The sequence below is a fragment of the Artemia sp. Qi Xiang Cuo genome, chromosome 5, assembly GCF_049724085.1.
Source record: "Artemia sp. Qi Xiang Cuo chromosome 5, ASM4972408v1, whole genome shotgun sequence".
Lineage (NCBI taxonomy): Eukaryota > Metazoa > Arthropoda > Branchiopoda > Anostraca > Artemiidae > Artemia > Artemia sp. Qi Xiang Cuo.
Genome location: NC_142798.1, coordinates 56,257,254 through 56,401,432, shown reverse-complemented (window position 1 = coordinate 56,401,432; position 144,179 = coordinate 56,257,254). Strand labels below are relative to the sequence as shown.

Genomic DNA, 144,179 nt, shown 5'->3' with positions numbered 1-144,179 from the left:
TTAACATAGCAGTCAATATCAGGACAAGTGAATACCACTTTTTTATTAGACATCTTGTTGAACGATGGGACGAAAATGGCATGTAATCACAGCCAAACCTTTTGAAATTGCTATGGGATTGCCCAATTCGGTTCGTAGTGTTAACTGACAGAGTTTCAAATAGGAAGTGTTTACGGGAATATACTGAAGATGCTTTATATTGTAGTGGTGAATATGTTCTTGATTGGTTTTTCGTTCAAGAACTCGTAGGAGGGGAACATTTGAATTACCAACCCGAGATATTTCCACAAATGAAGCGTAGAGAAATGTACAAGTGTCTGTGGAGAAGGCAGGCGGATAGTCAGCAAAAATGAAATTAGTGTTTCCGGCAGTTTTACCATCGATTATATTGAGCTTAAAGCCAAGAACATCCTTTAGGCTATCATTGAGAATAACCTTTTCACTGGCAATAGGTGAACTGATGTAGATCTTACCCTCCTCCTTTGAATAGTTGAAATGAAAAGCTCCTTTTTTACGAGCGGAAATTCTTTTATTAATAGAACGACATAAATCGTTCATACAGGTGAGTTCCTCGTAGGGTAATTCAATGTATGGATAATTCATCCAATTGATTTTTTGAATTTGTTCTTGATCACTTGAGGATGGTGGTGGCGGCCAATCATAGGGTCTAATTTTTATTTCATATTTACGATCCTTTCTCAGGATGTCATAGTTATTTTTGAGAATACAGTCGACAAGAGCCACTTCATACTTTCCATTGTCTTCGAATTTGATGGTGGGGGAGAGTTCTGTCCAAAAATCACTTGTTCTATTCAAGTCATTGTAGAGAGGATCGGAAATATTGGACATGAAAGTCATATAGAAATTATTGGGCATTGTTAATTTCTTCAGCACTGACCCAAAAATCAATATCTGAGTTGTATCCTAGACAGTGAACAAGCAACTGTTTCTTGCCCCTATGAGTACGACTCTTTATTACCTTCTCAATTTTATACATTTCACTAGTGTTTCTAACTTTTTGCAATTCCTATTCATAAAAAACGACGAAAATCTCACCATCTTCGGCGTCTTGCAGTTAATATTTCGTGGATTCACTAGACATGATTTTGGACACTTTGAAAAGTTCATTGCTTCACAAAGAATTCCCCTTTTCAAAAATATTGGTGGGTCTACTAATTCGAACAGTATCACCAACATTGAGTTTTTTCTTCACATTTTTTTTTTCTTTTTCACCATTGGAATATTGCTTTAGAAAAGCAACAAATGTATTTTCATTGTAGTGAACATCCCGAGGGCTTGAGTTGGACAGAGATCGATGAGGTTGACGGTTGTATATCCGCATGATTTTATCTAAATCATGAATAAAAGCCGGTGTATTTTTCAGGGTACAATATCTTGAAATTAATAGACGAATCGTTCTTATTAATCGTTCAGCCAATGCAGCCTTTATCGGACTGTGACTATGATAAAGTGTTGTATTATATTTCAATAGAACCTTTTGCACATGGGGATTAACAAATTCACTACCACGATCCGATTGAATTTTTCTATACGAATCCTGTTCAAGAATACTTTCAATGGCCTGAGCAACTTCAACACCTCTCTTTGATTGCAACGGAATGGTATAGGCATAGCGACTAAAGACACTGATTGCCACTAGAATATATTTGTTGTGTGCATTGTGACGCAGTTTAACTGTGTCTAAAGTTAAGAAATCCATTTGCATTATATGGAGTGGGGAAAACACTTTAGTTTGCCGATATTGTTTACCGCGAAGCCTGTGATTCCGGTGTAGTGTGTAACTTGATTCATTGTTTAGATGCTCTTTTTCTTTTTTCAATGTGATTCCGGAGACAACTTTAGAAAGTGTTTTGGGAGAACTTAAACTTACTGCTTCACCAATATTTCATAGACACCTATAAGAACTTCATCCATTTTGAACGCCAACACGTAGTGTAATGACCACTCCCCTTTTGCACACTGGAGGATGAATCAATTCGTCTTCGCTTTTGAGTAGAAGCCAGAGGTGTTGTAAAATCATTGCTGCTGCTGCTAGTATTTTCAAATATTGAATCTTCTTCTTTTTTAAATGGTGTTGGTGTTGGAGGAGGACTATATTCTCTTAGTTTCTTTAGAATTTGCTTATTGCCAATAAGACTTTTGGGGAAGTTTGATACACTTAGAAAGTTGTATAGATTATTGTCAAAGGATAATAGTCCTTTACGATTCGTCACCATATCACAAATTAAATCAACTAGATTATAACTTTTTTCCTGAATTATAATTCGTTTCCCTGTGCTGTCGACTTGAACTTGTTCATCAGCAGTTTCCAACATGAGATAAGATAATACTCTTTTACTCTGTTCACGATAGCTGAGTGGCAATAGGTTCCCAATTTTTGATACAATCGAATTCAATTCCTTCTCCTTTGATGCTGCTGCAGAATCTTGAGATGTTTCCTGTTTAGAGGGATCGGTGGTGGCGGCGGTGGGTCTCTCACGATAAGGTTTATGTTTGTCCACACGTCGCAATGTATCTTGAAGTAAAAGCAATTTTTCGTCATCGGCAATATTCTCATCATTAATGAATTTGCTTAGATTGTCTTCAAAATGTTCGACGGGCGAGAGGACAAATTCAAATGGTGTCAATTTATAGGGTTTTGCCATTCTCTAGAGAAAACTGTTTACAAGTCCTGCAATTATTGGCAGTAAAAGTGTTAAAAAGCTACCGCCCGCTTGAAGGAACCGTTTTCTTTTAAAAATTTTCCCCTTGTTTTTACAAGCCAAGGCGCGTACAGTGGAACGATGTTGCTTTGTCTGTTGTCTAAAACCTTCTGGCAGTTGAACATTGCTCTCGGTTAAATTTAAATAAAGTTCAGATATTAGATTAATGAAATCATTGTCAACACCATGTTTGAGTATGGCCTTCCTAAGCAAGGGTTTTGAAGCGCTTAAAACGGAAAATAAATGTCGTTTTTCATGTAGTTTCTTCAGTGCCATAATGGCAACTAATAGTCTTTTTTACTGTTCACCGGAAGACATACTCTAATTTCATTGTCGAAAATGTCGGTGACTACACGTAGATCCTCGGGCGTGCTCTGATTAAGATCCAGCAAAATGTAACCGCAGGGCTTGTTAGTCACCTGAGTGTATGCTGACAACAGAAATTTAGGGGCGCCGGGGTATATCTGTTTATTGAGAGTTATTAGTGAGCTAGAATCACGAACAACTCGATAGATAATATAGATAGTGCAATTCAAAGCAAGGGTTCGCATATATTTGCTCTGATGAAACAGATTGTGTAGAACTAGGGTTATGGAAATCTGTTCATGATGGGAGCGAACGGTGAACAGTTGTAGCATTTCCTGTGAGAACTGTTCAATGGATTCGGCCAAAACATCAATAATTAGCCACGAATTCGGTTCAATACTATTGACAACATCAAGTCCCCGTATAAATTGTATTGGTATGGTCGTCACAATAGATTTTATTTGATCATAGGACTCCTGCCAAATACTATAGCAATAGTAGATTTTTTTCGGTTTTTACAAAAACATTTTATCGCAATTTTGAATTATTTTAGCTAAAAGTGTTGTTTTGCCCGACATTGAGGGCCCTCACAGAAACGACCTGAAGGGTGTTTTAAATTGTTATATGCTGCTGCTGCTGACAACAGTTGGACTACAACTAACTGTAAATCCTACGTGTCCAATGAATAAGTAGTAGTAATAATTTTCCCACAGATCTATCTAGTACGTTAACAAGAACAGTTGACAAAATTTCATGGCAACATTTATTTCGGCAACATGAAAACAAATATTTTTTCAAAATGAACTGCAACGATAAAAATAACACTTTATGTACAACAAAAAATAAAAACACTTTTTGTCCATGAAGAGCAACACTTTTTGTCTTTAAAAACACTTTTTGTCTTAAAAACACTTTTCTGTACAACAATTTTTGTCCAGCAACACTTTTCTATACAACAAGAGCACTTGAAAACAACACTTGAAAAAAAGCACTTGGAACAAGAACTAGGCAACGTTGAACATTACAGTGAATTTAAAAGTGGGGTCCCCCCCCCAGGGCCACAGGGGCGAAAGTCGGCCGCGGGCGGGACCCCCCACCCCCCTCCTCCCGGGAGCGGCCACGGGAAGGGGTCCCCCCCAGGGAGCCGTGGGGCGAAAATGGATTGTACACAATAGTTGTCGTCACTGCTGCTGCTACAGGTTAGTTGAGGTTGGGTTAGTTGAGGCGGTTAGGTAGTTGAGGTTGGGTTAAGGTGAGGTTGGGTTAGTTAATTTATGAACGGGTTGGAGCATTTAATTTATGAATGGGTTGGTGGTGGTTAGTTGGTTAGTCAGGTTAGGTTAATTTATGAATGGGTTGGTGGTGGTGGTTAGTTGATTAGTCAGATTAGGTTAATTTATCCAGACCAAGTTGATTGCGATAGTCTATGCATTCAACTCGGTCTGAAATACGGTAGTGGCCATGAGGTAGGACACTCATACCATTCTCGAGCACATAGACTTTGTCGGATATACACGACATTGCATTTTTTTCCACGCTCACAGTATAATTTCTAAACTGTAAAGATCAAATTGTAAGCACTTGTGCTCTCGGCACTAGGCTACAGTCTAGTCAGTCTCTTTGCACGCTCCTGTCGAAATTGTTCTTCACAAGATATGTGGACACCCTATTAGATGCCTGCTATTCATCCCCGCTATATATTTCAAATAAATCAACTTAAGTGCCTAGGAACACCCCCTGGATATAAAATCACTCTCCGTCTCTGATTTTAACATTGATAGTTGGTTGGGGGCTTGACGTTTCACCAACTCGGGGTAGAGTGATGGATTCCAGTTGGTGAAATCCATCCGCGAGCTGATGTGTTCCCCCTTTTATAAATCACCCAATAAATCTTCAGTCCCATTTACCTTTAGCTGCAGATAATCTTTATCCCAATAGTAAACTTGAACCTCCCCCTCCCTTGGCCTTTGCACTTTGAAAAAATTTTAAAAAAACGACAACATGAGCTTTTTTGAAATTTCTAGTACTGAACTGCCGTCCGCTATATTCTTTTTCAGTACCACATTTCTCTTTCGCCTGTGTAGAAGAACCATGCCAGTCTCTATGCTCGTGAACGATGTAAAATTGGGATTGGCAATAATTTGTGCACACTCTAGAGGGTCAGTCACGACGTCACAGCGAGATCTATTACGAACGTTTTCACACATTTTGCCAAACGCTGAATTTAGAATCAGTTTGTATATTTCCTTCTCTACCTTTGAGTTTACCTTAGAGCGTTTATCGACAAAATTGTCGATAGACTTTTTCAAATATGGTCGCTGATTGAACTGCAGGACCCTATGTATTTTGGTGATCTTGAAACCATTGCTCACCATCCAGTGCAAAAGCACATGGTGAACAACGATATTCTCCTTAGGGTCCAAATCAGCAATCAGTTTTTGCTTAGAGGGAGTCCAGTGCATCCCCATATCCTCAACCAATGATCGATTGTATGGGCTCAGCGAGTCCCTGCTCACGGGTCGATTGATACAGGGAAAAACAAAATCTTTGACGGAGTCGTGAAGCGCTAGAGGAATGTGACCGTCAATTTCAAAGAACCATCCTTGTGGCCCATTGTCCTCGACGGTGGTAATTTCAGAGAACTCATAAGGATTCTCGAGCCATTGATAGTTCCCACACGGCAAAGAGTAGTGAGACATTGCCGAGGGGTACAATGAGTTCATGTCCAAGAACACTGCATTTGACTTTGCACTGGTGTTTTGTCCACTAGGATTGGTTGACAAGACGCGATCCCCGTGAAAAACATATCCTCCCCTCATTGAACGCTCTGCTAAAAGGTGTTGATCTACATCTGCGATTAGGCCTATTTCCTCCCTACTAAATTTTAAAATCAAATCCATCACTAAATGGGGTGTTGAAAAATAGTATCCTATATCTAACCCGAACTCTGAATAGATTTGGTCTGTGTTCTTACAGACTATATCTAACAGAGTTAAGACATCACTGGCCAAGTACAGTCTGCAATAATCCCACCTATTGTTACAATCCCCCCTTAGACCACACCTTCTTGGCAAACTCATGCTCTTCGGCTGTGCATTCGCTGCTGGTCAGTGAATTGTAAAAAGCTTCAATTGGAGGTAGATTCACATCACTTAAGCGAGCACCAGAACAGTAATAATCGTATGCGTATACACCTTTGCAGGTCAACAGATCATACATTTCACCGTCTGAAAAGTGCTGTTTAAGCAAGGGAAAGCTATCAAAATTTTCACTTTTCTGCACTTGAAGCAATTGACTCAATGCCTTGGGAAAAAAACTAAAGGAATCTAAAAACCTGATTTTATTCCAACACGTATGCCCATTATCCACTGCCTGCCATTTCAGCTCGAGAAGCACCAACTTCTCGGCCGATTTGGGAATAATATTATAGGTAAATGAACTGTTTACCCATAAACTGTATACTCCCCTCCTCTCCTATGCAAATGATCTAGTGCCGGTAAAATAACTTTTGGGTCGTAATTTGAGTTGTGAATATAAACAGGGAAAAAAACTGTTGGCTCGCATTTAAGTTGCAAGATTGGTACGCTCCCCCCCTGCCATTACTACCCCCAGAGGCTATTTACTGCCCTAAGTTATTATGATCTCTGACTTTTCCCCTCCCACCTCTTTTCCCTTTAGTCTCCTTATCCCCCTCTACAAACTCCCCCTTACAAACCCAACATATTTTTTTATTCTTAATCGCGAGACGATCACTGCAGACAAAACCATTGGGTAATGTGTATTTCTCAAACGAGAAATAGCACCATTAGCCGTGCCAATTAGTTTAGTCAATGCCTTGACTATACACTCGTTCTCATCCAATGTATCAACTATTTCTAACAACCGCATAGTGTTAGAACTGTCTGTTTGCGCATGAGCATAGGACACAGCAATGGCTTGATGTTCTTTGATTCGGTTTGGAAATCGAGGATCGTTCACCTCCACCAGCTTAGCTTCACAGTCTAAAGATATTTTGTTGCACTGGAGGAGGGTGTTTTGAAAATTTTTAAAGCGTAAAATGGCCCTATCCCCTGAAACTATTTCCACTGTCTGGTAGCCATGTCGTCTACAGTGCTTCATATGATCCCGTAGTTTCATATCACTATATAATTATGACAGACATGACGGGCAGTAAAAGCGTACCCCTATATCCCTACTACCCTCCCGAACTCTACTAATATCAGTGATAAGATTAAAATGGCCAATTGAATTCGGTTGACTAGGTGGTGTGTACAACAGCCAAACCAAGTGTTTGACAAAATCAATTGACGGGCCCCTTACGGGGAATACCACCTCCTTCTTTCTAAAACGAACCCCATATTCAAATTCACTTTCATACTGATCCACAGTAACGCCGATATTTAAATGGGCATTAGCCCTTTCAAAAATATCAATAGATCGTAGAGTTACTGGGTATTTTCCTTCTAGACATGAGAAATCTACAAGGGGGAAATTGGACCCTTCCTTCTCATGTACAGCCCAATCTTCTAAATTCGTCTTGGTAGCGTCACGTGCTAGAGGCTCGAATGCTGATATGAGGAAAGCATACCTGAAATATTTTTGTCCTGTTTCAAAACAAATCCGCTGGACACCTTTACAACCTTCTAGATCTGGATTAAATTTTAAAACTACTGCCCCTTCCCCACCTGCCCCCCTCTTAAAATAAAATCTTTCTTAAATTTACAAATATTTACACTTAAATTTTCAATAAATAAAACCACAGACCCATTACCGTTTTCATTAATGTTCTCGAGTTTCGCAATAACTTGACCAACCCACTCACTAAAAACACCCTAAAAATTTTCTAAATTCGGATAAATCACGCGCATCTCGGACTGTACATAATGATAATAAACTTTGCCTTTCCCCTCATTCAAATAAAAAACCTTTAAAACAATAGAAACCTTAATTGAATCCCTCCCCCACAATTGAATTTGGTTCTCCAGTAGTGCACGAATTTTATCTACATAGTCGTGCACAATTTCTACGGGATCAAACACAAATTTTCCCCCCATAAGCGAATTAAAAGGATCACCAAAAGTCACAGTGTAAACAGCTATTGCATTAAAAATTGTGTTGGACAGCTGAAAGTCTGGAAAAGTTGTTACCCCCGCCCCCTCTTGTATATTCTCAACACCCCTCCCCCACTTTGTTCAATATTTGGGCGATGTGAATGCTCCACTTCAGTTGTTTGTAGTGGCAGTAGGTAATAAGTGGGGGATAGAGGAGGGTTCCTAGTTAATTAGTTTGTAAAATCCTCTAAAATTTGTAAGGTGTTTGGACTTAGCAATGGCAAGTCCCCCTCTAAACTATGAACATTACCTTGCTCAACTGTGCTAGGTTCTACATTTAAAAATTTTTCTATAAACTCATCAATATTATCAGGTATTTCATCGGAATTAACAATACCATCCCATTCATTGATATGTGAATTGTCCTGAATGACATGAAATTCCGTAGACACGAGTTCTTCCTCTCCTTCACCAACTGATGATGATGATGACGACGAGTATGGGACCAATGATCCAACCTATAAATGAAAAATAGCTTATTTTCAAAGTGTTCAAATCACCCCTACTGCTTTTAAAATTTAAAATATTATTTACGTATTATTTAAAACGTGCTTAGTAGTAGTAGTAGTAGCAGTATGCACATAGTAGCGGCTGGTTAATTCAATGTTCCCCCCATTCCACTGATATTCTTAAAGTTCCAATTTACAACTTAATATAAGATATTTACAATCTAAAACGTCGCTTTACATAGAATTTGTAATTTGATTTTGTTAAAAAAAAAGCTTATTTTCAAAATGTTCAAATCATCCGTAATGTTTAAATTTGGATTATTATTTAAAACGCACTTAGTAGTAGTAGTAGTAGCAGTATGCACATAGTAGCATTTGGTTAATTCAACTGAAAGAAAATCCAACTTAACGAAAATCTAAAACCCCACTTTACATAGAAGAACAAAATTTGATTTTGTTCAAACAACTCCCTTTCCCAATTTCCAATATTTAATGCTCCCCCCTCCGAGCCAGCCCAGCGGACCATCGCAGCGCATCCCGTGGCGCTTCCCGCGGCGCGCAGCGCTTCCCGCGGCGCTTCACGCGGCACGCAGCGCTTCCTGTGGCGCTCCCCGCGGCGCTTTCCGGGGACAACCAGCGCTTCCCGGGCTCCGCGGCTCCCGGCCGTTTACATAATGTCCTAAAAAACCGTATTGTTAGACGGCATAAGTCGTTTCACCTACTTCCCGTACAGGTTGTCTATGACTCCAAATGAGCCTAGATTATTTGTAATCTCGTGTCTGTTCTGTTTCCAAGACTGAACTTCAATAGGCAGGAAAATAGGCAATTAAATGCCGGGAACCGTTAACTCAGACATTGTCAGAATGTTTCCCCTCGCTAAAATCTTGGCGGCAAGTTGTAAGATTGAAAGCTATTTTAAAAATATCCTTGCACAAATTACGGGATTCATATGTGACAGATAGATAAATGGGAATAATCTCTCAGTTCCTTCTTCTCTTAAAACTCTGGAATATTCAATTGTGAATGGAATAGCATTCACAGAGTTTCAAATGGTCAGCATTAGCAGTAATTGACTGCACTTTTTATGTGACCAAAAATATTCGATGGCAACTAGGCCCCCCCCACTTTTCAGCAATGTCATAAATAGCAATTGTTATTTTTGGGGATATAACTTGTTCCGCTCTTACATAGAAATCCAATTTCCTAAATATCTAAAGCTAATTTTGCAACCAATTCCGCTATTTTCAGAAATAAACACAAAATTACGTAAAAGTATTGAAACCCTAGACTTGGCCTAACCGCTAATGATAGAAAAAGACAGGAAAAGGGTGAAACAGATCTATTTATATGCTTGTGCGGAGCTTTAAGCCAAAGATTAAAACTAGACAATATTCAATTGTGAAAAATAGCATTTTGAGTTTCATAGTGGTGAGAGATAGCAGTAATAACTAGAAAATTACCTAAAAATATTCGCTTATGAGATATCGAAGCAATAGCAACAGAGAAAATATCAAAGATTAGAAAAAAAGAGCGGTTTCTTTGCAAAAAAATACATTATATTTAGATATCTCTCAGGGAGGGGGAGCAGAGAAATTTAAAACAAGGGGTGTGAGATTATAGAGAAAATAATATTTTAATATCCCGCTGATATAAGTTTATATTGGGATTGAAAAATAGTGAAAAGAAAAGACTAAAAAACATTGGAAGAAATAGATATGTATTTCTATAATATAGGTAGAAAAAATGCTCACATTTGCAAATCCTGGCTGCACTTGGGTGCCAGATGGTCCGGGTAGTGCGTGTTGGAGGGCGGACGGACCGACGTCGTTAATTTCTTGCGCAGATTTGGCTGCGGCTTGTACAGTAGGACCTGTTTCTTTGCGGTTTCTTTGCAAAAAAATACATTATATTTAGATATCTCTCAGGGAGGGGGAGCAGAGAAATTTAAAACAAGGGGTGTGAGATTATAGAGAAAATAATATTTTAATATCCCGTTGAGATAAGTTTATATTGGGTTGAAAAATAGTGAAAAGAAAAGACTAAAAAACATTGGAAGAAATAGATATATATTTCTATAATATAGGTTGGAAAAAAATGCTAACATTTGCAAATCCTGGCTGCACTTGGGTGCCAGATGGTCCGGGTAGTGCGTGTTGGAGGGCGGACGGGCCGACGTCGTTAATTTCTTGCGCAGATTGGGCTGCGGCTTGTACAGTAGGACCTGTGACGGCACGGACTTGTGCAGTCGAGCCAGTGATGTCATGGGCTTGCACAGGTGGCTGCACTTGGGCAGGCAATGTGGAGCTGGGGGGTTTCGGCCAAAGGCCATATTGAACAACTGTTGCAGAGGTTTTACCTTGACTCCGTGCTTTCTTACTAGGAGGTGGAGCACATTCTACATAATAGTCCTTAAAGAAGAGAAAAAATTTAGTAAAGAAAATAATTTCATCCTTTTTTACAGAAAGAAAATTAGTACTCTCATCCATATAATTTTGTCTAGAAAAGCATTTATCACTAAGAAAGCACAACTTAAAAAAATTTCGTGAAATATACTAATTGCATCCTTTTGAATCTGAGAAAGAAGAATTACGGCTCACGGAGCCGTTCAAAATTCAGCCTATAAAAGTCGGCCTAGTTTCTTTCTAAGCTGTTTGAAGAATTTCTGTTCTTTTCTGGTTTTAATCTGCATTGAGCATGCCTTGTTTGATGCATTTAAAGTATTAGCGGTATTTTTTTATCTTTCCTTATCCTTTTTCGAAAGCTGGTATTTACCCCACCCCCAGAAAAAACAGGCCCGAGGAGAATAATCCCCACGGAAAATATCCCTGAGAAAAGACATGGAAAAATACCCCCTCCCCCCCGAAAGATATTGCATCCCTTTGAATCTGAGAATTACGGCTCACTGAGCCATTCAAAATTCAGCCTAAAACCTTCGGTCTAGTTTGTTTCGAAGCTGTTTGAAGAAAATCCCCCCTCCTGCTCTACATTTAAAACGTGAATATTTAGTAAAACATCAAAGTAATGGTCAGAGCTATGGTTATTTTTCAGTTATCCAATAAATAAAAACTTGCTTTTAGTCGCATCCTTTTGAATTTCTGAAACCATTGGAAACTAAACTGCTAACGCTAACGAACATGAAGTGCTTTAAAAAAGGGTCAGAGCTAATTATAGGCCTCGCGCTGGAGCCTTGTGTCAAACCAGTGCAGGTTAATAACAAGAGCGACGGATGTCTCAGTTAGAGAAAAGATTACAATAGAGAAAAGCTAAATTTATCGAAAAGATAATTATTTCATTTTGCGAGAATTTGGTTGTAAAAAACAATGGGGGATGGGGTTAGTTTTTGAGGGTAAAAAGAACATATTTTATGTTTTCTATCGTGTATAAAGATTGCATAGTGATGTTTGTATTAGAGTGGGAGGGGTGGGGGTAGGGGATTTACCTGAATATACTGGAGGGTGACCAATGACAATAATTTTATTTTGAAAATAAAAAATTAAAATGTATTAAATCAGAACTTACATTGCTAATTGTGGCTGTCAAGGCTTCTAATTCATCAATATTATCCATTCTAGTTGTTTGCACTGTGTCAAAATACTTTATGATAATTTAATCACATTGCATGCCCGTTATATACGAAATCTCAAGGGTGAATTGTTATGTAACGGGGAAAATCATGTAAGCAAGCCTCTGATTGGCTGAGAAAGGACATGTATCCGACTCGCTGATTGGCTGAGAAGGAAACACGGGATCTAACTGTTTCCTATTCCGTTAGGTCTTGCGTGCACATGACCAAAACAACAACAAGATCTTGAAGGAAGTGTCATTGACCCTGTCCCCGCTAGACTCAATAATCCATCAAAGTGAGAAAGTTCCTGTTTTTCCATTCTCACTGACAAAAACCATAAAACAGACATAAATTACTGTTGACATCCATTAAAGTGATAAAGTTCCTTTTTTTTCATTCTCACTGACATTGATGTTGACATACATTAAAAACATCAAATAAATTGACCAACACACATAACCGTCCACGAAAACATCCATCAATGTGAGAAAATTCATGTTTTTTCAAGTGAGAAAAATACTGTTTTTTCATTCTCAGTGAGAAAACCATAAACCACGTGGTCATGTTCGGGCTGGTACCCCCCTTTCTACTAGCCATTTTGTAGTCAATAGTCCAAAGAGAATATAACAATGTCTTCAGTAATCAAATATAAGAAATATTTAGGCGGACGTTGAACTAAACCAAAACAAACTATGAGCATAGGAACTTTCAACAAGGTGATAAAGCAATATCTCAAGAACAATTTATATTATTAAGTTAGATCTTTAAGAGTAAGATGTGGGGGATTTTGAACTAGCAAGAAGGCACTATGTGTATACTCTTAGTACTACAGATACAGTTACTGTAACTAATGACGCTTAGAGTATTAAGATGAAACTTCTAGGAAGTGTTTAGGGGGCGTTCCAATTAAACAAAAAAACTGTATACAGGCAGGTTTTCAATAAGGCATTTAAGAAAATTCATAGGCAGCACCAATCTATAATAGCTAGAAATATCATTGAGACATTTAAAGAAGCTAATTCGATTCAAAATTAAAAAATCTAGGGTCCTTTCTAAGAGTAAAAAGAGATTGGAGGGCAATCAGCCAGTCTCTCAAGCCGATTTATTTCCCAAACACATCTAGTCAAAATTTTGAGACAACTATTTTGTTCAGCATAGTAAAATGGTCCAGCAACTATGTCTTTAGGGATATTGGGCATGTCAAACCCCCACAATTATGCCAAACTATGGATTCTTATAGAAAAAACCCGAAAAGATATAAAATATTTTTTTTCATGAAAATGACTATGTCAATAAAAAACGAACAGAAATTCATCTAAAAAACTTTTTCCACAAAACAAGCTTTTCAAAGAAAAGTAAAGAGCTCTATTAAGCCAAAAATGGGCAGAAATGAAGTTAAGTAATCATCCAATTTATTGATAGGGATTTCCCTATCAATAAATAAATGAAACTCAAAATGAACAGAAATTAGAATAAATAGCCGAGTCAAACTCGAAACGAGCAAAAATTAACATTAGTAGGGTTGATAACCTCCATGCCTTCTCAAGACCAGAACATAATTTGCGCTTTACTGAAAACAAAATATGTTTAAATGCTTTCACTTTCTTTTTACTTAAATAAGTAAAAAAGTTTTTTTTTCTAACCTTTTTTACCATTTTTTTATTTTAAGGAATAAATATCAGTATAGGTAAATTAAACTGACAATCCATGGTCGTTTTTTTTTGTAAAGCATATTTTTTTTTATGGTCTTGAGAAGGCATAGGGGTTGTCAGTCCTAGTAATGTTAATTTTTGCTCGTTTTGAGTTTGGCTCGGAAATTTACTCTAATGTATGTTCGTCTTGAGTTTCAGTTATATTGTTGATAGTAATTTGTGGTAGTTCTACGCTAGGAAGGTTATTTGACTTTATTTCTGCCCATTTTAGGCTTAATAGAGCTCTTTACTTTTCTTTGAAAAGTTAATCTGCGGAAAGTTATTTAAATTAATACAAATATATGACACCATCATTCAGCCAGGGGGCTGGCAACCCATTGCCCCCCCCCCGTATGGGCGCCCATGCCTACAGATTGTTTTGGGTAGCCGAACGACTGACCATATTTTAAACAGCAGGCTGTACGAAAAGTGTGGTTGAAACCCACATTCTAGGGCTATATTGAGATGGCTAGGGCACGTTCTGCGCATGCAGTATAGCAGATTGCCAAAGATTGTTTTTCTCGGCCAACCGTTTAGGGCTAAATCGAAAGCAGGTCGTCCGCGGTTGGTGTGAGAGGATGTCGTAAGAAATATTTAAGGGAAATGAGAACTTCCTGGGAGGAGCAAAGAGGGGGGCTTTGAATTGATTGGGATAGAGGAGGAGCGTGCGCAGCTGTGTTGGCATCACACGACTTAATGCTGAGGTGAGTTGTTAGCAGTAGTAGAAGTAGTTTTTGGTGGTTATCATTCCCTGAGGTATAATTATTTGACTTTTCGACTTTTTTTTTCCACAAGATGGCTATTCCAAAATTTTGATAAGATATCTTTGGAGGGAAGGCAGCTAAAAAGAGAATGGGTTGGGGACTGGTTGCCTTCCTACCACTTTTTAACATCTTCTTTAACATGCCCTGAAAGTTTAAGCTTAATACACTCAGCTGTTCTTGTGACATTTCATATACACCTTTTTTATAAACAGGATCCACATAGTATCTTTAGATTTAGTTTAACATGCCCCTCAGTATTCCTCAAAGTTTCGACTTAACGCCATTAGCCTTTTCAAACACACATAGAATCAAAAATTCGTCATTTTTCCTAATGATAAATCCTGCAAGTAAAAAAGGACTAATTGCATAATTTACAAACCTTACCCTGGGGGCTATGGGGGGCATTGTATCCACGGAGGCATAGTTACTAAACCTTTTGACTGTTTTGAACAAAATAGCTTTTTCAATATTTTGACCAGTAGTGAGGGGAGGGAGCATCTAAAACAGGCAAGGGCCAAAGGGGGGCTGGTTACCCTCTCATAGCTCTTGAACATCCCCTGAAATTTTCAACTTAACACCCTCAGCGGCTCCTTAGACATTGATGATACATCCTTCTGACAATAAGTACGCACAACGTGTGTTTTATTGTGTTCAGCATCCGTCTCCGAAGTTGGGGGGGAGGGTATGTCACCCCCATAGGCATAGTTATTTGAGCTTTGGACTATTTTGAACAAAATCACTTTCAAAATTTTAATAAAATGCTTTTGGATGAAGGGCACCTAAAAAGGCATGGGAGTGGGTTGGTGGCCCTCCAACCTCTTTTCAACATCCCTCTCAACATGCCCTGAAAGTTTCAACTCGATACTCTCAGCCGTTCTTAAAATATTGCAGATCCTCCTTTTTTATGAACTGGATGTACATAGTGCTTTTTGATTTGGTATAATATACCCCTTAACATTTTCTAATGTTTCAACTTAATGCCATAGCCTTTTCTGATACGCCCAGAATCAAATATTTTTCCTTTTTCTAATGAGAAATACCACATATTAACAATGGGCAAATTACTTAATTTACAATCATTACCCCAGGTCTATGGGGGCATGACATACCAGGAAGTATAGAAATTAGACCTTTTGACTAGTTTGACCAAAATGACAATTTCAAAATTTCGATCAGTGTTGAGCAGAGGGACCTAAAAAGATAAGGGGAGGGGATGGTCACCCTAAAATATCTCTTAAACATCTTCTCAACATACCTTGAAAGTTCAACCAGTTCGTGGTAACGAACTGTAAGTAAGGAGCGACCCGGCTCAATAGTAACCGAAACTCTAAACAACGGGATTTTGGAACCAACAGCTATATCAAAAGAATCGGAGAGGAGAGCCCTGTATCTTATGAAATTCACCCATTGTTTACGTATAGTGTTTGTTATTGGGAAGTATACTGACATATTTTTTGTTTGGGGGGGGGGGGGGGTTGTGCTTGGGGTGGATTTCTATTTGGAAAACCTTCCTCGGGGAGGAAAATTTCTGGGGGTGAATATTCCAGGGGATATGTTGCACAGGGGGATTTGACAGAATTACTATACGAAATTCTTTTTAATTGTCTTACATTTTCTTTGCAAGATTTTTCATGTCGAAATGTTCGGAGGAACTATCCAGGGGCGTTTTTCGTTTTCTTAGAAATAATTTCCACGGAAAGGGGTACTTCTGGAGTGAACGAGAAACCGATTAGAGATTAACGTCTTATTTAAACAAAAGAATGCTAAAGAGAATTTTTCAGGCTGAATCGTTCGCAAGCAATTTTACAGGGAGGGGGCCTTCTTAGCGAGGATGGAACTGTCAGGAGGGAATTTGACAGGGGGGGTATGCACTTTACGTTTAATGAAATTCCCACGGAGGAGTTTTCCGTGAGGGGGAAGGGTATGGCCCACCCTCTATTTCATAGAGGATGAGCCAGATTTACCGGCATTACTTGAAAAACAAACAGAAATTATTCCGTATATAAAGGGATGCCCCCGCCTCAATACCTTACTCTCTATTCTAAAGTTTGACTGTTTACTAAAACTGAAACACGGGGGCCGTTTAATAGGAATAGGAAGCTTTTTTAAAAGTGCTAACAGCTTTAGCGTAAAGAGCAAGGTATTGAGACGGGGGCAACCCTTCATATATGGAATAAATCTGCCAAAATTAATATGCGAATTTGCTATAATTTTTCGTGTACGGTGAGCCAAATTCGAACCTGCATTAGTTGAAAAATGCTCAGAAATTAAATAAAAACAACAAGTTTTTTTTTACTGAAATTAACGAGCGACATTAAAAATTAAAACGAACAGAAATTATTCCGTATATGAAAGGGACTGTCCCCTCCTCAATGCCTCGCTCTTTACGCTAATGGTTTTGTTTATTTTAAGAAGTACAGTTATGACAAAGAGTCAAACTTCAGCGTAAAGAACGAGGCGTTGAGGAGGGGACAGCCCTTTTCATACACGGAATAATTTCTGTTCGTTTTAAGGTTTATCGTCACTCCTTACTTTCAGTTAAGTTTTTATTTAATTTACACTTAATACCCTCAGTCGTTCTTTAGATATTGCTAATATTACCTTTTCACAACCAGTAAGCATAGAGTGTTTTGATTGTGTTCGACATCCCTCTCAACATTCCCTTGTTCACATTAACCCCCTAAGCCTTTTTAGGGACCTAGATCAAACATGCCCTCTTTTCCAATAAAAATCCTTATTTATTAACAATTGGCATATTGCACAGCATATAGCCCTTACCGAGAGGCTGGGGAGAAGTAAATCAACACTCGGAGGCATAGTTATTTGACCTTGAACTGTTTTGAACAAAACACCTATATCAAAATTTTGATCTGATACATTTTGGGTAAAAAGGGCGGGGAGGGGGCTGGTTGCCCTTCGATCACTTTTGACTCTTGACAAGGGCACTAAAACTTTCGATTTCCAATCGAAGTTTATACGACCACACCTTCCCTAAAAACCTTCTATGTTAACACTAAGTAACTTGCATAAGGTACAACCCTTGCCACGGGGGATGGGCGGGAATTCAACCCCGGAAGCATAAATATTTGGCCTTCGGACTATTTTGAACAAAATGAATATTTCAAAATTTTAATCGGTAAAATTTAAGGAAAAAGGGCGTAGGGGGAATGGTTGCCCTTCAATCACTTTGGTCTCTTAAAAAAGGAACTAGAAATTTTGACTTCTAATCGAATAAGCCCCTTCCAAAGATTATACAACCCCCTCTTTCACAAAAACCTTATATATTAATAATGGGCAGCATGCATAAGTTAGAGCCCTTGCTCGGGACCTTTGGGGATTTGTCAACCCCTGAGTAATAGTTATTTGACTTTCGGATTATTTTGAACAAAATAGGTATCTAAATATTTTGATCGGATGCATTTGGGGAAAAAGTACACGAGGGGGAGAGGGGCTAGTTACCCTCTAATAACTTTCGACTCTTTTAAAAGGGCACTAGAACTTTTGATTTCCAATCGAATGAACCCCCTCCAAAGTTCATATGACCACCCCTTCTATAAAAACCTTATAGGTTAACAATGTGCAACTAGCATAACTTATATCTCTTTCCCCGGGGGCTGGGGGGATTATCAAACCCAGAACCATTGTTATCTGACCTTCGGACAGTTTTGAACAAAATGGCTATATACAAATTTGATAGGAAGCATTTAGGAAAAAAGGGCGAGGGGAGAGGTGACAGGTTGCCCTCCGGTCACTTTTGACTCTTAAAAAGGGAATTAGAGCTTCCGGTTTCAAATCGAATCAGCCTACTCTGAAATTTATGCGACTACATCTTCTATAAAAACCTTACCTGTTAATAATGGGTAACTTGCAAAACTTAAAGCCCTTTCTCCGGGGCCGTAGGGGGTTTTGTCAACCCCGGAGGCATATTTATTTGACCTTTGCACTATTTAAAAAAAATCAGATGCATTGCAGAAAAGAGGGCATGGGGGGATATTTACCCACCGATCACTTTTGACTTCTAAAAAGGGCACTAGAACTTCCGATTTTCAATCGAATTGGCTCTCTTCTAAGTTTATACGACCACTCCTTGCATTTCAAATGCCTCTGAAAAAAAAAAAAAAATAGTGAAGCCTTATGGGTCTTCACTATAGGTAACTTTATAGCGTTTAGCGTTGCCTCTGACAGTTTTTGAAAATAATGATCCACCAAGTTTCTCTCGCTACATTTAAAAGCAAGCTTGAGCACTGAAGACGATATGAAATAATGTGGAAACAAGATATCCATTTTTGGACTCCGAAGCGTAAACTTTATTTTTCTAATATATATTAACGTTATTCTGGGTTCCATTGTAACAGAACCACTGTAACTGAACCCCCGTGCAACTGAACCCCCGGGGAACGGAACCCCCGTGCAACTGAACCCCCGTGCAACTGAACCCTCGTGCAACTAAACCCCCGCGCAACTCAACCTCATTTAACTAAACCTCCGTGTAACTGAACCACCATGTAACTGAACCACCGTGCAACTAAACAAACGTGCAACTGAACCATCGTGCAACTGAACTACCGTGCAACAGAACCCTCGTGTAACTGAACCCTCGTGCAACTCAACCACCGTACTTACATTGGGTGAAACACAAGTTAGAATCTTTACATGTTCAACCTTGTTGGATTTGTTTGCTTTTTTACGTCTTTATATAAATTACTGTCAAGAGTATTTATAAAAATGCTCTGTTGTTGTCACAGAAACAAAGAAAATTGGACGTCATAAACTCTTCAATCCAGATTTATTTCTCTTTTTTCTGTCTGTTAATGGGGGTTCCCTTCACCCTGTCACTTTCTACGGGTCTAAGCGTTTACCCCTCTCCCCCAAGGAAAAATTCCCCTCCTCCACCCACGGAAACCCCCCACCTGCAAAATACCCCTCTTGCGGAAATTAGGGTTTTCAAATTTAAAAATCTTCTTTGAGTCATGTTATTTTTTAGTTTAATTGAGAAGTTCTAAGGAAAGGGGAAAAGAGGAATTTATGTGTAAATCTTGCCCCCCCCCTTCTTGCAAGTACTTTCTTTTCATAAAGAATCCTCCAGAAAACACCCACGCAAAAAATACTTCCGTGTGTTTCCCAATGGAAAATACTATCTGTAAGCAATAGACAAACCAAAAAACTTAAAAAGGAACTGAAATTCCTGCAATGGGGTTGTCTGATAGTTTTGTAGCTAGGAAGAGAGGGAGATACCTCAAAGGGTGCATTTTGATGCCGAAACATCAGCTCTTATTGAACCTTCAAATAAATACAGAATTAGCTCTAAGGGAGAGACGAAAGGAGGATGGGGGAAGAAATTGTTTGATAATCCATAGGCATTTTTAGTCTTTTTTTATAAGCCGAAAGTGATTGGAGACTAACCAACCGCAAAGTTTTTTTTTTTGGGGGGGGGGGAGATTTTCCACGGGTAAGTATTTTCTGGGGGGAGGGGGTTATTTTACGTTAGGTGTTATTTTCCGCGGGGTATTTTCCTCAAGGGATGTTTTTCTCGGGGGAGGGGAGGGGGGTAAACGGCGGCTCTCACTGTCTACATATTGTAATGTTTTTTTACCACTTTGCTTAATTTATTGTTTTCATTTTGTGGTATTTTCTACGTTCGTAGTTGGTTATCGTTTGGTTTAAAAAAGGTTAATTGCCTGCTTCGGTGGAGCCGACACAAAAGCTACTTTCTCTTTGTGTTTGGAAACTTTGGGTTTGATTTTTTTTTTTCCTTAGATGAATCAGGCCTTTCCTGAACGTTGAATAATAAAAAACTATACTGAAAATATCGGAACTTTGAGAATTTAGATAACAAAAAGTAGCTTTTGGTTGCGCTTTCTTTAAATTAATTAAAAAGATTCTTTCGAAAAACAATTTGTCAAAGAAAAGTAAAGAGTCATATTAAACCAAAGACTAGCATAAATAAATTCCTATAATAATTCAAACCCAAAATGATCAGAAATTACTACAAAAAAAAGAAACCCAAAACGAACAGAAGTTAAAACAAACGATCATAGAAAACATGGGGATTTTGGGAAAAACAAGAACAAGGGGCTATAGAGTTACATGCTGAACCCCCGTTCTAAGAAACCCCAATTTAACTCAAGCCTCCTTTAACCCAGCCCTCATCTAAATCAAATCCGGAAGCTAAGTCAAAGCCTAAAAATGAGTTTGAACTAATGCTGATTAAAAGCTCAAAATCTGTTTCTCGCTTCATTTGCGGTTTCTAACTTGTATTACTCATCAGTGTATCCCCTAAACCTTCTAAATTGAATGAAACTTTCAGGATTGGGCCTGTCGCCAGAAGCATGGCCCGATAAAGTGTTTATTTTGGTTTTATTGCAAACTTGAACTTTTCATTAGTTCGAAGTCTCCCACCCACAACTTATCCTGAAAGGTCTAACTTATTAATGGAAGCCGTTTTTGAGATATTGCAGTGTAACCCTTTTGAGAGTGTGCATAATCATAGTCAATTTGATTCAGTTCAATATCCGCCGAAATATTCCTTGACAGCTTCACCTTAATACCCTTAGCTTGCGTAGTAGCATTAGTAGAATTAGTAGCAGTATGCACAGAGCACCTTTTATTTTCTAAAGCATTTTTTTAAACACACCAAACAGTCTCTAGGATATTGCTGATGCGTCCTTTTTACAACCTGTATACAGATAGCGTGATGTGATTCAGTTTACCTTCCACCCTCAACTTTCCCTGAAAATTCCACCTTCACACCGTTCATTACCGTTAGGTACAGCTATAACGATAGTCCCAGTAATAGTATTAGCAGTAATATTAATAGTAATAGCACTAGTGCTAGTAGCAGCAGTAGTATTAACATATTGCCTTTTGGTCAGCTGAAGATTCCTCTTATCAAGTTCTAGAAGCTTCAACTTAATACAATTGGCTGTTGCTATCCCGTTGCCGATATATCCTTTTGATAACCTATATGTTCATGTAGTTCCTTAATTTTCATCTTAATACTTTTAGCTTACAAGTGGTTGCATTAGAAGTAGCAGTCGTACTACTAGTAGTAGTAGTTGTTGTAGTTGCACTAGTAGTAAATGTAATTAAAATAGTAATATCAGTTAGCAGTAACATGCACAGGACCGGATTTAAAGCTTTGACGCTTAAGAACCAAGCGTTTTTGCCGCTTCGTTTTTGCAGGATTTCCGGGGTTATTTCCAAAAATTCGGGGCTAATGGAAGCAATTAACAGAACACAGCTGATGAGGGAAAATTGATGAAAGAGTAGGGTAATACTGAACCCTCAGCTACCATTCTTAGGAGACATCTGACAGTTTTAAGTGACCATGGAATTCCTGTGTTGTTTTAAAGTCACTTTTCTGTTAATAGGCACCGTGGCGGCAGAGTGCACCTGGCGACGATAAATCACATCAGTCCAGTTTTTGTCCGGAAAAAATCATTCAGTGATAATTTATTGCTCCCTCTGGCATAATGCGTCCCTAGGTCTGGGCCTAGGGACCTAGTGGTAAATCCAGGCCTGAGCGTGCACATATTTCCTTTTGGTGAATTGACTTTCCCTTAAAGCAGTCTCTGACAATTCCAACTTAATACACAAATCCGTTTTTGAGATACGCCATTTTGAAAATCTGCATGCACATAGTGTTTTTCGATTTAGTTCAAGTTCCCCCTCAAATACCCCATTCTGTCAAATTTTCAAATTGATATGCGTAGCCTTAATAGTGCTAGTTTAATAGTAATAGAGGTCGTAGTAGGAGCAGTAGTAGTAATAATAGTGTTGAATTAGTAGTAGTAGCAACAGTAGTAGCAGCAGTAGCAGGTAGATGCAGGAAGTAGTAGTAGCAGGAAGTTTAATCTTGATACGCTAAGCCGTTCCAAAAAAATTGCTGATACATCTGTATCAGCAATCTGTATGTTATTGCAAGTTACCAATTGTTAAAATTTAAGGTTTTTATAGAAGAGGTGGTCGTAAAACTTTGCAGGGGGCTCATTCGATTGGAAATTGAAAGTTCAAGTTCTATTTTGAAGAATCAAAGGTAATCAAAAAACAATCAGCCTTTCCCTCTTAACCGACAACCCCCCCCCCCCCCAAATACATCCGATCAAAATAAAAATAAACATTTTGTTCAAAAATAGTCTAAAGGTCAAATAACCATGCCTTTGGGGTTAACAACCCCACCAGCAGCATCTGGGACAAGGGCTGCAAGTTAAGCTAGTTGCTCATTGCTAACACGTCCGGTTTTTGTAGAATTTTTTTTTGTATTAACTTTGGGGGGGGGGGGGGGTCATTCGAGTGGAAATCAAAATTTTCAGTGCACTATTTCAGAGTTAAAAGTGATCGGAGGGTTTCCACTCCACCCTGTTTTTTCCCTAAATACATCCGATCTAAATTTTGAGACGGTCATTTTATTCAATACAGTTCAAAGGTTGAATAACTATGCCATAGTTAAATAACTATGGTTCACAACCCTCAGCCTCTGGTGCAAGGGCTGTAAGTTATACAAGTTGCCTATTGTTAATATATAAGTTATTTTTTTATCAAGAAAAGATGGCATGTTTGATCCTATAAATAAAAAAAAGCATGCAGCATTAAGGTCAAAGCATAGGGAAATGTCAAGAAGATAATTTCTTAAACCACATTGGCATGACATAACATAAAGAAAGAAAAACGAGCAAAAATGGGATTTTTTAAAGGCCAAATGAAAATACTAAAAAAAAAACACAACAAAGAGAACATTTCGAGGGGACAAACGCCTCTCTTCTTCAGCACAAAACGAAAAAATATAATCAATGCGAGTTCCGAAGAACACACTGACAAATAAAACGCGGAAAGTCAATGTGAACGTGAAAAAAAAAAACAATGAAAAAGAACCAAAAAATTAAAAGATGAATAAAAATCAGTAAAAGCCAAAAATTTTACGAATTAAAACCAAATACCTAACAACAATGACAGTAAGCCATTCCACCAATATCCGTGATTTGCAAAGAAATTCAAAATTGAACCGTCATCAACGGATACTAGCGAATAACTAGTTATATAACGAGTTATTCGCTAGTATCCGTTGATGGCGGTTCAATTTTGAATTTCTTTGCAAATCACGGATATTGGTGAATGACTCACTTTTATTGTTGTTAGGTATTAATTCTTATTAATGGTTTTAATTCTTAAAATTTTTTGGCTTTTATTGATTTGTATTCATCTTTTAATTTTTTGTTTTTTTTCGTTTTTTTTTATGTTCACATTGACTTTCCGCGTTTTATTTGTTGGTTTGTTCTTCTGCACTCGCATTGATTATATTTTTTTGTTTCGTGCTGAAGAAGAGGCGTTTGTCCCCTCGAAATATTCGCTTTGTTGTGTTTTTTCGGTATTTTCATTTAGCCTTTAAAAACCCCATTTTTGCTCGTTTTTCTTTCTTTATGAAAGTCAAGAAGAATGCCAAACACAATCAAAAAGCATTTCTTCCTTTATTGGTTGTGAAAAGGAAATATCAGGGACATTTACAATGGCAATGACATTGTTCGGAAAAATATTTAGGAGCATCTTCAACTAAATCAAGAGGTACTATGTGCATCCAGTTTTAAAAGACGTTGTATCTGCAATGTGTCGAGAACAGCTAAGGGTATAACCTGAGGGTATGAAGTTAAAACTTTCAGGGCAAGTTGAAGGAATGTTGAAAAAAAAAGGCTGGAGTGAAACCAGTCCCCCTCCCATGTCCTTTTGAGCTGCAATCTCCTCGAAGACATCTGATCAAAATTCGTTATCTAGATTCACAAAGGTCAAATATTTTCAACACATATGTTTATTACTTAACGTCCGGAAAGGTATGATTCGTCTGAAAAAAGATTAATAAATCAAACTTTAATGGTTTGTGACATCGAATCTTCTTTTTCTTTTGCAAAAATAAAACAAAGCCTTTTCATGAGTGCTTTTGACAGGCGTTTATATCATGAATTTAAGAAACAAACAATTTCAACAAGGTTGAACATGTAAAATTTCTAACTTGTGTTTTACCCAATGATATTGCCTGAGTTAAGTGGTTCAGTTCTACGATGGTTCAGTTACACGAGGGTTAAGTTGCACGGTGGTTCAGTTGCACGATGGTTCAGTTACAGGGTGGTTCAGTTACACGAGGGTTCAGTTGCACGGTGGCTCAGTTGCACGGTGGTTCAGTTTTACGGTGTTTCAGTTGCACGGGGGTTCAGCTACACGGGGGTTGAGTTACAGGGGGGTTCAGTTAAATGGGGTTGAGTTGCACGGGGGTTTAGTTACACGAGTGTTTAGTTAAATGGGGTTCAGTTGCCCGGTGGTTCAGTTACACGAGGGTTCAATTGCACGGGGGTTCAGTTATACGGGGGTTCAGTTGTACGGTGTTTCAGTTGCACGGTGATTCAGTTACACGGTGGTTTAGTTACAGGGGTTCAGATGCTTGTGGTTCAGTTACACGCACACCGTTATTCTGCCATACTTTCATTAAAAAAACACGCACACAACAATTTAGTATTCTTGAGATAAATAATTTTTGTTGCCATTTTTTTTTAAATCTGTTAAAAAAAAAAAATTGCTGAATTCTTGACGCGTCAAGGGCATTATTTTGAAAAGTGTTTTTAAGATTAACTTAAACGGACAAATCAGCACAACTGCTATGATACTAAATATTGATAAGATATTAAAGTTCAAATGTTGTCAATTTATCTAGATCTCCAAAATACTGTGCAAACTCTATTCTACTACAACTAATTCGATTAAGTTTGAACATTAACTAGGATAAAAGAAATATTTGTAGGCCACTGATCCATTTGAAATAATATTTTGAAATTTGAAAGATTACTCTACATCTCTGCAACCAGGATTGGTATTGACCCAAATAAGCGTCACTTAGTCAAATCTTCCAGAAACCTCTAAAAAAGCGCCTGCTAAAATCATAGCATTCACCTCTTTCGTTAATAATATCAAATTACTTTCATCTTTTCTGAAGATTTCGCTGGCAACGTTAAAAATGTGCTTTCAGCATTATTTTAAATGCAGCCTTTTCTAAGCTTTGACGATTAAAAGCACACATTGCTACCATTGAGTTACTTGTGGTGAGAAGGTGAACAAAATGTTTTCATTTCAATATGTGGTACATAAAACTGAATAAAGTGGGGTTTGAGTAAGTGTTACTGAAAATATTTTTCCCCCATCACACCCGGTTTCCCCTATAAGCTACAAAGTATAAATCCCTCAGCAAATGTGACCAGTGGAAAGGGACCTACAAGACGAGTCTTTAAAATTCGCTTCTACAAGGAGCGTGAGAGTGCCCTCACAATTTAGGCACGCCGACAGAAAGACTAGAATATCTCGAGAAGACTCAACTTAATAGTGAAAAAAAGAAACATATAATGAATAGAAAAAAAATTCCAGGATAGAGGAAAAATCAATTAATAGAAAAAAGAATATTAGTAACAAATCACTGATGATAGCAGCTGAGTTTGGAACAAATAATAACACCAAAACAATAAATTTGGAGCAGTGATTCGGCTAGATCAATTACAGAAACAGTGTTTATTATCGGCTAAACGTCGTTAGCACAGGCGTCTTTTAATTCGAAAAGAAATTATTCACCAAAGTTTTATTCCGAACAAATTACAGAAACAACAAACATAATGTCATTGCAAAAGACAATTTTGTATTGTTATTTAACGTAACAGCTTCTAAATAGCTAAATTAGCTAGATTATTCTATACATAAGAGAGCATAGTCAAGTAAAGAGAGCAAAACTGCATATAGTAAGGTTTTTACAAGAAGAGGCGAGAAATTATTTTCTTTTAGTGTCAATTCCAATAAAACTAATTTTATAACATCTAGTTTTGTTATTGCTATTTGAGGAGTACAACATTATGTAAGAAGGTAAGAGAAACTCGACCAAGTGATTTCCTCCACTTATCTAAGCAGCGCTATTAATAAGGAAGGTGGATAGAGTGAAGGTATAAGAAGTGAATAATCAAGCCATATTTGTTAAAAACAGCGTCTCCAGGAAAAAAATATCCCCCAAGAAAAAACAACATTAATGTTTCAGAGCCTGAACCTGATTATGCAGTGAAATTTCGTGCTCAAATGTTGATGCAATAAAGACTAGAACAAATCACACAGTTCGCATCCAGACGTATCAGAGTACAGACCTCATTTCTTGCTTCAAACAGTGCTTGAAAGCTTCCCAGCCTTCGGCTTTCATTGAAGACTAAAAGAGAGAGAAAAGGTTACAACTAAATAATAGGATTTTATTATTATTTCTCTTTCTTATATTATCCTCTCATAGAAATTCTTTGTCTTTCTTCTTAGAACCTTTGGGTTTCTTGAAGTTTAAATTCAGTGACTAAATTGGAATTGTTCATTCGACAGACAGCGACAGGTTATACATAATCATCTAATAACTTGGAATTACTCATTTGCGAAGAGAAAATTCCCCCTGTCTTTACCTGAATTCTTTATTCATCCGCAAGTCTATTTTTCCCACATTTGGAATTTTGCCAAAAAGGAATTTATTCTCAACATTTGTAATTTTTACCTAGGAAAAAAACGCATAATGTCTAGCTCGAGCACACGACGCTGATATTATATTTAAAGCTCTATTGACTGAGCCAACCAAACTTATTTTGTTGTTTTTACACCTTTGTTGCCTACATAACAAAAAACAAAACGGGTTTCCTGTAAACGAGGTTACAGGAAATTCCGGAAATAATTCAATTGAATTTCCCGCGTCACTTCTATTGGCCAGAATGCGATCGGACCACTTGGAGTAGCTGAGCGAAACGCTAAGCTTTGCCAGAAAACCGGTCTCAGTCTCAGTCCTCTTTAAGCTTTGGAAGCGGCAAGACCTTAGTTATTGTGAACCTCTATGTGCCGACCATGTCAAGAAAAAAATAGAATCAAAGATCGAGCAACGTTACGCTACCAAATTTTGTGCTAAAGGTAAAAAGTCTCTGAAGGAGACTAAAAATCGTGAGGCTTACTGGTACTCGGTTCTGTCTTAATCCCAAGTTTCGGGATGGCTAAAGGCCTTTAAGGAGGGCTGGGAAGAGGTTCACGATAAATAAAGTTCTGGGCAGCCGACAAAAATTTTGCTCGTGTTTGACAACTGTTGGACGGTGGCAATTGGATGAGTATCAAGATGGTTGCCAATAAACTGAACTTGTTGTCTACTGTTGTGTATCGCATTGTTACTGAAGATTCAGCAAAGTGGAAAGTGTGCGCCAAGCTCGGGCCCAAAAAGTTGTTAGATGACCAAAAGACCAACCAAGGGGAAAATTCAACTGAACTTTTGCATCATGTTGAAAATGAGCCTGATTACTGAGCTACGTCATCACTGGTGATGAAACCTGGGGTTTTTGAAAACGACCAAGAAACCAAACGATAAAGCTCTGAGTGGCACCTCAACCAGTCCCCCCCCCCAAAAAAGCCATAATTAGCCAATTAAAGTGAAAACAATGCTCGTTGTCTTTTTCAACAGCGAAGGAGTGGTCCATAAAGAGTTTGTTCCTCAAGGACAGACAGTTAGCGCTGCCTACTACGTGGTTGTCCTGGAAATACTCCGAAAAAGGGTATATACTCCGAATACTTCAATGCCTGAAAAATCCCTCGCAACAATACACCTTCCCACAACAAGCTACGAGTTCCTGGCCAAACACCAGATGTCATCACTACCTCCTTACCTCCCTATAGTCCTGACTCTGCCCCAACAGACTGCTTTTTGCTCTCTCGGATTAAAGCAGTCACGAAAGGAACCCGTTTTTCATACATAGAAGAGATCCAATCAGCCGTAACGAAGACCTTGCGAAAAGTCCCCGAAGACACCTTCCAGGGCATTCACTATTCATAGCAGATTCGCTATGAAAAAGGCGAAGAGGCCCAAGGACACTGCCTACGATTTTTAAATGTTTGTGCAAATCTGTTCAATAGATTAATTTAAGAAATAATGGTTGAATTAACGTCGGAACTCACCGCATGGGCACCTTGCATGTAAAGAAAATGTAAACTCCCCAGGATAGGAGTTTTTTGTGTAAATACGTAAACTTAAAGGATAATAGAGACCATTAAACAGTTTTCAAAGAATTTTACACAGAACATAACAATATTCCTTAGACTAAATAAAATGACGGGTTATTAATTTTAACGATTTGTATTTAACTAGACTTTGGGGGGTTTTTTCGGTGCCACCCGACGAAGTACCTTGAAATACTGCGTATGGAAGAGATCTTAAGAAAATGTCGTCCAGAATGTTACATACAAGGTGTAACTCCAACATAGACTTTATATTTCCCATAATGTGTCACAACCCTTAAAAGCGTATAAAACCGTTTAAGGTAATGAATGGTTTGCGAGAAGCGGTCTTTGTTACTAGAAATTGAAATTTTAAGAGACGGAAGTTTAACAAGCAACACATGCATGGATAGAGGGCTACATTCATATGCTTACCTTCACAGAGATGGAAGGGGAGGGGGCACCATCTTCCCATGGAAACAAGATAATTCCAATGAGCATCCGCCCCTTAAAAAACTGACCTGATAAATCATTTTTGACATCAAGCCACCCCCCCCCCCCCGCCTCCCCCAAGAAACTTTTAGGATGGTTATCATTTTTGAAGCGGCATTATGCAAAAATTAATTGACCGCTAAGAGAGAGGGGAGGGGGGGGGGGGGTTTAGGGTGGTTTAAGCTCACCTCATATTTTGTTCTTAAGCCAGAGTCCCAATTTACCATGGATATCTATGATATTCTCAATAAAGGTTAGGTAAAATTGAAACGTAATGAGCGTAATGAGCGGTGGTTCATTTCTAGGTTTTATATAGGACTGGTAATTTACGCAATGTCATTTAAGTCATGGCTGGATATAAATGTAAAGCAAGAAGATAAGATATGAGGCTATCTAAGACTTCGAAATAATCTTATAAATTCTTCTTGTAACAATTCGGGCATTTTTGAGCCATGCGACAGTTAATTATTGACAACAGGATGACGATTCCTTTCATTAAATGAAAAGGAAACGAGATCTTAAAATTATGAATCGAATGAGTACATACAGATAGTATAGCTTTTTGGAGGACTTTTTTTTTGCTGAAGATATTAATTTAAATTTTAAGCAAAGTTGATAGATTTATGTATTGCTATAAAATTGCATCAGCTTCAGATAATTTACTCACCCTTTCCCATCGAATAAGTATTCAAAGTTTAAAGGGCATTGCTATAATTTGAGGAATCACTCTTCAACATAACCCCGCATTGAGAAAGTACGAAATTCTGGGGTAAAGAGCCTCCCATCTCTTAAAAAAAGTTTTAAAGGGTTTTAAATAATTCACATTTGTATAATTTTGATAATATAGGATCTCATAAAACTCGAAATGAAGTATCCAACTACCCTGCAGAAACAACATTCTCTTGGCTAAAAATTCTTCATAGTAAAATCTACATGAGCCAAATTATCAGAGGATTATTTCGGATTTGATTATTTAGATTAGTTGGATTAGAACTATACGACTTTCAAAGTTAAATTCAACACTTTACAACGAGGCCGAGTGGTTAGCGCACTGGGCTTGAAGTTCGTTGTCTGTGAGGACGAGGGCTCGAGTCCTTGTGTTGCTGGTTATTGGTTTGGAAGGGGTGTCAGCGGTGTAACTCTGTAAGCTCAGTCAAGAGCCGACCCAATTCCAAATGGGTGCCTGGAGGGATCTGGGGGAAAAATACAAGAAGTGTCGGGTGATTTGTCCCGAACCACGCATTGCACTCCTGGCCGAAGGCAGAGAATCAGGAGGTCCGTACCTGCGCTACACAGATCATTGATCAGCGTGCGAAAAAGTTTCTTTAATTTTGTTTTACAAAAAATATTGAGAAAATGATCATTCTTTCATTTAAGAAATACGATCTTTAAAGCTTTAAACGTAAAATCACATGATTTTCACATAATTTAACATCAAGTTGTGTGATCAATGATGATGGCGAGGAAAGGTGGAATACGATCAATCGACCCTGGAGGAAGCCAACACCATTTGAGGATCCTTTGGAACATTTTCGCTGCTTCATTGCCATCATCAATAACTGGAAATATTTTTAAGTATAATTTTACGTTTTGTGGCAAATTATGACAAGAAAAATAATTTTTCATCAAAGAAATACATCTTTTAATTTTTAAACAATTTGAGTTAACTTGGCCTGTTAGACTGAAGACCAAATTAACGAAGAAGGAATACTTATCTCCGGCTAATAATACGGTTATACGTTGCTTTGAAGAAGACACAGGAGCGGTCTCGTTACGACACATTAGAAGGAAACAAAATCGTTAGTAAAAGGGAACAAAATTAATTAGAAGACTTTCTACTAAAAAAAAATAGTAAAATGGAAGTTTGAAAAAGAAAACCTAAAAAAAACTTTATCTCAGCTATATGAAAAAAATAAAAAATAATGTATTCCCCCTGGTAGCCGAAAAACCAAATACTTTTTATTTCATTTGGATACAATTTTTTCTTTTGAGAAAAATCTTTCTTAAATGTTTTTTCAAACACAAAACCTATCTCCGGTCTCACGAACAAATAATGAAAGGTGTGTAAGTGCTCATGGCGCTGAGGAGCTATAAGAGGAATAATCCTAAGCCAGTCTACAAGACACCTCATAACTGTACCATAGTCATATTTTTAGTGAAAGTACCACATTGAGAGCTACTATACCAATAAGCTTATAGAAACATGAAAATAAATAGTCACACGCATAAATAAATGAATTGATAATGTATAATTTGGAGCTACCTTTACACCTCTGTGAAGTCTATCTCTCATAATGGCAATGAATTCCTTATAGCTAAGAGCCCCATCACCATCCACATCAAAGAGAGCAAACACTGTATCAACAACGTGAGGTGCTAATACTGCCCCTGTGCATATTTTGACAGCTCGGACAAATTCACCTTAAAAATACACTCATTTTTGATAAAAAGAAATAAACACTCACTATAAGATCAAAAATTATTTCCCCATAGTCCCCCCCCCCAGGGTAAATGTAGAATTAGCGATGATGAGACTTCCAGATTCTGAAACGTAAGATAGAATAGTGTATCAAAGGAAGATGTAAACAAAATTGTTTGTTTTATAAAATTAAAGGAGAATCAACTTATATCCGAGTCCCAACTAGGACATTCAAGAAGTACTAAATCCAAAACTTATTTGGATAACCTAACAATTTACTTATAACCGTCAAACAAAAGGAAAAAGGCAAAAGCGCAAACAAAAAGGAAAAGACAACCCTTGATCACAATTAAAACAAAAGTGTTCAACTGAAAGCCTCCTCATTTTTCATGAGGAGGAAAGTTTCCAGAGGGAATTATCCAGGGGAAATTTTACACGGAGTGGGTGAGAGAAAAAATTTCCCTCCACGATTCATGAGGGGGATTTTTCCAACATTCTCCAACCTTCACTCTTTCCGCTAAAACTGGACTTTTGTCACAATTCTTCAAAAAAGACTTGAATTTGGATGAGAATTATTTTTAAAGAACTTTGAGACTTTAGCGTAAAGAGAAAAGGTCGAGGAAAGGGCAGTTCTCCTCATATACGGTATAATTTCCATTCACTTTGAGTTTTAATATTGTTCCTTACTTTCAGTTGAGAATTGTATTTTAGATTTTATTTCCGACTGTTTTTCAAATAATACCAAGAAATCTGCTTCCCTCCCCCCAACCACTTCCTGTAAAATTTCCCCTGGAAAATACCCTCTGAAAATTTTCTTCCTTATGAAAAATTATCCCTGTTGAAAATACCCCCCCCCCCACCCCCCTCGCAGAAAATACACCCACAAAATTGCCGTATATTTTCCAATAACAAATAATATTCGTAAACAACGTGCAAATTGCATAACTTACAGCTGTTTCCCCAGGGACTGTGGGGGTCATATCATCCCCAAAACTATATTTATTGGACCTTTCAACTATGTTCAAATGGTAATCGTAAAATTTTGATAGAAGGATTTTGGGGGAAAATGGCTGTGGGAGGAGGCCTAGTTACCCTCCAATCTTTTTTACCACTTTAAAAAGGCACTAAAACTTTTGACTTCAGATCTGATTAGCCCTCTTCCAATCTCCTAGGACAACTAGTTCAATGCGAACACCCTAAAAAAAAGAAGGAAAAAAAAGAACACGCATCCAGGATTTTTCTTCTGGCAAAACATGCAAAATTACACATTTTTGTAGATAGGAGCTTAAAACCTCTTCAGTAGCGTTCTCTGATATGCTGAATTTGATACTATTATTTCATTCAGGTCACTTGACTTCTGGGGGATGTTTCCTCTTTTTTTAGGAAATTGGGCAAGTTTTCTCAAGCTCGTAGCTTTTGATGAGTAACATCAAACTTAATGACTTTATATATTTGGAATCAGCATAAAAAGCATATTCTTTTGATGTTTCTCTTCTTATTCAAATTCCGTTTTTTAGAGTTTCGGTTAATAATGAGCCGAGTCACTCCTTACTTACAGTTCGCTACCACGAACTGTTTGATACGTTTGTACATGAAAGTCAAAAGACAACACACACATGAAAGGAGCAACAAAGAAAATCGTAATTGTAACACTGAAACCTTCATTGTAGCTGGTCAATGTTTAGTTTATCATAAAGCTGGACAATTATTATTTTTTACACTACACTGTAACACCTTTCACGCTAGCATAACTTAAGACCTTACGTTACGTAATGAAAATCTTACGACGCACATTTTTTCTGTAACGTAGGCAATGCCAAGGAGACTCCAGCTCTACATGGAATTTTACGATACGCAAGTTAACGTTAAGCTACGGAAAAATAGCAGCAATAAAGTGGAGTTTCTGACTGAGCAATTACTAAATGTTGAAAATAATGAATAGCATTGTCCTAGGAAACTTTTCACGCTCGATCTGAACTTTAATATCCATCTGCAATCTACATTTTAATACTTGAACAGTTTGCTCAAGATAATTGAGGTGTTTTAAGAGGATGATTATAACAGAGTTACGCCTTTTTTGCTAACCTAGTGCGAACAGACTTGTTGAAGCGTGAAAGGTTACGTTTAACGTAACCTTTCACAAGGGCCATTGTCAGACGCTGGGTACAAAATCGAAAATGATTACTGAGATAAGGGTTCTAATTCAATACAGTATTCATTACAAATTGCTATTATATCTCATGAGGAACTTGATACTATTGCTGACAAAATCACTCTGTTTACGTGTGAACAATCTGAAATTCAACTAGCTTCCAATATCATTTGAGTTCCTTGAAAGGGTTGGTCAGTGGTTGTATATTAATCTATTAGATTTAAATATTTTGGTATCTAATTTTAAAAATCCAGTTTCAAAAGCCAGCACAAATTTAGTGGTAGTTCACATACCATATAAACCTATTGCATGTCCTGAGATTATTTTTCATGGTTTCATGGACTCAACTAGAAAATAATTTGCAGTTTCAGCACCACAAAAAATCAATAAAAAAAAATCCTAGGAATTTCGGTGCACTAAAAAGCTGAAACGTGTTTTTCCCCAACTGACTTGAAACAGTGATTTTAAAAACTAACTTAGTCTTTTATTTCTTATTGTCAGATGGTATGGCTTTTAAGTTTTCCGCTGTTATCTTCATTTACAATCCCAGATTCCTGAAAAGAAGGCCAATTTCCTAATAGAGTAAAATACCATTATTTTGATTCCATTTGGACTTTAAAAGACATTTACTGTTTCGCATCAGTTGATGATATTTACAGTTTCATATTCATATTTTGATTTATATGCTATACTTCCAGATAGTTTTGACTTCCTTTCCAACATTCGCTAAGTATCTTTCCGTTTATTTATATCATCCGATATTCAATATTCTGGGACTCCATGCCGTGTTCTGATTAAAATTGACTTATTCTCGCTTTTAAAGGCTGTAACAGCTATCCCTTGGATACTCGGAAATGCCACTCACGCGTTGAGTTCAAAAGATATGTTAAAGAATTTCTATTAACATGTTTTTTTTTTCTTCAATGTGTATTTGTTCAATGGTAGCGGAAATTTTCTCTCCATCCACTATTAGGCAACTTCCTTTTTTTTACCATTGATAGTTTTTTGGGAGGTTAACACATATTTTGTTTCATTATTTTATTATTTATATACTACGCATTAAGCCTTACAGGGAGCTCTTAGGAAATTGTTTTTTTCTAAATTTTATAAATCTTTTAGACAAAAATTCGTGTTAATAGATTTGAAACTGTAAGCGTTGTCATAATATTTATTGTTTTTTTTTGTTAATATTTTAAATTTCAGGTCCAGTTAAGACAAACAGTGCAACTTTAAATCTATTTCATTCATATAGTTAATTAGCATAAATAACCACCCCTCTCGTTCTATTAAAATTCAAAAGTTGTGAATTCACTCTTTTCCACGCTAATATTTATTATTGACAATCTTACAAATCTGAAATCTGTATATTCACATATTGTTATTACTTATTAGATACAATTCGGATTCCTTGAATAGAATTATAAGAATCTTGATTCAATCAAACTGTATGTCTTATATCTTTCTCAAATGGGTAGAAAATTACAAACCATAGAAAAACCCTTACTTTTAGAAATAGCTTTATCAGCCAGTGTATACATCCTCATAGCAATTGCAAAGTCATCCAGGTTGTTTAAGAACTGGAAAAATTCTTTGAAATCCGTGAAAGTTATACCCATGTCATATTTCTCTCTTTTGGCAAGTCTTTCGAGAAAATCATCGTATCTAAAAGAGAAGAAATAAATATAAAGCGAAAAGTAGGGACAAACAAGAGCCACATTAGGATTCTACGTCATGAAAAAACGTGTAAAATTAGATAAAATAAAAGAACATCTAGGAACGGTTTCTTGAAGAAGTCCTTCTGATTTTTATGTAGGTATTCCAAGCAAAAATTGTACGTTCTTTCGCAAGAATATCAAGGGTGCAGATGTTTTCTAAATGTGCATTTTTTCTTTTTTGAGGGGTGAGTAGAGGGAAGGAGGGGGAGAATTTTCCAATGAGAGAATTAAAACATAAAAACAACAATTTTTAGGCTACTAATGTTCAATTAATCTGGGAAGGGCCACTTTAGTCCTCTCTCGTTTGTATATATGTCTGCAGAAGGACTTGTGGACACAAATATAGCTAAATCCTGGCAAATGGCACACGCAATTGAGATAAGGAAAACTACAATATGACAGAGAAATACACATTAGATATTTAAGTGTTTGCCATTATTCGTTTTTTTTTATGCGTTAATGCATGTTTATCATGTTTTGTTTTCCAGCCTGACTTGGTTGGTTGACCACAGTTTAATTATATTGTACTTAGTTCACTTCAAATTGATTATTAAAAAGAAAATCCAACAAAAGCAACTGCAAACACCACACATGAAGAATCACGCCTCCCTGCCAGAGGTATCTTCCAATTTTTTTTAGATCCAAAATGACAAAACTTGTAGTTTAAACGTCCTAATTTCAGGAGTGGTCTTGTCATCCCTAAAAGGGCTTATAGTTTCAAAATTTCACTAGAAAACAATCTCTTTGGTTTCGGTTTTGGTGTTTTAAAGAAGCTAAGAATCTTTTTATTTTATAATTTTTTTTTTTACTCTGATTCAACTCTGCTCGCTCTGTTATACATGGATTCACATATGAAAAATTTATTGGGGATTCCCTACTTTCATATATGATTTCTAATTACAACTTTCTTATCACCGGTATCTCCTAAGTTAACAAAAGTTATATACCCAGAGCCAGCAGCAAGTTTGATGTTTTCATTAATTAATGAAAAAAGCAATACAAGAAAACTCGTCAACTAACCTCAAAAAATCAAACTTCATTTTTTTGTTTTTATTTAGGACCTAAAGAGATAAAAATAAACCTGGAGGAAAGATTTTTTATAGGGGAAAAAACCTTTATTCAAATAATAGAATTAAAAAGAAATTATAAAGCTTTTTTGCCAAAAAAAAACTGTATGCATTTGATACAACGTTTTTCCTTTACAAAACAATAAAAAAGAAAGAAAGAAAGAAAGAGAATCCGGATATATACATCTGGATGAAACAAAATGTTTTTTTTCTATGCAGAAAAAATAGCGTCAACTCTAGTCTGAATTCTCTTTGTTTAGTAGCAGAGAAGTTTTCTTGTACTGGCTTACAATTAAAAACTTTCATAAAAATATTTAATTATTGTTTTTTTTGGGGGGGGGGGAGGGGATGATTCTAGATATGAAATTTTTATTATATTATAGTATTTGGGAAGAGTAATTCCACGACAAATTTTACTACCTAAATTCCTTTGAGTGGAATATCCATACTTGATGAAGTGTAAATACTGTCTATAGAAATAAACCCTTAGCCATTAAAAAAAAAAGTTAAACAGCCTTTTTTATTGAAATATATAATCTTTAATCCCTAAAAAATGAACTCTCTTCTAAAATTAGAGTGTTCAAACTTCAGATCTTTTATTATTTTACGCCAGAAAGAATAAGAAAACACCCGAGAACAGAAATTTTCAAAAAAGCTTTGTTTGACACTAAACTACCTATCCATCATACAAACTATGGAACAAGTAACATTAAAACAAATATATTTTTTAGAGATTCCAATGACACTACTTTTCTGTCTCACAAAAGAAAAAAAAATCAAATAAACAAACGATTGGGGGGATTTTCCCAAAACTATGGGACGCATTCTGTTGTACCTTTAAAAAAAAAATAATTATTTTTATTTTGTTTGTAAAACTGAATAAAAAAACATTGCCGGTTTCAACTGGAAAATACTGATTTGCTGTTTTTAGAAAATTAAATATTTTCTTATTAGACTAAGTAGGGAGAATGTCGGCTTCTCCAGTCTTAAATAACCCCTTCACTTGTTTCTTTCTGTCTGCACGTATGACATTTTTCTAGAGAAAAGAATACTGCTGAGGAGAACGAGAAGGCGCTGAAAACTTCTTAGCAAAAAAAAAAAGGCTTGGGAACAAACAAGTTAACGCAAATCTATTTGGAAAGAACACTATAAGCTGAGGGGAAAAAATGAGGTAAACTACATACAAGAAAATTATTCTTTTCATATGTAATTAAATGTATACTACTATTATTAACAACTCACCACAGCGTCAAGTCGCCTGAGGTCAACACAGCTACGCACGCCCTGCCTCCACCCAATGTATTCAAAGCCTCCCTCTTTACACCCTTCCAGGAAGCTCTCATTTCCCTCAAATCTTACTTAAGACATCCCCTTACACCAACCATGGACGACCTGCTATGCGTTTAGCCCAAGACGGTTGGCCAAAAAAGACACTCTTTGGCAATCTGTCATCCTTCATCGGGAGAATATGCCCTATCCTTTCTCAACCTTTCTCTCATTGTAGCCATAGAAAGTGGGATTAAACTACACTTTCCGTAGAGTCTAATGTTTCAAATACGGTTTTCCTTTTTTGGAGGGGAAGGGGTCAAAAAGTAGGGAGGCATACCGCATAGTCAATTTTTAAGGTGAGACGCGAAAAAGACAAAGACAATAGAACACAAAACAATAATCATGTCACTAAATAACCATAAAGGTATGAAAGACAAAAAAAACAAAAAACAACAGAAAAAAAAAATTCGATTTTGAAATAAAAAAAGCATATTTTTGCACTAAAGAATCAATGCAAAAATAACAAACCATATTTATCATTGAAAACAAATAAAATTTTTTATTAGCCAATTCCATGGTATTCTATAGATAATGTTTTAGAAAATTTTCCGATGTGTGGATTTAAATCAAAATTTAACGGAATTCAACAATATCAATCCAACAATTCAATTGAACAATTCATCATTATGGTAAAGAGAAAGACCATAAACGTTTAATTCAGTTGAATAGGTTTTGATTTCCTTCAACACAAGGTGGAACAAAAAAGAACTGCGTCAGTAAAATTATAGTGTGTGGGTAAAATTATGTTGAATAAAGTATATTGTGCCGGAAAAATTTAGAAGAAAAATTATTGAACATTGACTAGGACGAGAAATGTGTTTAGCAAAATCCTATATATAACTCTGTCACTATTAAATTGAACAGTAGGCCCACTTTTTATAACAGTCAAGTAAGCGGTAATTTTTGTTTATTAATGAAGCCTCTCAACAGCTTTAATCATACTTTTTCTGTTACTGAGTTCTCTTATCGCCCAATTTCTAAAGATGGCCTTTTCGAATTTGGATCTTGGATCAGGGCCGGCGCAACCTATCCTGCCACCCTAGGCAAGAAATTTTTTTGCGCCCCCCCCCCCCACAATTAGGTTTTGCTTCCATTTTACACATCAATTGAACCCTTACCCAAAATCACCACTTCTTACGCATTCTTTTTTTGCACTTTAACGAGACTGTTACATTAATTTACACAAACAATCACAAATTTCATACGCAAATAGAAACAATATACAGAATACCTAACCAAGGAAAATCTAACCTGTGTGGCTACTAGTACAGCCATAATTATACTAGATAATTATACGTGAAACCCTTAGTGTCAGAGTATTTATTTCATTAGGTGCACAATAGAAAGTTATCAAATAAAACCAATAATTTTTCAGAATAAATGACTCTTAATCTAAAAGTTTACATAGATTATAGGGAAAAGTTAAGTTAAGAGAGAGAAGGTCTTCATTTTACAATTTAATTTTTCTTAATTTCATCTTTGTGAAAGAAGTCACCAGTTCGTCCAAGTCGATGTCTTTTGCCAAGTCTTGTTGACCTGATAGAGTGGCTAGTCCTTGAAGCCTTTCTTGCGTCTTGGTGGATCGAATATAAGTTTTATTTAATTTTAATTTTGAAAAAATTACGCTCACCACTAGCAGCAGACACAGGCAGAGTCAGCAAAATCCATAAAACCATGGACAAATTTAGGGCACAATCTTTTGTAGGCCATTGCTTATGGCGAAGTTAAGGTCATTTTCCGGATTTGCGTTCTTGGGTACTTTCGTAGCAATGGCTCGAACTTCATTACAAAGTTCGTGGCCTTCAACATCTTTAGCTTCATTGTTTGAGAGTTAATGTTGTAAATTTATACAATCGTCCAACAGGGACTTTGTCGTTGCGGCATTTACCTTGGATATATTGTAGAGAAATCCGAATATAGAAGTAATCTTGTTCAAGTGTTGAAATCTTTCATCCAGAGAAGAAATCGCAGTATTGAGAATGGCAAAATGGAAATTGACTTTGAAGTGTTCTTGAGGGAATACCAAAGATTCATCATCCGCTTCGTAATCAAAGAGTTTTTTCTTTTTTTTTCAACCGAGTTGCAAGGGTTTCTGTTTCAAATGTTGGTTGAATGTTTAGCTCCTCTGCCACTCCCCTGGTGTCAACTAGAATACTTCCAAAGCCATCGTCGCAACGTAACCTTTGTAAGTACAATTTAGTTTTGCTTAGTTGACGTTTAGCAGCAGTCATATCAAATTGTTTGGATTGTAACTGCTTACTTCTTATGTTGATTTGAAAAAGTATACTGCGCTCATTTAAAGAGCAATCTTCATAAATGTCCATTAAAACGTTATGAACATCACCCAGTTGATATCGAAGAGGTACGAGAGCATATTTTGACTTTCCCATCTGGTTTCACTAAGGGGCTTGAGCGTCAAGTTAGTTACACGTTTTTTAGAGCATTCCAACGCTATGTTGAAGCAGAAATATAAACATAAATTTCTTGAACCAAAGCAAAGAACTTCGTAGCCTTCACGGTCACGCGGCTACTCTGAAAGTACGCGGCAGTGGCCGCTCCCCCTCCCTGCTTCTCAATCTCCGCACACAGCACACTACCGACCCACGCCTTTTCACCTTCCTCAGTGCACAACCGACACTGTCGACTGCTGTCGAGTGTCGTCTGTCACTCACGTCTCTCATACAGAATGAATCAGTAAGTTGACCTGTAAAACTTAAATCTAGCTAATATTCATTATTTTTTATTCTGAAATCATTTTATTTCTAATTTTTCCAGTTTTGCCACCCTCCCCAGGTTGCCGTCCTAGGCGGCCGCCTAGTTTGCCTAGTGAACGCGCCGCCACTGTCTTGGATTACTAATGAAAACTGGCTGGCTCTCAAAGGGAAAAATGACATTATTTTTAAAGTCTCTTACTTCCAAAACATGATTAAAACAAAATACATAGATTCCTTCCCTGAAAAAAAAGTGAAAACATGTTCTAATGACAAACCGTACATTACTAGCCAATTGAAAAAACTAATTAGGATTAAAATTAATCTACTTAATAATGGCAAAAAATCCAAAGCTAACTCACAGCGTAAACACATAGAAAACGAAATTCGTAAATCTGCTTCTTTATATTACAAATCTAAAGTCAAGGATTTGTTTTCTACAAAGCCAAAACAATGGTATAATAGAATACAAAAAAAATTGTGGGAAAACACATAATAATATAGATTTTCATTTCCAAGAAGACCCCTTAGTTACAGCCATTGATCTGAACAATTTTTTTTTCTCCATAGTTCAGAGCCTCCCTCCCCTCTCTTTTGACACTCCTTATGATTTGTGCTCTCTCAATTTTCCCGTTATTTCGCCCTCAGATGTGGAGGCAAAAATTAAGAACATTAAAAGTGCAGTACTTGTCCATTAGACATCCCGAGTGTACTAATTAAAACCTTTGTTGACAATCTCTCAGAGCCTTTGTCCTTACTTTTTAATGAAATTACCTCTACTAGTAAATTCCCAAATTGTTGGAAATTAGGTTTTATTACTCCCGTAAAAAAAGAATAGTAAAAAGCAACATTTTGATGGTGTCCGTCCCATTACCCGTACTCCAGTTTTTTTTCAAGTTATATGAAATCTTTTTAGCTGAGTGGTTGAAAGTAAAGACAATCTCAAATGTTGACAAACGAGAATTCGGAAACCTATGTTCTACATCTACCACCCACTTGTTCACCTTATGGACACACTATGTAACACACACTCGAAAAAGCCAATACTTGGCTCAATGGTATCGCTGTTGACCTGCAAAAAGCTTTTGATTTAATTAACCACAATACACTGGTAGAAAAACTATCTAATGACTTTCAAGTTGACCATTATTTAATTAGAATAATTGCGTCTTTCCTCTCTAATGGAACGCAAGTCGTGAAATACCTGAATGTATATTCTGATCCCCTCCCAATTTGTAATGGTGTGCCCCAGGGAACCTTCTTAGGTCCAATTTTATTTCTTACAATGATAAACAACCTGGGTGTCAAATTCCCGGATAGATGGAAATTCGTTGATAATTAAACTGTCTTAGAGACATGCTCCAAAAATTTAAAAAGTAACCCAATAGACATCTTGGAATCGATATAAGCCGAAGCTGTTACTAATGATATGAAAGTCAACCCTTTAAAGTCAACTGTTCTTACTATTAATTTCCTTAAATCTCCCACTTCTTTCTCCTTCCAATCCCCCCTGAAATGTCTGTTACCACTATTAAATTACTGGGTGTTACCATCTCAAGCGACTTAAAATGGGATTGCTATATTAATGACATCTTAAAACGTGCAAATGCCGCATTTCCCCTCCTTAAACTCCTTAAAAAAATCCCTCCTTAAAAAAATTTAAATGCCCTAAACACCCAACCCTCGAGTGGGCGTGTCCTGTTTGGTATCCTGGCATTTCCATTGAATTGTCAGACAGAATAGTGGCAATCCAAAAAAGGTGCCTAAGAATCATCTTCAATGAAGGTAAAGTACCTTATATTTCCCTTATTCGGAGAGCTAATCTTGCCACCCTTAAGGAAAGGAGAGCAAAAATTTCCTTGCGTTTCGCTAACAATGCTCCTCATAACACTCGGACAGCTACCCTTTTCCATGGTCAATAATCACCCCTTCAACCCCACCTCCCACGGTCTGTTTCAACAAAATCCCCCTTCTTGCCCCAATAAGAGTTTGCACTGAAAGATATAGAAGAAATTTCATCCCTTACATAGTTGACATTTTCAAAGTGAATCTTCGCAGCTTCCCCTCGCCCCTCACTCCCTTTTTACCTCATAATTTTTTAATTTTAATGTTCATTTTGCAAATTTGGAGGTTTTTATTTTTTAGTCACATAACTAATTTATGTTTTTGTTTTAATTTTTTTTTATCCCCTTTTTAATTTAGCAAGATTCCATTTTTTTGACATTTTTGCTGATTTGGCATTGACCTTCTAATTTTATGAGTTTAATTTGTTTTTGTTTTTAACATTTTTACATATTTGACATTGACCCTTTAATAATTTTACGTTGTTGTTTTTTTGTTTGTTTTTGGTTCTTTTTTCGTTCTATTGACGCTACAATGCGAATTTGGCCCGTTTGGGCTTGTGATAGCCGTTTTCAGCAATAAATCTTATCTTATCTTATAAGCGTAATAGACTTAAAATTAAAAATGTTACTTTAAGAACAGAACGAGTTTCCCCTTCCGTGGCTAATAAGAAAATCCTTGTATTTTATTGAAAATATGCTTCACTTAAAACTCTTTAACCTGAGCATTCAATCAGTTCAATGCAATTTTGCGTATTCCTAAGGAAATGCAACTTTTTTATACTAGAAATGTCAATAATGACAGTTGTCAATTATGGCTGTGCAGCACTGGCACTTCGAAAAGTTGAAGAAGATATTCTAGATGTTTTCCAAAGGAATTTTTAGAGGATAGTTTCAAACACTGGATTGAACAATTGTATATCAAAGAATAAGCTATATTAAAATTACGATCGATCCTATTGTATAGGGCTATGACAAAGGAAAAGTCAAAATGTTTCGATCACATTTTAAGGATGAAACACGCTAAGTTACTAGACGGCATCCTTTCTGGCAATTCAGACGGAGTCAGCCGAACAGTAGGACATTCTCCAGCGGAATGAAAGACATTCTGACAGACGACGTAAGACAAGGGAGTAAAGACTTCCTAGGAGGGAGAAAAGATCAACAGTTTCAGCAGAATCAGCAGAGAAGGGCAAATTTCACAACAAATTTGCGTAAGCGAGCAAGCGCAGCTGTTTTGGCTTCAGGCGAATTGGGGCTGTGACGAATCGTTGGTAGTAGTTTCTTACGCAAATAAAAAAAAAGTTTAGGAAAAAAAAACATGAAAATTAAGTTTTCACCAAACATGTTCACCGTTGCAGAAAGAGAAAAAAACAATAGGAAAACAAACCCTTCTTTCTAGTAATATACAACCATTTCTAAGTAAAATACGACGAAATACCTTATCCGTGAATAAGGCCAAAACTCTTCAGAATTTATGAGATGAGAAAAGTTGAAAATATTGAGCGGTGGGCATAATATAGTCCCCTTCAGGCTAAAAAAACTGTCAATTTTGTTGCACATTTTAATTTAGTTTTAGTAATGAGCCCTCCGATATTTCTCACTAAAACTTATTATTTTACTTAATTGGCCACAATAGTTAGTTGTATATAGAACATATAACAAACATAATTATATTTGAACTTTCTCTACTAATAAAAAGTATTCCTAAAAAAGCTTCATACTTACTCATTTGGCCTGAGATGAGTGTACCGTAAGAGTATTTTCGCAAATCCTTCTTCTGTGATTGTGTTCATTCCACGGGAAAATTCGTAGAATTCCAACTCCAATACTTCTAACTGCAAGTCCTCCATAAACCTAAAAATACATATTATCAATGTTACGAGTCATAAAATGGCAACCACGGAATTAAACGCTTTTAGAAATACAACCTAATTTCTTTACTGGTTCCAAATACACTGAAGGAAAATTTAATGTTTCCGAGTTTTGAGTAACTAAAAAGTTCGATTCGATCCTAGCATTGACATTTTGGTGAACCCCAACGCAAATCTTTATGGAGTACTCCCACTCATATCAACTAAACTTCTAGAGCGAGGTATGCTCCCAAAATTCCGACAGCAAGAACTGCTACCTCATACACACCTTTATTCCAGATGTGTCGCGTTTTCTTGCTTTCTCTTCTCACGACGAGTTTTTTCAAAAATTAGTAAACCCTAATTTCTAGATCGACAACAATATTTTATTGGACTACCATTAGCTGTCATCTGTTCCTTGGACAAACTAACGTGAATGCGAAATTCGAATAGCACACGATTTGGTACTGTGCATTCCTAGACATTAGATTTCTAAGCATTAAAAGCTTTTATAGAATGTTTTTTTTTCTTCTTCTATAAACCTCTGCGTTATCAGCCTAATACTCATAGGGCATTCTGAAGATCAGACAAAAAAAAGAAAAAAAGTGAGACAATTATATCAGTAGAATATGAATCTAAAAAAGGAAAGGTGGTACCCAAATGCAGGATTAACGGTGGGTTTTATCTATGCAGGTGTGAAGTGTTCGTCCCCTAGTCAATGCCTCGCTCTTTATGCAAGAGTTATTTTTTTAGTACTTTCAAAAGAGCTATTTATTCTAATTAAACGGCTTTTGTGATTCAGGGCCATTCTTAAAGAATTGGAACGAAATTCAAACTTTAGCGTAAAGAGCGAGGTATTGACTAGGGTGCGAACACCCTCATATACGTAATAATTTCGGTTCGTTTTAAGTTTTACTGTTGCTCCTTATTTTTAGTTGAAAAAAACCTATTTTTTTATTTAATTTATTTTCAAGGTTAATGCATAAAAATTGAAATTGGAGCTAGATCTTTCACTTAAAAAATTTTTTCGACAGTTTTTTAAGATAAAGAACTTTTGATTTTACTTTACTTAGTAGAAGGTGAATGTGAAGATGAAAATAGAAAAAAATATATCATAAATTAGAGATAAAAAATGAGATAAAACACAGAAAAAGTGAAGCATTTTGAATAGTAAAAGAAAATCCGAAAAAAGAAACAACTGCTTACCCAACAGCAAGGAAAAACAGGCAAAGCCAACGTAACATCCAAAAAATAGCATAGGGAAGCCCAGCCCCAGTTTAATAAGAGTAAATGTCGATCAAAACAAACCAACATAATACATGAAACAACAAAATATTTTATTTAATAAAATACAAGTGGACTGAACAAAATAAAAAGAAGTAAAACCAAATAAAAGACCATGCCATCAATTAGGTCTCTATGATAGATGCCACACACATATGAATTTTCGCATGCTCTATCGACACCTTATAACCAAAAAAAAACAGAGTAGTAAAGAGCTGTGTTTGCGGAGCAACACAGCTGCTTTTGAAGCTGCTTTTTTGTGTGTGTCTTCCTCGTGATCAGCGGTCTGAAGCACCAAAGTGGTAAGAGATACAAAGTCGAATTTTTTTTTTCTCGGGTATCAAAATCACAAAACGGGGCGGAAAAGTTCTAGTGAGCTTTCCGAAATTTCCAGTATTTTTCAGAAAAAAAACTGTTTTTTTTTCGCATGTTGTACATAGTGTCAAAACAAAACTATCCTAAATGGAAAATTAAACTCTTTCAGAAAGATTTTATGTCACACTCCTGCAGAACATCAAATTGTTTTCTCGAATTTTTGATTTGATTCCCTTTTGCAGTTCGAGTAATACTATGAAAGTACGCGAATTGACACTAACCTTCTTATATGCAAATTGCTTTGTTCACTTAGAAATAATTTTCTGAGGTTTTTACGACGCATCAAACTTTTAGTCAAGAGGTAACTTTTTTTTCCAAACAAGGCAGAATTTTTCTTTCAACACAGGTAGATAGATATTGATCTTCCAAGAAGTGGAGCTGACATTGGTTTTAAAAGAATAAAAAACAAAATTCTATGGCTTTTCCTAATTTGTAGTTTTGATTTTGCAAATTTCCAACATTTTATCTAAGTAAGATGTCCTAGCTTCCACGCTAATTATTTTAGAAGTCACATGACTTCGAATTATGACGGAGCTTCATATTATCCCATCAAAATGGAAAAGCAGAGTGATCTAAGAAATAATTTAACATTGTAGTCTAACAACGAAGTAACGATACCAAATCTGGCGGTCAAATTTATTAATTATACAAACTGTAAATTCTAGGATCACAGTTCATATCTTTTTTTTACAAGAAAACTATTTTCAATCTGCCATAAAATTTTTTCTATTTGTGCTCTATAGAAACTTAGATTTGATCTTCTGTTAAATTTGTTAGTTAATTTTGTTGTACGGAAGAAATTTCTAATTTGGTTCATTAATCACTTGGTTACGACTCCTGGGGAAAAATTACTTCTCAAATTGAGATTTGGATTTTAAACTCCTTGGTAAAAGCTAATGTTATACACATGTTTAATCTCTCAAGGTTATACGATAAATACGTTACAGAATGAAATGAAGCAAGCTTGCTTACTTGCAGAACTGATCATAAGTAAGCTCAGATTTTCCCATTTTCCCAAATAAATGAACAAGTAGCGTGGTATCCATTGTGTTTTTACGACCCAAAGCAGATTCAGATATTGAAGTAGAGGGTACTCGATCTTGATAAGCACTGCTGAAAATTCGCTCCAACTGAAAACGTTAGATGTGCATTAGAAACTTGTCAGAAACTAGAATCATAGCAGCATTAGTGCTATCGTCAGTACTTTCTAAGCAGGAATGAATACTTTTCAAAGAAAAATAATATTATCACAGTAAGATCATACAGATGATACAAAATTGTTATTTCCAAAACTAAGGAACGAAAAAAAAGAAAGAAAAACTGCAGTCTATTCCCGTAAACATTTTGAACTGAACTGAATATGAAGAAGAAGAAAAAGAATTCCTTCTTAAAAAACAGTTTTGTTTGTTTGAAAATGTATAAAGTAATAAACCTAAGAAATAGTTATAATCTAACCAAAGAATATTCAGATTGAACATTAAAGTAATTTAAGCCGAAGATTAAGCAAAGCAATTGAAAATTACTACAAGTTACGTTCACTCTTCCCCTTGTTTAGTCTTTTTGAAGTGTTTATTGTTGATATATCTTCAAACTGAGACTAAGTATTAGACTCGAGTATGACCCTGAAATAAAATAACAGATAGCTAGTGCTTGATATTTAAACACGAAAAATTAGTTGCGATAACTTGGTTATAAAGATACCACTTGAAAGTATTAGGATATCAGGGTTAACGGAGGCTAGAATGTTTTCTCCCCGATCCACTTAAACATTTTTACACTATAAGTGACTGTAGGACCAGAATCTGTTCACGGTGGAGTTGCGATGTAAATCAAGAGACATTATATTTACCGAGGTTATCAAATAAGCATGCGTGCAATATGTCAGGAAGGACTTGGGGGATAAAATTAAAACATTCAGAGGGATCCAACTTTTAAACTCGGAGAGAGGCGATAGAGATAAACCAAAAGAAACAATATACATCTAAATTTTCAAAATGTAATGTTTACAATATTTAAAGAACAGCATGGGGGGTTAACTTGAAACTTTCAGTGTTGGGAGGGAGGGGGAAACAGACTTCAAATTCTGTATTTATAGGGAAGAAAAACAAAACCAAAAATCTCTTCTTCAATCCACCTGAAACTTTTCACAATATAAGCCCTTGCAGAACTTGGAACCTACTCAAATTGAAGAGGTAAAGTATAAAAAAAGGCACTATGTATACCAATATTATCAAAATATCATATCTGCAATACTTTGAGAATTTAGGATTGACGTTGAGTTTTATCTATACAAGTACGGGATCTTTTATAAAAATTCTAAGCATATTTCATTACAAGGTTTCAACATACTCTGCTAATCATAATTGTAGTATGTTTTACCGAAAGATTATATTTTACTCATGAATATTGTTTCGACTTTGTGCACTGAAGTAATCTTCTAGGTTAATTGACTAAAAGTAACATATTTCAGTGTCAATATTAGTAAACTTTCATTATTGATACATAATTCACTAATAATTACGGAAAATTACAAGAAAAAAGACAAATAAAAACAACTAGTTTCAGCAAATAAAACTAAAAACTATGTGCTATTAGAATTGCAGGACCGAGGTAAACTTACAGGGACCGTTGAGAAGGGGGTATCTGGACCACTAATTTTGAACTGAGAGAGAAGTCATGGGGAATACTTTGTCTTCATTCTAACTTAAAATTTTACATGATCAGTCTCTATTGGACTTCATCCCTTCAAAATCCGTAAAACCACAAAACAGCTAACTGCAAAAAAAAAAAAAGTAAAGCCGAATTTGTACTTTAACACCGTCTGATATCATAGCTTTAATTAAACAATAAGATAATTATTCAGCCCAAAGCTAATACCAACATCCGGGCTGAGTCTACTTACTTATGCTTAGTTTTTATGGTTTTTGTATCTAGTTAGATAAGGCAGGTCGTCCGCGGTTGGGGTGAGAGGATGTCGTAAGAAAAGTTTTAAAGGAAATGGGAGATTCCTTGGAGGGTATAAAGAGGAAGGCTTTGAATAGATTGGGATGGAGGAGGAGCGTGCGTAGCTGTTGGCCTCAGGCGGCTTGGTGTTGCAGTGAGTTGTTAGTAGTAGCAGTAGTAGTTAGCTAAGGCACATATTTGATACTGCTTACACGCAGTTCAATTGTTTTCAAATCTAGAGTCATCCCACCATGCACATACACAAGACTTAATTTGAACTGGGGAGGAGGAGGGGGGTCATTCTTCAAAACAGCAAAAATCAGGCCAGTTATTTAAAATTATGAAGAAAAAAATATACAGCTTCGTAGAAGACAAAGTATAATCAGATATAGAATCTGAAGCTCAGATAGAACTCACTATTTCAGCTTTTCCATCGGCCAGATATTGCTTCACATTCTTCTTAACATTTCCAGCAAAGATTTTCATTACCTATGAACCAAATGAACAAAATAATAAGAAGCAAAATAAAAATGTAACGTACAAAAAGAAAGACAAAATACAAAAAGGATATAATATAACGTTAATAAAAGAAAGATAAAATATGTCAAAAGGGAATGGTGAAAAAGAAAAAAAGTCAGCCAAAATAAAAACATAGCTTACAGTTTAGGGCCTCCCAACCCTTTTGTAGGTATGGACTCTATTGAATTTTATAACACAACCCCATCAGCTCCCCATGAAATAAACTATTTCGAAATTCGCTGAAAGATTACTTTATGTAACGCATGTAATATGTAATTCTACACAGATCCTTAATAAGTCGGTCGGTAGTGATTCAGTGTATCTTCTTGTGTTGAAAACAACGTTTCCTGAAATTTCGGATGGTTATACTTCTCTTATTAACACAGGTTTTAAACAGGGTGATTTCCGTAGCTTTCATAACTTGCTAGGATAAAGGTTATTTTTATGAGTGAGTATAACAATGATCTTGGGAATTATCGACCAATTTAAGTTTTATGATAGGATCTCGAAATGTGCATAAATGCTAGAATTATAAAGGACACAAGGACATACAGAAGAGCTGTTGCTGATATTAGACCATCTAAAAGTCTCTAGAGTTAAAGAGTCTTAAAGAGCCCTCTAGACGTTGATAGATTCGAAAATGAGAATTTAAGAGAAACTTTCCACAAGCAGTTGAATATGAAACCCGAGAGGTTAGAACTTGACAATATATAATATCGATGGAACAATTATAAGAAAACAATTTGTGAAGTAACACACGATGTCTTAGGGAGAAAAACTCGAGACGCAACTAGAAATTTCGATCGGTGCCTCAGTCTGTGATAAGGAATACGTTGAAGAGAGATGGACACAACATTTTGAAAATGTGTTAAGCCGGAATAAAGTAGTAGGAAGGGATATGGAGCATAATAAAAAATGTTTCGATTTAAGTGAAGGAAGATATATTTTATGAGGAGATAAGATACATAAGATTGGTATTACCACAGACAGAGTCACCAAACTGAGTTGAAATTCAAGGCACAAGGGTCCATTGCCTTATACTGAAGATTACGCATAAGATTTACGAAAAAGGGGAAGCGCTAAGTGATTTTAGGAAAACTTTGATTGTTCCCCATTTGAGGAAAAATTTATAAGATTGAGTCGTAATTAAAAGTACAATTAGCTCGATTTTTCTAGGAAGCAAATTACTTAGCATGACGACACTTATTAGACTGACAGAAGCTGTAAACAAAGCTTTGAGAAAGGACTAGTATTGATTTAGGAGAGGATTCGACGACTAAATTTACACCGATAGGATGCTAAATGAAAGTTTCTGAGTCATCATACGTCTTTAGTCCTCTTATTTACAGATTATGACAGGCATTTATTTAGCTGATAAAAAAAATAAAAAAGTTAGAGTAAAAAGAGAGAGAGAGAGCGGAGAGAAAGAGAAAAAAAATATCTCTTTTATTAATTTTAGGTAATTTCTAAGTGACAGATTGCTTTTCTACTAAAAAAATTTGGTACACTAACTCTTCGACATTTTCCATAAGAAAACACCTGAAAAGAGAAAAAAAAAAAATAACACACCCTCCCTATTTCCCTTAAGCACTGCACTTCAGCTCATGGAAGAAAAAAAGGAAAAGATTCTGAAAAAAATAACTTTTGAATTCTCCGAGTTAACAGCATTATTTGACGCGAAAGCGGGGCTTCTTAAAGTAGCATTCCCTGTAAGAGGCTCTAATGTTTTGAAAAAATGAAGCCAAAGACTGAGCAAGATCCGAAATTTCTTTTTTGTTAGCAGAATGTGTGAGGAATAGTATACCACTTTTATTGTTTGCTATCAATCACTTGTCACATGTCCCTGAAAAAAAAAAACTCTTTATTTCTAGGAGAAAATCAGGATCTGAAGACCTCGGTTTCCATGATAAAGCATTACACAATAGATACTATAAGGACCGCTTCTCCAGATACTCAGGCTGCAAAAGTAATAAACAATTAGCCACGGATTTGGAGTGGAGTCGCTGAAGACAAACCGTGTAATGGACTCCGCAACTAGACTACAAACATCTGCTCAACGCCAGTCTAAAGATGGTACACACAAGGTAAAAGAACCAAAAAACAGTAATCATCAATTCAAATTCATTTACTTCACATAAGCCTTATTTGGTGAGACTCTTAGTGTCTTTTCAGCAGAATTGCCAAACAGCAGCAAAAACACCATGAAGTGTAAATATGAAGAAGAAATGTTGTTTGGCATACTTTGAGGATTTTCAGTCGATGTTGATTCAAGCGAACTGAAGAAGCTTTTTAATTTTGACAAATTCAAATTGACTTTCTTTCATAGATAAACAGACCGTGAACTTTTCCCTATTTAACAGAATCAAGCTTAGATATTACTTTTCCCAGGTAACGAAGCACAAGCAGACCCCACGAAGGTGTTTTAGGTGTCAAAGCTACGACCTTCTCATCAAAAACTGCAATAATGGTCCAATTTATGCTAAATTTTCTAATCCGCGAAACAGTAACAAAAAAACTTTTAACTACTACTACTACTAACAACTCACTGCAGCACCAAGCCGCCTATGACCAACACAGCTACATACGCTCCTCATTTACCCCATTCTATACAGAGCTTTACTCTTTATCCCCTCCCATGAAGTTCAAATTTTCTTTAAATGCTTCCTTATTACTTCTTCATAAGGGAACGACCTGCCTTTCTTTTGGTCTAAAATGGATGGGTAAAAAAAAAAAAAAAAAAAAAAAAACGCTAACTGCCATTCTTCATACATGAAACCCTAGCCATCTTATATTCTCGTTTTTTACAGCCCAAGAAAGTGGGATAGAACCATATTTTCGTAGAGCTTGTTGTTTGACATACGGTCAGTCAAACGAATACCTAAAAACTATCCTTAGATAATACCTCTGGATTTTTCTTTTTTTTTTACAAACAAATCTTCCTCTGCCTTTCGAAGCGCCCATGTTTCAGAATCATACTTGATCACTGTCATTACCGTAGCTTCAAATACTAATCTTAGTTTTCAGACATATCTTCTTATTCTTCCAAGCTTTTTTACTAATAATACTATCCAGGTAAGTAAAGCTATCCACTTCATCGACATTCTCGTTACCTAACATCACCTCTTCATTTCCATTTATGCCTAGCCTAAGGTACTTACTCTTCTTAGCTTCAATTTTCAAACCTATTCTTGCACCCTGGGCTCAAAACCATCGAAATTTCATTCATTTTGCTAACATTTTTACCTACGGCCTCAAATAATCTGTATGATCTAGGTCCAGGGGAATTGTCATCTTCTCATTTGACTCCATTCCCTCCAATAGCCTTTGTTGTGTTTCTTAGGATAAAATCCATGAAAAGGATCAATAGAAACGGGTATAAGACAAAGCCCTGCTTAACTCCTGATCCTACATCAAACCATCTACTAACTAACAAACCAGCTAACGTCATGCAACAGAAAGTCCAAATGTGCTTTCTGTGGTGAATATCATGTCTACATGAACATTAGATGCTGTAAAGCGAGACACACTCTGAGAAACAATACTGACCACTAGTGACGTCTTAAAGTTCTTAGTCTGAATGTTAATGGTCGTTACAATAAGAACAACCGATGTGGGTGATTTTATATGTAATTTAATTGCTGATTTTTGTGCAAGGAGAATTTTATGTCCATCTGGCATTACTTTGATGATCCGAAGCGCAATGAATATAATGACGTACGGTTTTTTACTATTAAAATGTGTTGTTACTATTGCTTTTGATGAATAAATCTATCTATATTTAATTACATATATTTCTTGTACAGGAAATTCAAAAAAATATTAACAAAATATACTGAATTATATAGTTATGGTATAAAGTTATAGTATAAAGGGAAAAAATGTAGGGTTCAGCATTCAATTCGATAAAACCAAGAAAAAAATTGCCTTCACGATATTGTTGCTTTCACGCCTAAAGGTAGCATCTGACATGTTTTCACTTCTGAGATAATTGCTAAAGATCGTTCCCTAAAATGTTTGCATCAAGTGAATATCAAGAGTGAATATCAAGAGGGAAATGCATGCCCAACACAAATTTGATCACACGCAAATCTTCACAATCCACACTGCTTTGCTGATTTTCCCTTTGAGAACAGCTAAGCAAAATCTTTTTGGCAACTATCTTAGAAGTGTGAAAATATCAGATACCACCTTTACAGGCAAGAGCAATGATGTAAATCCTGTAAAAGTTATTAATTTATAAAGTTTGTAAGCTCACCAGTAGCTATAAAAATTCTGGAACCAATTTAGAATTTAAGCAGTATATTAGTCAGTTCTTTGTTGCATCATGGTGGGGTTTGTTTGAAAGATAGTACTGCAAAGGACCAGTCAAATTATTGTTTGATTTGCCAATTGATGCCTGAGCTTAATACCTTCTTAAAATTATGCCGAGCAATCAGGTTGACCTAAGAAATAGTTTCCCAAAGCTGAGCAGCTACAATTGATTCCTTCAGTTTCTACAATAATAACAGGCACCACGAAGCAATTTATGTAAATCATCAGAAATACCTGTATGACCACTTGATACCCCTCATTGACGTCACGTGATTGGACTATAATTATGAATAGACACAAATTACATATAGCCTTCATAAGTACATCGGACAAGAGTCGGAAGACGTCGTAATTACGCCAAACTTGAGGGATGACTGGTGCCTCTTTCTCGATGTCCAAATGCCTCCAGCGAAAGAGGGGGGGGGGGGACTAAGGTCTAAGACCAGATATAGTATACTTATGCATAAATAATGACTTATAAATCTAAGTTGCCTGAAAATTATAAATAATGAAACGACGAGATAAATTTTCTATATGTATGATAACTTTACAGTAAAAGCTGAGAGTAGTAAAAAAAGCACGCCCCAGCGAATTACTTCAGATTAAGTATAAAGAAAACTAGTTATTTTTCGAGCCCTTAAACATTGTATATATAATATCCAATGGATGAACTAAAACCCGGTTAATGTGTGATCTAGAGATATTAGTTTTAGGCCCTTGGCCTAAATTGGAGTAACGGTCTCTTCCGATTATGATAAATCTGATTCACCTTACTAGTGAGCCCTTCAAACATTCATAGTTATAAGTTCTATCCATCCTGACCTATTCAGATGCTTTCAAATCTTTTTCATTTTACACTGATTCCGGAAAGAAAAGCCGAACATTATAACAACAGACATATAACTTGGCACATAACAATGTTTTAGGTTCATATTACAAAATACAGAAATTAGGGTACTGGATTTGAGAGAAGCTAAAACGAATAACTTACTCAACATAATTATATAAATATTAGAAGATATAACAAAACTTTACCACAACCAGTTTCAGCAGAAAGAATGATAAAAAAATTACCACGAGAAATTCATCCTTGCTAACATTCGCATTGGCATCGGTGTCAAACATGTTGAAAGCAATTTGAAATCCAGATCTTGGCTCTAAAAAGGACATTATGTGAACAGAAATAAGAAAATAAAAATCAAACCAGAAGAAACTTAAGAACATTAAAACTCTACTTTAGGATGTGGTGGAAAAAGAAATTGTTTTACAGATTGTAATTTTTGTCAATTTTTAGAAAAACCGTAACACGTGACTGACATTTGAGAACCCCTTCTACACTTCAGTAAGGTGAACAATATTCAGGTATTTACGGGATTTCAAATCCGCATTTTATTTCTTTTTTTCTTTTATATTTTCAAATTTTAGAATCATCAAAAATTCTAATTTGAAATGCATAACCCTTTACAAAATCTACGAGAACACGGTATATCCTAGCCACTAGTAAATACTGGTCAATCAAATTCACAGATGACAGGTAGAGCGCTGAAAATAATCAAATATCAGGGGGATCAAATTTGGTTGCCACACCAGAAAAAGCTTTTTTTTTGTTTTTCAAATGGTTATAAATAGTTGACAGCTTAGAGCTCTTCAAGTAACTCCGAGAATGGATGTCTTGCTGCAGCGAGATCGCAATATTCTCCAAAATAGCTTCGAGTAAGAAATTTCCCCTAAATGCGTAACACATTCGGAGTCCAAGTGAATCGAAAGTTTTTGTATTATTAGGCAGCGTATAGCGCTGCCTAAATAAAGAGCGATGAGCACACAATGTGTTACTATTATTATTAAATACAAAAATTGTTCACCTAGGAGCTTCGTATAGAACGAGTTGTCGAAGAAACTTCGGAAGGAGCTCATTCGATTGGAAACTGAAATGAAGTAACTAACAAGGCTAAGGGTAGTAAGCTGAAACGTTTAGGGCAGGTTTAGGGGGAGTTTCAATTAAAACGGAAAAGCTATATGCATGCAAGTTTTCAAAATAATATTTAAGCAATATCATAGGCAATATCATAGTCAGTGCAGCACTATAATACAAAAATTTAAAGGAGCTCATTTGATTGGAAATTAAAAGTTCTAGCGTCCTTTTGTAGACTCAAAAGAGATTGGAGGGCAAACAGAGCCTTTCTCAAGCCCATTAACTTTCCAAACACATCCAATCAAAATTTTGAGATAGCCATTTAGTTCAGCATAGTTGAAAGATCCAGAAACTATGTCTGTAGAGATGTTGGGTCTGTCAACCCGCCAAAGCCGTCAGAGCAAGGGCTGTAAGTTATGCAATATGCTCGTTGTTTATATATTGTATTTGCTATTGGAAAAGAGGGTATTTTTGAACTCTGATGTTCAAAAGGACCAAGTGCCTTCAAGTGAAGCTTTCAGAGAAAGTTGAGAGAAATGTTTAACTATATTAAATCATATTATGTGAATACCGGTTGTCAAATGAGGGAAACTCAGGAATAGCTGAGGGTATTAAGTTGGAACTTTAAGGGAATGATGAGGGAGATAATAATTTGACCAAGGACATGTTGAGGCGGATGCTGGACTAACAAAAGGCACTATGTGGATGTTACCACTATTGCTACTATTACGACTGGTACGACTACTACATCTACTGAGGTTAAGGATATTAAAGTTTAAAGAGCATTTAGGAGGGTGTTGAAGTATATCAAAACGAACTGTGTGTATTCAGGTAGCCAAAAGGATGTATGAGCAATTTCGTAAGAGTAGCTTAAAGTGTTAAGTTGAAACTTTCAAGGCGTGTTAAGAGGGACACTGAACTAACCAAAAGACATTCTGTCCTTACTGCCCCCCCCCACAGTCTTCTCCCCACAGTCTTCAGGGCAAGGGTTATAAGTTATGTCCTGAGGGCATATATGGTTCATATGGAAGGAATGCACGTATAAACTTCAGAGAGGGTTCATTTGATTGAAAACTGAAAGTTCTAGTTCACTTTTTAAGCGTCAAAAGATATCGGAGAGTAACCAGTCCCCTCCCCACGCCCTTTTTTCCCATGGGCTACCGATAAAAATTTTGAGATAGCTATTTTGTTCAAAATAGTTCAAAGATCATACAAAAAAAAACTCCGGTGCCAAAACCACCCCCCAGGGCCCAGGGGCCCGCGTTGTAAGTAATGTCCTGGGGGCATATATGGTTCTTCTGGAAGGGATGCTCGTTGAAACTTCAAAGAGGGCTCATTTGATTGGAAATTTAAAGTTCTAGTTCACTTTTTAAGTCAAAAGAGATTGTAGGGCACCTAGCCCCCCCCCCCCTAAACACCCTTTTTCCTCAAACCTATCCGACAAGAACTTTGAGATAGCCATTTTTTAAATAATAGTTCAAAGACCATATAACGAAAACTCCGGGGTCGACACAGCCCCCAGGGCCAAGTTCTAGTTCAGTTTTTGAGAGTCAAAACAGATTGGAGGGCAACTAGCCCCCCCCCCCAAGCCCCTTTTTCCCCAAATGCATCCTATAAAAGTTTTAAGATAGCCATTAAGTTAAAATTGTTCTAAAGCCAGATAACAAAAACTCAGATGTCGACACAACCCCCAGGGACCGGGGACAGGCGTTGTAAGTTATTCCCTGGGGCATATATGGTTCTTATGAAAGGAATACTTGTATAAATTTCAGAGAGGGCTCATTTAATTGGAAATTGAAAGTTCGAGCTCACTTTTAATAGTCAAAAGAGATCTGAGGGCAACTAGCCCTCCCTCCCACGCCTTCTTTTTCTAAACCAATCTGATGAAATTTTGAGATAGACATTTTGTTGAAAACAGTTCAAAGGTCGGATAAGAAAAACTCCGGTGTCAAAACAAACCCCCAGGGCCTGGAGGAAGATTTTCTAAGTTATACCCTAAAGGCATGTATGGTTCTTATGAAAGGGGTGCTCGTATAAACTTCATAGAGGGCTCATTTGATTGGAAATTGAAAATTCTAGTTCACTTTTTAAGAGTCAAGAGAATTAAGGGCAACTAGCCCCCCGCGCCCTTTTTCCCCAAACCCATACGCTACACAAAAGAGATTTGAGGACACCTAGCCCCCCCCCCCTCAACACCCTTTTCCCCTCAAACCTATCCGATAAGAACTTTGGGATAGCCATTTTTTAAAAAATAGTTCAAAGACCATACAAGGAAAACTCCGGGGTCGACACAGCCCCACAGGGCCAAGTTCTAGCTCAGTTTTTGAGAGTCAAATGAGATTGGAGGGCAACTTCCCCCCCCCCCCCACGCCCCCTTTTCCCCAAATGCATCCGATAAAAATTTTGAGATAGCCATTAAGTTAAAATTGTTCTAAAGTCAGATAACCAGGGCCCGAGGGTAGGCGTTGTAAGTTATGCCCTGGGGGCATATACGGTTGTTATGGAAGGGATGCTCGTATAAACTACATAGAGGGCTCATTTGATTGGATATTGAAAGTTGTAATTCACTTTTTAAGAGTCAAAAGTGATCGGAGGGCAATTAGCCCCCCCCAAGCCCCTTTTCCCCAAATACATCTGATTAAAAATTTGGAGTAGCCATTTTGTTAAAAATAGTTCAAAGATCATATAGCAAAAACTCCTTTACGTATGGCCATTTCGTTAAAAATAGTTCAAAGGTCAGATAAGAAAAACTCCTGTGTCGACGCAGCCCCCAAGAGCCCGGGGAGGGCGTTGTAAGTATTGCTCTGGGGGCATATATGGTTCTTAAGGAAGGTATGCTCGTATAAACTTCGGAGAGGGCTCATTTGATTGGAAACTGAAAGTTCTAGTTCACTTTTAAAGAGTCAAAAGATATCGGAGGGCAACTACGAAGAGGGCTCATATGATTGGAAATTGAAAGTTCTCGTTCACTTTTTAAGAGTCAAAAGAGATCGAAGGGCAACTAGCCCCACTCTCCATGCCTATTTTCCTCAAACCCATCCGATAAGAACTTTGAGAGAGCCATTTTTTCAAAATGGTTCAAAGATCATACAACGAATTCTCCGGGTCGACCCAATCCTTCAAGGTCCGGGGTAGGCGCTGAAGGTTATGCCTGGACGGCATATACAGCTATTGTGGAAGAGATACTCGTATGAACCTGAGACATGGATGATATGGATCGCGAATTGAAAGTTTTAATTAACTTTTTAAGAGTAGGAACAGATCAGAGGGCAAATATCCCCCCAAGACACTTTTCGTCCAAGTGTATCTAAAAAAAATTTTGAGATAGTTATTTTGTTAAAAATACTTCAAAGGTCAGAAAAAAACTCCGGTGTAGACATAACCACCCAGGTCCCACGGGCAGGCGTTGCAAGTTATGCCCTGGGGGCATATATGGTTTTTATGGAAGGGATGTTCGTATACTCTTCAGAGAGGGCTGATTTGAATGGAAATTGAAAGTTCTACTTCAATTTTTAACAGTTAAAAGAGATCGGAGGGCACCTAGCCCCCTCCCCCCAACACCATTTTACCCCAAACCCACCCGATACAAATTTTGAGATAACCCTTTTTTTAAAATAGTTCAAAGGCTAGATAAAAAAACTCCGGTGTCAACACAACCCCCAGGGCGCGGAGGGCAGGCATTGTAAGCTATGTCCTGGGGCCGTATATGGTTCTTATGAAAGGGATACTCTTATCATAGGCAGCGCAATAGCGCTGCCTAAGTAAAGAACGATGTTGGCACAGTGCATCATTACTTTTTGTTTTTTCTTTTTCTTTTTCCATACCAGGGCAGTTCGTATCGAAGGAGTTGTCGTAGAAACTTCGAAAAGGGCTCATTCGATTGGGAATTGAAGTGGCTTGTACACCTTTTAAATAGTCGAAAGTGATTGGAGGGCGACTAGCCCCCCCCCCCCCCACGGCCATCATTCCCCCAAACACATCCAATCAAAATTTTGAGATAGCCAATTGGTTCAGTGTATTTGATTTCCAGATAGAAAATATGTTTTTGAGGAGGTCAATCCCACAAAACCCTCAGGGCAAGGGTTTTAAGTTATGCCCTGGGGGTATATAAGAACGATGTTCGCACAATGTAGTATTTATTATTTTTTTCCTTTAGACCAGGGCACTTCGTATCGAAGAAGTTGTCGTAGAAACTTCGAAAAGGGCTAATTCAATTGGAAATTGGAGTGGCTTGTGCCCTTTTAAATCGTCGAAAGTGATTGGAGGGCAACTAACACCCCTTCCACGCCCACCATTTCCCGGAACACATCCAATCAAAATTTTAAGATAGGCATTTTGTTCAGCGAAGTTGATTTCCAGATAGAAAATATGTTTCTGAGAAGGTCACTCCCCCAAAACCCTCAGGGCAAGGGTATTAAATTATGCCCCGGGGGCATTAAGGTTCTTATAGAACACGTTGTCGTAGAAACTTCAAAAAGGGCTCATTCGATTTGGAGTTGAAATGGCTAGTGCCCTATTTAATAGTCAGAAGCAATTGAAGAGCAACTAACACCCCTTCCACGCCCACCATTTCCCCAAACACATCCAATGAAAATTTTGAGATATTCATTTTGTTCCACGCAATTTAAAGTTCAGGAAACTACCTTTGAGCAGGACACTCCCCCCACAGTCTTCAGGGCAAGGGTTATAAGTCATGCCCTGGGGGCATATAAGGTTTTTATTGAAATCTTGAAATTTATTGAAATCGTCGTAGAAACTTGAAAAAGGGCTCATTCGATTGGAAATTCAAAGGGCTAGTGCCCTTTTTAATAGTCGAAAGTGATTTGAAAGCAACTAACCCCCCTACCACGCCCACCTTTTCCCCAGACACATACAATCAAAATTTTTAGATAGTCATTTTATTCAACGTAGTTGAAATTTTTGGAAATTAGGTCTTTAAGGATGACACCCCCTCCCCCCCCCCACAGCCCTCAGGCCAAGGGTAGTAAGTTATGCCATGAGGACATATAAGGTTTCTATTGAAAGCATTGTCGTAGAAACTTCAACAGGGCTCATTCAATTGAATATTGAAAGGGCTAATGCCTTTTTTAATAGTTGAAAATGATTGGAGAGCGACTAACGCCCTCTCACGGCCACCATTTTCCCAAGCACATCCAATCAAAATTTTGAGATATCCATTTTGTTCAACGTACTTGAAAGTTCTGGAAATTAGGTCTTTTAGGATGATAACCCTCTCAGATCCCTCAGTGCAAGGGTTGTAAGTTATGCCCTGTGGGCATATAAGGTTTATACAGAAAGTTGTTGTAGAAATTTCAAAAATGGCTCATTTGATTGGAAATTAAAATTGCCCTTTTTAATACTCGAAAGTGAGTGGAGAGTAATTAACCCCTCTCTCACCCCCACCATTTCCCCAAAAACATTCAATCAAAGTTTAGAGACTGCCATTTTGTTCAACGTAGTTGAAAGTTCTGGAAATTATGTATTTAAGGATTACAAACCCCCCAGAGCCCCAAGGGCAAAGGTTGTAAGTTATGCCCTGGGGGCATATAAGGTTTTTATAGATAGAGTTGTCGTAAAACTCCAAAAGGGACTCATTCAATTGGAAATTGAGAGGGCTAGTGCCCTTTTTAATAGTCAAAAGTGATTGGAGGGTAACTAACCCCCCTCTCACGCCCACAATTCCCCCAAACACATTCAATCAACATTTTCATATAGCCATTTTGTTCAACGTGGTTGAAAGTTCTGGAAATTAGGTCTTTGAGGATGACAACCCCCCCCCCTCCCCCTCCCAAGCCCTCAAGGCTTGGGGGCATATAAGGTTTTTATTGAAAGTATTGTCGTAGAAACTTCAAAAGGGCTCATTTGATTTTAAATTGACAGGGCTAGTGCCATTTTTAATAGTTGAAAGTGATTATACAGCGAGTAACGCCCCTCTCACGCCCACCATTTCCTCAAACACATCCAATCTAAATTATGAGATAGCCAGTTTGTTTAACGTAGTCGAAAGTTCTGAAAATTAGGTCTTAGAGGATAACAACCACCCTAACAGCCCTTAGGGTAAGGGTTGTAATTTATACCCTGGGGGCATATAAGGTGTTTACAGAAAGCATTGTCGTTTCAAAAAGGGCTCATTCGATTGGAAATCAAAAGGTGTAGTGCCCTTTTTAATAGTCGAAAGTGACTTGAAGGCTTGATATTTTTATAGTAAAGATCGATTTGGGTATAATGTATTATTTTTTTGTTGTTGTTGTTGTTTAGACCACTTCGTATCGAAGGAGTTGTCGTAGGAACTTCTAAAAGGGCTCATTTGATTTAAAATAGAAAGGGCTGATGCCCTTTTTAATAGTCAAAAATGATTGGAGGGAAACTAATCTCCCTCCCACGCCCACCCTGTCATTTTCCTTTTATGTTTAAAAAATAAATTTTGCCTTAAGATTAAATCAAAATGCACTGTGTTAATGCTAATTCCCAATAAGGCATCTCAGCAGTATCCCAAGAACGACTGAGGGTATTATGTTCAAGCTTACTGAAAACTTTACTGGAAAAATATAAATGTTTTTACTTTTATAACTTTAATAAATCAAATAATATTAACATTTTGATTACTAAATATCAGTATATGTATATTAAACTGACAATGCACATTCATTTGTATTTTTTCAGTAAAGTGCAAATTATGTTCTGGCCTTGGGAAGTCATAGGTTTGCGCCCAACTTATGTTAATTTTTGCTCGTTTTGAGTTTGACTCGGTTAATTGTTGTAATTTCTGTTGGTTTTGGGTTTCATTTATTTATCAAGACTGAATTGTGGTAGGTCCCCACTTGGTAAATTATTTGATTTTATTTTTGCTCATTTTTGGTTTAATGGAGTTCTTTACTTTTCTTTGAAAAAATTATTTTGTGGAAAGTTTTTTTAATTAATAAACTTAAGAGAGGGCAAATTTGAACAGAAATTAAAATTTCTAGTTCATTTTCTCAGAGTAAAAAAATCAGATGGCAACTAGCCCCTCCCGCCCTCCACGCCTTTGGTTTTATCGGATGTATAAACCCATCCGATAAAAATTTGAGGTAAACATTTTGTTAAAAATAGTTCAAACATCAGATATTAAACTCCGGGGTCGACACAAGGAACAGGCGTTGTAAGGTCCCCCAGGTCCCAGGGACAGGCGTTGTAAGTTATACTCTGGGTGTATATATGGTTCTTATAGAAGGAATGCTCGTATAAACTTCAGAGAGGCTCATTTGACTAAAAATTGAAAGTTTTAGTTCACTTTTCAAAAGTCAACAGAGGGCAACTAGCCCCCCTCCCCACGCCCTTTTCCCCTAAACCCATCCCATAAAAATTTTGAGATAGTCATTTTGTTATAAATAGTTCAAACATCAATTAATGAGAACACCAAGGTTGACACAAATCCATATTTCACTTTGATATTGTTACTTTGATACCAGTTTTGATACTTTGATGATCATTTGATTTTTTTTTAAAGTTTGATTTTTGAAATAAGGAATTTTTAAAAAATTGAAATTTTTTGCAATCAAAAAGGAACAAAAATTAATTAAAAAAAACTTTCCAAAAAATAAGTTTTTCAAAGAAAAGTAAAGGCCATTTTAAACTTAAGCTCAGCAGATACAAACACCTGTTAAAATTCAAACTCGAAACGACCAGAAATTACTATTAAAGAATAAATGAAACCCAGAATGAACAGAAATTAAAAAAATAGTCATAGCAAAAAACACACAACAGGTAATAGCATAGATGAATAAATAAATCATAAAGCGAGTAATGCTTAAATTGAATATGAAAATCAAGCTTAAAACGAAAAGAAATATTTTGCTATTGAAGTATAAATGAAACTTAAAACGAACAGAAAATAAATTAACAATCAATGCAAACAAACATATAATAGATATTAATGTAAATGAATAAATGAATCTAAAAACGAGTGAAACTTAAATTGAATATGCAAATCAAGCTTGAAACTGACAAAAATTACTACAAACAAGAGTTTAGGCATCGCCTCCTTCTCTCACTGTAAAATTTTAAAACCTACTGCGTCATTGGGGCATTATTGAAAAATATATGCGTCTTGAACTGTCTTGGAAAGTGTTAACAACATCAAAATTGAATATTTGATGCATAATGATATTAATTGTTGAAAGATCCATCAGTTCAAGAATTTATTTTACTGTCATTTTATTTTTGTTCTCATTACTGGGAAATAAAATATTTTTGATGTAATTCAATTTCGTTAAGCACCAATGGCGCAGTAGGCTTTTCTTTTCTATTTACAGTTCAGGAAGGGGGCAGTATCCGAAATCTTGTTTGTAGTGAAACTATATTCGTCTTGAACAAATTTAAAAAAAACTAATAAATTAAACTGAATATCAGATGTATGATGATATTAATTGCTGAAAGCTCATCAGTTTAAAATTTTACTATAATTTTGATGTTTGTTTTCAATATTAAGAACAAAAGAAAATATTTGTAATAAAATTGGTTTTCAGTAAAGCACGAATGACGCAGTAGGGTTTAGACTTTTACTGTGAGAGAAGGAGGCGATACTCAAACTCTTTTTTGTAGTGATTTTTGTTCGTTTCAAGCTTGATTCGTATATTCAATTTAAGTTTCACTCGTTTTAAGATTTATTTATTCATTTACATTAATATCTATTGTATGTTTGTTTGCATTGATTGTTTATTTAATTTCTGTTCGTTTTCAGTTTCATTTATACTTCAATAGCAAAATATTTTTTTTCGTTTTAAGCTTGATTTTCATATTCAATTTAAGCATTACTCGCTTTAAGATCTACTTATTCATTTATATTATTACTTGTTGCATGCTTTTTGCTATGATTGTTTATTTAATTTCTGTTCGTTTTGGGTTTCATTTATTCTTTAATAGTAATTTCTGGTCGTTTTGAGTTTGAATTTTAACATGTATTTGTATCTGCTGATCTTAAAATTAAAATGGCCTTTACTTTTCTTTGAAAAACATATTTTTCGGAAAGTTTTTTTTAATTAATCTCAGGAGCAGCAAAGAGTAATACCTTTAAACATTCAGTACACGTTAGAGGGGATGTTGAACCAACCAAAAAGTACTATAAGTATACTACCCCTACTATCTCTACTACTACTACTACTAATAATAATACTATTAAGAAACATTTTCAGAAAACATTCGGGGGTATGTTAAATTAAATTGAAACAGGTTGTGTGTGCACACTGTCAAATGGTTGTATCAGCAGTATATCAAGAACGCTTGCAGTATTAGGTTGAATCTTTCAGAGCGTGCTGAGGGGTATGTTGAGCTAATACAAGTGCATTATGTGCATACTAGTACTACTCTTTAAGTTGAAACTATCATAGCTTGAGGAGGGTATGCTGCACCAGACCAAAGAGGCACCATGTGAATACCATTACTGCTTACTACTAATTCTACTACTGCTATCACTGATACTACTGCTATTGCTCCTATTATTACTTCAGCTAGGGTGTAGGGTATAAAAGGGTATAGGGTATACCTTATGCCCTAGAATAATGTATAAAGTAAAAACTTTCCTGGAAGTTTATGTTGCTTTAAACCTAAATCAATTAGCACTATGTGTATGCTGGTTGCCAATAAAACGTCTCAGCAATACCTCAAGAACAACTGAGAGCATTAAGTTGAAACTTTCAGGGCTACTACTATTACTAATTCTGTTCTTACAATTGAAGTAAATCAAACAATTGTCAGTGCATCCAGATTGTCAAAATGGCATAGATACAATGTTAGGGAATTATTTTAAAATTTATTTTTCAGGGGAACTAAAGGGAGTGTAAATGTAAATAAAACAATTCTATGCGTGTCCATATTTTCAAAAAGGGTATTTTAGTAAAAACTGTCAAAAAAATTTCTCCAACGAATAAATAGTAAGCCAAACTATGGATCCTTACAAAAAAAGAAAAAAAAATTAAAATACCGTTTTTTTTCCAATGAAAAAGACTATGTCAATAAAAAACAAACAGAAACTAATTAAAAAAAAAACTTTCAAAAAATAAATTTTTTCAAAGAAAATTAAAAAGCTGAATTAAACCAAAAATGAGCAGAATTAAAGTCAAATAATTTTCTCATTGGATAACTGCCCCAAAAAGACATAGACTGCCCCTAAATAACTAAGTCGGGAAACTAACAGAAATCATAGGCAGCGCTTTACGCTGCCTAAGTAAAGAACGATGTTGGCACAATGTATTTTTGGTTGGTTTTAGACAAGGGCACTTCGTATCGAAGGAGTTGTCGTAGAAACTTGGAAAAAGGCTATTTCGATTGGAACTTGAACGGGCTTGTGCCCTTCTTAATAGCCGAAAGCGATTCGAGGGCAACTAACACCCATTCCACGCCCACCATTTCCCCAAACACATCCAATCAAAATTTTGAGATAGCCATTTTGTTCAACGTAGTTTAAAGATCTGCAAATTATGTCTTTGAGGAGGAGAAAACGCCCCTCCCCCACAGCTCTCAGGGCAAGGGTGGGTAGTTATGCCCTGGGGGTATATAAGTTTTTTTTATAGAAAGCGCTGTCGTAGAAACTTCAGAAAGGGTTCATTCGATTGGAAATTCAAAGGGAAAGGGCCTTTTTTAATAGTCGAAAATGATTGGAGGGCAACTAACACCCCTCTCATGCCCACCATTTCCCCAAACACATGCAATCAAAATTTTGATATAACCAATGCTTTCAACGTAGTTAAAAGTTCTGGAAATTAGGTCTTTGAAGATGACACCCCCCCCCCACAGCCCTCAGGGCAAAGGTTGTAAGTTATGCCCTGGGGGCATATAAGGTTTTTATAGAAAGCGTTGTCGTAAAAACTTCAAAAAGGGCTCACTAGATTGGAAATTGAAAGGGCTAGTGCCCTTTGTAATAGTTGAGAGTAATTTGAGGAGAACTAACCCCCCTTTCACGCCCACCATTTCCCCAAACACATCCAATAAAAATTTTGATATAGCCATTTTGTTCAACGCAGTTGAAAGTTCTGGAAATTAGGTCTTTGAGGATGAAACCCCCCCCCCACAATCCTCAGGGTAAGGGTTGTAAGTTATGCCCTGTGGGCATATAAGGTTCTTTTTTCCGAAAGTGTTGTCGTAGAAACTTCAAAAAGGGCTCATTAGATTGGAAATTAAAAGGGCTAGTGCCCTTTTTAACATTCGAAAGTGATTGGAGGACAACTAACATCCCTTTCATGCCCACATTTCCCCAAACACATCCAATCAAAATTATGAGATAGCCATTTTATGCCATTTTCAACCTTTTAATAGTTGAAAGTAATTGGAGGGCAACTAACCCCCCCCCCCCCCTCACGCCAACCATTTCCCCAAACACATGCAATAAAAATTTTGATATATCCATTTTGTTCAACGTAGTTGAAAGTTCTGGAAATTAGGTCTTTGAGGATGACAACCCCCCCCCCACTACCCTCAGGGTAAGGGTTGTAAGTTATGCCCTGTAGGCATTTAAGGTTCTTATTTTAGAAAGTGTTGTCGTAGAAACTTCAAAAAGGGCTCATTAGATTGGAAATTGAAAGGGCTAGTGCCCTTTTTAACATTCGAAAGTGATTGGAGGACAACTAACCTCCCTTTCATGCCCACATTTCCCCAAACACATCCAATCAAAACTATGAGATAGCCATTTTGTTTAACGTAGTTGAAAGTTCTGGAAATTAGGTCTTAGAGAATGACAACCACCCTAACAGCCCTTAGGGTAAGGGTTGTAATTGGAGGGCAATTAATCCCCCTCCCACGCCCACTCTCTCATTTGCCCATTATGTTTAAAAACTAAATGTTGCCTTAAGATTAAATCAAAATGCACTGTGTTAATGCTAATTCCCAATAAGGCATCTCAGCAGTATCCCAAGAACGTCTGAGGGTATTATGTTCAAACTTTTGGGCTACTTCTGCTCTTATTTCCATTTCAGGTCAACTAGAGGAGGTATGAAACTAAATTAAACAGTACTATTTGTGTCCAGATTTTTAAAAGGGTGTATTTTGTTGAAAATTGCTGAAAATTTTTCTCCAGCATACAAATAGCAGGCCAAACTATAAAGTCTCAAAAAACGAAAAGATTTAAAGTATTATTTTCTTTTTCCCTGAAAAGACTATGTCAATAAAAAACTAACAGAAATTAATTAAAAAAAAATTTCCACAAAATAAGTTTTTCAAAGAAAAGTAAAGAACTCCATTAAACAAAAAATTAGCAAAAATAAAATCAAATAATCTATCAAGCGTGGAAGTACCACAAATCAGCATCGATAATAAAAGAAACCCAAAACGAACAGAAAATAAATAAATAACCGAGTCAAACTCAAAACGAGCAGAAATTAACATAAGTTGGGCTCAAAACCCATATGCCTTCCCAAGGCCAGAACATAATTTGCACTTTACTGAAAAAAATATAATTTTTTTACTTTTAGTACTTCAAATAATATTAACATTTTTATTATTAAATATCAGTAGGCCTATATGTATATTAAACTGACAATGCACATTCATTTGTATTTTTTCAGCAAAGTGCAAATTATGTTCTGGCCTTGGGAAGGCATACTTTGTTTTGATACTTTGATGAACATTTGATTTTTTTTTAAAGTTTGATTTTTTAAATAATGAATTTTTAAAAACTTGAAACGTTTTGCAACCAAAAACAAATAAAAATTAATTAAAAAAAACTTTCCGAAAAACAAGTTTTTCAATGAAAATTGAAGGCCATTTTAAATTTAAGATCAGCAAATACAGATACCTGTTAAAATTCAAACTCAAAACGACCAGAAATTACTATTAAAGAATAAATGAAACCCAAAACGAACAGAAATTAAATAAACAATCATAGCAAAAAACATACAGCAAGTAATGATATAAATGAATAAATAGATCTTAAAGCGAGTAATGCTTAGATTGAATATCCAAATCAAGCTTAAAACGAAAAAAAATATTTTGCTATTGAAGTATAAATGAAACTTAAAACTAACAGAAATTAAATAAACAATCAATGCAAACAAACATACAATAGATATTAATGTAAATGAATAAATAAATCTTAAATCTTAAAATTAAAAGAAATAATAAATCGTTCTTTTTTTATATCTTTCTTCGATATTATGAGAAATAGAAACATTCAGCTCAAAATAAAGATTGTTTTAAGTAAAGTGCAAATTATGTACTGGTCCTCAGAAGGCATGGGGGCGTCAGCCCTACCCATTTTAGTTGCACCTCGTTTTGAGTTTGGCTAGGTTATTTTTGTAATTTCTGTTCGTTTTGGGTTTCAGTTATTCATTGATAGTGCATTGTGGTAGTTTTGCGATGGGAAAAATATTTGACTTTATTTATGCTCATTTTTGGTTCAATCTACTTTTCTTTGAAAAATTTATTATTGGGGGAAAAGCTTTTTAAATTAATCACGTGTAATGGTGATTCAAACCCAGTGAACAGAATAAAAAAAAATTCTAGACGTGACTCAATATTACAGACAAGACCTTAATAGGTCAATAGTAGCCAAGGACGAAAGAGAAATCAGAGCAGAGGAAGTAAATATCCTTGAAGGGGATCGATGGGTTGAAAGACACTAAAGACAGCGAAATGGATAGGGTAGAATAAGAGTAGACTAGAATATTTTTATTTATAACACATACATAAATAAATGTCACAAAACAGCGCACATGCCTGGTGGCATACTTCAGCGCTGAAAATATTGCCAACCATAGGTCCACATAAACTCGTCAAAAAGACATGTTAGGGCATCCAAATAAAAAACAAATGGTAGGCTATATGGGAAATGGGAGTCGTTCATCCCACATAAATTCTATACGAGAAAATGAAAGCTGTCAATGACGGACAACATCTGTCCGATTATGAAACATGTTGAAACCATCACATTTAATTCATTCACAATTGGCCTGCTGATGCAGCTTCATTTTAATTTTACTGGAATGCGAGCATGACAATCTCGAAGCACTTTAATATACAATTAAAAATTTTGGCTTTGCTTCAGCAATTCTTTGTCTGTATTTTTTTTTAAGGCTGCCAAAAACTTCTGAAAGAACTACCGTCTCAGATTTTGGGTTTTAATTGAGGAATATAGCTCATACTTTAAAGAAAAATATACAAATTTATCGCACAAAATTTTATCGTAGTTCCAATTATATTTTCCTGAGAACTAGATGATTTTGTAATATATGAAATGAATCGAACTTATCATGGTCTTGTCTCAATCGAGCTTACCTGATGTGTTGGTGATATAAATAAAAATTATACTGGGTACTAGTGCCTTACATGTATTTTACTACAAAAATTCTATAAATCTTGTTTTATATTATGATGTTTGAGTGAAAATTCACCAATAACCCCCATGCGAAAAAAAATCATTTATAGGAAGAGAAGGCATAATTAGAGTGAAATGGAGGCCACGGGTATGACTGCTGAGGACCTAGAAGATGCAGTCAGACTGCATAGCAGTAATATATTGTAGTCATTTTAAGAAACTGAGAGAAAGTAGCCACACTGGACTTGTCCCTGTTAAAGACAGGAACGAAGCATCAACTAGTGATAAGGAAAGCGGTAAAGAGAAATAGACAGAACATTTTGAGAATGTGCTACACCGAGATGAAATTGTAGGAAATGATATTAAAAAGAATGATTTTTTTATAATGTGGAGGTGAAGGAAGCTTTATTTTGCGAAGAGGAGTTGGAAGCAGTACTAAAAGGATTAATAAATAATTAAGCCTTGGGTGCTGATGGTGTGGTAAATGAGCTTTTGATATGGTTGCGTTACAGATAAACCATTGAAGATTATGAGGATGATTTTTGAAAAACGTGAAGTATCTAGTGATTCTAGGAACATTTTAACTGAATTCCTTTATAAGGAAGTTGATAAATAGTTATAGGCATTAGCTTGATTTTTGTAGGAGACAAGTAACTTAGCATGATGACGCGCATTAGACTAAGAGATGCAGTAGATGAGGTTTTAAGAAAAGAATATTCCGGCTTTAGGAAGGGGAGTGGAAACCAACGTTCCTCTCTTGAATGAATAATTGAGAAGCGTCTGAATCATCAGAATCATATAGTTCTCAGTTTAATAGATTACGAATAGGCATTCAATTCAGCCTATAGAAAAACTTTAGTGAAAGTCCTTTACTTGCACGGAAACCAGATACGTACAAAAAGCCATTAGTGCTATGTACGAGAACAATATTGCTTCAATTAAGGCAGGGAGTGAGGTTAGTAACTGGTTTGGTGTGGGATCAGGATTCAAGCAGGGTTGTGTCCTATCTCCGTTTATACGATTTTTTTAACGACTTTGTCCTAAGGAACACGGAAAAGCCTATGGGGACCAGTGACCCAAAAGAAAAGGGAAAAATCTCCTAGACACAGCTTATCCAGGTGAATTGAATGTCCTAGATAAAAACCTTAGCAAAATAAATGAATTTTTGGAGGTTTTGAGGATCCAGGGTGCAAAAGCAGGTTTGAAAATTAATGTTGAGGAGACTACGCCGCTTAGACTAGAAGAAATTGAAGGGGAACTGGTGATATTGGACAAAGATGAAAAAAGTGTAGCAAAGAAAAGAGCTGTGAAAACCGGATCAAACAGTTCGTGGTAACAAACTGTAAGTAAGGAACGACGGGGTTCAATAGTAACCGAGACTCTAAAAAGCGAGCGTATTGATAACAACTGATATCAAAAGAACCGAATTTTTATTTGGATTCAACATATATAGAGTTAATTAAGCCTAATAATACCAATTAAAAGTTAGGACCCTGGAAAAAATTGCACAATTTTTGGGAAAGAGCCTCCCGCCCCCAAAAAAAGTCAAGCAATCTTAATTAAAATCTCACCATCAGATACAGCATATCTAAGAACCCTGTTGTAGAGGTTTCAAGCTCATGTATACAAAAATCTGGAATTTTGCATTTTTTGCCAAAAGAAAAATCATGGATGCGTGTTTAATTATTTATTGTTTAGGGGTATCAAACTAGTGATCCAAGAATATCGGGGGAGGGCTCATTTGATCAAAAGTAAAAATTTTTAGTGCCTTTTTCAAGTGATCTAAAAGATTGTAGCTCATCTAGCCCCCTTCCCACGCTCCTTTTATCCCAAAGTCGCTCGATCAAAATTTTTTGATAGCCATTTTATACAACATAGTTAAAATGTCCAATAAGTATGCCTTTGGGGATAACCCCGCAGCTCCTAGGGAAAGGGCTGTAGGTTGTGAAATTGATCCATTGTTTGTAAAGTATGCGTTATTGGGAAGTATACAGACATTTTTTGGGTAGGGGAATTTTCTGCTCGGGGGGATTTTCCACGGTGAGAATTTTCCATGAGGAGGGAAGGGGAAATTTCACACTGGGTGAATTTGCCAGAATTCCTACACGAAATTCTTTATTTGTCAAACTTTCTCTCTGCCGACTAAATTGAACAAATGAAAATTTTCAATTATTTGGATTTCAATGTGGAAATTGGGGGGAACTTTCAGCTGGGTTAGAATTGTCTGGGAGGTTTCCAACATTTCCGACATGATTTGAAAAACGACCAGAAATTAAATTCTTTTTCAAATGAAGGTATACGATGAAGAATTTTGCAGGTGGAATTGTCCACAAGAAATTTTTCTGGAAGATTTTCAGCAAGGATGGAATTGTCCGGGGGGGAGGGATTTTACGTGAGAGGAGCTTTATTTCGTGAAATTTTCTTTGGAAAGAGAGAATTTTCCGTCGAGGGGAGCCGGACTTTTCAGCACTATTTAAAACAACCAGAAATTAAATAAAAAGAACCCTTTTCTTTAATTGAAAGTAAAGAGGAACATTAAAACTTAAAACCCTAAGTTTGACTTTTAGTCTCAATGCCTTAACAACGACTTCCGAAACACAAGGGTGGCTTAATGAGAATAAGAAGCTTTATTAACAGTACTAAAAAACTGTAACGTGAAGAGCGAGGTATTGAGAAGGGGGCAAATGCCCTCATATACGGAATAATTCATGTTTGTTTCAAGTTTCAATGTTGCTCCTTACTTTCAGTTGAAAAAACTTATTGTTTTTTTATTTTATTTTCTTAAGAACGATCGTTTGCGCGAAAAAAAAAGATTCTGCAGTGGAAGCCTGTGTCAACGAACCTACTTTGAGACTTATTAAAATTAAAGAACTTACTTGTAAGAATTGAGAGGAAAAACAAGTACTCCGTATACGAGATTAAACCTAAAAGAAATAACATCAGGAAACATACTCTTCTTTTAAAAAAGTCCGAGAGTGAATTGTATTAAAAATATGAACACAAGACACAAATCAGAAGAAACCTTTTACAGTCAATACGCAGCTTTTACTTTAAATAATTTTTTTTAGTCAAAAAATGTAGCCTAGATGTTTGAAAACCAATGTCCTAATCATAGCAGGGTCGGCATTTTATTGCCTTATTTATACACAGTCGCTTTTGAGATACAGAGGCGTAAATGCACAAAAATTTAGGAGGGGGAAGCAACATTTTTTTTCAAAATCTTGGGGAGGGGCAAATTTGTCGTTTTTTTTTGTTTCTTTTTATCAATGAAAATACCCCAAAAGGCAAACTTCAAAATATAATAAGGGGGCTAAAATACTAAGGGGTATATTCCCCTGCCTCTCCACTAATGGAGCTCATTGGTTAAACAAATTTTTATTCATTGCCCGTTTTGCTGAGACATGATTTCCCCAACGTTCAACAACAAAAACTGAATCCCTCGCCTTTGGCAATAGTCGTACAAAACCAGAAAAAAAAAATGCAAGGTTAATTTTGAGGTGCAGCTTGAGAGCAAAACTAAAATGAAGTAACTGCGGTGAGTTTGGAGGATTTGGTATATAACTTATCCGGAGGCCTATCCTGATCGTTCTATCAGTTGGTATTGAAACAAATCAATCCCAAAAGTAATTTTATTCAGATTCAAAATCACTTATGCTACTCATACTTCTAGGTAGGAAGATAAGTTCGGATGACATAACACTCTCACTTTTCATAATTATAATAGGAAACAAATTTACAGAACAAAGTGTTTAACAAAAAATGTCATTTGTGATTGCGAAGAAATATGTTGTGTTTTGCTTATTGTCCGGTTAGTATGACTTCTTGTTCTTGACTACATACACTGGACTTGTATGTTTTTTACTAAACACTTCAACTTTATATGACGAACAAACCGGGAACAAAATAATTTTTGGCTATGAAAAGTGCGATGACTTTGACATGCAAGTGGAGAGCAACAAATTAAAGTAATACTGGGTACTTTTGCTCCCCTACCAAACACCAAGATTCAGTTGGTTTCAAACCTTTCCACATACTGTATCATCTAATGCTAGCAGTCAGACTTCCCTTAGACATCGAAACAAGTCAATAAAATTATACCCCTCCATAGTTTCATCAGTTATTTTTAAAGTCTTTCAAAAGTTTCTAAAATACCTTAGTTAATACAAAGATAACTGGGTTCTTTAAAACACTAAAAATAAATACTGCATTCACTTATGTTGCGGTATTAATAATGCAAAATCTAAAGAGAATTTGGCCAAAATGATTCACATCTTCCATTTGGTTGGATTTAAAGTGATAAAATATACCTGAATTAACATTTCCTTCGCATTTCCTTTTATCCTTCGCATTGCCGAATTTTAAACTAAATGACTAAAAAAATACCTATCGAATTGTGCAGTTAATTACGAAAATTTTGGTAATGAACTGTAAGCAAGGAGTGCCTTGGGCTTATAGGAACCGAAACTCTAAAAAACAAGTCGTGATAGTAATATATATATATATATATATTACAAAAGAATAAGTTTCTTATATTGATTCGAAGTATATAAAAAACTCATCAAGTTTAAAGCTACCCAACAAAAGCTACGAACCTGGAAAAATTTACCTAATTTTTGAAACGGGGGGGGGGGGGGGCAAAGAGGGCAAGTAATTTTGATCAGCATTTCATCATCCAATTCAAGACACCAGTGAACCACAGTAGAAAATAGAACAATGTTCCACACGGGATTTTCAGTTCCAAAGTCGGTCGCTAGGCGGTGTTAAAACCGCGAGTCTTTTGAGGCATTTCCTAGGGGCCCTATTTAGCATTTTAAAGGGGTCCCCACTACTTGATTTACATATCGATCTCCATATTTACAGGTACCACAGGGCATAGCGCGTGTGACACAACATTTTTTTCTGTTGCATTTACCAACCCCTAAGAGAGGGTAAATTACTGTTTGTAAGTGGCAGAATGCCATGTAAACATTCTCCATCTACATGGGTTATTCTATATGGGGTATTGACCCCCATCTGTTGTTTACATATTAGGACCCACAGACTTTGGTATGTTTTTCCTTCTCTTTGCACCTGTTGGTTCCAACTTTAGTTCTATTTTCAAAACGACTCCCCCCTGTTTTTTAAAACTTACCACAAAAGACCTATAGAGAGTGCCACCTGTTACTTACCGCCTCACATACTGTTATAAATATTTTTCCTTCCTTTCGCGATATCAGTCGGTTTTAGAACATCACGGAGGTAACATTAAAGCGAAAAATGGCGTTCCATAATAAGTTCAACGACATTTTTGAACTAATAGATCTAGAATAGATATGTTCAATGACCAAAGGTACAGCAGACCAAGCCCCTCCAGTGAAGAAAGGGCGATAGGCTTCAACTAACATTCCCCTCTACAAGTTAAATTGATGCCAATCGATTTTCATGCAATTTAACGGCTATCAATGTTTCATCTGGCACCTCCTCTACAACCCAAATCGATGCCGGCCAATCTTCAAGCGATTTAACAGCTGCTGGGTTATTTTCAAGCGATTTACCATCTATCAACGCTTCATCTGACACCCCTCTACAAGCCATTTCAATGTTGGGTTATTTTCAAGCGATTCAATATCTATCGACGTTTCATCTGACACTCCTTCTACAAGCCAAACTGATGCAGGCCCATTTTCAAGCGATTTAACAACTATCTACGCTTCATCTGACACCCCCTCTATAAACCATTTCAATGCTGGGTTATTTTCAAGCGATTTACTATCTGTTAAGGTTTCATGTAACACCCTCTCTACAAGCTAATTCAATGCAGGGCCATTTTCAAGCGATTTAAGATCTATAAACGTTTTATATTGCACCCCTGCTACAACTAGCCACTTCACAGAACAAATTTCACCGCCCTCAAATAAAGTAATTCAAGATTAGTCAACAATGAACTTAGATCAAGGTAATGCTGCTTTTAATCACACTGGAGGGAGAGAAGCAAATAGCCAAATTCCTGAGTCAATATACGGAGAACCTTTATTTTTTAAAATCCCGCGTTTGAGCGATATTTAAGATCGTACTAGTTTAATTCATTGTGTACAGCCAAGAATCCAGGAGAAATTATAGAAAGCCTAAAAAATACTTTAGGGGAAATGGTTGAAAAAAAAATTAAGTTTACGAATTCGGCTAGCTGCCCATGTTGTATTATCTGAAAAGGGGAGGAAAAAAAGCAACGAAGACTTCGCTGCCTTTCCATCATAAATACAAACAACAAATAGAAACAACAGGGGATATTTTCTTAAGACAGTGGAACCTTTACCCTTAATGAATACATTTGTATACATTCCTATATTCAAATCCGGCTGCATTACTCTACTTTAAAGTGCCACTCACACTTCTCTACTTTACCCTACATCGGTCACACGGCCTCATATACGGTCACAATCCACGCTTTAGACTATTTATTATATATATGTTACAGTACACTGTATACTTGTTATGTTTCTTGTTACACTCAATAAAAATGAAAAAAAAAAAACAGAAAACAAAAACAACCTGAATCATTACTAAATACCAACCTGCATCATTCAAATCTCTGAAGAAATTTTTTGATCCTTGAGATAACTTCGGAGTACAATTTAACAGACGAGTAACGTCGTCATCAGTGATAAGTCGACGGCCATATCGATCTAAACAAATTTAATCAGTAAAAAAAAGAAACAAGACCAATGTCAGCGGAGAGAGCTTTAGCTGAAGAAATTAGCAAAAACCTGGATTTTAACAGATTATCTAATAGGTAAACAAAAAAGTGCAATTGGTATAGCGGTTCCAGCCAATCCTTTTGAATCTCTTACCCTAAAAATGCCTAGACATGGAAGCGTTTAATTTTTTATTTTGTTTTTCTACAACAGACCATTTACTTCCATTATCAAATGTGCGTAAATGCTCCACAGCTCCAAATGTAGAAGCATAGAAGAGTGCTAACATTACATTGCTAAGCTCAACAAAGTATAAAACTAACTTTGGAGAAATAAACCCATACAAAAAATAAATAAAAAAGAATAGAACAAAATCCGAACAGAAGAAGAACGTAATCCAAAATTGGAAATAAAAGAAGGACGAGAATCCAAGATCAATATAATCCACTGGCGAGAAAAAAAAATTCTAGGCATGCGCTTATCGACAAAACAAAAATAATACCTAGAAAAGCTCATCTTTTTTATACTCTATAACTAATACTATTAGACATTTATTTCCAGCTATACTCAATACAAACAACGTATTTCCCGCACGTTCCTACGCTTCATATTTAGGGAGCTCTTTTTATGAAGATGGCAGTTGAGCTCGAGTTCAGCTCCCACCCTCAAAGAAACAGCAAAAAAAATGTGAACATTTTCACTGTCAGTTGGTTTCATGTTTCTGTCAGTTGGGTATTTAATCTATTGGCGTATGTGTATAATCGGAGAGAAAAGAATATCTTATTGATTGATATTGTATTTATTTTGGCCCGGGTAGTTTCCCCAATAGCTGATAGGCTATAAAACCAATGTACAAAGAATTGTCACCCCATTTTGCACATTATGCACCCCAGTATACACAAAACACTAAGATTTAAGAACAGGTTTTCTGTTGGTAACGTCATTCCACCGAACACTGAGGAGGCCTAGGTCAATACTCTGCTTTGACATTAGTTTGTTTGCTCTACAACTAGTCCTTTTCAAAAGTTTTTTTTTTAAATTTGTAACATGCAACGGTCACGCCTCCCCCTAATGCCTATGCTTAAATACTCCATAGCTCCAAATATGGAAGCATAAAATAATTTTAGCATTATGCTGCTTATATAAACAAATTACAGAAATAACTTTGGAGCAACAAATCTTCATACAAAAAAAAATAACAACAAAAAAATGAGATTTTATATGAACAGAAAAAGAATGTATATAAAAATAGGAAATAAAAAAAGCAAAGATCAACATAATCCTGCGCCATAAAAAAAAAAAAAAAAAAAAAAAAAAATTCTGCAGATACCAACAAAACAGAGTAATACCTAGAAAGCCTGTTTTCTTTTTATACTCTACGACTAATATTATTAGACATCTCTCTCTGTATCTCCCATCGTCCTTCATATTTCAGCGGATCTTTTCACAAGTCAATAGCAGTTAAACTCCAGTCAAGCTCCCCTACTCAAAGAAAAAGTCAAAATAAAATGTGGACATTTTCACCGAGCTGGGAAGACCCCAAAGATACAATTTTTTTTAGGGTGGTGATTACACCAAAAAAGGAACTTTGAATTGAGAAAACCCTGCAAGCTAGCCACCGGGCTCTTCAATTTCTTATCATTATTCCTCTTCTTTTTTTTTGTCTTGACATCTCAGTGTATAGTATTTTTAAGTACAAAATAAATGACAGATAAAAAAAAAAGCTTGAATACCATGAGTTATTGAATATATCACTAGTAAATTACATGAAGTAATACTTAAATGCACTAGAATAGTTATAAATTTAGGCTGCGATAGTTATTCACTCTGCTGAATTCAGTCATATCACAGGAGTAAGCAGTCTTTTTTTTACAGAGCTGCAGCAGGTGGTTGCTGAAGGGTACCAGCTCCAGATCTTTTGAGGATTATTACCATCTAGTTGAAGACAGGTACAAGGTCATTAGCCATTCCTAATCGCATGAAGAAACTTTTTCTCAAGAAAATTCTTACCTGTTCTAGAAAATTCTTGCCTGTTCTTAATCGCATCAAGAAATATATTCTCAACAAAATTCTTACTTGTTCTAAAGACTAACTGGTCATTCAGTTTCAAATAACCAAATTTGGTAATTTAATTACCAAATTTTGGGTGTGTCATCAAGATTTAATAGCACCATTTACATAAGAAAAATAAAATTTATCAACAATGCTTCGTTAAACTACACTCCTTATGCATGTCAAGAAACTCTTACCTTTATCAATAATCGTCAAAATATTCACTGGAGTGTTTTTATCAATCATATCTCTTAAATTGGGAGAAAATTATTTTCGACGATAATGAACGAAATATGCCATTTGTCCATGGGCGCCCATAAGCTGAATTCCAGAGGGGGCAAACCTCGTCTAATTGGTACTTTTAAAGCTATATAATAGAAATCTCAGAACAAAAATATAAAAATAAGGCAGCACCATCCAGCCAGGGGGGGGGGGGCGGGAGCCCCCCTGCTCCCCCATATGGGCGCCCATGCACTTGTCTAAGTAATCTATTTAATTAATAAATTAAAGAAAACTTCAGTATCTTCCAAAGATCTTGAAAACGTAGGCAAGTAACAAAGTAAGCCCTTGTAGTTTTGGTAAAAAAAAAAAAAAAAAATATTTACGCCGTGCTTCTCTTCCAGTAACACTGTCCAAGAAATCTCTTGGAGTCATATATAATTGACCATTATAATCAACAGAAGAAAACTGGACAAATCGTCTCTCGCGTGTTGCTAAGGTAGATAGAAAGGCCGGGCTATCAGGATCCAAACTCTAAAACAAAGATAAATAAGGCAACTGGAAATAAAAAATTAGAAAAGAATGATACAATTTTCTTTGACGAAAAATGTCACCCCCAAAAAATGAACAGTAGTTCGTAAAAACCTAATAGGCTTATTTCTAGATTGAGGTCAATTTGATCAGGAAACGCTCGGTCACCTTATGACGCGCTTTTACTCCAAATATTTTCTTCCGGGCTCTGACTTGAAGATGCTTTCTTTCGTTTCTGAACGGTATCAAATTCGTTTGCTGTTTTATATTTTAGAAATATTTTCTTGGTATTCAAGTTCGATTCGATTCAGTAGTTGATTTTCTGCTGAGTTGTCTTTCACTGATTTGACACGTTTTGGATTGCCATGTTCGTTTATGTGTATTTTTGGTGATATGTATGTGTGTCCTCGGTTATAAGTTTCTTAAGTTTTTTCATAGTTATTGCTTCTTGTATCTATAGAGGGTTAAAGTTATTTATTACTTATCAGACAAGGTGCCTGATGTCAACCAAACTTGGGTGGGAACTAGGATCTAGACTCATATTAATACCTTTATACTGCCTGCACTAATCTGATCTCTATAGAAGGTGGGGACGATGTAAGGTTAACAAAGTCTCTTTTTTATGCGCCTGATTACCAGACCACCTGAAGATCTATAAGATAAAACCTGGTTAACATCTCCAGTTATGCAACGGGTGTCCGAGCTCCATTAGACTTATGTGAGCAAAAACAGAATACAGTCTTGTCATCTAATTCAAAAGCATTAACTATTTAGATCTCAAACAAGCTTAGCAGGAACTAGAAGCTAAACATTGTGCTGAGCCATTAGAGGATTTGGGTCCATTATGATATGCATTATCGGTTATATTGCTAAGTAGCAGTGACCCATGGGTTACAGTTACTGCAATACTTTCCAGGACCTTGGTATCAGAAGTTTAGTTTATACTCGTTTCCAGATTTAGGTCCACCTTTACTTTTTGGGGAAGAATAACGGCTTAAACATTTATTTTTTATTCACTGTAACTAACATAGTATTTGCACACACAAATAGTAATGTGGACAACTGAGCTTGCTCTAGCGTCAACCATAATAAAGAACTTTATGCCTACAATATATTTTTTCCTAAAGCCTCTTCATATAGAAGGAGCGGTTGCAGAAACTTTGAAGTTGACTGACTCGATTCGAAATTGAAAGCTCTTGTGCCCTTTTTAAGAATCAAAAGTGACTGGAGTACAACCAGCCTCCCTCCACCCCTTTTAGCTGCCTTCCCCCTAAGGACCTCCAATCAAAATTTTAAGAAAGGCACTTTGTTCCCAATAGTCTAAAAGTCAAATTAATACGCCTCAAAAGACGACACGACCCCTCACAGCCTCTGGGGCAAGGGCTGTAAACTATGCAAGTTACCCGTTTCTTACACACAGAATTTATTATTAGGACAAAGGGGCATATTAGACCCTAAGTCTCCAAAAATACTGAGAGTATTAATTTAAAACTTCAGGGAATGTTGAACCAAACCAAAAGACACTATGTGCATCAAGGTTAAAAAAATGGCTTATCTGAAATATCAAAGGAACGGCTATGGGTATTAACTTGAAACTTGCAGGGCTACTACTGCTACTACTCCTATTGCTGCAACCATTTATGACTGCGACTGCAGCTGCAACTAGTTGCGATTGCAAGTACTTGAAAGCTGCGACTACGACTAATTCCGACTGCGACTACGACTATTTGCAACATAGACTACTTTTGTGACTGTGATTGTTTGCGATTATGACTACGACTATTTATGAGTGCAACTGGATCTACTTGCGACTACGACTGCAACTACTTGCGACCACGATTACTAGCAACTGCAACTACCTGATACGGCTACAGAGACTACTTGTGACTTCGACAGTGACTGTGGCTACCTGCGACAGCGACTACATCTATTCATGAATACGACTGAAACTACTTGCGTCTGCGAATGCTTGTGACTGTGACTACAACTACTTGCGACTGAAACAAATCGCAACTGCGACTATTTTCAACTAAAATTACTTTTAGCTGCGACTGCGACTACTTGCGTCTGCGACTACTTGTGACTGTAACTGCGGCCACTCGCGACTGTGACTGCGACTACTCGCGGCTACTTGCATTTACGAATGCAAATAATTGCGGCTGCAACTATTTGCGACTACTTATGACTGCGACTAGAAGTACTTACGATTGAGACTACTTTTGACTGTCACTGCACTGCGACCGGGACTACAACCCCTACTACCTCAGTTGTGACTGCGACTATGACTGCTACCTCTACAGCTACCACTTTTGCTACCGCAATTAAACTAAATCAAATGAGCTTCAGTGCATCCAGCTCGTCAACAGAGCTTATCTGCAACATCTCAGAAATGATCAAGATTATAAAGTTGACAATACCAGGGAATGTTGAGGGGGATATTGAAATACATCAGAAGACACCACGTACATCCAAGTGCTTAAAAGGGCATATCTGCAATACCAGGAACAGCTATGAGTATTAAGTTGAAACTTTCAGGGAGTGTTGAGGGGAGTGTTGGACTGAATGTTCAACATCCAGATTGTCAAAAGGGCGCTTCCGCAGTATCTCAGGAACGGTTAGGGGTATTCAATTGAAACTTTTAGGGAATGTTGAGCTAAATTAGAAGACATTATATGCATTCAGGTTGCCAAAACGGCATATATAGAATATCTCAAATATTTCAGGAACAGTTGAGGGTATTAAATTGAAACTTTCACAGAATATTGAGGGGAATATTGATCTTAATAAAAGACGTCATGTGCATCCATGTTGTCAAAAGAGCATATCTGCAATACCTGAGGAACAGCTAAGGGTATTAAGTGGACAATTTTTAGGGAATTTTAAGGCTAATATTGAATTAAATCAATAGATAGTATGCGCCACCAGGTTGTCAAAATGATGTGTACAATATCTCAAGGACGAATAAGAATATTAAGGTGAAACTTCTCAGAAACATCTAAGGGTATTAAGCTGAAACTTTCAAAGAATGTTGAGGGGAATGTTGAACTAAATTAAAAGACACCATGGATATCCAGGTTGTCAAAACGGCCCTTCTGCAATATCTCAGGGACAGTTAGGGTAATTAGTTCAAATTTTCGGGGAATGTTGAGGGAGATGATGGAATAAATAAAAAGACACTGTGTGCATTCAGGTTGTCAAAAGCGTTTATGTGAAATATATTAAGACTGCCTCATGCATTAAGATTGAACTTTCAGGTAATTTTGAGAGGGATGTTGAACTCAACGCAAAGACGTTATCTAGATCCAGGTTGTTAAAATGACACCAAACCACACTAAACCAAACAAATACTCACGTTGAATTCACAAATAAGAGAATCTAAAGAGCCAGAAACAAAGACAGCTGAGTTATGTGTCTGATATACGTTTATTCTCTTTCATTATCATGTAATTTTTTCAAAATTCTACCATAAGGTTTCAAATTGCTTTTGAATCCAAAGCTTAGTTCAAAAACTGTCCTAAACCTTGATGTCAAATTGAACGAAATCCACGCAATAATTATATTGAATACAACAAAGTCAACGCTCAGAACATCTTATGCAACGTAAGGATTTATATTGGAATCCTGCGTTTCAATCCTTAAGCTGAAAACCTAAAAAAAAGGAAAAATATTCATTAATATTAACAAATAATAAAACTTTGACAGTAAAAAATGAAAAGAAAATAATTCTTTAAACACTTCCTTTAAGATAAGATTTTAGAAAAAAAAGTGAAGAGCTATATTAAAACTTAAGACGAGCAGAAATAAAGTTCCATAATCTTTAAAATTTAAAACGACAAGAAATTACTATCAAAGAATAAATTTCACCCAAAACAAACAGAAACTCCTAGAAAGAGAATTTCAACCCCATAACAGGGTATGTACATAACAGGGTAGGGCAAACGAGCGAAAGATATGTCAATCTTTCCAAAGTTTATGCTAGCAAGTAGACAATGATTAACGAATTTAATGAGTCGACCAACTTTAGGTCAACTCATTGTATACTGCTTTTGGAATTTCATGTTACAATATTAGCCCAAGGTTAATAACCAAAGAGCTCAGAATCATTTGATACAAATAATGGTAGACGGGAGACTTTTTAAGACATTCAAATTACAATTCCTGCTTATACTTGTATTTAGTGACTCCAAAAGCCTTCAGCTTTAGACTAGCAAAATTAAATTTCTAGTTACAAACACACTGACGTTAAAAAATTAAATTTTCATGGAGGTTTCAACAGTATGTTAGTCTTTTACAAATTTTATAATCAAAACGGATTAAGTTTGTTTTCAATAAAGAGCAAATGATATTCAGACCCTTAGGGGGGGGGGGGGCTAAACGGGTTGGCAACAGAACGCTAGTTTACGGTGGAAAAGGCTACAAAATCCTATATACCAACTATGGTGGAAATTGAGAGAATTTCTTGAGAAGGTAGGTTGCATGCTCTATTTTATTGCAGAACACTCATCAGAGATTTCAGTTATGTTTTTGTAATTAGATACTTAAAATGCCCTTGAATACACATTGGTGGAAACTAAACGCAACTTGTGAAATACTTGCATACACCACCCTATTTGCTTTTGGACATCTATATTGCAATACCAGTCTCAGAAAAGTATTCAACAAGCTGAAAAAACCATCAATCAACACAAACACAGAGAAAATAGAAGACCATTTGCAAAAACATGTAATGGTGCATGTTGTGTGTGTGTGTTTTTTTTGTTTTTTTTTAACCTCAGATTAGCTGCATATTTGTAATCAGCAACTATAAGAGCCGTCAAATAGCACCTTTAGGAAAAATCACCCCCCCCCCCATTTTTAAAACATTCATTTACCATATTTTTATATGGGACTTACAAATTACAATATTCTCCTTTAATCAACAAGCCATCCTTGGATACAGTGTTGAAAACTGAAAGCCATTACAAAATCCACATGTGACACTCTTTTATTTACTTTAGCATCCTGCAATATTTTCCCGACTACACAAACTACTCAGCAGTTTCAACTCACAGGAATTATAGGGGGAGAATATATTTTTCATAATCTAGAGGGGTATTTTTTTAATTTCATCTATAATATACCAAAAAAGCTATTTTTCACTGAAAACTGCAAAACAAGTATTTTTCAAAATCAAGTAGGAGGGGGGCAAAAATATCAAGGGAGGCAAATGCCCAATCCCCCTACCACTGAGGCTACTGTGTTTTGTTGGGCCCATGTTGTAAATTTAACCTTAGATATGTAATCAACAAGCTCAGACATCTTCTAATCTGAACTAAGACTGAAATTTGAACCCATTTGACAACACTCTGTGCTCTGCATTAGGATGTCCAAACTGTAACTGTTGCCTCATAGTTAAAAATACAGACCCCCAAAACTCTTGTACATCAGCTTTGGTGAAAATTAAACATTATTTATGATATATTTACTACTGATATTTATTTACTTACCAAATATTGATTTTGACTTCCATATTAAACAATTTACACTGTAACAAACAAGTTAAGAAATCTACTAATTATTACCCTACAAAACATCAATAATTAAATCACATGCACCAGTAAAATATTTTATTATAATTAATATCCTCTGAATAATTTACATTGAAAAGAAAAAACGTAATTTGTCATGATAGTGTAATGAGCTAGGTAAGGATTGTATCTATGAGGAGACACAAGCTGTCAGGTCAAGCAAGGCAATTAAGCCTGCAAACAAAGCATTTTAGTAGTCATCAAAGGGTCTGTTTAGCTAGCCCCTTTTTATACTGGAAATTTATATTATGTATGTTGGAATAGCTGATTAGTTCCTTAACTGATTTCTACTTTTTCTGCTCTGTTGCCTGCTTAAGAACACTTAAATACACTAAACATATATCATTGATATGGTTATTCATCATTGCTTCTTGTAAAAAAATTATTGTTGTTTGTCACAAAGATGATTGTTTTCTTTGTTTTGTGAAAATGTAGCAGTGTGACCCCAGGGTTTTGGACTAACAACAGCAGAACAATCTGGGCCGTTTTTGGGAAACACCTCTGCTATATCAGCAGCAACTCAATAGATTTACTTGAGTAACAAATTCTAAACCATAGAAATGGTGCTTACCTCAATCTGGATTTTCTTGCTAGCAGCTTGAACATAAGGGGCAAAAGAAATGCTAAATAACTTAGGCCATCTATGATCCCAGGTTTGAGGATTAGAATAAATATATGTACTGAGTATGATGCCACCAGTACTTATTAAGACAATTGATCTAGAAGTCAACACTTGCACAACTACTTTCCTCCAAAACTGACTTCTCATTTTCAGTCTAGCCTGTAAATAATATTGATGTACATATAATGACCCCGTTTAAACATGATTCTGCTTAAACCAAATATATTCATTTTTCTACATTCCATACTACTATACTACTATACTACACACTAGTTACTACTATATATTCCTTACTACTTACTATATGAGTTTTTAGATCTTCATAGTCCTCTAGTAGTGGGCCTTTTGAACCTTGTCTTCAGGGCCGGATTTAAGTCTTTGGCCAAGCGTTTTCAGCGCCCCTAGGCCCAAGCGATTTACTGAGAAATCCACAAAAATTCGGGGATAGTGGAAGCCCTGAACAGAAGTCAATTCATCATTTTTGAGGGACACCTGACAGTTTATGAGCGGCTACGGAAATCCTTTGTTGTTTTAACATCACTTTTCTGTGGATAGGCAGCACAGCAGCAAAATGCACCTGGCAATTCGACAATAAATCACATCAGTCCAGTTTTTGTTAAGAAAAAAATCGCTCAGTGTTTTTTTTTTTTTTTTTGCGTCCCTAGGCGAGGGCCTAGTGGGTCTATGCATAAACCCTGGTCTGCTTGTCTTTGATGGATTCACTCCCTGCAAATCTCTCTCAGTTTTTAGGAAAATATAAAATCAAAAAGTTTATAATTGACAGTGATATAAGGCGATTTTTCTCCATGGAAGATTACATTTAAATCCACACCTGTCCATGGTAAAGGTAGAGAGGGGTTTCCTCTCCTCAAAGATTACTACACCCTTTCCAAAGAGCAGCTAAACCAGGAAAAGCATACAAAGCACATTATAAGGGCAGCAATATTGGTGAAAATCACAATATGACATTCAGATATACAGATAACTATGAATCTATTATAAAGTTTCTGGTCCCCTGCCTAATCTTTAGCAAAGGTCTATATACACTTTATGGTTTTTGAATAAAAACACTGAGTTTAACATATTTTTTTGCTTAGCTTTTCCTTTGCTCAATGTTCCATTAATTTGTTCTATTTATAGTACTAAATGCAAAAAAAAGCAGAGAAACTACAGAACAATGCATTTCTTGGAATTATTCATGAGTACACAGAAGTCTACTCCTCTGAGGGGAACAAAGAGGGGATTGGAAAATAAGAAAGCAGTATATTGTTGTTCCATAATTTTTCAGGAGGATGGGGATGGGGGAGTCAGAAGGGTGGGGAGAGCCCTTCTCCTCTGCACAGGTATGATATTTGTCTAATTCAAAAAGTTTAAAAATGGGAACCAAGTCAATCAGAATGTGAGAATTGGCGGTCTTTGCAGAGCAAAACAACCCCCCAGGAATACTTATGAGAAGCTACAGAGAAGAGAGAGAGGATTCTTTGATTGGCAAACAGAGAAGTATACTTAAATTATTGTAAATAATTTGTTTAATAACAAGAATATTTATGTTGTTTTGACTTAAAAAATAACAAGAATATTTATGTTGTTTTGACCTAATCTGGCACTGAACTACAATATCTCTTGAATATATCAAGAGAATGAAAAAAAAAATCATCTCTCCTTAAACTCCTCTTTAGACATACATCTTAATCAGATTCCATCTTCATGCGCAAGAAATCTGAGATTGATTCTTTGCTCTAAGAACCAGTTATCATCCATCTTGATTATTCCTCTGTATAAGTCATGCATTAAGCATATTGCTGAATGTGGATGCCTGCTATTTCTATGGGCTCCTAAAACCCTGCAGGCATCACTCAGAGAGTCACTTAGAGAATATGGCCTCAAGGACAAACAGAAGTACCAATTGGGTAGCTTCACAACTTTTAAGCAAGAGACTTGACATCACACCTACAACTGCTTTCTACAACCATATCCACTACCCTCTCTCCTAAAAATGATCTCTACTTCTGCTGGTGTTTGCTGATCCGTTAGATCAAACATGAAGAAACACAGTGGAGTCAGATTTCCAGGAAGAAAAAACAATCTACCATCCCTTTGCTCAAACAATGGGAAACTGCTCACAAGTATGGAGAAATGTATCAAAAGATGGCGGGCACACTCCCAAGAATTACTCAGACAAGGAGTTATAAATATCAGAAGCCAATTCTCCACAGCCTTACTCAACACACCATAAGACCTTTCTTATGCAAATCTTTGCACAGACCTGCCAATTAGAGAGTCCAAACAATCAAACTGATTTAAAACCACAAAAGCCCAGGGATAGATGACGTCCCTTTTGAGCTGCTATAAGCTCTGCCTGAGTCAAATGCAACCCAATAGAGCAGGATTTACACCAGACATGGGCTGTTTTGATCAGATCTTTAGCCTGCAACAGATCCCAAAACATTGCTTTAAGCACCAGCAGAAGAAAATCCCTGAAAAGATCCTCATATTGTTGAAGGCATACTATGATGGAACCAAGGCCCAAGTTAGAGTTGATAGTGAGCTTTGGGATTTTGTCCTGATTGAGAAGGATATAGTTCAACTTCTTCCTGATGACAATGTTGAACTACATTTAACTACGTCATCAATCAAATTCTTATGGTCCTTGACAAGTACAAAGGTGTAGCAGTAAACCCATTCTTCTCCATCATGAATCTTGACTGTGCTGATGATGTAGCCATACTTCTGAGTCTGTTACAAATGCCCAGGCGATGATAAACAAAGTAGCAAATAGAGCACTCTCAACTGGCCTCCAAATAAGTCTACCAAAGAAGAAAACCATGTGAACTGCTGGGATAGTTGGCACCCCTCTATGACCTTAAATGGTAGCCAAATCAAGGACATTCAGTCGTTTGTTCAAATACATTGGCTCCATGACAAACGCAATAGGAGAACCCTCAGAGGAGATTCAGAATTGTGTATCATAAGCAAGGAATATCTTTCTGTAGCTGAAAAACTCCCTTTGGAAGCACAGCAAAATCTCACTAAGCCCAAAGCACTGAGTCTAATAAGCTATGATACTCTCTGTTCTTCTCCATATACTGGGCATTCACCTTTTTTTTTTTTTTTTACAGAGTCTCAAATGCTGAAATCAGGAGAAGATGTGGGCATAGCCCACCTTTCTCTGATGTTGGCAAAATGAGGTTTCTGAGGTAGTCTGATCAAACCACACAGAGATAAGAAGAGCATACATGAAAAATACATCAAATGCCTTCCACTACCATGGAAGAAGAAAACATGACTCACAACAGCCAAGTCTGACCATGAGCCTATTGAGAGATTTCAAAAATTTGGGCAACATAGATTGTCACTGGCTTGGGATCATGGAGCATACAGCCCTTGAGCCAAATATCTGGCAAGAAGCATGTCGTCCTCTACTGGTTGCCACAACGAGCCTAGATGCATCTTGAATGTGCGTCAAGAACAAGTACAGATTACCTATAGGAGGAGACCTTCTGCACAGAGTACTTGTAGAATAGCTTTGTAAAACACTGCACCTCCATTTGGAATGGTCTCCTAATGGATGTTTATTCATTAAAAAGAAGTTAAAGAGACACAACTCTAGGAAGAAAACCTAGCTAAATGACTGACTAGTAGTATATCAGGCACAAAGTTTTTAGCAGCCTGGTACCAGGAATCTTGTCACAAAAAAAATATGTGGGACAAAAAATTTTAAATTTCCATAGGGTAATTAGGTCAAGTGTTGCATCAGAAAAGATCAAGTTCTTGGTAGGGCTAATTTGTTTTATAGGCCTATATTTAGCCATTGTGGGCCTATACAACGATCAGAGAAAGAAGTAGTTAACATATTTATTGGATCTATCCTAATTTAAGCATTGTAAGCAAATGGGCCAGATAGAGTAATTCTTTCTAGAGTAGATAGACTAAAATACATCTTTGAACTGGCATTTTTCACTGACAACTAATAGGTACTGAAAAGACAAGATAAAAGCAAGGAAAGCCACCCAGTCCATTTTCAGCACCTATGAGACTCCAAAAGAAGAACTTTGGTAAAAATTCTAGTAAAATACTTCCTTGTTCACATCAATGGACCTGGTATACTGTAATTTAAGTCCAAAAATCCTGGGGCGCAGCTAAGGAGGAAGAGGGTCCCCCCATCTTCAAAGTTCCAAGGCATCAGTGCACAGAAACAACACCTTGCTCTGATGGTCCCTACTTGTGTGGACTAAAGTCCAAGGTGTGAGTGATTTTCAGTTGTCCCAATCTGATTCTTTCTTCAAATTAACCTGTGTGAGTTGACACACAGCAAATGAACATGGTCTGGATCCCAACTTGTTGGATAGAATTTATCATGTACTGGAAACTGGACATGCCAGGGTATATAGATCACTTCACACCAGTTGACATAAATAGATCACTTGACACTTGTTGTGAAAGTAAACTTGGTTTGTATATTTTGAGTTCATTAATATATAAGAACAAGTGTTGTGAGTGCAAAAATAGCTTTCTGGCTTGACAAAGCAGATGAAAAAAAAATGAACACAGATAAGTGAAAAAGGATGAAGTTGGTGTGTGAAGACTGTAAAGAAGCTGCAGAGCCTGTCACTGTTCGCGAGTTTGATACAGCTACCATAGCACTCATGCAGCAAAGTACTATGTAAAACAATTCTATCCATGTTCAAATAAAGATGCTCTATCTTAAACCATCCAAAAGAAATTCAAAAGAAGAATGTACATTCTTATGGTTTTGTTAAGTCAGGAATGCAATTTATCCAGCACTTAAAACAAGATGAAAAGCTCACAGTTCTGATAAAAGTGGTGATGTTGCTAGCAGCATGACTTTGTTGACAGAGCAAACAAAGAAACCAAGAGTATTCTTAGTATTGATGCTCCAAGCAAGGGTAAGTGTCCACCACTTTGCCTAAAAAAAGCTGGTGAAAACATAGAGTCTAAATCAGAAGAACTTCCTCTCCAAATTCAAGCCAATGCTGCTGTCCAGGGGCTGAATAAAAAAGAAAGTGACACACTGTCATCACTACTTAACTCTTTGGTAAGTTCCTCATTCTATACTTTAAAGTGGATATCTGAACCTATAATTCTTTTCCCCTCCATTTACTTACTTTCTCTTTTTGCCATTTTGAACCTCTAGGTTTGAAACCTTGAATTTTCCACTACCAAGTCTTGAAAACAGAATCACACTAACTTAGGGCTATTAAAACGAATTTTTTAAAGATAATCTCAAGGGCCACTTGGTCAATTTTGGTGTTTCAAGGATTTTTAGCTGATGTCCAAATGATTTTTTTCCTTGCGTATGTGTTACAGTAAGTCTATTTATGATGATTGATCCTTACCCATGCATTCTCAATTGTCTCTATGGTATCAAATCATGTGAAAAGTGGTGGACAGCTCTTTTCTATTGCCAAAGACCTTAAGCATGGTCTTTCACTTGTCTATAGAGCTTTTTTTTCGAAAACCATGCCCGTGACTTTAGCTGAAGGTGAGCAGATTTTTGGTAAAAAATGAAAATAGTAAAAAACTGATTGAGGTCAACCATGGGCTATGATAGACTTGACTCACTTGTGCTCCTCTACAACAAAAAAGATATAGCTGCTGAGATGGAGTCATCGGCTCTTGTTTATGAGTGGAAAGTGAAGAAACAGAGAGGTAACATTTATTCCTTTGTAATCAGGTTTGTTATTCAGTACTACAATTTTGTAATAAATTGAGTTAAATCCAGTAAGTTTTATATATTCTTAATTTAGTTTATGTGTCCACATTTGTTGGTGAACTGGACAATTTTGTTGACACATTCCTTATATCAAATTGTTTATAAATCTATCTACAAAATCATACTTTGCAACCTCATAGGATCTCTAATAATACTGTGCCAGGTAAGCAATTAGCCTTTAAACAAGCTTCCCTTAAACTAAAAGCTTGAATTGTCATTCACTATCATATTTCTTATTCAGTTACCCTGTCTTTGCATAATTGTGAAGGGTCTTATTTTAAGTTGAGTGTTTGTTTTAAGGATTGTTTTTTATATTGTCTTGTGGACTCTTTAGCAGTATTTTAGATTATTATATTCTGCACTGAAGACAGTTAAACAGACATCTTGACCAAATTATTTGCATAGTTTTTGCAATATTATCTTTTTTTCTCTTCTTTGTTTTTTTTGTCATACTTCAAGGTGGTCTCAGAAATTATTTATAGCCTATACTGTGTTGTTTATGTGGAAAGAATTGACTAGTTGTAAAATTTGCAAATCCATCTGCTGTCAAACCACTCTTCAATCTTTGTTTAGTGTATGTCCTTACATGTGCTTTGTTTACTTTTCTACAGCTACACGGGACACTTCCCACTATAATCTAGCCTCCTACTTTTGTATCTGACAGCTCATCATGTCACCTGCATTGCTCTGACAACATAGGAGTTCTTGTCATTCCTAGAAAGGATCTGATTTTATCTTAAATCACATTGGCCAGCAAAATAAGGTGGTGTTGAAGCTCCAACAGAGAATCTTGCTGTGGGTGTGAAATTTTAATCCTCTGGTTGTAGCTTCAAGAGTAAGGAAAATACTCCTCTCTGTTGCACAGAAATGTTATTCCTTTAGCACTTTCACATGTCTGACAGCTGATTCTTGTAAGGTTAGTTTGAAAATCTATAAATTGTTGGATATAATTTCTAATTATTAACCATATTTTTTTAATTCCTTTTCTATAATTTGGATTTATTTTTTAATAAGTGTCTCTCTCCCCATCTGTCTGTTATATGAGCAATTATTTCAAATATTATGTGTTAGATGTTTAATAATTGAATGTTTTGTTTAATGATCCCTCTCCTTTCTAGGCTGTGGATCCTATGTGGGATTAGTGATTTATATATAATAGAGTATGATTTTTGTTATGTGATTGAAATACATCTATATGAAGAATAAATTTAGGACCAGTCATAGGACCCCATCAGTTAAACAGACATCTTGACCAAATTATTTGCATAGTTTTTGCAATATTATCATTTTTTCTCTTCTTTGTTTTTTTTGTCATGCTTCAAGGTGGTCTCAGAAATTATTTATAGCCTATACTGTGTTGTTTATGTGGAAAGAATTGACTAGTTGTAAAATTTGCAAATCCATCTGCTGTCAAACCACTCTTCAATCTTTGTTTAGTGTATGTCCTTACATGTGCTTTGTTTACTTTTCTACAGCTACACGGGACACTTCCCACTATAATCTAGCCTCCTACTTTTGTATCTGACAGCTCATCATGTCACCTGCATTGCTCTGACAACATAGGAGTTCTTGTCATTCCTAGAAAGGATCTGATTTTATCTTAAATCACATTGGCCAGCAAAATAAGGTGGTGTTGAAGCTCCAACAGAGAATCTTGCTGTGGGTGTGAAATTTTAATCCTCTGGTTGTAGCTTCAAGAGTAAGGAAAATACTCCTCTCTGTTGCACAGAAATGTTATTCCTTTAGCACTTTCACATGTCTGACAGCTGATTCTTGTAAGGTTAGTTTGAAAATCTATAAATTGTTGGATATAATTTCTAATTATTAACCATATTTTTTTAATTCCTTTTCTATAATTTGGATTTATTTTTTAATAAGTGTCTCTCTCCCCATCTGTCTGTTATATGAGCAATTATTTCAAATTTTATGTGTTAGATGTTTAATAATTGAATGTTTTGTTTAATGATCCCTCTCCTTTCTAGGCTGTGGATCCTATGTGGGATTAGTGATTTATATATAATAGAGTATGATTTTTGTTATGTGATTGAAATACATCTATATGAAGAATAAATTTAGGACCAGTCATAGGACCCCATCATAAGAATGTATGTTAAGAAAACAAATTCTTACTTCTTAATATGCAAAATAATCCTAGTTAACATATTTTCCTGGGGGAGCAATTTATCCTCACTATTTTCACTGTTGTACAATTTTTTTTCAACAAAATTGTAAAAAAATAAACATATTTGATTGCATTTATCCATTTTAAAATATTCTATGGTACTCCTGTATTAAATGCACTCTTTTATATAGTGCTAGTTTGATTAATGCTAATAAAATAAAATAGGATGAATATATAATAGTTTAGAAACAGATTTAGGCTATATATTTGTACATTAGGGGTGGGGGGGGGGGGGTAAAGTATAGCATATATTATTATGTAACCTAACCTACGTACCTTCCTCCCCTAAACCCCAAAAAAACAACAGTTTAAATATTGTATATGCAATGAAAACCACACTATACATTGTATTACCCTATAGTAGTGTCTTGAATTAAGTTGTCAAAAACAGGTTTTTAGTGACTGGTTTCCATTGCAGTATATAAAAGAGAGCATTTAATACAGGAGTACCTATTCTATATATGAAAGTTAAATAGCATTAATGCCATCTACCAAAAAGATATAAATAGGCTAATATTAATAAATTTAAGTTAGAATAGCTAGATGGCTCTTGAGTGATTGTTTTATAAACAATTTTCAAGACTTGGAGAAAAGACAAAATATTGAAAAATATGATTGAAAAACTGGAAAAACAAGTGTAATAGTGAGGATAAAGGTACTCCCTTGGGAAGATAGCCTATATTAACTAGGATAATTTGGCATATTATGAAGTAAGAATGCTTTTTAAACATCTCTCCTTATGATGGGGAATGGTTCTAAATCACACTCTATATGCTAGATAATGAAAAAAAATAGACAAATCCAATGATAGAACAATCAGTTTTATAGGTGGTATACTAAATTACTTTAGTTTGAACTTTACATATTTTTGCTATATATAACGCCCTCTCTTTTAAAGCGCTAAAGCTGCGTCTACATTCGACGTTTTCAGGCAAACTGGGACGAAAAATGGAAAACTGGGTAGTAAAAACTGGTACTACTGTTCCATTTTTCCGTTTCTGGGTACGACCCAAAAAGATACCACAAAGGGCCAGCATGTCAAAACTATGAAGTGAAGACTGGTTGTTCCGTTTTTTGGTAGCCTTATCAAGCAATAAATTGGAAAAAGGAGCTATGGGACTTAAAAAAAAATAAAAAAAAAAACTTCAACAAACTCACATAAATAGTTAAATGAAGACACTTTCTCAATAACTGAAATCTAGAAGGACAAACAAGCACAGTGATGGCTGAAGAATTGGCCAGAAGACCGGGAAATTAAAAACTTGTAGAAATATAACAGTCTACATTAGTAATATAGATTGCTACCTGTCTCCCAGCTTTCCAGAAAACGCCGAATGTAGACACACTCTAATGGTTAAAAAAACCTTTTCAACTGATAGGAGCAACAGAAATTATTCCGCATATAAATGGGGCTACCCTCCCCCCCCAAAAAAACCTCGTTCCATATGCTGTTGTTTTTATGGTTCAAAAAATCTTCTTATTCCAATTCACCTGCTTCTATTTTTCAGCAGTTGCTCTTAAAAGATTTGGACACAAAGTCAAACTTTAGTGTCAAGGACGATTGGTTGAAGATAATGCAGCCAGTCCATATGCAGAACAATTTTTACTCATTTTAATTTTTAGTGGTGACCCTTACTTTCCGTTGGAATTTTTTTTTTCATTTAATTTCTGATCCTTTTCAAATCATACTCAAACCTAACCAAGATAAAATCTGCACAGCTGTACCCACAACCAGTGTTGGGTCAAGTATTCCAAAAAAGCATCTAAGTATAAGTACCAAGTACTCAGCCAAGATTGTAATTAATTATCAGTATTAAGGTGAGGTATTGACGATAAATCGTATTTCTTATATCATATATTATTCCTAAAGTTTTTAAGGTAGCCAAAGTCATTCCAAAGCAAAACGAAGATACTTCATTAATATCAAATTACCGGCCGATTTATTTTCTTCTGTTGGTGTCAAAAACCCTATATAAGGTTATTTATAGAAGACTGTCTTCTTTTATGGTTAGTGCTAAATCTGCTTTTGGTTTAGCATGGGTTTTAGCGTTCTATCTCAACCTCAAAAGCTCTCATTGGTGCAACTGAGTTTGTATGCATTAATCTAGACAAGGGTTTGTGCTTCCTATGTGTCTTTTTAGATTTCTCCAATGCCTCTCTAACTGCTACTGATATGATTCTAGAAATACTAAGGATAGGGGTATGAAAGTGAATATTTAAGAGAATATTGAGGGAAGAGTTAAAGTAAATCCACACACTCTATATGCATGCACGTTGTCAGGATTGGGCGTTTTTCAGGAACAGCTTAGGGAAATAAGTTGGAACTTTCAGAGAATGCTTAGGGGGAAGATCAGTTGACCAAAAGACAATATATGCACGCTATTACTAATGTTGCTGCTACTACTACTACTACTACTACTACCACAACTACTACTTCTAATTCAACTAACAGTAAGGCTAAGAAAATGAAGCTGACATTTTGTAGAAAATGTTGAGGGGTAAGTTGAACTAAATTAAAATACGCTATGGGCCGACAGGTTATCAAAAGGGCATATTGATAATATCATAGCAATGTAAGAACTGATGAGGGGGTGATGGACCATATTATAAAACATTATTTGCATGCAGGTTATCAACAGGGTATATCAAAAATATCTCAGGAACGGCTTAAAGTGAAGTTGAATCTATCAGGGTATCAGGAGGGAAAGTTTAACTAGACCAAATAGGCACAATCTGAGTACTATTACTGCTTATTACTACTGCTATCACTTATACTTCTCCTATAGCTCCCGCTACTACTTCTGCTACTATGCCCACTACTACTGCTAATGTAAGAATTCCTTATTAAGTTTTCTCTTTTTTATGTTTATTAAATTTAATTCATTTGAGTAACTCAATTTCTGTAAAACTGGAAATCTTGTTTGTCCAATAAATTTTAATTCATCAGACATTTAAATCAAACCGGCTATTCAAATAGCTTAACTTAAAAATACTTTTGCCTTGGATATCGACCGTAATAAATTGACAAGTTGTAAATTGTATTGACATTCCTTTGTTTCAGAGAATAACAAGTATTAAATATCACGTATGAAGCTAAGAGAGGAAAGGAAATAATAAATGATACATAAAACCAAAAAAGGGTGAGAAAACGAGGATTTTGTCAGCCGGTGGTAAAATATGAAGACGAAACACCAGCAAATATTTCGACTAGGACCTCCGCCAAGTCGTCCTCAGTGCTAAAAAAAAACAAAAAAAGAAAAAAAAACCAACAAGAATCTAACCTTTTAGAGTGCACTCTACAAAGTCTGAACAAACACTGAATGAAAGACCAAAGCAGAAACCAATGAAAAAAAAGTATTTTACCGAAGAGATTGTGCAAGGATGTTTTGCCTAGCAATACTTTTCGCTCTTTTGCCATTTATGTTAATAGGTTCTCTTAAATTTGATTGGGTGCAAATATCAAAAGAGTCCTTTAGTATTAAATTGTTATAAATTGGGCTTAATGAAATGTCTCCGGTGTCCCTATTTATTGCCAAATTCCTGTTTATATATTTTTTTATCTCAATTACCTCTTTAAAAGATTGCGGTAGGCCATTTACAGTAGATATTAAAGTTTCCTCCTCAAAAAGAACAAGATGTGTAGGATTTTCGAAAATATGCTGGGCCAATGCGGAATCAAAGTTCATTTTTATTTTTCAATCTCAGGGACTCATCTATTGAAGTCTTGTGTTCATGCAAACTTTCACCAAGTTGTTGATGGGTCCTACCAATGTGAAACTTCCCACATGCACACGGGACTCTGTAGACACCACTACCCAGTACATTGTCAGTTTTATCTTTTCCTGAGTTGAAAAAATGTTCAATTTTTTGTTCACTTTTGAAAAAAAACCCAGAGAGATTGTGTTTATTTAAAATTTTTCCAAGTTTATCACTAAGTTTCAAAATGTATGGTAGAGTGGTGAAAGTTTTTTTGTCAAATATCGGAACGATTGAATCAAGGGGGACATGCTTCCTATTGTCTTGTTTTATCGTTTTTAATCGTCTATCTATGATATTTTCAATAAGGTTTATTGGGTAGACATTGCAGAATAAAATATCTTTGATATAATTTAATTCAGAATTTACATAAATAAGTGAACAGATTTTTAAAACTCTGTCGACTAAAGAGATTATTACCCCTCTTTTAACAGAAGGAGGGTGATTTGACGAGAAGTGTAGATACTGATCATTATGGGTTGGCTTTATGTATATAGAAAAATAAAGGCTAGGAGTATTTTTTATAATCAAAACATCCAAGAAAGGCAGCTTTCCTGAATCTTCTAGTTCCATTGTGAACTGGAGGTATGAATCAAAAGAATTTAAATGTACCAATAAAACTCTAAGAGAGTCCTGTCCATTTTACCAACCAAAAAGAATATCATCAACGAAACGAAACCAGAGGGAGTGTTTCAAGTGGAAACTATTCAAAGCGGATTGTTCTATGAAATCCATGTAAAAATTTGCCAAATAACGAGATAATACAGTGCCCATGGACAGACCCATAATTTGAAGGAAAAATTTATCTCGGAACTTAAAATACGAGGAAAACTTGATGCAAAGATGAACAAGCGTCATTATTGTAGCAATTTCTAAAGTTTTGTAATCTGACCGAGCAGAATTTTCCTCTAATTTTCTTTGTAAGGCCTGTTCACGTTTATGGACATTGCAAGAAGTGTGCATAGAAACTGGATCGAAACTAGATAAGATGGTTTTTTTTCTGTTGTACTTTGAAATTTTAACTTCTCAACAAGATCTATAGAATTTTATATGTAAGATTTCTGTCTGCTTAAAAGAGGCTTAAAAATGGTGGCCAAGAACTTTCCTACACACGTAGCTGGATAACTATAACATTCTACAATAGGACGTAACGGAATATCTGTCTTATGGATTTTAGGCAGACCATAAAACTTTGCGGCTGAACATCCCATGGGGTGGAATTTTTGTACATTTGAGGGGTAATGAGTCTATTGTCTTTAAAAATTTTTAAGTCGTTTCTCAACTGTTGTGTGTATTTGTCTGTTGGATCAGTTTTTATTTCTTTTTAGGAATTTTTATCCATTCAATGGGTATTTGCTTTCATTTCATAATCTGCAGAATTCATAATTACTACTGTTTCCGTTGTCTGCTCTTGTAATTACTGTGTTTTTATCCTTTTTTTAAGTTCCGAAGGATTTTAATTTCTTCTTTTGACTGAGTTGAAAGCGACAAAGATGGCCTATAATCAAGAATACTCTTTATAATTTCACCTCTGAGTAGGTCTGCACTTTTTTTTTTAGCACTGAGGACGACTTGGCGGAGGTTCTAGTCAAAATATTTGCTGGTTTTCCGTTTTCATATTTTACCACTGGCTGACAAAATCCTCGTTTTCTCACCCTTTTTCGGTTTTATTTATCATTTATTATTTCCTTTCCTCTCTTAGCTTCATACGTCATGTATAGCCAGTGTGGTTTTAGAAAGTATTTATTAAATATAAAAATAATATTTGAACCCTAGTAACTATTAAATAAAAAAAGCAAGTTTTTTTAACTGAAAGCAAGGAACGACGTTAAAACTTAAAACGAACAGAAATTATTCCGTATATGAAAGGGGCTGTCCCCTCCTCAACGCCTCGCTCTTTACTCTAAAGTTTTTATTCTTTAAAAAAATAGAGTTGTGAGAAAGTCAAGCTTTAGCGTAAAGAGTGAGGCATTGAGGAGGGGACAGCCCCTTAAATATACGGAATAATTTACTTTCAGTTAAAAAAACTTGTTTTTTTTATTTAATTTTTGAACGTTTTTAAATTAATGCAGTTTTTGATTTTAGCTTATCGTACATGAATAATTAAAACAAAATTTGAATATTAATTTTACTTTTATTTGGTTAAATAGCTTTCTCGAAACTTGTTTAATTTTGTTTACGAACGTTTTTATTAGTAATAAATATATGTAAGTTACGAATTAACTTGCGTAACGAACTTCTATATTCATATATTTTTAATGCGTACATTAGAGGGTTCGCCCCCTAGTCAATACCTTGCTCTTTAAGCTAAAGTTCGAATTTTGTTCCAATTCTTTAAAATGGCCCCTTAATCACAAATTCCGTTAATTAAAATAAATAGCTATTATGAAAGTACTAAAAAATCTTTGGCTTAAAGAGCGAGGTATTGACTAGGGGATGAACCCAATCATATACGTAATGTTTTCGGTCGTCTTAAGTTTTGATGTTGCTCCTTACTTTCGGTTGAAAAACTTGTTTTTTTTATATAGTTTCTGATCATTTTTTAAAATAATGCTGGGAAATCCGGCGCCTCCTTCATAGCAATGTCCCTTCCCCCATGAAAACTTCTTTCATAGAAAGATCCTCCCACATAACCCCCCACCCACCACCCTATATAAAAAAAAATATCCCCTGAAAACGTCTGTATACTTCCCAATAACCAATACTTTATGTTAGCATTGGGTAAAGTTCATAACTTTCAGCCCTCCCCCCGGGGACCTCGGGGATTAAGTCATCCTGAAAGACATAGTTATCATATTTTCGACCATGCTGAACAAAATGGCTATCTCAAAATTTTGATCGGGTGACTCTGGGAAAAAAAGCGTGGGAGGGGGTCTAGTTGCCCTCCATATTTTTGGTCACTTAAAAAGGCAACTAGAACTTTTAATTTCCGTTCCAATGAGCCCTCCCACGATATTCTACGACCACTCGGTCGATACGATCACCCCTGCGGGAAAAAAAAAACAAAAAAAAACCAAATAAACACGCATCTGTGATCTTTCTTCTGGCAAAAAATGCAAAATTCCACATTTTTGTAGATAGGAGCTTGAAACCTCTGCAGTAGGATTCTCTGATACGCTGAATATGATGGTGTGATTTTCATTAAGGTTCTATAACTTTTAGGGGGTCTTTCCACCTTTTTTCGAAAATCAGCCAAATTTTCTCAGGCGCGTAACTTTTGAATGGGTAGAACTAAACTTGATGAAACTTATATATTTGAAATCAGCATTAAAGTCTGATTCTTTTGACGCATCTATTGGTATCAAAATTCCGTTTTCTAGAGTTTCGGTTACCATTGAGCCGGGTCGCTCCTTACTTACAGTTTGTTACCACGAACTGTTTGAAAGGAAGACCCAATTTGGTCCAGTTTGCTATAAGACTAGTAAACTTGAAAGTCGTAAGATGTTGGAAGATTACGTATTTCTAGAACAAGCTCCGATATACAGGAAAACAAATTCTAGTTAACAGAAATTAACGGATTGGCTAGAATTTTATGATGCGATGATAAAGTCACTAAACGAATCAAAGCTAAAAATCAAAATGAATATAAAATACATCCCGGAGAGAAACGGGGGTTGTTGATGTGTCTAGTTTAAGATAGCAAGAAGAGGATCTTTGGTAAGTGGCTATTCATTAACTATCTTCGGCAACCACCAGTCTTCTCTCAATTAATTAAAAAAAACTTTTTCCGCAAAATAAGTTTTTCAAAGAAAAGTAAAGAACTCCATTAAACAAAAAATGAGCAAAAATAAAATCAAATAATCTACCAAGCGTGAAACTACCACAAATCAGCATCGATAAATAAATGAATCCCAAAACGAACAGAAATTACAATAAATAACCGAGTCAAACTCAAAACGAGCAGAAATTAACATAAGTTGGGCTCAAAACCCCTATACCTTCCCAAGGCCAGAACAAAATTTGCACTTTACTGAAGAAAATATAAATGTTTTTGTTTCTAAAACTTTAATAAATCAAATAATATTAACATTTTGATTGCTAAATATCGGTATATGTATATTAAACTGACAATGCATATTCATTTGTATTTTTTCAGTAAAGTACAAATTTTGTTCTGGCCTTGGGAAGGCATAGGGAAAGCATATCTTTACTTTTCTTTGAAAAAATTATTTTGTTGAAAAAGTTTTTTTTAATTAATTTCTGTTCGTTTTATATTGACATAGACTTTTCAGCGGAAAAGTCTTTCAGGGAATATTTTAGGCAGCGCTAGCGCGTTGCCTAAAGTATTGATTGGATGTGTTTGGAGATGGACGTGAAAAGATGGGCATGAAAAGATGTGCGTGAAAAGATGGGCGTGAGAGGGGGGTTAGTTGCCTTCAAATCACTTTCGACTATTAAAAAGGGCACTAGCCCTTTGAATTTCCAAGCGAATGAGCCTGTTTTGAAGTTTCTACAACAACACCTTCTATAAAAACCTTATATGCCCCCAGGGCATAACTTAAAACCCTTGCCCTGGGGGTTGTGGGGGAGTGTCCTCCTCAAAAACATATTTTCTATCTGGAAATCAACTACGCTGAACAAAATGGCTGTCTAAAATATTGATTGGATATATTCGGAGAAAAGATGGGCATGAGAGGGGGGTTAGTTGCCTTCAAATCACTTTCAACTATTAAAAAGGGCACTAGCCCTTTGAATTTCCAATCGAATGAGCCCTTTTTCAAGTTTCTACCACAAAGATTTCAATAAAAACCTTATATAACCCCAGGGCGTAACTTATAACCCTTGCCCTGAAGACTTTGGGGGGAGTGTCCTGCTCAAAGGTATAATTTCCTGAACTTTGAACTGCGTGGAACAAAATGGCTCAAAATCTCAAAATCTTATTGGATGTGTTTGGGGAAATGGTGGGCACGGAAGGGGTGTTAGTTGCTTTCTAATCACTTTCGACTATTAGAAAGGGCACTAGCCATTTCAATTTCCAATCGAATGCCCCCTGGGCATTCGATTGGCATCCAATCGAAAAAAACTTATATTCCCTTATCTGGGCATCCAATCGAAAAAACCTTGTATGCCCCCTGGTCATAATTTACAACCCTTGCCCTCAGGGCTGTGGGGGGTTATCATCCTCAAAGACCTAATTTCCAGAACTTAAAACTACGTTGAATAAAATGGCTATTTCAAAGTTTTGATTAGATGTGTTTGGGGAAAAGTTGGGCGTGAGAGACGGGTTAGTTGCCCTCTAATCACTTTTTACTATTTAAAAGGGCACTAGCCCTTTTAATTTCCAATCGAATGAGCCTTTATTAAAGTTTGTACGACAACGCCTTCTATAAAAAACTTTTATATGCCCCCAGGGCATAACTTACAGACCTTACAATAAGAGCTTGTCCTAAGGGGGACTGTCCTCAAAAACATAATTTCTATCTGGAAATCAACTATACAGAACAAAATAGCTATCTCAAAATTTTCATTGGATGTGTTTTGGGAAATAGTGGGCTTGGAAGGTTGTTAGTAAACTTTCAATCACTTTCGAGTATTAAAAAGGGCACAAGCCACTCCAATTTCCAATTGAATGAGCCCTTTTTGAAGTTTCTACGACAACGTCTTCGATACGAAGTGCCCTGCTCTAAAGGAAAAAATAAATAAATAATACATTGTGCCAACATCGTTCTTATATGCTCCTTGGGCATAACTCAAAACCCTCTTCCTATGTGGGGGAGTTTCCTCCTCTTTACATAGTCCCCGTTTTTTGTCTCGTTCTCGAGTGTCCCCGTTCTTTACTTAGGCAGCGCGATCGCGCTGCGTCTGATTTATACAACAACTTTCTATATAACCTTATATGCCCCAGGGCATAATTTACAACCCTTGCACTGAGGGCTCTCAGGGGGTTATCATCCTAACAGACCTAATTTCCAGAACGTTCAACTATGTTGAACAAAATGTATATCTAAAAATTTTGATTGGATGTGTTTTGGAAAATGGTGGGCGTGAGAGGGGAGTTAGTTGCTATTCAATCACTTTCGACTATTAAAAAAGGCACAAGCCCTTTCAATTTCCAACTGAATGATCTCTTTTGAAGTTTCTACGACAGCGCTTTCAATAAAAACTTTATATGCCCCAGGGCATAACTTACAACCTTTGCACTGAGGGCTCTGAGGGCGTTATCATCCTAAAAGACCTAATGTCCAGAACTTTCAACTACTTTGAACAAAATGAATGTCTCAAAATTTTAATTCGATGTGTTTGGGAAAATGGTGGGAGTGAGAGGGTTGTTAGTCGCTATCCAATCACTTTCAACTATTAAAAAAGGCACTAGCCCTATCAATTTTCAATTGAATGAGCCCTTTTGAAGTTTCTAAGACAACGCTTTCAATAAAAACTTTATACGCCCCCAGGGCATAACTTACAAACCTTGCTCAGAGGTCTGTCGGGGGAATGGCTGTTATATTTAAAGACCAAGTTTCCAACTCTTTTAACTACGTTGAACACAATAACTATCTAAAAGTTTTGATTGGATGTGTTTGGAGAAAAGGTGGGCGTGAGGGGGGAGTTAGTTGCCCTCAAATCACTTTCGCCCATTAAAAAGGGTACTACCCCTTTCAATTTCAAATCGAATGCACCCTTTTTCAAGTTTCTACGACAAAGATTTCAATAAAAACCTTATATGCCCCCAGGGCATAACTTATAATCCTTGTCCTGAGGGTTGTGGGGGAGTGTCCTCCTCAAAAATATGTTTTCTATCTGGAAATCAACTATGCTAACCAAAATGGCTATCTCAAAATTTTTATTGGATGTGTTGGGGAGATTGATGGGCGTGGGGAGGGGGTTAGTTGCCCTTCAATCACTTTCGACTATTAAAAAGGGCACTAGTCCTTTAAATTTCCAATCGAATGAGCTTTTTTTGAAGTTTTTATGACAACGCCTTCTTTAAAAATCTTGTATGCCCCCAGGGCATAACTTAAAACCCTTGCCCTGAAGGCTGTGGGGGAGTGTCCTCCTCAAAAACATAGTTTCTATCTGGAAATCAACTACGCTGAACAAATTGGCTATCTCAAAATTTTGATTGGATGTGTGGGGGGGAATGATGGGCGTGGGGTGGGCTAGTTGTCCTCCAATCACTTTCGACTATTAAAAATGGCACTAGCTCTTTGAATTTCCAATCGAATGAGAGTTTTCTGAAGTTTCTACGACGACGCCTTCTATAAAAACCTTATATGCCCCCAGGGCATAACTTAAAACCCTTGCCCTGAGGATTTTGGGGAAATTTCATCCTCAAAAACATATTTTCTATCTGGATATAAACTACGCTGAACAAAATGGACATTTCAAAATTTTGACTAGATGTCTTAGGGGGAAAAATGGGCGTGGGGGGGCTAGTTGCCCTGTAATCACTTTCGACTATTAAAATGGGCATTAGCCCTTTAAATTTTCAATCGAATGAGCTTGTTTTAAAGTTTTTACAACAACGCCTTCTTTAAAAACCTTATATGTCCCCTGGGCATAACTTATAATCCTTGTCCTGAGGGTTGTGGGGGAGTGTCCTCCTCAAAAATATGTTTTCTATCTCGAAATCAACTACGCTTAACAAAATGGCTATCTCAAAATTTTTATTGGATGTGTTTGGGGGATTGATGGGTGTTGGGCGGGGGCTAGTTGCCGTCCAATCACTTTTGACTATTAAAAAGGGCACTAACCCTTTAAATTTCCAATCGAATGAGCTTTTTTTGAAGTTTTCATGACAACACTTTCTATAAAAACCTTATATGCCCCCAGGGCATAACTTAAAACCCTTGTCCTCAAGGCTGTGGGGGAGTGTCATCCTCAAAAACATATTTTCTATCTGGAAATCAACTACGCTGAACAAAATGGCTGTATCAAAATTTTGATTGGATGTGTGTGGGGAAATGATGGGCGTGGGGTGGGCTAGTTGTCCTCCAATCACTTTCGACTATTAAAAATGGCACTAGCTCTTTGAATTTCCAATCGAATGAGAGTTTTCTGAAGTTTCTACGACAACGTCTTCTATAAAAACCTTATATGTCCCCAGGGCGTAGCTTAAAACCCTTGCCCTGAGGATTGTGGGGGAGTGTCCTCCTCAAAAACATATTTTCTATTTGGAAATCAACTACGCTGAACAAAATGCGTATCTCAAAACTTTGATTGGATGTACTTGGGGGAATGATGGATGTGGGGGTGCTAGTTGCCCTCCAATCACTTTCGACTATTGAAAAGGGTACTAGCCCTTCGAATTTCCAATCGAATGAGCCAGTTTTAAAGTTTTTACAACAACGCCTTCTTTAAAAACCTTATATGTCCCCAGGGCATAACTTAAAACCCTTGCCCTGAGGGTTGTGGGGGAGTGTCCTCCTAAAACACATATTTTCTATCTGGAAATCAGCAACGCTGAACAAAATGGCTATCTCAAAAGTTTGATTGGATGTGTTTGGGGGAATGATGGGCGTGGGGGGGCTAGTTACCCTTCAATCCCTTTTGACTATTAAAAAGGGCACTAGCCAATCTAATTTCCAGTCGAATGAGCCCTTTTCGAAGTTATTACGACAACTCCTTTGATACGAAGTGCCCGGGTAAGGAGAAAAAAAGGTGGGCGTGAGAGGGGGGTTAGTTCCCCTCAAATCACTTTCGACTATTAAAAAGGGTGCTAGTCCTTTGAATTTCAAATCGAATGAGCCCCTTTTCAAGTTTCTACGACAAAGATTTCAATAAAAACCTTATATGCCCCCAGGGCATATCTTATAATCCTTGCCCTGAGGGTTCTGGGGGAGTGTCCTCCTCAAAAATATTTTTTCGATCTGGAAATCAACTACGCTGAACAAAATAGTTATCTCAAAATTTTTATTGGATGTGTTTGGGGGAATGATGGGTGTGTGTAGGGGGGGGGGGGGGCTAGTTGCCCTCCAATCAATTCCGACTGTTAAAAAGGGCACTTGCGCTTTGAATTTCCAGTCGAATGAGCTTTTATTGAACTTTCTACGACAATGACTTCTTTAAAAACCTTATATACCCCCAGGGCATAACTCATAACCCTTGCCCTGAGGGATGTGGGGGAGTGTCCTCCTCAAAACACATTTTCTATCTGGAAATCAACTACGCTGAAAAAATGGCTATCTCAAAATTTTGATTGGATTTGTTTGGGGGGATGAAGGGCGTGGGGGGGGGGGGCTAGTTACCCTCCACTCACTTTCGACTATTAAAAATGGTACTAACCCTTTGAATTTCCAATCAAATGAGCCTGTTCTGAAGTTTCTACGCCAACACCTTCTATTAAAACCTTATATGACCCCATGACATAACTTAAACTCTTGTCCTTAGGGTTGTGAGGGAGTGTCCTCCTCAAAAACATATTTTCTATGTGAAAAAGAACTACGCTGAACAAAATAGATATCTCAAAATTTTGATTTGATGTGTTTGGGGGAATGATGGGCATGGATGGGGGGCTAGTTGCCCTTTAATCACTTTTGACTATTAAAAGGGGCACTAGCCCTTTGAATTTCCAATCGAATGAGCCTGTTTTGAAGTTTCAACAACAATCCCTTCTATAAAAACCTTATATGCCCCCAGGGCATAGCTTAAAACCCTTGCCCCGAGGGTTGTGGGGGACTGTCCTCCTCTAAAACATGTTTTCTATCTGGAAATCAACTACGCTGAACAAAATGGCTATCTCAAAATTTTAAATGGATGTGTTTGGGGGAATGATGGTCGTGGAGGGGGGGGGGCTAGTTGCCCTCCAATCACTTTCGACAATTAAAAAGGGTACTAGCCCTTTGAATTTCCAATCGAATGAGCCTGTTTTGAAGTTTCCACGACAACGCCTTCTATAAAAACCTTATATGCCCCCAGGGCATAACTTAAAACCCTTGCCCTGAGGGTTTGGGGGAGTGTCCTCCTCAAAAACATATTTTCGATCTGGAAATCAACTACGCTGAACAAAATGGCTATCTACAAATTTTGATTGGATGTATTTTTGGGAATAATGGGATAGGGGGGGGCTAGGTGCCCTCCAATCACTTTTGATTATTGAGATGGATTCTATTTATTCGAATTTCCAATCAAATGAGCATGTTTTGAAGTTTCTACGACAATGCCTTCTATAAAAATCTTACATGCCCCCAGTGCCTAACTTAAAACTCTTGGCCTGTGGGTTGTGGGGGAGTGTCCTCGTCAAAAACATATTTTTTATCTGGAAATCAACTACGCTGAACAAAATGGCTATCTCAAAATTTTGATTGGATGTGTTTGGGGAATGATGGGCGTCGGGGGGGGGGCGCTAGATGCCCTCCAATAACTTTTGACTATTAAAAAGGGCACTAGCCACTCCAATTTCCAATTGAATAATCCCTTTTCGAAGTTTCTACGACGACTCCTTCGATACGAGGTGCCCGGGTATGGAGAAAAAAACAAAACAAAAAACATATTGTGCCCACATCGTTCTTTACTTAGGCAGCGTGCTGCCTATGATGTAAAGTTAGTATAATATTATAGAACCCTATCGTCACTTTGTCAAAACCGAGACACCCCATTTTTGCGTTTTGAGCTGAGTTGTCAGTTAAAGCTTTTTGAAATCCCTTGTGGGTTTTGGCCCTCTTGGTCCTAGCTTTAGCTAAAGCCTATATTCCCTTTGAGGACTCACACCTTTGGTTGATTAGCATTAAGTCTGTCGGATAATTTAAAATTCACTTTTGGATTCACTCTGATTTGGTCAGGATTTAATTCCTTTGATTAAGGTATTATTATTTTATTAAGCTGTAAGTAGTAACCAAGGTACTACTTTGCGTAGGTTATGTTCCATCCTGTATCTAACTTATACTTTGCGGCCTTTACGTTCCATGGCAGCTTTCCAAGGCATAGTCTACACCCAGCGGTTATCTGGTAGTGTATAATGTCCTCAAACAGGTTTTTTTCTGTTTCTGTTGTCAATTGCACAATGAATGTACGTCATGAGTTCACATGCACATTCTTAAAACTACACGTGATTAAACACGTTATAAAACTACATGCTATTTGCTTATGTCCTGTTGGTACCATTCCAAACGAGTGGGGATTCCCCACCTGTTCCTAACATTGCAAAAAAGATAACAGTATGAACGGGGGATTCCCCGCGCGAATTTGTTTCAACTCCAAGTTTTTTTTTTTCAATCAGAGTGGTTTTTTTTTAAATCTGGAACCAGTTTTTTATGCAGCCCATCAGAGAATTTCATAAAAAATAGTAATTTAAAACCTTTATAAGGTTTTCCAAGGCATAGTCTACAGCCAGCGGTTATTTGGCAGTGTATAATGTCCTCAAACAGGTTTTTTTTCTGTTTTTGTTGTCAATTACGCAATGAATGTAGGTCATGAGTTCACATACACATTCTTAAAACTACACGTGATTAAACACGTTATAAAACTACTTTTAAACTCAAATTTTTTTTTTAAATCATAGTGGGTTTTTTTTTTAGTGCTGTCACCTGTTTTTTAGGCAGCCAATCAGAGAATTTCTTAACAATTCGTAATTGAAACCCTGTATAAAGGGTTCATGCTTTGGAATTCAATTTTCATTATGTATTAGCATATCGAGCATAGTACACTGGGTTTTATTAACTCTGAAACAATGGATATTTCTATTTTCAATGTGAGTACACATTCATTCTTTATTTCAATGAAAAAAAAAACAAAAAACGTTTTACTAGTAAATTCAAATTTCAGTGGGGACTTAGCCCCCTCCAACAATACAAAATCTTAAGAATATGATGCGTATATTCGATAGAAACGGCAAAGCACGCTTTTTTCTATTATGTAAAACAAAAAACTCCCTTTTCCATTGCTTTGTAGTTTTAGTTCTTTTTCGTTCAAAAGAATCCTTTCCCAATCCCGCATTTAAAATGTACTATCTTCTTCCGCTCTAAATAAAGCCATCTGTGTTTAACATGTTACCAAAGAGGGGATGATTTCAAAACAACATTCCGCTGCAACCCGGATCTAATTACTCTAACTGTTATCGGTCTGATGTGATCTGTTCGCGGTATGCGTTTTATCGGGATTAAGAAAAAAAAATAAAAAAAGACGGATATGTGCGATTCAAGGCTCATTGACAAAAGAGTTTGTTTTTTGACCAAATTAGACAGATATTTTTACATTGTATTTGATGAAAGTAAATGAATTTCATAGATGATTAAGAGGCTTTTATAAAAATATATGACAGGGAAGAGGGTAATGAATCAATTCTAACCCAGTTTTTCTTTACTTGGTATCCGTTAAAAACGAAATTTTTGTGTTAAATAAGTAATTCTTGTATCTTTTAAAAGAGCTTTACGGGGTTTGAGAGAGACTCTGTTCCCTGATTCCGTGTGGTTAGATGGGGTTCTTTGTGCAGACTAATTTTTTCTTCTGTAAAAAAGAGAATTGTTTTTTTCCATGCTAAATTTTGCCTTCTTTTTAAGAAAGAGGATTCCTACAATTACCCTCCCCTGGAAAAGAGAGCTAAGACTAACGGTGTTGCTCCAATACAACAAGTGGAGATAGGCGGTCCATTGGGGGCCACTCACTCACATCCATTCCAGACCGACGCTGCCTGCTCGAAACTCACCAGTGCCAGCTCCTATGCAGCCAGGTAGAAAGCTGAAAAGAGAATGGATAGTTGCTCACATGATGGGGAGCCCCACTGGCTTACCTGTACAAGCCAGTGACATCTCCACCACATCTATGCAAGAAACGGACTGCACTCAACAGCAGTCTGAATTTGGAAATGTGAGTATTTTCACCTCTAGCTTCTACCTATTTCTATCCAACTTTTTTTGTTTTTTTTTTAAGTATTTTCTTTTCGCCATTTTTCAACACCGTAAAAGTGTATGTCAGAGATATTAAAATGTTAATCTCCCCCCCCCCCCGCCCATTGTTTTAAATTTATCTACCCCCTCAGAGATTGCTGAATATAATGCATTTTTTTATTAGCAAAGAAAGCACTCTTTTGCGTCTTTCTGAACTTTCTGAGGGAGGAGGGGGTAACTTTTTTAGTTTTAAAAATTAGTTTACGAGTAGAAAAATGCTTCACTACAGATATGGCTATTGTGTTTTTGTGAACTTTCTGAGGGAGGAGGGGGTAACTTTTTAGTTTAAATAATTCTAGGAGGAATTGGGTTTTGTTGGATGGTATGGAAAAATGGTACGTGTTAAATATTCGGGAAATATACGAGTAGACAAAATGATTCACTACAGATAAGGCTATTGCGTCTTTCTGAACTTTCTGAGGGAGGAGGGGGTAACTTTTTAGTTAAAAAAAAAATTGTTTACGAATAGAAAAACGCTTCACTACAGATAAGGCCATTGTGTTTTTCTGAACTTTCTGAGGGAGGAGGGGGAAAATTTTTAGTTTTAAAAATTTGTTTACAAGTAGAAAAACGCTTCACTACAGATAAGGCTCTTGTGTCTTTCTGAACTTTCTGAGGGGGTAACTTTTTAGTTTAAAAAATTCTAGGAGGAATTGGGTTTTGTTGGATGGTATGGAAAAATGGTACGCGTTAAATATTCGGGAAACATACGAGTAGAAAAAAAATGCTTCACTACAGATAAGGCCAGTGTGTTTTTCTGAACTTTCTGAGGGAGGAGAGGGTAACTTTTAGTTTTAAAAATTAGTTTACGAATAGAAAAATGCTTCACTACAGATATGGCTATTGTGTTTTTCTGAACCTTCTGAGGGGGTAACTTTTTAGTTTAAATAATTCTAGGAGGAATTGGGTTTTGTTGGATGGTATGGAAAAATGGTACGTGTTAAATATTCGGGAAACATACGAGTAGAAAAAAATGCTTCACTACAGATAAGGCCATTGTGTTTTTCTGAACTTTCTGAGGGAGGAGGGGGTAACTTTTTAGTTTTAAAAATTAGTTTACGAGTAGAAAAATGCGTCACTACAGATAAGGCTATTGTGTTTTTCTGAACTTTCTGAGGGAGGAGGGGGGTAACTTTTTTAGTTTAAGAGTAGATAAATGTTTAACTAGAGGTTTGGTGTTTGTTTTTGTGTTATCCTTATAAGTGGGGAGGGAGTAATGTTTTAGTTAAAAAAATGCTACGAGTACAGTGGTTTTCTTGGACGAGAAGGAAAAAATGTTGTGTGTTAAATGTTCAAGAAAATTACGAGTAGAATGCTTCACTACAGATAAGGCTATTGTGTCTTTCTGAACTGTCTGAGGGAGGAGGAGCAAAAATTTTTTAGTTTAAAAAATTAATTTACAAGTAGAAAAATACTTCACTAAAGATATGGCGATTGTGTTTTTGTGAGCTCTATGAGGGTGAAGAGGGTAACTGTTGAGTTTAAATGTTTCTTGGAGGAATTGGGATTTGTTGGATGTTATGGACAAATTTGACTGTTTAAATATTCGTAAATAGAAAGAGAAGAAAATTGCTTCAATATATGTCAGGATACTGTGTCTTTCTGAACGTTTTTCGTGTGAAGGGGGTAAATTTTTAGTTTAAAAAAAAATTGATCTATAAAAAAAGAAAAAAAGGAAAAGTGTATTATAGTTGCAATAAAACTTTTGTCAAAGAAAAAAAAACTTAATAAAATCATTTCATATTTTCAGGGGGGCGCTGTGAAAAACAATGCATTCCTTTACCCGGAACTTCAAAATATTATTGGTAATTGTCCCCTCTCGCCGGATGATAGTGAAGGTAAGTTACTTGATAACCGCCTGGATTTTCAATTTACAGCTGAAGAAATGGACAGTCTTATGCAAATTGTTGGGCCTAATTCTTCCTGGGACAATTTTAACGACAACTTTACTACTAGTGAATTGGATCCTGTACAAATGGGGACATGAAAATAGTGCTATGTCCCCGGAACTACGTGAATTTTATTTGTTAGAATCTACTCTAGGTCACTTACAAACATACAGGGTAGATTTTAACCCCCCCGAGGAAAACGCGGGCATTATTTTAACTGACCCTGTGAAAGTTCTCCATAGCTCCATTGACAGAATGCGAGCGCAAATTGAGAGTCAGATTCAGAAATGGGAGGGTCAAGGGGGGGTTAAAGCATCAGTGAATCAAAAAGTTTATTTACAAAAGGGAACATCTGGGGATATTTTTTATTTTAATTTTTCAACAGGCAACCAGACTTTTTAACCAGGTCTAAATGAATTTGAAGACTACTTTTTTAACTGGGTAAATAAACTAATTTCGACTTTGGATACATTTCATGAGAGATGGAGTGGGTCAACAATTCTAGACATTGAATGCCTGGATCTGAATCTCAGTAGATTTAAAAAAAAAACTTTATTTTAAGGGGGGAGCGGGTAACAAAATAAAATGCCACCCAGATTTGTCGGCTACAGGAGGGGTTCAGGGTTTCAGATTTGACATGGGGCTGCAATGTTTTAAATACGCATTTTTAGCAGCAGCCCATAAGACATTAAACAAAGATTCAAGAGTAAAAAATCTCGACGAACTTGCACGTAACTGCGGAAAAAATTTCCATAAAGCAAATTTGGTTTGTTTATAGGGGAAGTATCCGGTGTCATTGAAATAAATAAACATATTTTAAAAAGAAAATGAAAATCTTGGGGTGGGGGTTGTTGTTCTCCAGTACGACACTGAATTTGTAGATGGGGGAAAAACCGAATAAAAAGGGAGTTTTGTACTCAGTGAGGACACTGATTGCGGAAAACGATAAAAAATTGGGTATGGGTTATTTACGAACCTCCCAAAGATTTAAGTTCCTATGGTCATTTTTTCCCCGTTACAGCAATAAATCAACTCCTATCCCAAGGCAAAAATAAAGGGAACGTCTCTAGTGCCCCTTATTCTTGTCCCCATTTACATCCGAGTAAGAAGTCCCGGACAATAAAGGCAATTACACATTTCATGGGAAACGACCAATGTACATGCCAGTAGAAGGCGAAGACACTCCAAAACGACACAATTTACAAAAGTCATTGTTCCAAATTGATACAATATCTTTAGATTGTGAAACAAGACTGGTTGAGGTATCAGACCCATTAAGGCCGAATATAGTCAAGGAACACAAACTAGTTGCGTCTTCCTACTTACACGCCCTTCACGATTCTAAGAATAAAATGCAGTTAGAGGAGTTTTTTTTTTACTATGGACGAGGAGGGCAGTATTTAAAATTTAATAGTATCGTTAATAAAAACAGCAAATGGTGCAGTTTCTCGATTACGCCACACCAATTTCCCGATGAAATTGTCAGATAAAGAGCAGCTGGTATTGAAAAACAGGAAGATTTGCTGGGTTTGTAGGAGTGCTCTTGCACCAAAAGACGTGGTCCAGCATCACGACCACTTTATTGATCCCGATTCAACGGGGAAAAGTATCTTTTGAGTGTCGGCTCACATTTCGTGTAAATTAAAAATTAAACAGCAACTTTTTCTTCCTGTTTTTATACATAACTCTAACTACGATCTAAAGTTTGTGCCACCTGCAATGGCACGTCTTCAAAGAAATGGAACAGTGGATGATGCATTAGTGATAGACAGCTTTTCCTACAAAATCATTCCTAAATAATCGGAAAAGTTGCTTGTTTTGGAATTTATGTGGAAATTTGTTGAAGCCGAGGTTGAGTATACGAATAAAATTTGCTTTTTAGATTCCTAAAGTTGTTTCCCCAAATCATTGAGTGAATTAATTCAAGTGCAAAAAAAAGATGGCGGCTGTAACGCTTTCCTCCTTCTCAAGCAACAGTTTCCAAATGACTTATATGATTTGTTGACGGTCAAAGGAATCTATCCTTATGACCACTATTGCTCTATGTTGAGATTCACCTAGAAAACTATTCCTTCGATTGAATCGTTTTACGACAGTCTTCACGATCGTAGGTGCACCCCCGATGAATACAGTTTTGCTAAAAAAGTTTGGGCAGAGGGAGGGTGTAAAAAAGCATTTGACTACTGCAAGCTGTATTTGTCGAGTGACGTCTTAACTGTGTTAGACATTATTTATAAAAATACGGATAAAATCTATGAGGAGTTTAATCTTGATTTGGGCTATTATTTTTCATCTCCTCATCTAGTGATGGACCTCATCCTAAAAACTAGTGGAGAAAACATTGGGCTAATTACAGATATTGATCAGCATCTGCTCATAGAAAAGTCAATGAGGGGGGGGGGGTTGTTTTTCAGGGAGATTGTATCTTGGAAACTGATCCAACAGGAGAGAAGACGGGGACAAAATCGAATGCAGTTTTCCTTGATATGAATTCTCTCTACCCCTCGGCCATGTCCCACTATGTGCGACATGCGGTGACTATAAATGGTTCAATTACCCTCAAACTCCCCATTTCCCCAACATTGGTGATGACAGGGTTGAGGTGAATGGACCAGCGGGGTGGTTTTTTGAAACAGATGGAGAGATACCGGTTAAACCTCACGATCCCGGAAAAAATTTTGTTTTCTCGTCCATCAATAGAACTGTGATAAGGGAATCTTCGAGTCCTCGAAATTGGCGTTTAGTCCAGTAGGACGAATTGTAGTGGACACCTTCAAAACAAAAACTTATCACTGATCTTGTGCCAAAAAAAACATAGTTTTACATCACGTGGCTTTAAAATGGATGTGCAGCAGCGGTTTCAACATCAAAAAGGTCGACAGAGCACTCCAGTTTAGTTAAAAATCCTATTTAAAAACGTTTGTTGACACCTTTGTCAAGAAACGTTCTGCAGCGCAGACGAAAGCTGAAAAAGAAATGTATAAGCTCATTTTGAATTCGGATTTTGGCAAAATGTGTGAGAGTGTTCGCAATAGAAATCGTTGTGACGTCGTGACCGACCCCAAACAATGTGCTCGAATTATTGTCGATCCAAATTACACTTCCTTCACAATCATTGGCCCAGACATGGTACGATTGAATAGGGAAAAAAAAAACATTGTCCTGAATAAAAATATTGCTCCAGGCAGTTCGATGCTGGAAATCTGTAAAAATCTCATTCCGGAATTATACAACAATTTGGTTAGGGCACAGCGACCCGAAAAGGGGCAAGTAGAGATATACTACAGCGACATAGATTCTCTACTGTTAAAAGTAAAAACCCCAAATCTAATTGATGATTTGGCGCACGGTGAAATTATCAGCTCACAGATGGACTACACCAATTGGGGTGGTCTTTACCCTGAGCTAGTGAAACGTCGGGCACCAAATCAGCTTTTATTTTTTAAATCTGAAACGGGAAGTGACATGATTTCCCGTGGTATGTTTGTAGGTCCGAAGGTGTACTTTATACAGACACACGACGAGGAAATCAAGAAACGTTGCAAAGAAGTGCCTATGCACTATGTGGACAAGAATTTTAACATGCACATTTATAGGAATTCTATTGTTATAAATACAATTCAACGAGCCAAATTGTTGTCAATTCGTTCTCCTAACTACAGAAACATTACTATAAATGTAGAAAAAATAACCATGTGTACCATTTCCGACAGTGTCTATGTTTGTCAAGATGGTGTGACCACCCTCCCCTTGGTCACTATTTAACTTCAGACCGGGCCGAATGTGTTACCCATAGGGAAAGTCTCGGTTTAAATAAAGTCCTGTAAATTATTTCCTAAAACCTTTTGGGGGGGGGGGGCCTCGCGGCCTTTGGGGGGAGGGCCTGGTGGTCCGGGGGGGGCGGCCGCCAGCGCGGGGGGCGCACCGCCACAATATCAAAGTTATCTTTTTTTTACTTAGGGCAGATTTTTTTTTTGTAAATGTTTAATTCAAAAAAAAGTTATATTTTTTTTCAAGTGTTCTCTAATTTAATGCTGAATTTTTTTCTCTATAAATAAACAAAAAAAAAGTGTTTTTTTCTCTCTCTGTATACCCGTGTAAATGTTGTATTTTTTTTATAAATAAATTTAAAAAAAAGTGTATTTTTTCATGTTTAATGTGCTTTTTTTTAAGTATTGTTACTTTTTTATGTATATAATATAAGAAAATATGATTCTTTTTTCGTCTTCTTCTTATTCTTCTTGAAGAACAGAGTAGTAGTAGTAGGAAAATTATTGAGTCATTAGACAATCATGGTCTACGGTTAGTTGTCCAGGTGATCTGTTGAGGAGAACTTGTATCAATTTCAAACACCATTCAGATCGTTTCTGTGTGGACCGTCAATGTCAGGCAAAACGGCACTCTCAACTAAAATAACTAAAAATTGCTAAAAAATTATTACGAAAAAACCGAACTTCATATAATCTTGCTATAGTATCTGGACAGGATCTTGCGATAGAATAAAGGGATTTGCTGCCACGAAATCAGGCCAGATATAGTTCATGTGGAGACTTTATTTTTTCAACATTATTGAACAAAACTCTTGGCTGATCATTAACGATCTGGATGAATTTATTGAACAATAGTCCCAGCAAACATTGCAATCATTGACTGCTCACTCCCATCATGAACAAACTTCTGTTACTCTGGTTCTAAACAATCTCTTTTACCAGAGCAAATATATGCAAACACTTGCTTTGAACTACAACTAAAATATCATATACAAAGTTGTCCATGACTCTAGCTCGGTAATAACGCTCAATAAACAGATCTATCGAGGAGCTCCCAAATTTCTGCTCTCAGCATACAATCAGGCAACTAATAAACTCCACGGCTAAATCCTATTGGATCTTAATCAAAATACACCCGAGGATATGCGTGCAGTCTCAGATATTTTCGACAATTAAATTACAGTATATATCCCCGTGAACACTAAAAAAAGATATTAGTCGTTATGATGAAACTGAAGACACTACATGAAAATTTACATTTGTTTTCAACTCTAATCACTTCAAAACTTCTAGATAGGAAGTAAATACCCAAATACGGTATTGACAACAAATTCCTTAATTTAATATCCGAGCTTTGTTTAAATTTGACCGAGGGTTATGTTCAACTTCCGGAAGTAGCTAAGCAACAGGCAAAGCAACATCGTTCTATTGTACGTACAGGGGCTTCTAAAAACGAAGGAAAGAATTTTAAAAGAACACGACTTCTTCAGGCGGGCGGTAGTTTTTTCACACTGTTACTGCCAATAATTGCAGGACTTGTAAACAGTTTTCTCTAGATGGCAAAACCCCATAAATTGACTCCTATAGAGCTCAATCTCTCACCAATCGAACACTTTGAGAACAATCTGAGTAAATTCCTTGACAATGAAAATATTGAGGATGATAAAAAACTGCTTTTACTTCAAGATGCACTTCGCCGAGTGGACAAACACAAGTCCTATCGGTCGAAGCCCACTGCTGCTGCTCATCCCAAAAAAGAATACTCTTCTCAAGAGTCTGCTGCTGCTGGAACACAATTAAAGAAGGAGGAATTGTATTAATTTTTATTTAAATTTTTAAATCTAAGCCCCCAATAATATCGTGAACAAATTAAACGACTCCTAATCTATCTCTTGGAAAGTGGTCAAGATCAAGTAGAGAGCATAGTGGCTTTTATTTTGAATAGGTGCATGAGATTACATCTACCTTATTTTACCTGGGATATGGTAGAAACTATTGGACTAATATTTTATTGTGAAGCTCCTACATGGAACCTTCTAAACAATTGATACTTACCCAAAAGTCCTATTTGTAATATAAATATTATAAAAAAAATTAAATGAACATGCATCATCATCATCATCATCAACAACATTGACACCATTAAAAAATGAAGAAGATTTTAAATCAATTTTGTTAAATACTAGCACAACACTGATAGCTAGACAAAATCGGAGACGTATCAAGTCAACGTCACCACCACCACCGACAGCCAGGATACAAAAGGATAGCGGAAACTACACAAAATGCTTACATTCAAATTGGCTGAATTTCTGAAATGTGTTTATGAAAATATTGGTGAGGCGTGGAGTTTAAGTTCCCCCACCACTATGTCCAAAGTCACTGGTGTTCACACTAAAAGTGTACAAGACTATCTACAGAATGAATCAAGTTACACTCTGCATAAAAATCATAGACATCGTGCCAATCAATATCGAAAAGCTAAAGCCTTTTACCCATTGCATATAATGCAAGCATATCTCCTGACTCTAGATGAGCTTCAAAGACGCTACAATACACCGTACTGTAACTTGGCTCATATTCTGCTTGCAATCAGTGTTTTTAGTCGCTATGCATATGCAATTCCGTTACAACCTAAGAGAGGTGTTTAAGTTGCTCAGACCATTGAAAGTATTCTTGAACAGGATTTGTATAAAAAAAATTCTAACGGATCGTGGCAGAAATTTCTTTAATCCTCCTGCTGCAAAGGTGCTAGAGAAATATAGGAAACTGCTGTATCAAAGTAATCGTTCTATAGAGGTAGAAATGGCCTAATGATTGATAAAAACAATTTGACTTTTTATATCAATATATTTTGAATTGAAAAATAAATCGGATTTTATTAGTTATTTTTATAAAATAATTATTATTTTTAATAAAAGACCTCATCGATCATTGTCCAACTCTACGCCAACGGAAGTTCATCATTCTGATCATGATACAATTGACACCTTTCTTAAACAATATGCCAATGAATCAAAAGTCAAGAAGAAAAAAAATTAATTCATTGTTGGTGATCCTGTTCGAATTAATAGAACAACTAATGTTTTTGAAAAGGGGAATTACTTGTGGTCCACAGAACTTTTTAAAGTGGCAAAAATCCTAGACAAAAAACCCATAACTTATCGCCAGCGAGATATCAAAGATGAAGAGATTCTCGGCGGCTTTTATGACTATGAATTACAAAAAGTTAAAAATGCTATTGAAATCTATCAAATTGAAAAGATATTAAAGACACGTACTCGCAGGGGTAAGAAACAGTTACTTGTTCGGTGGCTAGGATACAACTCTGATTTTGATTCTTGGATCGGTGTTGAAGATACTGACAATGCCCCATGATTTCTATGTAACATTCATGTCCAACGTTTTCGATCCTCTCTACAATGACTTGAATACGGCAAGTGATTTTTGTAAAAAACTCTCACCTACCATCAAATTTGACTGTGCATATTAATTGGATCTTGTCGATTGTATTTTCAAAAATACCTATGACCTTCTGAGAAAGGATCGTGCTTATGATATAAAAGTTATACCTCTCGATTAAACTATGAAAGGGTTGAACTATATCAACACTGACTGGGTTAAAGCAATTAAATTTGTTGACTATACACAAGCTAAACTAAAATATATTGAATATGATAATATGGGGGATTTGTGTCGTACTAACAATAGAAAAATCCTATATTGCACGAATAGCTCTTGACATTTTAATTATTCATTTGAACATGATAGTGTTTATATCACATCACCTATTGACATTGAAATAGATATTCTCAATAATATTCTGATAGATGTTCTTGACTTTAAACAGAATATGATCAATGGGAAAAATACTGGCACTGTTTACGGGATGGATCAAGTTATTTTTGCTGATTATCCACGTAGTTTCGCCTCGGACTCTTGCATATTTCTCGACGCATTCTTTGTTGAAACATCGAGAGTTGGTAATTCAAATGTCCCCCTCCAACCTGTTCTTTAACGAAAAACAACTCATTAACTTGTTAATACCTATAATATAAAGCATCTTCAGTATGTTCCTGTAAACACTTCATACTTTGAACTCTGTCAGTTAAAACTAAGAAGTACATTGGGTGATCCTCTAGCAATAACAAAAGGCTTAGCAGTGATTACATGTCATTTTTGACCCATTGTCAACGAAAGCACAATCACCTAAAATGAACAATAGGAGAATTCCATTTGTCTGTCCCGATATTAATTGTTATGTTGTTGCTTTGAGTCCACGTCAAATAGGCAATAGATTGGACTACTACAAGGGTCGTACTACAATTTCTGGCTATGGTCTTGGTAGCTGGTTTGCTAGGCTATTTCGTTCTGCACTACCCCTTGCCAGAAAACATCTTGTACCTGCTGCATAAAATTTTGCTGCCTCCATGCTACAGGACTATGGTTTGGGCAAGAATTTCAAGGAGAGTGTTAAGGAAAATGTTAGATCTTCCACAAGAACTGATGGTCATCAACTAGAATCTTGACAAGATTGGGAGGGATTGAAAAAGATGCGTTCGCGTCATTCACATATCAGTCTCCATCCAGGCAGGAAGCAAATGACATCAACAAGAACTTTGAGGAATAAAACAACGAAGGCCAATAAGCAGAAGAAGAAAAAAAAGAAAAAGATTGTTAGATCAAAGAAGGACTTCTTCTCTTAAGATGATATATCTACCCCACAAGAAAGAATATCAATCCATAAGTTCCTCATTTAATCTATTCAATTCTGAACATTTTGATGTAAGTGTCAAGTATGTCTACTATGAACAATTTCAAACCCAACAACCCATCTCGGAAAATATACAATTTCAAATATTTTCCAATGAAGACTATTTCATTGTTTTGTCGTCTACATTTATTGATTTAAATGTTGTGGTGAAGAAAAAGTCATATACTACGACTCCAAATGCTGGCGATGGTCTCACCTATGAAAACTGTATTCTACACAACCTATTCAAACCAATTAATGTATTTATTAATGGTACATTGGCGAGCAGTAACAATAATTTATCCAACTATTAAAGCTACATAAAATTTATGATGATGACGCCAAAGGCATACAAGGAGTTGAGAGGACTATCATTGGGATATGGATATTGACCAGGTGTTGACACTGACGGTGAGGTGACTAATGCAGTGACCCAGGAGTATCATCTAGTTGGAAAATTAGATCATAATATATTCAATATATCCCAATGGCTACCCCCCAATGTCAAAATTGACATAAAGTTACAGATGGCACCATCAAATTTCATTTTGAGAAAAACACTTCCTGCGGCACCCGATGCAAATGTCATTATCACATCGGCAATTCTCCACGTTCGAAAACAACAGGTTAAGAGCTCTGTTGCATTGGCAGTGGAAATGGTAAGAACCAATGGTAACAATATTAAACTTATTTTTTCCCTTACAATCCCCAATCAAAATCAGATTGTCAGTGGCTCTCGTAGCTATTCCGATTCGTCGTTTATCACTGGAGAAATCTCATCAGAACTAGCTTAAATCTGTGTAAAGAGTGTCTGTGACGTTGGATCCTGGACTGAATCCCCCCTTTATTTTAATTTTTTCGGAATATCTAGCCTAGTGTGCAAAGTGAATGGTAGTCCACTGTACACTCTATCATTTGACAAAAAATCCTTGAGAACTCTGTACGAGTTGACCATGCAATCCTTAGATCATGACTCTCAACTATTTGAAAATGGAATAACCTAATCGATGTTTTCAAAAAATCATGTGGTTATTGTTTTGGACTTGTTAGGCACACAGGATATGAGCATAGTACGAATAGGAAAAGTACGTTAAGAGTGTACAGTTGCCAACAGCCTGACTGAGAGTATCACGCTAATATAGTCGAGTCAATTTGAAACCTAGTGCGAACTCACCCCCGACGACGGTGCTCTTCTAGATCTTGAACATGAAAACAAATAAAATAATTGACATATTTAGTATGGATTCATGCATGTCCCAGTACAAGTCCTACTGCATACCCTCGGACCTCATTGAAAAAATTCCAAGTGTTAACAATACCCTAATCATTGTTAATAGCATTCCATCAACTATGACGATCGGTCAGTGGCTATGCATCTTTCAAACATCAAAGAATATTTAATTTTTTGATCCTCGTTTCCTATCATATAAATTATATACTCCATATATAAGAAACTTTATAGAAAGCAGTGGGAAAACCATTATTCAAAATCAACAAAGAGTACAGGATTTAACGACTAAGACATGTGGCTTTCATGCACTACTCTTTTTCATGTTCAGATGTCGTGGGTACACCTACAAGCAGTTTCTCGATATCTACGTTGACTTACCTCGATTGAACGACTTTCTAGTGGAAAATATACTTACAAGTGTATTTAATATTTATTTTAGTGCCCTAATAATAAAATGTTCCAAAAATGTATGTGATATTGTTTATTAATAAAAAAAAATTATATACATTATAAAAACGACTTTTCTACTCTTTTAGATTTTATCCACTACTAGATATTTGTCGAAACAACTAGTGCAGGTAGATTATTTGAATTCACAGTGCACTGATTCTGATGTAGTGCAATGTCAGGGTCACATTTTCTACAATAGAGCGTAACTTCACTCTTGTCATATCTCTTTGTATAGTCAATGATACTGTTCTCATTCATTCTATAGAATCCACATGTTTCAATTTGCTTATTTGAAGTAATGTCACAAATAGTGTCCTCAAGTGTCGAATCACATTCCGTCACGGCCAAATAAAAATCAGTGGGCTTATAATCATAGCACCCATTGTCTTCACAACGATGACGTAGAAATAATATTCATTTGTTTTTACAACAGTTTAATCTTTCACCCGTTTCCTCCCCCCAGAAAAATCTAAAACCGTTACGAAACGAATCCGTAGAAATAAAATAAAATCACGCTTAGGATTCAATCCAATCGTACCGGGATGTGTTTTCTCCCACTGATTACATTTATCATAATGACAATTGAAACATAGATAGCCTCCCGGACGACAGTCACACACCTCTTCATGACAAGAATTACAATCTTTAATTTATCCAGCATATCCTCCATGTAATTTACATGGTTTCCATAATCTACACTTTTCCTCCAATTCCTCAATCATTGTGCAATTCTCACATGATGATTACCAGCTACCCAGTGTGTACATACATAACGGACATGTATGGAACATTTTTTCATGTGTTGACACTCTCACTACCACAATGAAACTGAGCTAGAGAAAACAAAAAAATTGAGACAGAGAAAGAGAGAAGATTAAATATCACCGTTGTCTCTGTTTGGCTTCCTAAAAAAACAGGTGTCAGCTTGAAAAAAAAACCACTCTGAGTGAAAAAAAAACTTGGAGTTGAGACAAATGTCCGCGGGGAATACTCCGTTCATACTGCTATCTTTTTGCAATGTTTAGGAACAGGTGGGGAATCCCCACTCGTTTGGAATGGTACCAACAGGACATAAGCAAATAGCACGTAGTTTTAAAACGTGTTTAATCACGTGTAGTTTTAAGAATGTGTATGTGAACTCATGACCTACATTCATTGTGTAATTGACAACAAAAACAGAAAAAAAACCTGTTTGAGGACATTATACACTGCCAAATAACCGCTGGCTGTAGACTATGCCTTGGAAAGCTACCATGGAACGTAAAGGCCGCAAAGTATAAGTTAGATACAGGATGAAACATAACCTACGCAAAGTAGTACCTTGGTTACTACTGCTGTATTCTGATCATAAGAAACCTGTGATTTCCCTTTAAAAAGTTCTAAGTCCTTCTTAGATTTTGCTTTGATTTGGTTGCAGGTTTTATATTTTTCTCTTATCCCCTTTTCTTAGTTAAGGCTGAATCAGTAAAATCTATAGCGTTAGTGAAAGACAACTCAATCTGAAACTTGATTAATTTTAAGATTTGTCCCTTTTTTAAGGATTTCAGTGGGTTCTTTCACAAAACTTAAAATTGCTATTAATCGTGCAATAATGAGAGCTAATTTAGAATAACCAGTTCCTGAAGTGGAGGGTAACTCGGAACAAGGAGCAGCAATCTAAAGGAACTTGGATCCCACCTCAACATAGTGACTCTTGGAACTTAAAGTCCAGTTCTTATGATAAATCTCGCACATATAAATGGAATTTCTCAGATACTGGTTTCTTGTTTACCTCCTAGATTCGTTCTCTGGTGTCAATAATATGGAGTTGAAATCCCGACGAGAGGTATGTGTCGCCCAAATCATTCTTTTACCTACCCTATCCTTCCTCTGCTGTCAATACGGCTAGGCCAACTGTTTTGTCAATACAAACGATCCAGTGAACGAGAATTATTATTAGTTCAGCTGGGCGTACGTTGGGGAATCTAAACTCCCATCTAGAGACTAGGAAAATTCCGTTAATGTCTTTTTCCTTCTTGAAGTTATAATTTAACTAGGGTCAAAGGGACGCTTGTTTTTGTTAAGTGAAATAATTGGTAAATAACTTTTTTCCAGTTAAATTGATAAATTTGATTTTATTAATTTTTGGTTATTCCAAGTTTTCTTAGTTGCATTTGGAAACCTCTTTAATTTAATTTCTTTCATCTTATTTAAAACTGATCAAATGAACTTGAAATAAGTAGTAGCTCCACTTCCCACTTATTTGGAAGAATTTACATTACCACATAAATTGGATTAAAAAATTTTAGTACCTTCAGACTCGGGCCTCACATAATTAGTCAAGTATATTTTTTTGTAGAAATATCCAGTAGTCCTAACTTTGCCATAATCCTTTTTTCTTGGTGATGACCTCTGGCTAGCAGAAACACCCTTCCTGGATAACTGCTGCACACACCCCACAACAATTGATTTTGACGAAAAGTATTGGGGTTAATTTCAAACAACACCACAGAATTTTACATCGTTTTCTCTGTCTCTTTGTATTACTTTTAAGTTAAAGTCAAGTTATCACTAGATTTGAGCACCGATTCAAAATTCATCGTATCAGTTAAAAACGCTACCATTAATTTTGATTGTTTCCTCAAGACCTTTGGGTAACGAATTTTATAAATTGAATTGGGTACGTTACGGAAGAGCGTTTAGCAATGCAAGTTACCCAAAGTCTGCTGAAGGCAGCAACCAGGGATTAGAAAGCGTGAAGGAGAGAGCTTCCTCTCTACCTCTTGGTGTTTCTGGTCCTTGAAAGAAGCAATCATACAACTGGTGATAGCAGTACTCAAATGTGCTACGCTTCCGTTTCAGTGGGGGAGGATAAATAATTCTATAACTTTTTGTCAAATTTAGTTCTTCTGCTCTCGCCTAAGAAGGTTTGTGTTCAAGTTGTCTGGCGGTTTTTTCTAGCCTAACATTGTCGAAAAAGTTTGGAACAGTTTGATTTGAGTTCAGTAGTAAGTTTGACATTGTTTGTTCTTGTTTTTTACGAGTTCCATGATCCGTATCGACTCTGGTTTAAATTTGTTATGTACCGGGACTCCTCAGACATGTTTTTTGGGGCAGCGGTGGTTGATTCGAGACGAACAACTTCCCCTGGAGATCAAAGAGCCAACTCCAGAGTAAAACTTACAGACTCTGGAAATTAATATCCCCCCCCTCCTCGAAAAAATTTTAACTGTCAGAATCCCAGGCACTTTAGGAGACATTACTGGCAGCCAAAAGCGTACATAAGATGCCAAGAATTTATTCACACCACAGATAAATGCAAAGCCCCTAACCCTATTGAAAAAAATCGGTCTATTAATCTTGACGAGTTGGAAGTTGAGTTTCTAGCACTATTAGGGAAAGAAGTCCCAATGGATTTTTTTCGAACAAGTAAAGAGGAAATGAAAATATTCCAAACAGAGGATCCAGAGATTAGAGATTGAGCTCCCCAGAGCTTAAGGGAAGTACTGAAAACACTTAGGCAAGACAGGGTTGACTAGGCCCTATGAGAGATGTGAGTAAATTTTAGCTATCCTAAGCACTCTCGGGACTAGCATACATCGAGATAAGGATGAACTCGATATCGAAAGTACTTAGGGGGGTCTTCCTTCTATCAGAGGGAACATACCCTTCAGAGATAGAGGTTTGACCTCTGAATCTTCCCTCTATCAGAAGGAACATACCCATCAGAGATAGATGTCTGACCTGCGTGAGGTCAAACTGGCAAACTGGGTGAGGTCAGTTTCTGTAAGATCGGTGCGTACTGAGGCTAACATACTCCATTAGTGGCGTCCCCTAAGTACTGTGGTATATTAATTTAAAAACCATCCAATCAAACTTAGGAGAATTAAGTTTGATCGTTTCAAATGTTGAAAATGTAAATTTTGTAGAACGAATAACAGAAAGAGATTTAGAAAGGGAAAAAAGGAACTTTACTGATCTTTAGGCGATCAATAATTTAAAAGAATACGTTGTCGATAATTTTAAAATACTGCACGAACAACTAAATTAAAGTGAAGAAATCTTAAAAATAATGGAATCTTTAATGAATGTTGGCACAAAAAAAAAAAAAAAAAAAAAAGCTTATAGCAACTTCTAGAGCAAGCGATAGGGTGGGTAACAGGTCTGGCCATGGAAAATGAGATAGAAACAATTTTTTTAGAAATAGATTATTTATCGAAAAGAAAAGAAAAATTCATTCGTCATTCATATAAGCGTGTTTCATTAGGGAAAGAATTAGGCCAAGAACTGATAATGGAAAGGAACAAAACCGCAGACATCTTGCATAAAACTTCAATAAAGATTATTGAACTCGATATGGAACTCGATATCAAAAGCACTGAGGGAGATCTTCCCTCTATCAGAGGGAAAATACCCATCAGAGATAGATGTCGTGAGGTAAGTTTCTGTAAGATCGGTCCTTACACGTGTAGATACGAAGGTATGATACTTTCGTTGGGGAGTGGAACTAGGTGCTGCAGGGGAAAGATTCTAGCAGTGAAACCTGTTGCGTCTAGTACTCATGAGGGAAGTACTGACGCGGAGAATTGGCATTGGTCTGCCACACTCGGAACTAGGTGCCAAGAAGATGAATTGCAGTATACTGAAACATTTCAAAGATTGAAACATTTCAAAGATTTCGCGTAGAGCTAGAAACAACACCGAACCAGAAATCTCGAATTTGGGAAAGGAAGGGAATCTTTTATTAGTAAAGTGTTTAGAACATTTCCATTTGGTATTCGTTGATGGCTTATTGTATACCATTGATGATTTCGAAAAAAAAAACAGACATGTCAATTTAAGATCATATTACCAAAAAAACTAATTGGCGAAGTCAGCCACCTCCATGCATTAAGGCCTTTTTCTAGTAGCTCATATGGGAGCTGTCAAAAACATGTCAAACAAAGCTGTCAAATTAAAACAATGTTTTTTTTTTAATATGTATTGCCAGGTTGAAGAGGCAAATTTAGAATAATGACCTCTGATCTTTAATAGCCTTTACTGATCTTTAATAGCCAATGTGAAACCTTTGACAGGAATAATAGCGTTATTATAAATTCATAAGCCAATACCCCATCAAAATTTAATAATTCAGACTATGTACAACAAGAGACAAAAAATAGTAGTACTCGTGAAAGGCGAACTAATATAAAGACAGTAAATTATAAGGATTCTAGCTTAAGAGATTTTCTCGGCAGCATAGTCACAAAATTTTAATCGTTGAGCCCCATAGCTTCTTCTAAGGACATTTCTTCAAGTGGGTTCTCTAAGCCAGAAGCTTCAGAAACTTTGCAAAATCCTTCGAAGTCAGCCACCTGCACAGTATAATGCTTCATTTTTGTTGTTTTCAAATTAGTGGGAAAGTGCAAAAGTTCTTTAACCGTAATACCGCCCATCACCAAAACCAAACATCTACAATTATGTGGACAGTGTTCGTAAAAAGAAATGTTTCATATTCTGAGGTTGTCAACCTCTTATAAACTAATGATATAGCGAACATGTAGGATAAGGTCCCCGCCGTTTGACAAAATACTAAATATTTAGCCTTAGCCATGTTTAACCTCTTGCTAACTGACAGAATTTAAAACCCTTTCAGAGAACATTATTGATCCTACTTACCTTGCTGATCTTGCTTACAAGAGGCATAACCCTTCATGGGGCAGAATACATAACCAAATAGTCTTCAAGAATATTGGGCAAACATACCCCATTAGTGGTGTACCCTAAGTAATGTGGCATGTTAATTTAAAAACTCTCCAATCAAACTTAGAAGAATTAAATTCCATATTTTTAAATGTTGAAAATGTAAATTTTGTGGAACGAATAACAGAAAGAGATTTAGAAAGGGAAAAAAGGAACTTTACTGATCTTTAGGCGATCAATAATTTAAAAGAATACGTAGTCGATAAGTTTAAAATACTGCACGAACAACTAAATGAAAGTGAAGAAATCTTAAAAATAATGGAATCTTTAATGAATGATGGCACAAAAAGAAACAAAAGAAGCTTAGTGCAACTTCTAGAGTAAGCCATAGGGTGGGTAACAGGTCTGGCCACTGAAAAGAAGATAGAAACAATTTTTTGAGAAATGAATTATTTATCGAAAAGAAATGAAAAAGTAATTCATCGGTCAGATAAGCGTGTTTCATGAGTGAATGAATTAGACCAAGAATTGATAAAGGAAAGGAACAAAACCGCAGATATCTGGCATAAAACTTCAAGAAAAATTATTGAATACGTCTTTAAAGAGAATAATGAAATAAATTTTATGCGACTACAGGTGGATAAAGAAATTACAAGGAGTTAAGTTCGAGTTAAGAGATCAAAAAGATAATTAAAAAGAGATTAAAAATAAAGAAAATTAAAAAGATAATTCTTTCCCTTCTTCAGGCAGAAAGTAGGAGTTTCCTATTTCTAGTTACCAGTCCTGCTGACATGCTTAAGACCATTTTCGAGATTGAGAGCGCATTACCCATAGGGTTTAGAATATCTGTCAACTACAAGCGATACTTGAACTACTGATTACTTGAACTATATAAAGCAACTCCTTGTAATATGGTCGCCCAACTTTGTGTACTTCTTGGAGCCATGGTGCCTTAGTAAACAAATTAAGCAAAACCAAAATAGTAAAAGCGATTAAAATCTTGGTTTAACCATTTGGAAAGCAGTATATATTATCACACCCCCTTTAAAGAAGCAATAAGAACTCTTTTAGAATGTAAGGAAGAAAAAGAAAATAAGGTTGCCTAAATAAAACCCAATTCACTTGTTCAAGTACCAAAGGGATGTTACCTAATAACAAACATCTGAAAAATTAATGAGGTGCACGGCAGACACATTATAAAGGAGATTGCGCCTTCTAATATTTCAATAACAGGTTTAAAGGGAAATTTTTCCCTTGCAGGAATGACTAATGATTGGGAAAAAGAGCTTGCAAACTTACTCTCTATTTACTTTCGGAATAATTATAGTTCAACCATTAGTCGAGAGGAGGTGAGGAAAATACGTGTTTCCTTGCAAGAAGCCAAGAGGAAACATGTAAAAACATATTGGACGGGGATCTTCAGTATTTTTGCACTTTTTCGTCGATCATAGGACTCTCTGTGGAAGGACTAATTCTTATATCCTCCCCCACTTAAATTCTTAGTATACTTTATTATAAGGGTAAAGAGGAAAACACAAATTTACTATCCATAGTTTCTTTAATTTTTTTTAGATTAAGATTTACATGAAGTTTTTTGCATGAAGAATTTTTGCATGAAGCTTGCTAGACTACATGAAGTCATTTGTGTACTTCTTATAAGAAATTGGGAATTATGGTATACTTTCCAAGTTACTCAACGATTAAATTTTTGTGACTCTGCCGCCAAGAAAATCTCTGAAGCTAGGATCCTCATAGTTTATTGTCTTTATATTAGTTCGCCTTTCACGAGTACTGTTTTTTGTCTCTTGTTGTACATAGTCTGAATTATTAAATTTTGATGGGGTATTGCCTTCTGAATTTATAATAACGCTATTATTCCTGTCAAAGGTTTCACATTGGCTATTTTCTAAACTGACATCCGTAGAAAAATCTTGAGCACTAGAACTATTCATTTCTCTCAATGGAGCCCGATCTTAACTTTCTAAATTACCTTTATTTCTTGGGTTTAATAATTTTCTTTTCAAATTACGCTGTCAAATGGTACGAGGGCCTTCTTTTTCAATCATATCATTAGTTAGATTCCCCTCAATTTCTTTCGCTACAGAAATTGAATGGTTGTCTCCGAGTCTCACCTTTTGTCTTGCTATTGCAGGATTTATTGCTAAAAAGGTTTCGTGTTTTTTTTTATTCGTTTAAGCTGTCTAATATTGGCAAAGCGTCTCTTACAAGTTTTTAATTCATGTAACAAAAATACATTTTTGTACACTTTGATTAATGCAAACTAAGGCCCACGGTAAGAGTAATTTTTTAAGATCCATCTTCGATGACATAAATTAAATCGTTTGGAGAAATTTTAATTGCTTGACTGTTTCAGTCTTTCTTTAGTTCGTTGATACAGATTTGGCGACTGATAAAAACTTCTTGGACGAGACTAGAGACCCACTCATCTTCCAAAAATTATCTTTTCTTGTATTAGAAAAAATACAGTGGAATATTGATTTAGATTCAAATCCACGGGAGAAGGGCAAACGGCGTAGGTTTTCTTCTACAATCAATACTTGTATTTGAAGCAAGTTGTATAAATGGTAGAAATTCACTCCAAATAGTTGCATGTGTTTCATCATGGTAGTGATTGAGTACCCTTTTTAAAAATTTTACTCTGTTTTTGGCTATTCCATTAGAATGGGGAATTCTGGGAGACGAGTGCTAGATTTTAATTCCTAATGCTTTGGTCATTTCATTAAAGGTTTCACTCGTGAAACATGACAAGTTATCTGATAAACGAAAAGCCATCCCCCAAATTGCGATATGATTTCTTTTATTATAAATTCCATAACAGATTTTGACGTAATGTCTTTGGATGGTGCTACTACTGCATATTTACTGAAATGTTTAATTGCAATAATGATATATTAGTCACCATTCACGCAAAGTTGCAATTTTCCTGTGATATCAATTGACCAAATATGATAAGGATGACTAGGGAAAATATTTTCTCTAAGAGCAGGGTACATAGCACTAACTTTATTTCTTCTCAAACAGAGGTCATTATTCTAAATTTGCCTCTTAGTAGAATGCTAATAATGAATTCTGCGCCTTTATGTTCCTTCCGGTTTTTCTTCTACAGGGGCATTACACCTTTGCCAAGAGATTTACGCAATTTAAGGACAAGTTTTTCTGACATAGATTTCTAGTTCATGATATACAAGTTTTTTTTCAGGTTAAATCCGTGGTCATTCATCTGTAAGTTGATTAGTAGATTTTTTTTTTTAACTTGGCTAATAGGTTTTTAAACCTATTACTACGAACGCTACATGCATTCTATTTTTGGAACTAGGAGCGAGATTGTGTGATGCTATCAGACTGGTTTCGTTTCATGGGTTCATTAATAGAAGGACTAATGTTTTTGAAAATGGTAATTAATTCTTTATTTTAAGAGATTTGCGAATTTTTTGAGGAAATATATTTGAGTAAAGGTATTGTGATGGTTAAGAATGCCTCAGGGGTAATTAAAGAATGGGATGCTTGCATCAACAATACAAAGAATATGTTCAGATACTTAATAGATTTGACGCTTACAAGAGACATTGCTAGAAAGTATTCAATAGCTTAATTGAAAAGTAACGATAGAATAACATTGTGACTTGACCTAGCTTTACCTCGCCGATGTGGTCTGTATAATACATAAGTAACGTTTGGAAAGTATTGTCAATTTAAAAAGAAATGGCTGAAAAGTGTTTTGTGGGAGCTGGGTGGCAGGGAGGGTTGAGTTGCACGAGGGTTCAGTTAACGGGGATACAGTTGCACGGGGGTTTCGGTTATACAGTGGTTAAGTGACAAGGTCGATTCAGTTGTACGGGGGTTGAGTTAAATGGGAATTGAGTTCCACGAGAGTAGTGCTTTGTAGTGGTTTAGCCGTGAGGTCCCTTACCACAACCCCAAAGGGCTCCGATCCCCCCCCCCCACCCCTGCAGGAACCCCCCCGGTCCTCAAAGGTTCTCTAGGCTCCCAAAGGGGCCGTGGTTTACCTTGTAACTTTTACATTCTCATGATTTTCAAAGTTCCGTTTGAAGGACTCTCTTGTTTTAAGCCAGTGTGATTTTTTCTTTACATGGTGTTCGTTCAAAAAAAAGCGAGAATTTCTGTTAAATAAATAATTCTTATATTTTTTCAGTTCAATTGAAAGCGAGGATTTCCGTTAAATAAATAATTGTTATACCTTTTAAAATGACTTCACGGGGTTTGAGGGGGTCTGTTGTTTTAAGCCGTTTGATTTTTTCTTTACATTGTGTTCGTTCAAAAAGCGAGGATATTCCGTGTGATTTTTTTGGGAAGTTTAATGAATTTATTAGTTACCGAGAGTTCAGCGATTCCTCCTCTCAATGACCTCCAGGGGTTTTATGACTCCTTCTCACAATGAATTCAGATGGGTTTAGGACTCATCCCCCTAGCCATAACTCCATTCAACCTTGAGCGAAGATATAAAAGTTTGATGAAGTATTTTTCTGCTTAACAACTACATTAATAACTTCCAAGATGATAGGACTTATTTTTTAATTTAATTGGGAATGAAAAGTCAAAGTCTAACATAAAGAACAAGGTATTTCGGAGGGGGTAGCTAACTTCATATAAGGGATAATTTACATTCGTCTTAGTTTTTAACTATGCTCCTTATTTCTAGTTGAAAATGCTTATTTTTTAAATTAATTGGTAATGAAAAGTCAAAGTCTAACATAAAGAACACTATATTTCGGAGGGGGGTAGCTAACTTCATATATGGGATAATTTCCATTCGTCTTAGTTTTTAACGATGCTCCTTATTTCTAGTTGAAAATGCTTATTTTTTAATTTAATTGGGAATGAAAAGTCAAAGTCTAAAATAAAGAACAAGGTATTTCGGAGGGGTAGCTAACTTCATCTACGGGATAATTTCCATTCGTCTTAGTTTTTAACGATGCTCCTTATTTCTAGTTGAAAATGCTTATTTTTTTAATTTAATAGGGAATGAAAAGTCAAAGTGCCAGAATGGTTGAAATCCACTAGCTCAGTATTGGGGTCTTAGTCCACCAGCCTGAATGGTGGAAATCCACTGGCTCAGTATTGTGGTCTCAGTCCACCAGCCTGAATGATCGAAATTCACTAGCTCAGAATTGAGGTCTTAGTCCACCAGCCTGAATGGTGAAAATTCACTAGCTCAGAATTGGGGTCTTAGTCCACCAGCCTGAATGGTGGAAATCCACTAGCTCAGTATTGAGGTCTCAGTCCACCAGCCTGAATGGTCGAAATTCACTAGCTCAGAATTGGGGTCTTAGTCCACCAACCTGAATGGTGGAAATTCACTAGCTCAGAATTGGGGTCTTAGTCAGTGTTCAGATTGGAGCATTGGGGTCTGACTATCTGGGCCTTATTTGTCAAGAGCTGAATGCTAAGCGATGGACATGAGCTTGATTGGGACCCCATTGTGAAAACGGAAAACAAAAAATTAAAAATATATTATTGATTTGTGTGTAGAGCATAGCATGGTTAACGCTAGGGGCAACAGTCTAACCGTTGACGGTTTTAGGTATCCGTGAATAAGTTCTAAGGCGAGAGTGGAAATTGGGACAAATTTTTGGAGGTGCCCACCTCACCTGCTCAGAGTCTCAGGCAAGTGACCCTAAATTTGAAAAAGTGGAAATTGGCTCAGATTTTCTAAACTGAGCTGAGACAGTGAATAGATACTATTGGGAAAGTTATTGGAGACGCTGGGCATCCTTGAACAAGTGCTAAATTGAGAGAGGAATTTGGGACAATATTTGGGGGCACCCACCCGCCCAGAGTCTCCGGCAGGTGACCCAAAAATTTAAAAAACACACAGAGACGACAAATACACAGAAACGACACATAGAGACGAAACATACACAGAGACAATACACACACACAGAGTCAACACACACAGAGAGATGAGACACACACACACAAATGACAAACACACATAGAGACGACACACACACAGAGACGTCACACACACACAAAGATACGAAACACACATAGAGACAACACACACATAGAGACAACACACACACACACAGAGACAACATCCACACAGAGACGACAAACACACAAACAGAGACGACACACTCAAAGTGACGACTTACACATAGAGACGACACACACACAGAGAAAACACACACACAGCTACGACAAACATAGAGATACGACACACACAGAGAGACTACACACACAAAGTTACGAATGATACATAGAGACAACACACACACAGAGACGACAAACCCACAGAGACTACAGAAACAAAGATACGACACAGACACAGAGACGACACAGACACAGCCACGACACAGAGAGAAAACACATGCACAGAAATGATACACACACACAGAATCAACACACACAGAGAGACGAGACACGCACACAAAAATGACAAAACACACATAGAGACGACACACACAAAGAGACGTCACTCTCACACAGATACGAAACACACATAGAGACGACACACACATAGAGACAACACACACACAGAGAGACTGCATCCACACAGAGACGACACACACACACAGAGACCACACACTCAAAGTGACGAATTACACATAGAGAAGACAAACACCCACAGACGACACAAACACAGAGTCTAAACAGAGAGATTTACGACACACACACACAGATATATCACACACTAAGTGTCGAAATAAACATAGAGACGACACACACACAGTGATGAAAAACACACAGTGACGGCACAAATAGAAAGTCGACTCGAACACAGAGACGAAACAAACACAGACGACCAAAACACACATATACGAAACACACACAGAGACTACACACGAACATAGAGTAGACACACACCGACAGGACACACACACACAGAGACGACAAACACATACAGGCAACAACGCCATAGAATGGATAAAAACTCAGTTACGACCCAGCCACAGAGACGACACACACACACAGACACCAATAACACAAACAGAGGACAAACACACAGAGACGAAGCACACAAGGGCACGACTTAAACACACAAGTTACACACAGACATAGAGATGACAGACACAAAGAGACGAATCACACACACACAAAGATACGAAACACACATAGGGACGACACACACATAGAGACAACATACACACACATAGACAACATCCACACAGAGACGACACAAACACACAAACAGAGACGACACACACATAGAGACGACACACTCAAAGTGACGACTTACACATAGAGACGACACACACACAGAGGCGACAAGCACACAGACACGACACACACACACACATACACAGAGACGACACACACATAGAGACAACACAGACACAGAGACGACACACACACAGAGACGACAACACATAGAGAGACGACACGCACACAGAGACGACAAACACACAGAGACAACACACACACACAGATACGAAATACCCACAGAGACGACAAATACACAGAGACGACACACATACACAGAGTCCACTAACACACAGAGAGGACAAACACACAGAGACGACACACACAAAGAGACGAATCACACACAGAGAGGACACACACAGAGAAACGACACAAAGAGACGTCACACACACAGATACGAAACACACATAGAGACGACACACGCAAAGAGACAACACACACACACAGAGACAACATCCACACAGAGACGAAACACACACACAGAGACGACACACTCAAAGTGACGACTTACACATAGAGACGAAACACACAGAGAGACTAAACACACACAGAGACAACAAAAATACAGATACCACACACAAAAATATAAGACAAACAAAAAGAGAAGGATTACACATAGATACGACACACACACACAGACGACACACACACAGCGACGACACAAAAACAGAGACCAGAAGCACAAAGAGACTTAACACACAAAGATAAAACACACACACAGATACGACAACACAGACAAAGCACCGAAGCATGCACAGAGAGGACAAAACACACAGAAACGACACACACACACAGAGACGACACACACACATACAGGAACCTCCCACATAGAGATGACCGAATAACGGTTACAGACACACAAAGAGAGATGACACACACACACAGACACAGCTCACACACACAGTCGCCAACTACATAGAGACGACAGACACAAAGAGACGAATCACACACAGAGAGGACAAACACACCGAAACGACAAATAGAGATGTCACGTTCACAGATACGATTCAAACACAAAGAGTCAACGAGTTCAGAGAGACGAGAGATACACAAACAGAAATGAAAGACATACATAAAGATGATACACACAAAGAGACTTCACACACACACACAGATACTAAACACACATAGTGACGACACACGCATAGAGACAACACACACACACACAGACACCAACCACACGGAGACGACACAAACACACACACAGAGACGACACACACAGAGATGACACACTCAAAGTGACGACTTACACATAGAGACTAAACACACAAAGAGACGACAATCACACAGACACCACACATACACATACACAGATACGACACACACAGAGAGACAACACAGAAACAGAGACTACACACACAAAGAGACGACAACACATACAGAGACGACACGCACACAGAGACAACAAACACACAGAGAGAAAACACACACACAGATACGAAACGCCCACAGAGACGACACATGCACAGAGATGACACACACACAGAGTCTACACACACAGATAGAGAACAAACACACATAGATGACATACACACAGAAACTACTTAAACACAGAGAAGACACTCAAACAGAAACAACACATAGAGACGATAAACGGACAGAGACGATACACACACACAGAGTCAACACACACAGAAAGACGAGACATGGCGTATCTGATGAAATAATTTAGGTCTTAAGATCAATTTAATTTTTTTTTTAATAAAGCAGTTTTTTTTAGTAAGGACACTCATAACAACCCTCACACAGAGAGAACACACACACACAAAGACTAGACACACATAAATATACGACAACCATACAGAGACTAAATACACACAGTGAATACAAACACATAGAGAAGACATACACACACAAAAACACACACAGATAAGAATAAATACACATAGTCTAGAAACAGATATTATACAAACACACACACAAACAGAAGACAAAACCAAGTAGACAACACACACACACAAAGAAACGACACACACACACACACAGATACGAAGCACACAAAGAAACGACACACGCACAGAGACGACACACACACACAGAGCCAACTCACGCACAGAGAGGACAAGCTCTTGGTCAGAAATAGAGGTTGTGTCCAAAGATTTAGAATAAGAAAAAATTGTCAGGTGTGCCTACACATTGAAAAAAAGTGACCAGCACGAAAACTCCACTTTTTCAACCAGAAAGGTTGTTGACACTACACCCACCCCGCGTCATAGTGAGAGAGATGTCCGAAACGCTGGGTTAATCTTGTTTCAATTCGAGTGCCGAGCCACTCTAAGTGAACCTAGATTAACCCAACTGTTTTGCCATATCTCTCACTATGACGCTGTGTGTGGGTCGTGTCAAAAACAAGTCGGGTTGAAAAAGTGTAGTTTTCGTGCTGGTCACTTTTTTTGCAATTTGTAGGCACACCTGACAACTTTTTTCTTATTACAAATCTTTGGAAACAGCCTCTATTTCTGACCAAGAGCTTGTCCTCTCTGTGCGTGACTTGGCTCTGTGTGTGTGTGTCGTGTTTGTGCGTGTGTCGTATCCTTGTCTGTGTCTTATCTGTGTGTGTGTGTGTGTGTGTCGTGTATTTGTGTGTGTGTGTTGTCTCAATTTTTGTTTCATCTGTGTGTGTGTGTGTGTGTCGTCTATAAGTGTCTAAAATCTGGGTGTTTTGTAGTCTCTGTGTGTGTGTGTGTGTGTGTGTGTGTGTCGTCTCTATGTGTAAGTCGTCACTTTGAGTATGTCGTCTCTGTGTGTGTCGTCTCGGTCTGGGTGTCGTCTGTGTGTGTGTGTGTGTTCTCTCTGTGTGCGTTTTTTTATGAGTGTCCTTACTAAAAAAAACTACTGTATTAAAAAAAATAAATTAAATTGATATTTAGACCTAAATTACTTCCTCAGATTTACCATGTATCGTCTCAGAGTGTGCGTTGAATCTGTGTTTGTGTATCGTCTCTGTGAATATATCATATAGAGGGGGAGGGTCGTGGTGTGTTTGCGCGAGGTGGTTGTTTCGCGTCTGTTTATCATTCGGCGCGGGGCTGTTTTCCTAAATGTTGTGGTGTTTAGGCTGTGTGTGTGTGTCGTCTTTTTGCAGGTGTCGTCTCGTTGTGTATGTAGTAGCTGTGTGTGTGTGTTGTCCCTGTGTGTGTGTTTGGTATAGGTGCGTGTGGTGTCACTATGTGTTGTCTTGTCTCTGTTTGTGTCGTCTATGTGTCTGTGTTTTCTCTATGGGTGTGTCGTATCTGTCTATGTGTTTGTGGGTGTAGTTTATGTGTGATATTGTTCTCTGTGTGTGTGTCGTCTCTATGTGTTAGTCGTCACTTTGAGTGTGTCGTCTCTGTGTGTGTGTCGTCTCTGTGTGTGTGTATTTGTCGTCTCTGTGTGGATGTTGTCTGTGTGTGTGTGTGTTGTCTCTATGTGTGTGTCGTCACTATGTGTGTTTCGTATCTGTGTGTGACGTCTCTTTGTGTGTGTCATCTCTATGTGTGTTTGTCATTTCTGTGTGTGTGTGTCTCGTCTCTCTGTGTGTGTTGACTCTGTGCGTGTGTATCGTCTCTGTGCATGTGTCGTCTCTATGTGTCGTTTCTGTGTGTTTGTCCTCTCTGTGTGTTCTTCTTCTGTGTGTGTGTGTCGTCTCTGTGTGTTTGTCCTCTGTGTGTGTGTGTGGACTCTGTGTGTGTGTTTAGTCTCAGTTTTTTAGTATTAACCGTGAGTCTGTGATATCTATGTGTGTCTTGTCTCTTGGTGTGTGTAGTCTATGTGTGTGTGTGTATTTTATGTGGGTTTGTCTTCTCTGTGAGTATGTCGTCTCTTTTTGTGTTTAGTATATGTGTGTTTGTGTTATCTGTGTGTGTTTAGTATAGTTTTTCGTGTATTCTATGTGTTTTTGACTTCTATGTGTGTTTGTCGTCTCTGTGTGTGTGTCGTCTCTATGTGTAAGTCGTCACTTTGAGTGTGTCGTCTCTATGTGTGTGTCATCTCTCTATGTGTGTCGTCTCTGGGTGTGTGTAGTCTCTGTGTGTAAGTCGTCACTTTGAGTGTGTCGTCTGTGTGTTTGTGTGTCGTCTCTGTGTGGATGTTGTGTGTGTGTGTGTGTGTTGTCTGTATGTGTCTGTTGTCTATATTTATGTTTGGTATCTGTGTGTTTGTGTGAAGTCTCCCTTATGTGTTTCTTCTATATGTATGTTGAGTCAGTTATGTGTGCTTGTCTAGTCTCTATGTGTATGTGTACTCTTTTTTTGTGCCTCGTATATCTGCATGTGTCCTCTCTCTTTGTAGTTTGTTTGAGTTTTTAATAAATTTGTTTGTTTAGTCTCTATTTCTATTTAGTCACTTTTTGTTTTTATTCTCTGTGTGTTTGTGGTCTCTCTGTTTCAGTCGTCACTTTGAGTGTGTCGTCTCTGTGTGTGTGTCGTCTCTCTATGTGTGTCGTCTCTGTGTGTTTGTCGTCTTTGTGTGTGTGTAGACTTTGACTTTTCATTCACAATTAAATTAAAAAATAAGCATTTTCAACTAGAAATAAGGAGCATCGTTAAAAACTAAGACGAATGGAAATTATCCCGTATATGAAGTTAGCTACCCCCTCCGAAATACCTTGTTCTTGATGTTAGACTTTGACTTTTCATGCCCAATTAAATTAAAAAATAAGTCTTATCATCTTGGAAGTTATTAATGTAGTTGTTAAGCAGAACAATACTTCGTCAAACTCTTATACCTTCGCTCAAGGTTGAATGGAGTTATGGCTAGGGGGATGAGTCCTAAAACCATCTGAATTCATTGTGAGGAGGAGTCATAAAACCCCTGGAAGTCATTGAGGGGAGGAGTCATTGAACTCTCGGTAACTAATAAATTCATTAAACTTCCCAAAAAAATCACGCGGAATATCCTCGCTTTTTGAACGAACACCATGTAAAGAATAAATCAAACGGCTTAAAACAACAGAGCCCCCTCAAACCCCGTAAAGTAATTTTAAAAGGTATAACAATTATTTATTTAACGGAAATCCTCGCCTTCAATTGAACGGAAAAAATATAAGAATTATTTATTTAACAGAAATTCTCGCTTTTTTTTGAACGAACACCATGTAAAGAAAAAATCACACTGGCTTAAAACAAGAGAGTCCTTCAAACGGAACTTTGAAAATCATGAGAATGTAAAAGTTAAATGGTAAACCCCGGCCCCTTTGGGAGCCTCGAGACCCTTTGTGGACCGGGGGGTTCCTTCGGGTTGGGGGGGGGGGATCGGAGCCCTTTGGGGTTGTGGTAAGGGACCTCACGGCTAAACCACGACAAAGCACTACTCTCGTGGAACTCAATTCCCATTTAACTCAACCCCCGTGCAACTGAATCCCCCGTGGCCCTGCTCCCCGGTATGACCGACCCCCCCGTGCAACTCTATCCCCTTTAACTGACCCCTCGTGCAACTCAACCCTCCATGCAACCCATCCCCCTCAAAACACTTTTCAGCTATTTCTTTTTAAATTGACAATAGTTTTCAAACGTTACTTATGTATTATACAGATCACATCGGCAAGGTAAAGCTAGGTCAAGTCACAATGTCATTCTATCGTTACTTTTCAATTAAGCTATTGAATACCTTCTAGCAATGTCTCTTGTAAGCGTCAAATCTATTAAGTATCCGTGCTTATTATTTGTATTGTTGATGCAAGCATCCCATTCTTTAATTACCCGTGAGGCATTCTTAACCATCGCAATACCTTTACGCAAATATCTTTTTGCAAAAAATTCGCAAATCTCGTAAACTAAAGAAGTAATTACCCTTTTCAAAAACATTAGTCCTTCTATTAATGAACCTATGAAACGAAACCAGTCTGATAGCATCACACAATCTCGCTCCTAGTTCCAAAAATAGAATGCATGTAGCGTTCGTAGCAATAGGTTTAAAAACCTATTAGCCAATTTTAAAAAAAAAAAAACTACTAATCAACTTACATATGAATGACCACGGATTTAACCTAAAAAAAAGCTTGTATATCATGAACTAGAAATCTATGTCAGAAAAACTTGTCCTTAAATTGCGTAAATCTCTTGGCAAAGGTGTAATGCCCCTGTAGAAGAAAAACCGGAAGGAACATAAAGGCGCAGAATTCATTATTAGCATTCTACTCCTCTTCAACCTGGCAGTACATATTAAAAATAAACATTGTTTTAATTTGACAGCTTTGTTTGACAAGTTTTTGACAGCTCCCATATGGGCTAATAGAAAAAGGCCTTAATGCGTGAGGTGGCTGACAACGCCAATTAGTTTTTTTGGTAATATGATCTTAAATTGACATGTCTGTATTCTTTTGTCGGAATCATCAATGGCATACAATAAGCCATCAACGAATACTAAATGGAGATGTTCTAAACTCTTTACTAACAAAGATTCCCTTCCTTTCCCTAATTCGAGATTTCTGGTTTGGTGCTGGTTTGAGCTCTACCCGAAATGTCAAATTTTTGAAATTTTTTGGTGTCCTGCAATTCATCTTCTTGACACCTAGTTCAGAGTGTGGCGGACCTATCCCAATTCTCCGCGTCAGTACTACCCTCATGAGTACTAGACGCAACAGGTTCCACTGCTAGAAACTTCCCCCTGCAGCACCTAGTTCAACTCCCCAATGAAAGTATCATACCTTCGTATCTGCACGTATACGGACCGATCTTACGGAAACTGACCTCGCCCAGTTTGCCATGGATAGATTCGGAGGTCAAACATCTATCTCTGATGGGTATGTTCCCTCTGATAGAGGGAAGATCCCCTTCAGTACTTTTGATATCGATTTCACCCCTATCTCGATGTATGCTAGTCCCGTGAGTGCTTAGACTAGCTAAAATTGACTCACATCTCTCATAGGGCCTAGTCAACCCTGTCTTACCTAAGTGTTTTTCAGTACTTCTCTAAAGCTTTTCACGTTTATAATAAACACTATGGGGAGCTCCATCTGCAATCTCTGCATCCTCTGTTTGGAATATTTGCATTTCCTCTTTACTTGTTCGAAAAAAATCGATTGGGACTTCATTCCCTAAAAGTGCTAGAAACTAAACTTCCAACTCGTCAAGATTAATAGACCGATTAGGGTTAGGGGCTGTCCATTTATCTGTGGTGTGAATAAATTCTTGGCATCTTATTTACGCTGGGGGGGGGGATGATAATTTACAGGATCTGTAAGTTTTACTCTGGAGTTGGCTCTTCGATCTCCAGGGGAAGTTGTCCGTCTCGACTCAACCACCGCTGCTCTGACAAATATGTCTGAGGAGTCCCGGTACATAACAAATTTAAGCCATAGTCGATATAGATCATGGAACTCGTAAAAAACAAGAATTAACAATGTCAAAATTACTGCTGAACTCAAATCAAACTGTTCCAAACTTTTTCGACTATGTTAGGCTAAAAAGAACCGCCAGTCAACTTGAACACACACCTTCTTAGGCGAGGAGAAGAACTAGATTTGACCAAAAATTATAAAATTATTTATCCTCCTCCACTGAAACGGAAGCGTAGCACATTTGAGTACTGCTATCACCAGGCGTACGAATGCCTCTTTCAAGGACCAGAAACACCAAGAGGTAGAGAGGAAGCTCACTCCTTCACGCTTTCTATCCCCTGGTTACTACCTTAAGCAGACTTTGGGTAACTTGCGTTACTAAACGCTCTTCCGTAACGTACCAATTTCAATTTATAAAATTCGTTACCCAAATGTCTTAAGGATACAATCAAAATTAGTGGTAGCGTTTTTAACTGAGGCGACGAAGTTCGAATCGGTGCTCAAATCCTGTGATAACTTGACTTTAACTTAGAAGTGATAAAAAGAGACAGAGAAAAGGATGTAAAATTCTGTAGTGTTGTTTGAAATTAACCCCAATACTTTTCGTCAAAATCGATTGTTGTGGGGTGTGTGCAGCATTTATCCAAGAAGGGTGTTTCCGCTGGCCAGATGTCATCACCGAGAAAAAAAGGATTATGACAAAGATTAGAACTACTGGATATTTCTACTAAAATATACTTGATTAACTAGGTGAGGTCCGAGTCTGAAGGTACTAGAATCTGTTAATCCAATTTTTGTGGTAATGTAAATTCCGCTAATTAAGTGGGAAGTGGAGCTACTACTTATTTCAAGTTTATTTGATCAGTTTCAAATAGGATGAAAGAAATTAAATTAAGGAGGGTTCCAAATGCAACTAAGAAAACTTGGAATAACCAAAAATTATTAGAATCAAATTTATCAGTTTAACTGGAAAAAGTTATTTACCAATTATTTCACTTAACAAAAACAAGTGTCCCTTTGACCTTAGTTAAATTATAACTTCAAGAAGGAAGAAGATATTAAAAGAATTCCCCTAGTCTCTAGATGGGAATTTAGATTCCCCAACGTACGCCCAGCCCAACTAATAATACTTCTCGCTCCCTCGCTCGTTTGTATTGACAAAACGGTCAGCCTCGCCGTATTGACAACAGAAGAAAGATTGGGTAGTTAAAATAATGATTTGGGCGGCACATGCCTCTCCTCAGGATTTCAACTCCATCCTATTGACACCAGAGAACGAATCTAGGAGGTAAACAAGGAACCAGTATCTGGGAAATTCCATTTATATGTGTGCGAGATTTATCATAAAAACTGGACTTTAAGTTCCAAGAGTCACTATGTTGAGGTGGGAACCAAGTTCCTTTAGCTTGCTGTTCCTTGTTGCGAGTTACCCGCCACTTCAGGAACTGGTTATTCTAAGTTAGCTCTCATTATTGCACGAATAATAGTAATTCTAAGTTTTGTGAAAGAACCAAAAATTTCCATCAAGAGATTTACCATTGTTATCTGCCATGATGGCCTTGTAAATTAATATCATTTCCAGCAATTGTCAATAGAACTTAAATGCAGTTCTTCCAAAACCTTAAGACCGCCTTTATAAGAAACTCCCAAATTCAAAAGTAAAATTCCCCATATCCCAAAATGAGTTCGCTTGACTCTATTCAGAAACAGGATTTAGAAAAGTAGAAAGTGAGCTCAAGGGACCAAAGTCCGAGGCCTTGAAACTATTAATAGCTTTTATCTTTCGTAACACGGTCAAATTCTTCACTCTTGGATTTCTTAAACATTTTCTTTTTGTTATTTTGCTCGTGAGAATTTCATCAATGCCAAGGCTATCGCTTTATTTTGTTGTACGGACTTTTCAAGCTGATTTGTTCCGTATAGCTTGTTTTGCGGCATTCAGAAGACATTTTGAATACGTTCTCTTGCATTATGTGGATATTAAGACATTCTAACTAT

The 144,179-nt window shown here is 36.6% G+C and overlaps 1 protein-coding gene across 3 annotated transcripts; it reads right to left on the bottom strand.

Annotated features, from left to right (window-relative positions):
- Positions 1–26,149: 26,149 nt before the first annotated feature.
- On the bottom strand, positions 26,150–94,276 carry MICU3 (Mitochondrial calcium uptake 3). 3 transcript variants are annotated; one of them, XM_089089745.1, is made up of 12 exons: positions 94,253–94,276; positions 85,441–85,650; positions 79,158–79,305; positions 76,381–76,491; positions 72,706–72,753; positions 54,711–54,793; positions 49,224–49,295; positions 46,836–46,993; positions 44,080–44,208; positions 35,193–35,350; positions 31,381–31,538; positions 26,153–26,826 (listed from the first exon to the last, which is right to left on the bottom strand). In XM_089089745.1, the coding sequence occupies exons 2-12, from the start codon at positions 85,636–85,638 to the stop codon at positions 26,755–26,757; spliced, it is 1,335 nt and encodes a 444-aa protein (XP_088945871.1). In that variant the 5' UTR covers positions 85,639–85,650; positions 94,253–94,276; the 3' UTR covers positions 26,153–26,754. The 3 variants fall into 3 exon arrangements, with proteins under 3 accessions (XP_088945874.1, XP_088945873.1, XP_088945871.1); XM_089089748.1 differs by lacking the exon at positions 31,381–31,538 and having other exon boundaries at positions 26,150–26,826; XM_089089747.1 differs by lacking the exon at positions 49,224–49,295 and having other exon boundaries at positions 26,152–26,826.
- Positions 94,277–144,179: the final 49,903 nt, after the last annotated feature.

Bases quoted from the DNA above. Each gene is read 5' to 3' on its own strand.
- MICU3 (XM_089089745.1), bottom strand. From the start codon at position 85,638: ATGAGAAGTCAGTTTTGGAGGAAAGTAGTTGTGCAAGTGTTGACTTCT. The intron at 31,539-35,192 runs GTAAGGGTTTTT...TGTATTTTTAAG, and splicing joins TGATAAAGCTATTTCTAAAA to GTGAATTTGTCCGAGCTGTC. The intron at 26,827-31,380 runs GTAGCTCCAAAT...TCTCTCTTTTAG, and splicing joins GACTTCACAGAGGTGTAAAG to TCTTCAATGAAAGCCGAAGG.